This window comes from Podarcis vaucheri (genome assembly GCF_965113315.1).
Source record: "Podarcis vaucheri genome assembly, chromosome: 11".
NCBI lineage: Eukaryota > Metazoa > Chordata > Lepidosauria > Squamata > Lacertidae > Podarcis > Podarcis vaucheri.
Window position 1 is genome coordinate 7,358,404 of NC_138749.1, and position 144,179 is coordinate 7,502,582.

The 144,179-nt window shown below is 44.8% G+C and overlaps 1 protein-coding gene across 2 annotated transcripts; it reads left to right on the forward strand.

Moving 5' to 3' along the window:
- The first annotated feature begins 6,436 nt into the window (after positions 1 to 6,436).
- PIK3C3 (phosphatidylinositol 3-kinase catalytic subunit type 3) lies at positions 6,437 to 120,379 on the forward strand. Of its 2 annotated transcripts, XM_082241860.1 has the most exons (26): positions 6,437 to 6,574; positions 9,706 to 9,894; positions 11,991 to 12,134; positions 14,336 to 14,465; positions 18,979 to 19,005; positions 26,086 to 26,172; positions 27,897 to 27,992; positions 31,633 to 31,704; positions 33,453 to 33,557; positions 35,542 to 35,634; positions 37,252 to 37,437; positions 39,297 to 39,451; positions 39,786 to 39,876; positions 41,056 to 41,123; positions 43,994 to 44,099; positions 46,627 to 46,743; positions 48,748 to 48,879; positions 52,337 to 52,465; positions 54,075 to 54,144; positions 54,470 to 54,534; positions 56,729 to 56,813; positions 60,249 to 60,323; positions 80,507 to 80,675; positions 85,587 to 85,677; positions 112,927 to 113,052; positions 119,726 to 120,379. In XM_082241860.1, the coding sequence occupies exons 1-26, from the start codon at positions 6,507 to 6,509 to the stop codon at positions 119,738 to 119,740; spliced, it is 2,691 nt and encodes an 896-aa protein (XP_082097986.1). In that variant the 5' UTR covers positions 6,437 to 6,506; the 3' UTR covers positions 119,741 to 120,379. The 2 variants fall into 2 exon arrangements, with proteins under 2 accessions (XP_082097986.1, XP_082097987.1); XM_082241861.1 differs by lacking the exon at positions 18,979 to 19,005.
- The last annotated feature ends 23,800 nt before the right edge of the window (positions 120,380 to 144,179 follow it).

The window sequence follows — 144,179 nt, forward strand, 5'->3', positions numbered from 1 at the left end:
ATTCTGTAAGGTTTATGTTAACTAGTTCTTAATGTTTGCATATGTTTTTACACCCTCCTCTGTAAAACACTTTGAGGTTTTCTCTTAAGTGGTTACATAGGAATAAATAAATAAATGAAATGAAATAAACATTGAATTTGGGACTTTGTCCTTCTAAGGCTTGTGTCTGGTCACAGAGCTTTGGAGCCACCCATTGAATGCAATCTACTTTTAACTCCTCGGGCAGCAAAACGGTCCACCTCTGATTTTGGTAGCAGAGGACCTATCCTCATATTCGCCATCCAAAAAATGGATTATTCTGCCACAAGGAGCTGCACTAATGTGTCTGCATTTCAAAGTGAGAGATCGGTAGTGTGGGGTGGGGGGGCTTTATCCCCAAGAGATGAGATTAAAACCAGAAACAGTTGATAAAGAATCTATTGTAGCCCCACGTATTAGAAGGGAGAGTTATTGTATCTTCCGGATCCATCAAGGTGATAAAGTAACAGATCACGCCGAAGGAGAGGCTGGAAACGGAGCCCAGTTTTCCCATATGAGTAAACAGAGTCTTGTGGCTCTCAGACGGCACTATAAATCCAAGCTAAGCATTTCAGGTCTATATCAGGGTGACAGAAAGCTTCGCGCCTTGTGATTCATCCTGAACGGATGCATCATCTTTTTGTTCCAATCTAATCAGGAACATTTTTGAAATGCCCATTTTTCTTTCGCAGTCAAAAAAAGGCAGGGAAGAGATTTAGTTAGGGTTGTTTTTCTTCCTTCCTGCCTTCTTCTTCTTCCCCCATTTGATGTGAAGTTTGAAAAACGTCTATCTATCTATCTATGAATGACTTGCCTTCTTAGCAGAGGACCCTTCTGGTGGAGGAAGGTCCCAACTCTTATGTTTTACCCCCATCTAGTGGTATCTGTGTAATTTTGCATTCTAGGCTGGTGATATTATATGATGGTGCTTTTAAAAAATAATGGGTTCACCATTTCACTGTTACTACTTGTGGACTGATCGGGGAATCCTTGGTCAATTTCAAACTTTTTTTAATTAGCAGCCATAGCTAAGAGTTAGAACACAACAGGATAGTTCATTTGATTAGAGGGTGGTGCCGAGAAGGAGAAGGTTGCAGGTTCGAACCCCACATAGGACAGCTGCATATTCCTGCATTGCAGGGGGTTGGACTAAAATCAGCCTTTGTCAACCTGTGGGTCACCAGATGTTGTTGAACTACAACTCCCAGCACCCCTAGCTAGCAAGGCCAGAGCTCAGGGATGATGGGAGCTGTAGTCCAACAACATCTGGGGACCCACAGGTTGAGAACCTCTGGAAGGGTCCCTTCCAACTCTACAATTCTAACATTTTATATGAGCAAGTGGGGAGATTTTGTAGACTTTTGGACACCACATTTGTATTGCATTGCTGCTGTTTTGTTGTTTGGAGGCGTCCACAAAGACATCTGTCCCCAAGCCTAGTGCCCTAGAGATGTTTCAAACTACAACTCCCATCAGTCTAAAAGATCTCAGGAATGTCCTCCCCTCTTTTAGTGAGTAGGCTGAACTCTCAAACTGGCCATCTGTCTTGCTTCTCCATCTGTATTTCTGTGAGGAAAACAACAACAATATATTGTTTGTGTGTCCCGCTCCCCTCCCAATATTCTGATAAGGATGTTGTTGTTTAGTCGTGTCCGACTCTTTGTGACCCATACATACTGGGAAAATCTCTGGATGATTGTTGTTGTTGTTTAGTCGTTTAGTCGTGTCCGACTCTTCGTGACCCCTTGGACCAGAGCACGTCAGGCACTCCTGTCTTCCACTGCCTCCCACAGTTTGGTCAAACTAATGCTGGTAGCTTCGAGAACACTGTCCAACCATCTCATCCTCTGTCATCCCCTTCTCCTTGTGCCCTCCATCTTTCCCAACATCAGGGTCTTTTCCAGGGAGTCTTCTCTTCTCATGAGGTGGCCAAAGTATTGGAGCCTCAGCTTCAGGATCTGTCCTTCCAGTGAGCACTCAGGGCTGATTTGCTTAAGAATGGATCGGTTTGAACTTCTTGCAATCCATGGGACTTTCAAGAGTCTCCTCCAGCAGCATAATTCAAAACCTGGAGCAGGAACCGGCAAGCCACTCCAGTCTCCCTGCTAAGAAAACTTCATGGACAAAGCCACTCTTTGCCACTGTGTAAAGAGTCTCCTCCAGCACCATAATTCAAAAGCATCAATTCTTTGGTGATCAGCCTTCTTTATGGTCCAGCTCTCACTTCCGTACATACTGGGAAAACCATAGCTTTAACTATATGGACCTTTGTTGGCAAGGTGATGTCTCTTCTTTTTAAGATGCTGTTTAGGTTTGTCGTTGCTCTGATAAGGATAGAGAGTGTTTTTTTCTGGGGGAATGCAGGGGTACAGATACCCCTAAACATTTTGTGAATCTTTGTACTTTTGTCTGTTTACTGTATTTATTTTTCCCGATCCGAACTATAAATAGTGATTTTCTTGAGTCAAAATGAGAGTACCCCTAAACAATTTTTTTAGAAAAAAGCACTGAGGATAGATATTTTCACTCCATTATATATAAAAAGGGGGGAGGGGGAGAAGCAGCACGTGAACAAGAGCGGGCAAGCCTTGCCACAAATGCCAAGACGTTAAACACACAATTATATTTTTTTTATTTGAGATCTAACTTTTCTATGCCACAGTGGAGCTTTGGAGCTTGCACAGCACAAGAGTGTATTGTGAATATTTAACTTGCTAAATATTCAGTTTCCCCGTGCACATAAAAACTAGTATGTGTGTGTGTGTGTGTGTGTGTGTGTGTGTGTATCTATCTATCTATACACATATACATATATATATATATATATATGCTTTCGTAGATTTTCACGGGTACAGGAATGCAGGTTTTGGTGTCTTCGGGTGTCTTCCCGTGTAAGAGTCGGGGTGTCTGTGCGACGTTTCGACGAGGTCTCACTCGTCATCTTCAGGCTGGTGATTTCGGCTTCTTGTTACTGGAACAGAGCAGAGTCTGGTGTTTGAGTTCCTATAAATACTGTTGAGGGGTGTGGTGTATAGCCTCCAACGTTCTGGGCAGAGAGGAAGTTCCTAGATTAGTGTGCCTTTTCTTCTTTTGTTCCTTAATTACTTGAGGGATATCTTGGGTGATTTCATGAGTGATATTCAGAATATCACTGGGTGGGTCATTAAGTGTAGATTAGTTGCTAAAGCTTTCGTGTCTTGACCTCTTGAGCTTGTGAAGAGTTTTTCTGAGAAGATGGCTGTGCTGCATTTAGTTGTGCTCTGGCTTGGCTTCGTGTATAGGGGCGAGCTATGGTTTTGTGCCTTGTGCCAGCCAGATCTGTGTAGGGATTGCAGGGGGGTGCAGCATCCGGAGGTGCCACTATAGTTTGGCTACTGGATGGAGTCTGTAATATGTCTGTGGAGAGGGTCTGGGTTTGGGTCTGGTGTGGTTGATTGGTGACGGCGTTCTGTGTGCCTCTGGTTCTGGTGTCGGTTTTTGTGGGGAGGGCTAATTTCCAGATGTCTGGCAGGCGGGACGTGTCGTCACGCTTGTTCATGTTGTGAGGGTGTTTTTCTATCTCGATGGCTTCCATGATTATTCTCTTGTGGTGATGTTCCATGTTAAAGAGCAATTTGGAATCTGCAAAATTAATTTCATGTCCTGTTTCTTTCATGTGTTGGAAAAGAGAGGAAGTTTTTTCTTCTTTTTTGACGGCATTCTTGTGTTCTGCGATACGTGCCTTTATTCGTCTGTTTGTTTGTCCAATGTACGTGGCTGGGCAGACTTTGCAGGGTATTTCATAGACCCCTTGGTTTTCCAGCTGGATTTTGTCTTTTGGGTTTCTGAGGATATTGGCTATTTTTTGGTTGGTGCAGAAGGCTGTTTTGATATTGTGTTTATGGAGGATTTTGCTGATTTTGTCTGTAGTGCCCTTGATATAAGGAAGGAGGGCCATGCCATTGTTTTCTTCTGTGTCTTGGTTTTTGGGGGGTGTTTCTTTTTGGATTAGCTTCGTAACCCTGTTTTTCTGGTATCCATTGGCGATTAACACATTTGAGAGATTCTGTAACTCAGTTGTCAAGTGGTCTTTGTCAGCCAGGCGTTTGGTTCTGGAGATGAGAGTCTTGGCTACGGAGTTTATTTGTGCAGGGTGGTGGTGTGATTGTGCATGTAAGTAGCGGTTGGTGTGTGTTTTTTTCCGGTAGATAGTGTGTCCTAGGGAGCCATCAGGTTTTTTGTAGATTAGGACGTCAAGAAAGGGGAGTTGGTTGTTGTCTTCTATTTCCATAGTGAATTGTATTTTGGGGTGTAGGCTGTCACACATCTCAACAGCCTACACCCCAAAATACAATTCACTATGGAAATAGAAGACAACAACCAACTCCCCTTTCTTGACGTCCTAATCTACAAAAAACCTGATGGCTCCCTAGGAAACACCATCTACCGGAAAAAAACACACACCAACCGCTACTTACATGCACAATCACACCACCACCCTGCACAAATAAACTCCGTAGCCAAGACTCTCATCTCCAGAACCAAACGCCTGGCTGACAAAGACCACTTGACAACTGAGTTACAGAATCTCTCAAATGTGTTAATCGCCAATGGATACCAGAAAAACAGGGTTACGAAGCTAATCCAAAAAGAAACACCCCCAAAAAACCAAGACACAGAAGAAAACAATGGCATGGCCCTCCTTCCTTATATCAAGGGCACTACAGACAAAATCAGCAAAATCCTCCATAAACACAATATCAAAACAGCCTTCTGCACCAACCAAAAAATAGCCAATATCCTCAGAAACCCAAAAGACAAAATCCAGCTGGAAAACCAAGGGGTCTATGAAATACCCTGCAAAGTCTGCCCAGCCACGTACATTGGACAAACAAACAGACGAATAAAGGCACGTATCGCAGAACACAAGAATGCCGTCAAAAAAGAAGAAAAAACTTCCTCTCTTTTCCAACACATGAAAGAAACAGGACATGAAATTAATTTTGCAGATTCCAAATTGCTCTTTAACATGGAACATCACCACAAGAGAATAATCATGGAAGCCATCGAGATAGAAAAACACCCTCACAACATGAACAAGCGTGACGACACGTCCCGCCTGCCAGACATCTGGAAATTAGCCCTCCCCACAAAAACCGACACCAGAACCAGAGGCACACAGAACGCCGTCACCAATCAACCACACCAGACCCAAACCCAGACCCTCTCCACAGACATATTACAGACTCCATCCAGTAGCCAAACTATAGCGGCACCTCCGGATGCTGCACCCCCCTGCAATCCCTACACAGATCTGGCTGGCACAAGGCACAAAACCATAGCTCGCCCCTATACACGAAGCCAAGCCAGAGCACAACTAAATGCAGCACAGCCATCTTCTCAGAAAAACTCTTCACAAGCTCAAGAGGTCAAGACACGAAAGCTTTAGCAACTAATCTACACTTAATGACCCACCCAGTGATATTCTGAATATCACTCATGAAATCACCCAAGATATCCCTCAAGTAATTAAGGAACAAAAGAAGAAAAGGCACACTAATCTAGGAACTTCCTCTCTGCCCAGAACGTTGGAGGCTATACACCACACCCCTCAACAGTATTTATAGGAACTCAAACACCAGACTCTGCTCTGTTCCAGTAACAAGAAGCCGAAAGCACCAGCCTGAAGATGACGAGTGAGACCTCGTCGAAACGTCGCACAGACACCCCGACTCTTACACGGGAAGACACCCGAAGACACCAAAACCTGCATATATATAGTAGTAGTAGTATTAAAATAAATAATGTAAGTAAAATGTTTAAACATATATATATATATATATATATATATATATATATATATATATATATATATGTTTAAACATTTTACTTACATTATTTATTTTAATACTACTACTACTACTACTACTAATTTTATCATTTATACCAGGCCACTCTGGGCGGCTTCCAACACATATAAACACATTTACTGGGGTGGAATGGGTGTGCGGCATAATTTAACACAATATAGTAAAAAGAACAGCAACGATAATATCCAGCTTTCAAGCCTATTCGACTTCATGGGCTCCGATGAAAGCTAAGCCCCTCCCACCAAAGTCCCTTACCTTCAACCTTCCCCCTTTTTGAGCAGCACGGAAAAGCTTCCCCCATATGGCGCCGCCATCTTTGCCCCTCCCCATTCCTTCGTTGGGCGCGGCCATCATTATCATTGTCCTCGTCGTTTTCCGTACGCGGCGCCGCCATCTTTATTCCGGGCAGTAAAGCCGGCCGCGAAGGGAGCAGGAAACTTCCTGGCAGGCTTCGCTGTGCCCTTTGGAACGCCAGCGGAGGAGGCTCCTGCTCCAATCAGACGGCCGCTCCGAGGCCGGGCGGCTGCTGATTGGAGGAGCGCGGGGGGCGGGCTATGGGCGGAGCTCCCGTGGAGCCACCAGCTGCTTGGAAAGGAGCAGAAGGGCGAGCGAGGAGGGAGGGATCCCGGAGCAGCCGCCATGGGGGAGGCAGAGAAGTTCTATTATGTTTACAGCTGCGACCTGGACATCAATGTGCAGCTCAAGATGTGAGTGGGAGGGAGGAATGCATGCATGCATCAATCAATCAATCAATGCACATTTATCTGCATGCCTAGAGGCATGCTTTTGGGGGGTTGGCAAGATATATGGGTGTTGGTGGGGGGTGCAGCCCTATAGGGCAGGCATAGGCAACCTCAGCCCTCCAGACGTTTTGGGACTACAGTTCCCATCATCCCTGACCACTGGTCCTGTTAGCTAGGGATCATGGGAGTTGTAGTCCCAAAACAGCTGGAGGGCCGACGTTGCCTCTGCCTGCCATAGGGGCAAGGGGTCACCATCTCAGTGTCAGAGCCCCTGCTATGGGAAGCTTTTAATATCTGGTGGATTATTGCGTTTTAATATTTTGTTGGAAGCCACTCTGTGTGGCTGGGGAAACCCAGCCAGATGGGCGGGGTATAAATAATAAATTATCATTGTTATTATTATAATGCTGAAAGCATCAGGTTCCATCCCCAGTGGCGCCTACAGGAAGTGCTGGGAATGTCACCTGCCTGGAACACAGGAGAGGTGCTACTGCCAGCCCGTGTGGGCAATGTTGAACTGGACAGACCAATAATCCGACTCAGCTCCTTTCTGATGTAGGGAATGGGACGTTTTTGAAGTGAAGATTGCTAATGTTCTGCAATGCATCTTTTTTTCTTTTTTTTTTTTGCTAGTCTGTTTTTATTATTGTCATTACGTTCAATTAATCATTGCAGTTAATTTGGTATTTGCTCCAAATGTAAAGATAAAGGAAAGGGTACCCCTGACCACTAGGTCCAGTCGTGACTGACTCTGGGGTTGTGGTGCTCATCTCGCTTTATTGGCTGAGGGAGCCGGCGTACAGCTTCCAGGTCATGTGGCCAGCGTGACTAAGCTGCTTCTGGCAAACCAGAGCTGCACATGGAAACGCCGTTTACCTTCCCGCCGGAGCGGTACCTATTTATCTACTTGCACTGGTGTGCTTTCGAACTGCTAGGTTGGCAGGAGCTGGGACCGAACAACAGGAGCTCACCTCGTCGCAGGGATTTGAACCGCCGACCTTCTGATCGGCAAGCCCAAGGCTCAGTGGTTTAACCCACAGCGCCGAGAGGCTTGAACTGTAGCAAGAGGCATCAGTAGGGCAGTACCTGCCTTGCAAGCAGGAGGTCTTGGGTTCAATTCCCAATCGCACCTCCAGCGAGCGTTAGGAACGTCGCCTGCCTGAAACCTAGGAGACGTGCTGCTGCCAGTCCATGTGGGCAATGCAGTTCTGGATGGGCTCAGTATAACACAGCTTGCTGATATAGTGAACGGGACATTTTTGAGGCGAAGGTTCTGCAAGGCATCTTTTTCCCCCTTGTTTGTTTTGTTGTTATTATTATTAAAATAAATAATTTGTCGGTGCGATTGATTCGACATTTGCTCAAGGGCCCCAAATGTACTTTAAAACAAGGCTTGAATTGCAGCAAGAGGTATTAGCAGGGCAGCAAGCAACCTTGCAAACTGAGGGTCCCAGTTGCACCTCTAAGTAGAGTTGGGAACGTCCCCTGCCTGACACCCTGGAGAACTTGCTGCTGTCCGTGTGAGCTATGCAGAGTGACTTCTCCCTCTCCTTTTGAGTCTGAATGCTTTCCCATTTAAAAAAATAATGCCTTGCCCATAGAAATTAGCATATCAAGAAGGTCAAGCTAGCCATAGCCCTTCCCCTTTATTCCTACTTTTCTACATGCAGGAAGTTCTCTCGCACACCCTCTTCAGACACTGGAGCCATAACCTACGGTTTGAAGTGGAATGGTCTTAGAAATAGGCTTAGTACCTTGCCTCCTGCATAAGCCTGCTTTAGGCAAGGAACAATTCTCCAGTAGATGGACTTACAGTGAGGGGGGGGAAGTATTTGATCCCCTGCTAAATTTGTCCGTTCGCCCTCTGACGAAGAAATGACCAGTCCATAATTTTAATGGTAGGTTTCTTTTAGCTGTGAGAGACAGAAAAACAATGGGGAAAAACCCCCAGAAACCCAGAAGACGAAAGTCAGAGATTGATGTGCATTATAATGAGTGAAATAAGTATTTCATCCCTTTGCAAAAGATGACTTAGTTGTTGTTGTTAATCGTTTAATCGTGTCCGACTCTTCGTGACCCCCTGGACCAGAGCACGCCAGCCACTCCTGTCTTCCACTGCCTCCCGCAGTTTGGTCAAACTCATGCTGGTAGCTTCAAGAACACTGTCCCACCATCTCGTCCTCTGTCGTCCCCTTCTCCTTACGCCCTCCATCTTTCCCAGCATCAGGGTCTTTTCCAGGGAGTCTTCTCTTCTCATGAGGTGGCCTCAGCTTCAGGATCTGTCCTTCCAGTGAGCACTCAGGGCTGATTTCCTTAAGAATGCATATGTTTGATCTTCTTGCAGTCCATGAGACTCTCAAGAGTCTCCTCCAGTACCAGAATTCAAAAGCATCAATTCTTCAGCGATCAGCCTTCTTTATGGTCCAGCTCTCGCTTCCATACATCACTACTGGGAAAACCATAGCTTTAACTATACGGACCTTTGTCGGCAAGATGACTTAGTACTTGGTGGCAAAACCCTTGTTGGCAATTACAGAGGTCAGACGTTTCTTGTAGGTGGCCACCAGGTTTGCACACATCTCAGGAGGTATTTTGCCCCACTCCTCTTTGCAGGTCCTCTCCAAGTCAGTGAGATTTCGAGGCTGATGTGTAGCTACTCAAACCTTCAGCTCCCTCCAGATTTTCAATGCGGTTAAGGTCTGGAGACTGGCTAGGCCACTCCAGAACCTTAACGTGCTGCTTCTTGAGCCACTCCTTTGTTGCCTTGGCCATGTGTTTTGGGTCATTGTCATGCTGGAATACCCATCCTCGACCCATTTTCAGTGCCCTGGCTGAGGGAAGGAGGTGCTCACCCAAGATTTGACGATACATGGTCCCGTCCATCGTCCCTTCCATACGATACAGTATGTTGTTATTATGTCTCTCACAGCTACAATAAACCTACCATTAAAATTATGGACTGGTCATTTCTTTGTCAGAGGGCAAACGAGCAAATTTAGCAGGGGATCAAATACTCCCCCCCCTCACTGCATTTACCTCTGGCTGTATGAAAATCTTGCTGCTATGATCTTTTTCTTTTTTCATTATTTCCTTAGAGGAAGCTTGGAGGGGAAAAGAGAGCAGAAGAGCTACAAAGCGGTTTTGGAAAATCCCATGCTGAGGTTCTCGGGCTTGTACCAGGAGACCTGTTCCGACTTGTACGTCACCTGCCAGGTCTTTGCCGAGGGCAAACCTCTTGCCCTTCCGGTTCGGACGTCCTACAAAGCTTTCAGCACCAGGTGGAAGTAAGTGCCTTTCGCCTTTCATTTTGGATAGCTGGCTGCCGTACCTCTTTGTGAGACTTAACTGACCCTGGGGTAAGCAATGACTATTAGCCATGATCTCCACTGTCATAGTGAACATAAGGAACATAATTCCTTCCAGTAGCACCTTAAAGACCAACTAAGTTAGTTCTTGGTATGAGCTTTCGTGTGCATGCACACTTCTTCAGATACGTATTCTTCAGATTCTTCAGATAGTATCTGAAGAAGTGTGCATGCACATGAAAGCTCATACCAAGAACTAACTTAGTTGGTCTTTAAGGTGCTACTGGAAGGAATTTGTATCTGAAGAAGTGTGCATGCACACGAAAGCTCATACCAAGAACTAACTTAGTTGGTCTTTAAGGTGCTACTGGAAGGAATTTTCTTATAAGGAACATAAGGAAGCCTGCTGGCTCAGTGGCCCATTTAGTCCAACTTCCTGTTCTCACAGTAGCCGACCAGATGCCTGTAAGAAACCCGCAAGCAAGATTTGAGCAAAGGAGCCCTCTCCCCTGCTGTGACCATTCAGAAGCCTTATTGGCTCTGACCATGGAGACAGCATAGCCATTGTTGCTAGTAGCCAGTGATGATAGCCCTCTCCTTTGAATTAGCCTGATCCTCTTTCAAAGTCATCCAAGTTGGTGACCCTCTGACAGTAAGAGCTGTTTGACAGTGGTACAGACCCTGCCCCTCGATCATTCAGCCTTTATTGGCATAAATTGGCATAGATGAGAAAGAGAAAAGTCTTCCATGGAACATTAGTAATTCAAACAAAATAAAATAACATAACATAAAAATTAAAAATAAAAAAAAATCCTTCCAGTAGCACCTTAGAGACCAACTAAGTATGCACACAAAAGCTCATACCAATAACTAACTTAGTTGGTCTCTAAGGTGCTACTGGAAGGATTTATTTTATTTTATTTATTTTATTTTATTTTGTTTCGACTACAGCAGACCAACACGGCTACCTACTACCTACTACCTCCAGACATATTAAACACATAAAACATACAAAAGACTTAGTAGCCGCCGTTAAGTAAATCGAAGTAGCTTTAGATTTGACTTTAAAAATCTCGGCTAAATATCCTGAAACAATCTCCGTAATTTCAGGAATATCATCCCTCAGCAGATACTGGATTACAGATTCTTTGCAAGTAGATACTTTGAGCTTCAAGGGAGTCGCCAGTAGATCTCTCTCTGAAGAATGTCAAAGGCAGGGCATTCCCAAAAAATAATAAATTTTTTTTTTAAATGATATATTTTATCTGGTGTATTCATGACACAAAAGCAAAGTCTGCTCTCGAAGGGGATTTTGGGGAGCCTAAAAAAATCTATGACCTGAAAAAGTGCTTTTGAATCAATCTAGGGGGCTGTTATGGGAGAAAGAACACTATGGGGTTATAGCACTGATTGCTTTTATTGGTTTAAAAAAACAACAACAACTACAGACCACCTTGAACAGGGCTGGATTTAGGTTTGATGAGGCCCTAAGCTACTGAAGGAAATGGGGCCCTTTATACGTCCTTTGTCAACAACAAATTGTCACTGTTGCTATATTCTATATGGTAATTTGTGGACTTAGTAGGTATCTAAATCCATATGCATATGTTGCCGTGCAACCAGTCCATGCAGAATGTAGGCACCCTATATATAGAAATGAGCAAACCAGTGATATTTTAGGGAGCAGGCTAGCAGGCGAGGCCCATGACTTACATCACAGGAGCCTACACAACACAAAACACTGTTGCTGTATGTAGGTTTTATTTTATTTGTTTTCTATCTTATATTTTGGAAATGTACATCCAGGGTTTTTTCTCCTTTATATTTTTTTTGGGGGGGGGGCAAGAGAGTAGAGCCCTAAGCTATAGCTTATTTAGCTTATACATAAATCCGGCACTGGTGAAAGGTGGTCGGCTTTCCCACATTGGAGGTCTCTAAACCGAGTTTGAATCGCTTTAATCTGCCATGGTTGCTTTAGCTGTGATTCCTTCATTGCAGGGAGTTGGATTAGATGAACCAGCTCCACAATAGTATAGTTTTGTAAGTCCAAACTAATACCCACAATCTCTCCTCAGCTGGAACGAGTGGTTAAAACTGCCGGTCAAGTATCCAGACTTGCCGCGCAATGCCCAAGTGGCCTTGACAATTTGGGATGTCTACGGACCGGGCAAAGCCATCCCTGTCGGGGGAACAACTGTCTCGCTCTTCGGAAAGTATGGGTATGTGGCTCGGCTTTCATGTGTTCTGTGCCTTGCAGATTTAAACACTGAAACACATCAAACATTAAAAACTTCTCTAAACAGGGCTGCCTTCAGGTGTCTTCTAAAAGTTAGATACAGTCGTACCTTGGATCTCAAATGCCTTGACTCCTGAACAAATTGACTCCCAAACGATCGAAACCCAGAAGTGAGTGTTCCAGTATTCAAACAATTTTCAGAAGCCGAATGTCCGACTTGGCTTCTGATTAGCTGCAGGAGCTTCCTGCAGCCAATCAGAAGCTGTGCTTTGGTTTTCGAACGTTTTGGAAGTCGAACGGAAGTTCAACTTCCAAGGTACGACTGTAGTTGTTTATTTCCTTCACATCTGATGGGAGGGTGTTCCACAGGGTGGGCGCTTTCTACCTGGTTCCCTGTAACCTCACTTCTTTCAGTGAGGGAACCGCCAGAACGCCCTCGGCACTAAACCTCATTGTCTGGGCTGAACGATGGGGTTGGAGACGCTCCTTCAGGTATACAGGACCGAGGCTGTTTAGGGCTTTAAAGGTCAGCACCAACACTTTGAATTGTGGGAGCCAATGTAGGTCTTTCAGGACTGGTGTTATATGGTCTCGGTGGCCACTCCCAGTCACCAGTCTAGCTGCCGCATTCTCTATGAAGCTCACTGAGTGACCTTGGGCCAGTCAAATACAAATACAAATACGATACGATATTGTCATTGTCCCATACAGAACAACAAAATTGAAAAATCTACATAAGACATTCAAAAACCAACAAGCCTGCTATCCCAACCTGGTTAGCCCCCTAAAAACTCTGATACCCCATTTTAAATACAATATACTTTTTCAATCTTAAACTCTTATGTCATCACATTATTCACAATTAGTTTTGCCTTTTGTTCTGAATAAATTGCACCTATACCATTTTCAAAATCCTACCCCCATCCCCTGTAAATTCTTCTTCATAAAACTCCAAGAAATATTGTCAAAGGCTTTCTCTGCATCCACAAATATCAAAACTGCTTTAGTATTGATATTCACTTGTAATTTTTCTAGAATATTAATTATATTCCTCGTATTGTTAGACAGATGTCTGCCCGGGAGAAAGCCCGCTTGGTCTGTATGAATTTCTTCTGCTAACACCTTTTTATATCTTTTAGCCAAGATATCTGCGAAAATTTTATAATCCACATTAAGCAGCGATATAGGGCGGTAGTTCTTGAGCTGTGTCTTTTCAGTCTCTGTTTTCGGTATAAGTGTAATGTAAGCTTCCTTGTAAAATAGCCGATAAATCAAGACCATAAGAGGAGGGAAACATAAGGGTCAGACTGAGTCCAAACCAAAGGCCAGGCAGAACAGCTCTGTCTTGCAGGCCCTGCAGAAAGATGTCAAGTCCCGCAGGGCCCTAGTCTCTTGTGACAGAGCATTCCACCAAGTCGGGGCCAGTACTGAAAAGGCCCTGGCCCTAGTTGAGACCAATCTAACCACCTTTTGACCTGGGACCTCCAAAATGTTGTCATTTGTGGACCTTAAGGTCCTCTGCGGGGCATAGGTATTTTAGGTAATTGGCACAATCTGGAAGAAGTAGTTGGGCCAGTCACTGCCTCTCACTGCTTTGCACGGTCGTTGTGGGCTTTGAATTAGGAGTGCGGACAACCATGCTTCAGCTCCTTGTATGAAAGGTTGAATGTAAATATGATGAATAGTGAGGAAATAACGCATGTGATGAGCTACTGCTGCCTTACCAATCCTTTGGTGATCTTTCTGCATGTGGGTGTTCTGTCTGTGCTCGTGTGGTAAGGTAAAGGGACCCCTGACCTTTAGGTCCAGTCGTGACCGACTCTGGGGTTGCGGCGCTCATCTCGCTCTATAGGCCGAGGGAGCCGGCGTACAGCTTCCGGGTCATGTGGCCAGCATGACTAAGCCGCTTCTGGCAAACCAGAGCAGCGCACGGAAATGCCATTTACCTTCCCGCTGGAGTGGTACCTATTTATCTGCTTGCACTGTGATGTGCTTTCAAACTGCTAGGCTAGCAGGAGCTGGGACAGAGGTACGGGAGCTCACCCCGTCGTGGGGATTCGATCCACCGACCTTCTGATCAGCAAGTCCTAGGCTCTGTGGTTTAGACCACAGTGCCACCCGCATCCCTGTGCTCACTGTCTGTGCTCGTGTGGGCGTTGTCCTAAATCTGCACTTTTCTCACAGGATGTTCCGCCAGGGAATGCACGATCTGAAGGTCTGGCCCAACGTGGAGGCAGACGGTTCGGAGCCCACAAAGACCCCTGGGAGGACCAGCAGCACTCTTTCGGAGGATCAAATGAGTCGACTTGCCAAGGTGAGGGGAAGTTCTTGGCTTTTGCTTTTGTGGCGCTAGTCCTCAGTGTCCTGCTATTCTGAAGTGCCCCCCCACCGTGTCTGAAAGTATTTTAGTGTGATGCACTCTGTACGCCCGATTGGGGGAAGGACAGCACAGGCAAAAATGACCTTTGTTTCTAATAGGATATCTAAGAAAAACAAATTCATGCCCTTAATAAGCAAGATGATAGGATTCTTTTGTCCTTGATTGGTGTCTTAATACTTTCATCTTTCAATTACCAGTAATTGTCTCAAACTTTCCTGGAGAGTCTCTTTGTCATTCTGGTTAAATATGTACAGTGATTATCATTAAGTCCCATTATAATGTGATACAGCGCGACATCTTTCCTATCATGTTTCAGTTGCTGTGTTTCTTTTACGCTCCTCTTCTTTCCTTTAAAAATAGTTTCTTTTTCAATTTTAATAGAAGCAGGTGAGGTTGGGGGAGCCTAGCTTCCATGAGAAGTGTTTAATGCCTCCCTCCATCATTTAATGTTACACGAGAGAGATCTGGGGTTAGCAACCACCCAGACCATATGTTGTATTGTAGCTCTGCCTGGAAAGTGTGTGTGTTTGTTGGTCAGGAAGCTCTGAGCTGTAGTAACACCAGTCATTCCCTTTCCACCCTAGATAAGAAGCTTTGAACTGAAGTAACTCTCATTTTTCACCTTCCACCCCGAATCAGAAGTTATGAGCTCCCTTGTCTCTTACATTCTAACCTGGGCAGGAAACTCTGAGCTGTAGAAATTCTCTAGCCACTCACTTTCCACCCTAGATAAGAAAGTTTGAGCTGTAGGAACTCTCCTTATTCTCCTTCCAGTCTGGAAAGGAAGCTCTGAGCTGTAGCAATTCCCTTACCTCTTACGTTCTACCCTGGGCAGGAAGCTCTGAGTTGTAGTGTTGTTGTTTAGTCGTTTAGTTGTGTCCGACTCTTCGTGACCCCATGGACCAGAACACGCCAGGCACTCCTGTCTTCCACTGCCTCCCACAGTTTGGTCAAACTCATGCTGGTAGCTTCGAGAACACTGTCCAACCATCTCATTCTCTGCCGTCCCCTTCTCCTTGTGCCCTCCATCTTTCCCAACATCAGGGTCTTTTCCAGGGAGTCTTCTCTTCTCATGAGGTGGCCAAAGTCTTGGAGCCTCAGCTTCAGGATCTGTCCTTCCAGTGAGCACTCAGGGCTGATTTCCTTCAGAATGGAGAGGTTTGATCTTCTTGCAGTCCATGGGACTCTCAAGAGTCTCCTCCAGCACCAGAATTCAAAAGCATCAATTCTTCGGCGATCAGCTGTAGTAACTCTCCTTATTCACCTTCCAGTCTGGAAAGGAAGTTCTAAGCTGTAGCAATTCCCTTGACTCTTACGTTCTACCCTGGGCAGGAAGCTCTGAGCTGTAGTAACTCTCTAGCCACTCACTTTACACCCTATATTAGAAAGTTTGAACTATAGGAAGTCTCCTTATTCCCCTTCCAGTCTGGAAAGGAAGTTCTGAGCTGTAGTAACACCTTCCACCCTGCACGTTGGGTCTGAGGTCCTAGATCTGGTGCCGTGTTTTCCCCTTGCACTCTGGGAGGTGTCGATTCCTGCTTTTGTGACAGTTTCATATCGTTCACTTTTGGCACCAAGTTCAATAGACCTTGTTAAATCTTTTCCCCCCCTTCCTTTTTCCTTTTTACAAAATATGGATGTCAGATTTCATGGTTTCAAGGCAACTCTCCATGGCTTTGTGCAAATTGAAGTGAATATCTGGAACGGGGCTATAAATATGTCAGTTTGATCTTTTGGAGATTTACCATGGCAATAAACTAACTTGCATTAAAGTTGCACATACCTCTTATAAAGCTAGTTTACCTTGGGATTCTAATACAAAAAAAGAGCATTATAATCCACACATTTCTAGCCGGTAGGTCACTGCGACATTGCCGAGGTTGAACTCAAAAGGAAATGTGTGCGGCATCGGCCAGCCAATCCCTGTTACCACTCTGTGCTGGCAGATAGTATTGGAGGAACTGTATGACAAATATAACAATTAGTCTTGGAGGAACTGTAAAATCTAGTAAAAGTATTTTAAGCTGGTTAGGGTGTCTAGCAAAAGTCGATTTTAAAAAAGTAAGTGGCTAGTCCCTTTGTCTTCTTGCAGAGGTGGACTTCAAAGCATTTGGGCAATCTCTTCTACGGGAGTAGAGCGAATCAGGACTCTTACAAATTGACTTGACTTGTGGAGATCCTTCGCTCTCCTTTCCATGCCAGCATAAATCACGCAACACAAATGCAAAGCTATGTGATTCTTAGTCCAGATTTTGGCAAACTGTGACTCCCATTATCCTGGCCATCGGTCCTCTGGAGGGCCTCAGATTCCCCATTCCTGTTAGGTGATGGGTGCCTTTGGAGCACCAAACTGAGTACCACTACACTTTATGTCTGCCTTGGGTGACATTCTTAGCAGGGTATAAGATTTATAGTTTCACCAGCTGGAGCATTCCTGCGAAGGAAGGTCCCTTCCCTAAAGCAGAGTAGAAGTTTTTGCTTTGAAAGCGAACCATTTTGCACTGAAAGGGCATCTGGACATCTGGAGAGAACGATGTTGTCAAAAGGAGACATATGTGACCTTCGGTTGACATTCAGACTTTTTAAAAGAATAAGCAATTGGACCAGAACTGGTTTGGTGCCTGGAGACGTTTTCTCTGTCCCGCCCAGTAGATGACTCCTAGCCACAGAAGCACGTGTGATTTTGGGATTCTCCTTAAGATGTCGCCACAGTCCCTTTTTAAGAGGACGTGAAGTCTATGTGCAGCTGTGTCAGTTGGCTTATGAACAGGAGAGGGAGACAGCAGTCTAGTTACTCTCACATGCTACCAAATTCAGACAGGGTTTGTTTCTGAACTGAGCTAGATGAGCAGGTGGTTTGACATAGGCCACAACAACGCCCTCCATTTATCATCATCATCTAATTTCTTTTCTTTTGTATACAACTTCTTAATTATATTTTCTGTTTTATAATTTAAAGTACTCATTTTTACATCCTTAAAATATCAGTGACTTCCCTTCTTCTCCTTCCATGGTTCATTTTACGTATCATAAATCCCTTCATATTTTACAGAAACTATACCATTCAGCATTCCACTATTGCATCCATCATAACTTATTTACACTGTTGAATTTATCTTAATGCTGCCAGCGTTTTCAGCTGTTCACAGTTTCCCCCCATACATTCAACAAACGTTTTCCAATCTTCTCTAACCATATGTTCTTCCCGTTCTGTATGCTAAGTCTGCAAGTTGCACATATTCTGTCAACTTAAGTTGGGACCTCTTGGGACCTCATCATCATCATCATCTATTTTCTATGAATCTATGATTCTATTCAGTGTTAGAAACTCAGATATATAAGCTAGGCACCAAATGGCTCCTTAGACCAAGGTTGCAGTCAGCAAAACAGAATGTTTAGTTGCCACTTAGGGGCAAGACGGACAGCTCTAAAGGCTTATTCTTCAAATGATGGACAGACTGTGGTTGATTCTCAGTTAAACATCTGGCTAGTTAAGAAGACAACCTTGAGCAAGGTTAAGAATTCTGAGACCTTCAAAAGTCACTCCACATATATATTGGCCAGTCCCTACCTCTTTTTCTTAATGGTGACATGGACCATTCATAACAGAGGGATATTCTTCACAGCTGTGAGCAGGGGAATAGCTTGGGGGTAAGTGAAGACGAGCAAAAACTGTTGACTAGGACATCGTTCACTGTTCCTGCTCATGCTGCACAGGAAAAGCATTTTTGGTTCTGCAGTATTAAAACACTATGATACCATATTGAACATATGTGGCTTTCTCCAAAGAATTCTGGGAGCTGTAGTTTGGGTGGTGAGACATGTTTGGACACCCATCTCTGTTCCCCGCACAGATATACAGTTTCCAGAGCGATTTAGCCATCAGAGTTCCTGGAGAAGAAAGATTGATTGTTAAACCACTCTGGGAATTTCAGCTGTGGGACAGGAATGGGGGTTTTCTAATAACTCTCAACACCCTTAACAAACTACACTTCCCATAATTCTTTGGGGGAACTATATACTATATACGACTATAAATGACCACATTTGTCCATGTATAAGACGCTCCCGTGTATAAGACACCCCCTATTTTGGGGGTCTCCGAATTAAGAAAATAGGGGGAGGATATAACCGTGTATAAGACAACCCCCCAATTTTAAACATTATTTTTTAATTAAAAAAACCTAGTCTTATACACGAGAAAATACAGTAATTCTTTAAATGGATGGTTGTGAATGTACAGCGACATCCTATTTTCTCACGCTTTCGACTCCCTTCATATCTCTGTTAATACTGCAATAGAGTTACGCTGAGATGGAATTCCCTTTTGCCAATTAGGCTGTGATGCAAAATTTCTGAGAAAGCAGAATATTAGATTCCGGTTAATGGTCTAGAGATGGCTGCCCCTTCACAGCTGACAACTAATGAATGGGTCTCTTTAATGTAGGCCTCTGGCAAGGAACATTTGGAGGAAGTAAGTAGCAACACCAAGAAGCCACGGTTTGCTGGCGTCTTTGGAAAAAATAAATAAATGCATGTTGCAACTTCCGGGTGACTAACGTCTTAATCACTGGAAAGCTTTCTCCGTGCTGCATATATTATGCTGCAAAACACTGCTCTGAAGCTGCCTTAGTGCGTATTAACCTGCCTATGCTTCTAAATGAACTTTATGAATTGCTGGTACGGGTCAGACAGGCCTGGATTTAACCACAGGGCGTTTCGTTTTCTTTCCGAAATGTATTTATTTGCCAATTTATATACGGTTGAGTCATAAGGAGCCTAATGTAAGTGATAAGAACAGTGTGAATTGCTGTGGAAAGTGTTTAGGCTGTTTTTCATAAAAGCATACAGCTGTGTGCAGGGGAGAGCTTGCATCCTTCAAAAGCACCTGAAATGTATGAGATAATAATAATAATAATAATAATAATAATAGTAGTAGTAGTAATAATAGTAATAATTTATTATTTATACCCCACACATCTGGCTGAGTTTCCCCAGCTACTCTGGGCGGCTCCCAATCAAGTGTTAAAAATAATGCAGCATTAAACATTAAAAACATCCCTAAACAGGGCTGCCTTCAGATGTCTTTTAAAAATAAGATAGCTCCTTATTTCCTTGCCATCTGATGAGAGGGCTTTCCACAGGGCAGGCACCACTACCGAGAAGTCCCTTTGTTCCCTGTAACTGCATTTCTTGCAATGAGGGAACCGCCAGAAGGCCCTCGGCACTGGCTCTCAGGCTGAACGATGGGGGTGGAGATGCTCCTTCAGGTATACTGGTCCAAGGCCGTTTAGGGCTTTAAAGGTCAGCACCAACACTTTGAATTGTGCTCAGAAACATGCTGGGAGCCAATGCAGATCTCTCAGGACCTGTGTTATGTGGTCCTGACGTCCGCTCCCAGTCACCAGTCTTGCTGCCGCATTCTGGATTACCGGTAATTGCAGTTTCCGAGTCACCTTCAAAGGTAGCCCCACGTAGAGCACATTGCAGTAGTCCAAGCGAGAGATAACTAGAACATGCACCACTCTGACAAGACAGTCCACAGGCAGGTAGGTCTCAGCCTGCGTACCAGGTGGAGCTGGTAGGCAGCCGCCCCAGACACAGAATTGACCTGGGCCTCCATGGACAACTGTGAGTCCAAAATGATTTCCAGGCCGTGCACCTGGTCCTTCAGGGGCACACTTACCCCATTCAGGACCAGGGAATCCCCCACACCCGCCCGCCCCCTGTCCCCCCAAAACAGTACTTCTGTCTTGTCAGGATTCAACCTCAATCTGTTAGCCGCCATCCATCCTCCAACCACCTCCAGACACTCTCACAGCACATTCACCGCCTTCACTGGTTCTTATCCACAGGCAAGGAGTTCCATAGCTTCCATATGAAAATGCCATGCTCTTCGTTGTCACAGAACTGACATGATGTGGCGTTGTCTAAAGCAGTGGTTTTCAACCAGTGTGCTGCAGCACCCTGGAGTGCCTTGAAGGATGGTCAGGGTTGCCGCGGACAACACTGGCCTCTGTCCCTCTTTCCTTCCCTCCCTCCTCTGATACCCTCTTGTGTCTCTGTCTCCAAAAGGCTCACACAGCTGTTTGTTGCAGCAGTCCTGGCTATAAGGTCCCCAGGCGAATTGTGCCTCTGGGGCTGGCCAGAGGGTGCTTCCCAGGCTCCTGTGGGGCAGTGAGGGGGCACCTCTTTGGGGCAGGGGGGGCAGCTCAGAGACCAGGGGCGGCGGCAGTAGATGCCCAAAGCACTCCCAAGGACAGAGGGTGAAGGCACACTCCACAAGGGAGGGTGTTGGGAAAAGGGTGAGAGACTGCCAGCTTTGCAGGCAAGGGGGGTCATAACTGGACTCCTGAGCCCCACAGGGGTGGCAAAAAAAGAATATAGTTGGTCAAGGGAGCCATGGACCCAGAAAGGTTGAAAACCTCTGGTCTGAAAGCATAGTACCGTATTTTTCGCCCCATAGGACGCACTTTTTCCCCTCCAAAAATGAAGGGGAAATGTGTGTGCGTCCTATGGGGCGAATGCAGGCTTTCGCTGAAGCCTGGAGAGCGTGAGGCATCAGTGCGCACCGACCCCTCTCGCTCTCCAGGCTTCAGGAAGCTATCCACAAGCCTTGCAAACCCGGTGGGAGTTCCCGCGGGCTCACAAGGCTTGCGGGCAGCAGCCAGCAGCCCCAGCGAGTGTCCGCAAGCCTTGCGCGCCCGGCAGGAGGTCCCACCCAGCGCGTGAGGCTTGGGGCGGCAGCCTGCAGCCCGAAGCACGGGGAGCCCTCCGGAGGGTGCCCTGTGCTTCAGGCAGGTGTGCGCAAGGCTTGGTGCGGCAGCCGCGGAGGGGGGGGGATAATTTTTTTTAATTCATTCCCCCCCCCAAAAAAAAAACGAGGTGCGTCCTATGGGCCGGTGCGCCCTATAGGAAGAAAAATATGGTATGTTGGACAATGATTCCAATTTTCTATGTACAGTGGTACCTCGGGATGCGAACGGGATCCATTCCGGAGTCCTGTTTGCATCCTGAATAGAACGCAAGACGCGTCTGCATGTGCGCGGGTTGCGTTTCACCACTTCTGCGCATGCGCGTGATGTCATTTTTGACCATCTGTGCATGCGCAAAACCCGAAAGTAGCATGCAACCTGAAAATACTTATCCTGAAGCATATTTATCCTGAGGTATGACTGTATATGTGAAAAGAAAAAGATATATTGTATGGATGATTGTGGTCAGAAAGGTTTAACGCTACAGAGGGATGCCGTTGATCTGCAGTTGCCCTAATTTCTGTAGGGTCTCTCAGACCCCATTACTTATGCATCTTCTCCTCTAACTCAGATGACTAGGGGATGTTAAGTAAAATGCAGCAAAGCACCAGGATGATAAATACAGCAGTCCCAACATCCTAACTACGGTATCGACACGAAATAATGATTGCTGTGTTAAAGGACAATATTCCCCACATTGGGGTCATTCAGACCCCGTCCGCCTTTGATGTCCAATACTCCACCTTCCCGAATTCAGTTTAGCTGAGGTCTGATTGGCCCGAATCTAATTTTCATGACATGGGAAATGGGAGCGGTGCCTGAAACCATGGAGAACGGTCAACCCAATGCCTCAACTCAATGTGTGGCAGGAGTGCAGTTTTGGTTTACGTTTTGGTGGGTCAGCTGTGACCCCCCAACCCCGCAAAAAAAACATAGGAGAGTTAAACGAAGTGGTACCTCCCTTGTCGTTGTTCCCCTGCCATTGGGTTTGTTCCCTTTTATAATAACACGGACTAAATACTCACACCAGGAGTGGCATGCATGGTTTCTTGTCCTGTATGGATTGGTGTTTGCTTCGAGCCTCCTATCCCCGAGTGCGCCTTGTTTCGAGCGATATTATGCTAATGTGTTTCGGCTGTGTGTCCGGGACTGCAAAATCCAGCGGTTGTGAAGCATAATACATGGCCGCTGGGGCCGAGTTCACCAGGGGTGGGGAGTGGAGCATGTGTGTTTCTGTCTCGCACGTTTTGTTGAAATCCTCTGTAGACCGCCTTTGGGTCCGACGCTACCAAGAGAGGGTCCCCTTCTGAGACGCAGGCACAGTGTTCGTTGAGGCTGTTTTGCCCAATTCTCTGGGGCCTTTGGAAGTGTGTATTACTCTTGATTGAGCAAGTTCGCTCTCTGGCCTAGCTGATTCTTGCAGATGAGCTGCATTGTGCAAATTGAACTATCTCATTATATGCCGTTTCCCCCTAATTTGGTAAATTTTGAGTATTGTTCTACCTTAACAAAGCTCTTGAAAACGTAAATGATAAATATTAAAGGTTCAGCCATTGTTCTTAGCAATGAGGACGGTTGAGGTGAAGGTTATATTGCAGCACAGAATTTACTTCCACAAATTATAGATCTGCAAATCTTCATACAGGGTCGATCTCACGCTTTTGTTTTAGACTTGGGGTCTGGGTGTTTTTTGTTTTGTTTTTGTTTTGCAGAAGGAAAACCTTTACTCTTCAATATTTTTTATTACATTTTCTTGTTTTACAATTTCAAATAAACATTTAGCAAAATTTAAAATACCCAATGACTTCCGTTCTTCTCTTTCCATGGGTCATTTTACATCTTTTACATCCCTGCATAACCGTTCAAATCAATTTCCCACTTTTGCATCCATCAAAAATTATTTACTCAGTTGAATTTATCTTAATGCTGCCAGCGTTTTCAGCTGCATACAGTTTCCCCCCATGTATTCAATAAATGTTTTCCAATCTTCTGCAAAAGGAAAATCTTTAGGTAGGTTGCAAGCCAAACCTTTTTTGTGGACTGAGCAGACGTATAAGCTAAACAAGCTATAGCTGAAGGCCCCACTCTCTTGGGGGGCCCCCCAAAATTTAAAGGAATAAAAACACCTGGATGTACATTTCCAAAATATAAGATAAAAAAACAAAAAAAATAAAACCTACGTTTTGTGTTGTGTAGGTTCATATGACGTAAGTAATGGGCCCTGCCTGCTAGCCTGCTCCCTAAAATGTCACTATTTAGATACCTATTAGGTTCATAAAATACCATATAGCATATATTCAACACACACAAAACAGCGACAATTTTTTGTTGACAAAAGACAGCTACCTTCAGTAGCTTAGGGCCTAATCAAACTTAAATTCGGTCCTTCACGCATCTTCCACCCACCAGGTATTGCGCCGACGCAACACTTGATTCACCTATGAAGCTAACTTAGCTGCCTTTAAAACGTCAATAAGGGCAAGAACTGTGTCAAAGCCCACTCTTTGCGAGAGTTAAAGGAAGCCTCAGATTCAGAGATTGTAGACACAGCGTGGGTTTACCTTTCTGAATCTCATAGAATCCTAGAGTTGGAAGAGACCACAAGGGCCATCCAGTCCAACCCCCTGCCAAGCAGGAAACACCATCAGAGCACTCCTGACATATGATTGTCAAGCCTCTGCTTAAAGACCTCCAAAGGAGGAGACTCCACCACACTCCTTGGCAGCAAATTCCACTGTCAAACAGCTCTTACTGTCAGGAAGTTCTTCCTAATGTTTAGGTGGAATCTTCTTTCTTGTAGTTTGGATCCATTGCTCCGTGTCCGCTTCTCTGGAGCAGCAGAAAACAACCTTTCTCCCTCCTCTATGTGACATCCTTTTATATATTTGAACATGGCTATCATATCACCCCTTAACCTCCTCTTCTCCAGGCTAAACATGCCCAGCTCCCTTAGCCGTTCCTCATAAGGCATCGTTTCCAGGCCTTTGACCATTTTGGTTGCCCTCCTCTGGACACGTTCCAGTTTGTCAGTGTCCTTCTTGAATTGTGGTGCCCAGAACTGGACACAGGTGCAAAAGGATATTGTGTCCAGCTGCTGGAGAAGACCCATGAATGTGGCTCAGCTGAGATGGTTGAGGCTCACTTTCCTTGCCATTTTAATTTATGTCCAGAGACCAGTCACTGCAAGTAATATTGGGCTTTATCCAACATAGTGCTCATGTGAATGTGTTGTGCATGGATAAATTAGCACAAAGATTTATCCATGCACAACACAATGTTTTCCACCATCCGCCCCCCATGCGCCCCCTAAATCTGTGCTGGGAGTTCCTGCAGATCTGGAGAAGGCATGGAGCATGCACAGGGGCAGGAGGGAGAAAAATCCTCTTGCACTTGGGCTAATCTATAATAATAATAATATTTTTTTATTTCTACCCCGCCCTTCCTGGTTCAGAAAACCGGGCTCAGGGCGGCTCATAACAAATTTAAAACACTTAATTGATGCAACAAAAACAGCATAAAATACAGTATAAAACGGAAATAACGATAAATTCAGAATTCAAAAATCAATTTAGGGGGGAAATCCATTCAATAAACATTAGATGGTCACCAAGGCTAGCTGGCTAAATTAGTCCTGTTTGGGCCAGTGAGGAGACCAGGGGAGAATTAGCTGTGGGATCCCAGAGCGGGTAATCTTCATAAAAAGGGGAAGGGAAGGAAGGGGAATAAAAGATCAGGCTAAGTTCAAATTGAAAGCCAGGCAGAATAGCTCTGTCTTACAGGCCCTGCGGAAGGAAGTTAAATCCTGCAGGGCCCTGGTCTCATGGGACAGAGCATTCCACCAGGTTGGAGCCATCAGTGAGAAGGCCCTGGCCTTGGTGGAGGATAATCTGACTTCCTTAGGGCCCGGGACCTCTAAGCTATGATTATTCATGGACTATGCAATGATTTAATCTATGCAATGTTTTAATTGAATACTATCCCTATGACTCCTGACATCACCAATGTTGGCTGCGTCCACACAACAGTTTCTTTCATTCCCCCCAGCTGTTGGTTTCAGCATTCTATTTGAGGTTTCACAGCGCAGGGAAGCTACTCCTGGGAATATGTTCCACAAGTTTAGCACTCATTTCTGTTTGCAAGTTTGCAAGCAGGTTGTTTCCTGGAAGTGCTCAACTTCTTTTGCATTCTGCCATATTTGCAGAAGTTGGCTGGTGCGTTGTGTGAAAGCTCAACTGAGATGCGGAAAGCAACAGAGAAATGTCAGAGTAATGGAACGAACTGCCATCTCAATGCAGCCTTGGTGCTCTGTAACGAACAATTTGGGAATGCTTCCCCCACCTCCAGTCTCATGGATTCCAGAAAGAGATCGAGCATGCAAAGTTGCAATGCTAAGCACACTTTCTGTGCGGTAATTAATTCTTGGGGAAACATGCTCGGAATTCCACTGAGCACCTCTCCCATCAAAGCCCTTGGGACTGAACACTGTTTTTTAAGGTGGATTGTGACCTTTCTGAATAGGTGAACTAAATCTCCTCCCCCCCCCCAGCTCCTTTGATTAACATGCTCTGAATTTTGGGAACATGCTGGCTGTTATAAAGGCAACTGAACTGTTTTGCTGAGGCTTGAAATACATGCCATGTATATTTAGTTTAAAGCAATTTTCGGTTGTCTTCAAAACAACCAATTTCTGCGTTGCAGGGAGTTGGACTGAATGACCTTTGGAAATCCCTTCCAACTCTACGATTCTGTGATCAGAATTCAGAATGACACCTCTCTCTTTCTCTTTCCACCCATGGCAGCTCACCAAATCTCACCGACAAGGCCACATGGTCAAAGTCGACTGGCTGGACAGACTGACCTTTCGGGAGATCGAGATGATCAATGAGGTGGGTCATAGGGGGCACTGAGTTTCTAATGAGCTTTCGAGCCTTGCTGATGCAAAAACCTCGGCGCACCAAGATGTCTGTAATTCAGAGGGTGCACCCAGTCTCCACCCGCACTCCATGCAAATGTTTAGGGTGTTTCTCTTCCTTAATTTATAGCTTGTATCTAATAAAGTTTGACACAACCTTTTTTTGGGCAGTGCCTGGCAAGGTGCTTAGCCCAGCCCAGCCCTGCTTCTTGCAACCTCGCAATATGGGGGAGTTAGAGCAATAAGATAACGAGATAAAGCAATTTTAAAACAACAGGATGCAGCACTAGAGGAAGCACTAAAAAAATGTTTAAAAGTAAAACGGAAGAGAGGGGAAAAACAAGGGCTGGGGGTTGATTATAGAGCCAAAAACTGCAACTCTGATGATTAGGGTGTTAAATTAAAGACTCAGCCCTCTGGACTCTGAGGTTTTTCACTTCAAAGGCTGGAAATGGATCGGTTTCTGTGCACAAATATAGGCTGGGGGACACCTGGCTTACTAGCAGTACATGTGAAAAGAATTTAGGGGTCTTGGTGGACCACAAGCTTAACATGAGTCGACAATGTGATGCAGCAGCAAAGAAAGCTAATGCGATTGTAGGCTGCATCAACAGGAGTCTAGTGTCCAGATCAAAGGAAGTGATAGTACCACTCTATTCTGCCCAAGGCAGACCATACTTGGAATACTGTGTACAGTTCTGAGTGCCACAGTTTAAGAAGGATATTGAAAAGCTGGAACGTGTGCAGAGCAGAGCAACCAAGATGATCAAGGGTCTGGAAACCGAGCCTGATGAGGAACGGTTGAAGGAGCTGAGTATGTTTAGCCTGGAAAAGAGGAGACTGAGAGCCTAGTCTCTTGTGACAGAGCGTTCCACTAGATCGGAGCCACAGTCGAAAAAGCCCTGACTCTGCTTGAGGCCAGCCTAACCTCCCTGTGGCCCGGGACCTCCAGGATGTTTTTGTTTGAAGACCGCAAGGTCTTCCGTGGGACATACCAGGAGAGGCAGTGCCGTAGGTACGAGGGTCCTAGGCCATATAGGGCTTTAAAGGTTAAAACCAGCACCTTAGTGCAGTAGTCTCCAGTCTTTTCTGACCAGGGGCCCATCTTTAATCCACACATGAATTTGGAGACCCACCTCTTCCTCGTTCTTACCATATATTTGCATTGTAGTGCTTCTCCTGCAACCCAACTTAGATCCAGCTGTGACCTGATGGTGGGTCCCCAATACCCAACGGATTAGTGCAGTGTTTCTCAGACTTGTTGTCCACCAGCTGCTGGAGACCCAACTCCCATCACCTGTAGCTAGCAGGACCAGTGGTCAGGGTCGATGGGCGTTGCAGTCCAGCAATAACCAGAGAACAAAGTTTGCAAAACATGGGATTAGTGGGTCTACAGAGAAGCAGAGACTCCAAACCTCCATGCTTTAGAACATCTACAGCCTGCCATCTTTGTGCTTCTCCCCCCGCCAAAAAAAACCCCTTCCTTGTAGCAACTTTGGAAGTTTCAGTCAGTTTAGCCGTCCCAGTTTTGGGTTACCACAAACCAAGGTTCTGTAGCAACAGCATTGAGATCTGATGTATAAGTTTCCTGCGCAGGAGATAATTCATTCTTTCCCCATTCCACAAACAACGGGTGTTTCTCAGTGTAGTTTATCCTGGCATTAAATCTCTTCCTCCCCCCTCTCTCTTTGCTTTCAGAGTGAGAAGCGGAGTTCCAACTTTATGTATCTGATGATTGAATTCCGCTGCGCAAAATGCGATGACAAAGAATACGGGATAGTTTATTACGAGAAGGTACGCATCTCTCACGAGCTTTTAGGTTTTTGTTTGTTTTTGCATCTCAAGCGCCAGGCAAACAAATTTGCATGTTTCCCCTCGTGTCGGGGCTGGCGGTAGAATACTTATTCCCCCGCCCTTCCAGGACAGTCTAGCAGACACAGCTGCCAGGTGGTAGACACTTATGTGAGCATGCAAATCAAACACAGAAGCTGTCTTGTGATTGCGTGTTCCAGTCATTCATGTAATGCACTTCAAGTTTATAGAATTTTGTTAAGTGCAAGTAATTTTAACAATCTTCAGATTCACCTGCCCAGCTTCCCTCCTTTGTTTCCTGCCCTCAATCCACTCCCCCCCAAACCCCCTTCTAATAAACACCCCCACCATCACAACTTTAAAACTTGTGTAGATACCGTATTTTTCGCCCTATAGGACACACTTTTCCCCCTCCAAAAATGAAGGGGAAATGTGTGTGCGTCCTATGGGGCGAATGCAGGCTTTCGCTGAAGCCTGGAGAGCGAGAGGGGTCGGTGCGCACCGACCCCTCTCGCTCTCCAAGCTTCAGGAGAGCCCCACCGCCAGCTCCACAAGCTCGGGGGACAGCGGGGAGGCGGAACGCCGTCATCCCGCTGTCCCCCGACTTGGTTAGAAGGCTGGCGGGGGGGGGGGAGAAGCCTGCTCCTCCCCGTCGCCAGCCCCGCAAACTCGGGGGACAATGGGGAGGCGCAGCGCGCCTTTCCCGCTGTCCCCCGACTTGGTTAGAAGGCTGGCGGAGGGCTTCCCCCTCCCCCAGCCCCACAAGCATCTTCCTGTTCTGGGAGCTGGGGTCGGGGGAAGCTCGGGCCTGGGGGGGGGAATATATTTTTTTTCCTTTATCCCCCCCCCCAAAGCTAGGTGCATCCTATGGGCCGGTGCGTCCTATAGGGCGAAAAATACGGTAAGTCTTGCAGGACTCTTTTATTTCAAATGATTACAGGGTTGGAGAGGATGCACTTTACAAAAATGCATGGGCTATGTTCAAAGGGCATGTTACATGGTTTTGCTCTTATACATTTTTTAAAGTAATTGTTTCATTAATCAATTGATGTACGTTAATTTGGGTTTCTATTAAAGGTTAGACTTTGCTCATTTGCAAACCTAGAGTGGCAGGGCATGGGGCATAACTATAACCACAGACGCAAAATTGTAAGGCATGTTCATTACCTTCATAATCATAATCTGAAATTTAAAGAGTGGGAAAAGCAACTTAAAGCATTGTAATATAATGATACAGCGCCTTTGAAAATGACATAACTTAGAAATGGCATTTGTTTCTGTGTGTGGTTGCACTGATAGTTTTTTTCTGGTAGATATATCAACAAGCACTTAAATCAAGTGCTTGCTGTTTCCCACCCTAACTGAAGATCTGGCCTCTTCCTAACTTCCTCCAGCCCTTAACAAAATCTAGTATCCTAGTATTTTGGTAGGAATGTTGATTGTTGCCCAGTCAGTAACTGCTTTCCAGAATCCTGTTGTTTTCAGCTGGGTAGGAGTGTGTGAAGAAGAGTTAGATAAGAAATAAATAAGCAGTAAGCAAGCAGACAAGAAGAAAAAATGATTGTATAAACCTTATATTGATGGGGAACTGGACTAAAGGGATGCAGTTTTCATTTATGCTATTTTCACTACTCGTATAGGCAAAGCTGCATAAGATGCAGACAGTGGATGCCCCTAAACTATCTGGGGGTGCAGGATGTATCTGAGACCCTGCTGTTCTTAATATTTCTTCATTCTGGTCGCTTTTACACCGTCCAGAATTTGTATTCCAAAAAAGACCAGTAATGTTATCATTCTCACATTGGCTAAAGAACCATTGCTGTTTTCTTCTTTGAGTAATTTATAGCATCTTATTATGCCAATTACATGATGTTTCCTTTAATCTCATCATCCAAAGGTCTCAGGTATGGTTGGCATTCGTCTCTCTCAGGAGACAACAGAAGTACGCGCTGTGCTCTAAACCAGTGTTTCCTAAACGTTTTTGGGCAACGACACACCTGTTTACCGGAAAAAAATCTCGCGGCACACCACCATTAAAGCCCCGCCCCGTGACGTCAGTGCGCAGCGTCACGCCGGGAGGGACGCACAAAAGTGAACGTTTTTTCCCTTCCCCTTGCCGGGGTGGGAGGAGGCAGCAGAGCGAGGGACTGAGGGACGGCGGCAGCTGAGGCGGCGGCGGCTGTTGTGGTGGTGGCGGCGATAGCGGGCGGAGGAGGAGCCGTCGCCGGGAGTTGCTGCTGCTGCTGTTGCTGCTGCTGCCCGGACATGCCGGCCTCCTCCTCCTCCGCTGTCTCGCGCTCCTCCCTTTTGCGCGCGCTGCCCCGCCGCTCGGCACCACCACCGCGGAGCCGCCCCCGGCTCGACACGGATCCTCACCGCCGCCGCCTCTCGCCGCCCGACTCGCCCGCCTCCCTCCCACGGCACACCAGCCGGTGTCTCACGGCACACTAGTGTGCCGCGGAACACCGGTTGGGAAACACTGCTCTAAACCACTGAGCCTCTTGGGCTTGCCGATCAGAAGGTCGGCGGTTCAAATCCCCATGACGGAGTGAGCTCCTGTTGCTCTGCCTCAGCTCCTGTCGACCTAGCAGTTCGAAAGCATGCCAGTGCAAGTAGATAAATAGGTACCACTGTGGCGGGAAGGTAAATGGTGTTTCAGTGCGCTCTGGTTTCCATCATGGTGTTTCTGTTGTGCCAGAAGTGGTTTAGTGCTGCTGGCCACATGACCTGGAAAGTTGTCTGTGGACAAACGCTGGCTCCCTCGGCCTGAAAGGCAAGATCAGCACTGCACCCATAGTCGCCTTTGACTGGACTAACCGTCCAGGGGTCGGACCGCCGACCTTCTGATTGGCAAGCCCTAGGCTCTGTGGTTCAACCCACAGCGCCACCCGCGTCCCTCTGTTTTTGGTTTATTGTGACTCCTGAACTGCTGCTGAAACTGATGGTTTTGTGGTCCTAGCAGGGCCAAAATGAACACTTGAGTTTGAATCTCCTGTCAAGCAGCGAAGCAAATCGGGCGGGCCTTGGATGACCCAGTCTCTCTCGCTCTCTCAAACTAGCCTATCTTACAGGGCTGGTGTAACTGGGAATGGACTGGGATCACCTTCTGTATGGCGCTCCCCTATGGACCTCCTTCGGAGGAAGGCCAGAATACAGACTGCATGCTCTGCTATAGCCCTGCTCTCTGTGTCATGAAAATGGAGAGGGAACGTGTGGTTTTTGCTCTGATGGCATTCTCATGAATGTGCAACAAGATGTGCATGAGCTGGGGATTTGCTGTTCAAAACAGAAGGGAAGGGAAATCTCTTAAAATAGCCTTCACCCTGGGTTTATACTGATGAACCCTGGGTTTATACTGGCTAGATTATTCGAAAACAAATCCTAGCCATTGCGTATTTCAAAATGTGTTTCCGTTCCATTGCTTTGTTGTGTTGTCTCTTTCCCCACAAGGTCAGATTTCCATGTTCCCCCTCACTTCCATCCATGTGGCTTTCTTCAAGGTACTGCGGCTTAAGAGCTGAGTTTCCAAATCTTGTCTCTGGGACACATTAAGTCCCTTTGACAAGCCACGTTGATCTTTATCAGCTGAGAGATTTAATGTTCCTTTCTCTTTGTGACTTAGGACGGTGATGAGTCATCGCCCATTTTAACGAGCTCTGAGATCGTCAAGGTTCCAGATCCACAGATGTCTATGGTGAGTCCTTTTCTGCACAACCTAGTCCGTGGAACGGCAAGGGTATGCTGAAATGGGGAGTGTGTATTCATGCACCTTAATGTACAAATGAGGATGCCTCAGTTTCCCATAAGTAATCATAATCTTCTTACAGTGGTATCCCGCAAGACGAACGCCTCGCAAGACGGAAAACCCGCTAGACGAAAGGGTTTTCCGTTTCGGAGGCGCTTCGCAAAACGAACTTCCCTATGGGCTTGCTTCGCAAGACGGCAGCCCATAGGGAAATCTCAGGGACAGCGGGGAAGCGCAGCGCGTCTTCCCCACTGTCCTCGGACCTCCTCCCGCTGCCGGCTTCGGAACGAAGCTCCGATGCCGGGCGGGGGAGGGGGAACGCCTCCTCCCGCCGCGCGGCATCGGAACGAAGCTCCGATGCCGGGGGGGGTACACCTTCTCCCGCCGCCCGGCATCGGATGGCTTTCCTGAAGACTTGGGGTGGGAGGAGGGTTTTCCTTCCCACCGCCAACATTCAGAATGCTGTTCTGAATGTTGGCGGTGGGGAGGAAAAACCCTCCTCCCACGCAAGCCCCGGGAACAGAGGGAAAGCGCTGCGCGCCTTCCCCTCTGTTCCCGTACCTGTCCTGAAGGCTTGCGGTGCGGAGAAAAGCCCTTCTCCGCACCGCCAGCCTGGCAAGCGGTTTCCCTAGGAACACATTAATTGATTTTCAATGCATTCCTATGGGAAACCGTGCTTCGCAAGACGAAAAACCCGCAAGAAGAAAAAACTTGCGGAACGAATTAATTTCGTCTTGCGAGGCACCACTGTATTTATATGGCACCCATCTGACTGGATTGCTCCAGCCACTCTGGATAGCTCCCAACAAAATATTAAAAACACAGTAGAACATAAATCATCAAAAAACTTTCCAGTACAGGGTTGTCTTCAGATAGCTTCTAAAGGTGGCTTTTAAGTCATGCAAACACTCAGATATAATGCAGAAGTTAACACTAGGGGGAACATTGAGGAAGCGGAATAAACTGTTGTGTGAATGCAAGGTTATTTTCCTTTTCTCTTTTTAATCTTTTTTTTTATTCAAAATTATAGCAAAACATATTATCCAAAAACATATCCTTATTTCTCCCCCCCCATTTTTCCTCCCCCCCCCCACAGAACCCATCCCCCCACCCCCACCCCGACTTCCCTCAGTTCCAGTCTTTGGTTTCTCCAATAATGCTATTTTCTGCATGTTACAAAATTGTATAGATCCTCAAACTGTTTAGCTGATTATTATCAGTAAAAAAATTGTGAATGTTTATTCAAAACCTGCCAAGGAGTCCGGTTCGCTTTGTTGCGTCTTCAGATACTTTGTGAAAGGTTCCCATTCATCCTTAAAGTCACAGTTATCCTTGTCCCGTAGCTTATATGTCAATTTTGCCAGTTCTGCATAGTCCATCAATTTTTCTTGCCATGATTCTTTAGTTGGGGTTTCTTCAGTCTTCCATCCTTGTGCTACCAGAACTCTCGCGGCCATTGTCGCATACATGAAAATGTTTTTCAACTTTTTTGGCAAGTCTTTCCCTACGATCTCCAACAAAAATGCCTCGGGTTTTTAAACAAATGTTAAATGGAACATTTTCTTCAATTCATTGTATATCATTTCCCAATTTTTTTTAATTACCTTACAATCCCACCACATATGATAAAATGTTCCCTCCTTTTCCTTAAACTTCCACTTATTCCTTCTCTCTCAACTAACTTTTGTTTACTGAAGGAAAACCTAGTGGAGAGGAAACACCACAAGCTTGCTCGGAGTTTAAGAAGTGGACCTTCTGACCACGATCTCAAGCCCAACGCTGCTACCCGAGATCAGCTCAACGTATGTTGCTGTTCTCCCACACCTTTGAACGGATGTTGGGTATTGTTGACCTACAGCTCCTGAAATGCGAACTCAAGACATTGTGTGTGCTACCTGTACCCTGATTTTCAGCTTCACCCTCTCAAACTGACCAGATTAAGGCACCACACACTGATTCATGGCTAGTGCTGACCACAGTTTGCAAACCTAAACCTTGGTTAAGACTTCCAAACAGTGCAGGCAAGCTGTAGTTTAGAGCACCTTAGCTGTTTGCATTTCCTAGCCTCTCAGCACTCCTTCAGGTTAGCCTCCAGAGGGCATGGCGATGGTTTGTTCGTTCTGACTTCAACGTTAGCCCAAACTATGGTTTGCAATCATTGCATCAAACCACGTTGTTCTTCAGCCACATTTTGCCAGCTGATTGCAGATCCAGCACCAGCTTTTCTCTGGTGTCTCGGTAGCCTGGATATCAGAGATGTTGGAGCTGTGACTTCAGTTTACAGTGGTGCCTCGCAAGACGAAAAGAATCCGTTCTGTGATTCTCTTCGTCTAGCGGTTTTTTTCGTCTTGCAAAGCAAGCCCATTGAAGGATTAGCGGATTAGCGCTATTAGCGGCTTTTAGAGGCTTTTAGCGGCTTATCTGCTGATCGGATCAGCTGATAAGCGGCTTAGCACTATTAGCGGCTTTTAGCGGCTTATCTGCTGATCGGATCAGCTGATAAGCGGCTTAGCGGCTTAGAAAAAGGGGGGAGGGAAAAAAAAACCAGGAACTCGCAAGACATTGTCATCTTGCGAAGCAAGCCCATAGGAGATTCGTTTTGCGAAGCACCTCCAAAATGGAAAACTCTTTCGTCTAGCGAGTTTTCCGTCTTGTGAGGCATTCGTCTTGCGGGGCACCACTGTATTTGGATTTAGAATACAATTGAACTGAAGTATCAGCTTCAAGGGACCACCTCAGATAAGCCCCTGGTGATAGGACTAAGGAGCAGCCTGAAAGCAGTTGGGGTTGGGACAGGATGCCCAAGACAGTCTCCTGCTCCATGTCCAGATCAAGTGTTCGTAAGAAGTGGGGCTAATTGGTGCAGAGAGAACCAGTAGCAGAAGGAAGTAGCTGCCAATGCAGGTTTTGTTTGGCTGAAGAACAGAAGGTTCCCAGTTCTTTAACAGTGGTACCTTGGTTCTCAAACTTAATCCGTTCCGGAAGTCTGTTCCAAAACCAAAGCATTCCAAAACCAAGGCGCCCTTTCCCATAGAAAATAATGCAAAATGGATTAATCCATTCCGGACTTTTAAAAACAACCCCTAAAACAGCAATTTAGCATGAATTTTACTATCTAACAAGACCATGGATCCATAGAATGAAAGCAATAAACAATGTCCTGCAGTCACAGAATCAAATAATTCGTAGCTCAACTGGGTTCTACACAGTCACACACAAAAAAAACACAAAAAGAGCCACAAAAATGCAAAATAAATAGCAAAAACAGACAGACCTCAGCATAACACTCAAAACGGAAGTGTGGCACTCAAATCAGAAGCTTGACACTCAAAACAGAGCACGTTTGGCTTCCGAAAAGCGTTCGCAAACTGGAACACTTCCTTCCGGGTTTGCAGTGTTTGGGTTCCAAGTTGTTTGAGTACCAAGGCGTTTGAGAACCAAGTTACCACTGTAAACTGAAAATGCAGTTCTCAACTTTTCTTTTTTTGTCCGGCTTATATGGGCAAGCTAAGAATACACCTTTCCACCATAGTAAAAACTGGCTTCTGATTTTAACTTTTCATTTTTCTTTATTATATGGGTTTGTGTACTGCGTTGATATTTTATTTAGGAATTAGCAGTATATAAATAAATACGAATGAGGCAGAAGATGAGGAGGCACCTCTGACCTCCTCCATGTTATTAATAGGTATTGTTTTAGAGGTTTGGTGTTTGTGTGCTTAAGATGCACAACACCCCACCCCTTTGGTCCAAATAAAAGAAACCCATAAGTACCTTTTTATTTAGATCATCGTGAGCTATCCTCCGACGAAGCAGCTGACTTATGAAGAGCAGGACCTTGTGTGGAAATTCCGATATTATCTCACTCATCAGGAAAAGGCGAGTGCCCGAATTAAATTTATATTCTTATAATTACAGTCATAACTCGTGTTGCGTTGGGTTCATGTTGCGTCTTTTTGGCTTGCAAACGCATGTGCAGAAGCTCTGTATGGCGCCGCATGTGAACGCAAAAGCGGTACTCTAGTTATGGACTTTTCAGGGTGTAAACGGCACCCCAGAATGGATTGAGTCTGTAACTAGAGGTACCACTGTGTGTTTTAATGCTGCAGGCATCAAAACATGGAAACATGTGGGTGGGTGTTTTTAAAAATCCTTCCTTCCTCCCTCTGTGGATAGATAGATAGATAGATTCTTTATTGTCATTACACAAGTGCAACATTGCACAAAGTGCAACGAAATTGGATGCCATCCCTTAAAACAACAAAAGCAAGACAACAACAACAACCAAACAAACCACATTCCAGCCACACCCACACCACACCCATCAAACTCCCAGGTCACACTAACGAGTTACAGCATTCAAAAGGGCCACAGCTCTTGGATAGAAACTGTTTTTCAGTCTATTTGTCTTTGACTTGATGTTTCTATATCTTCTGCCAGAAGGCAGTAGTGCAAACAGACAGTGTCCCGGGTGAGATGAATCCTGCAGGATGTTATTTGCTTTCCTAAGACAACGGGAACCGTACAGTTCTTCCAAAGATGGGAGAGGATGACCAATAATCCTTTGGGCTGTGGTTATGTGTGTAGTTTGAAATATTTCAAAATATTCTGTTGTTCTGCACGTTTTGCTATCCTGCAACCAAGTAAAAGGCTGAATATCCTACCACGGCCCCTGCAGTCTGTAGGCTTTCCACCTCGGGATTGAAGGTTGAAGCATGTCAGCATCGCCCTTGAGCCAGTGTCACCAACTGGACTCATCCACTTCAGCCCTGACTGGGCCAGGCGAGCTGGGGTAGCACTTCCAGAGACTACCTTCTGCACAGGAACAGGTCAAAGTGCTGTGGACTCACAACTCAGAGCTGTGAGCACCGGATTTACTTCCACAAGAAGGCAGTCGTCGCACAGCAGAGAATAGCAGAGTACAGCAGAGTATAAACGACTCGGAGAGCTGCTCTGTAGAATATCTTCTTTATTCTATCTACAACTATAATACACAACTATATACAGAGCTAAATGAGGTCTAAACTGAAAATGCTGAACTGCACTGTCTGCAGCTGCTCTTAGCAGCAACCTTATCTATACACACGATCTCTCTCTAACACTCAGTCTCTCTCTCTCTCCCCAATACCTTGATGTGAGGCTGGAGCGGAATAAGTAGAGAGCAGAAACCGCCCCTCCTCTCTGAAGAATCAGCAGAGAACATCAGCAGATTCTTGGATATGGGAGGGGTGAAATCTCAAAGCACAGTGAGGAAAAAGAAGGGCAGCTAGACAAGAAAAGAAACAAAACGACAACGACTCTTGGGCAGTTGCATGGGATTGCAGCTAAGCCAATAAAAAAGCCTTTGATCCTGCTGTGGTTCGGATCCTGTTCATGGGCCTTTATGGTTGCCATTGCTGTGTTGCCGCTGTTGTTTTAAAGGCAGGGATGAAGTTAGAAATGCCTAGTTCAGTAGGAGGAAGGAGACCCTGTGTGATTGCAGCTTTTGTCTTCCAGGCGCTGACAAAGTTCTTGAAGTGCGTCAACTGGTACCTCCCGCAGGAAGCGAAGCAGGCCCTGGAGCTTCTGGGGAAGTGGAAGCCGATGGACGTGGAGGACTCCCTGGAGCTCTTGTCCTCGCACTTCACCAACACCACAGTCAGGCGTTACGCCGTCGCTAGGTTGCAGCAGGCAGACGACGAGGTGTGGGAATGCCCCGCTGTCGCTTGTCCTGCGTTCCGGTTAGATTCAACCAGACACATGTGACTGACTTTTTCCATAGGTTGGCATGTAGAATCAAAGTTGAAATTGTAAATGAAATTGAAATTGAAATACTTTTTGAAATTGAAATACTTTTTGAAATTGAAATAGTTTTTGAAATTGAAATACTTTTTGAAATTGAAATACTTTTTGAAATTGAAATACTTTATTGTCACTTGTACAACTTGTATACAGTGAGATTACACGAGCACGCCCCACTCAGCTCTCTTAGTCTTAATTCCCTGCGTTTTCTGATGCCCTGAAAGTCAGTTGCCCTGTAGTTATCTTTTCATTCAGAGGCCTAACAGCCCACGGATAGAAGCTGTTCTTTACCCTGTTGGTGTGACTAATCATGCTTCTATATCTTCTGCCTGAGGGCAGGAGATCAAGAAAGTGCCGGCCAGGGTGTGAATCATCCCTGAGAATTTCCCACACATTCTGGATTCACAGGACAGCCCATATTATCTTGTGCTGTATTCACCACCCTCTGTAGGCACTTCCTATCAGTTGATGTCAAACCAGCATACCACACCTGAATCATAAAATCGTGGAGTTGGAAAGGACCACAAGGATCATTTTGTTTGTTTGTTTGTACCTTGCCCATCTGACTCCGGGCAGCTTACCAACAGTTAGAAAAAAATAATAAAACACCAGACATTAAAAACTTCCCTATACAGCGCTGCCTTCAGATGTCTGCTGAAAGTTGTGCAGTTATTTATCTCCTTGGCATCTGATGGGCGGGTGTGCAACCCCCTACAATGCAGGTACCTTTCACCCAACGTGGGGCTCAAACCCACAACCCTGACAGTCAGAGTCTCATGCTCTACTGACTGAGCTATCCCAGTACAGTCGCACCTTGGTTTTCAAACAGCTTGATTCTCAAACGTTTTGGCTCCCGAACGCCACAAACCCAGAAGTGAGTGTTCTGGTTTGTGGGCTATTTTTGGAAGTCAAACCCCAACTGGGCTTCCACTGCTTCCGATTGGCTGCAGGAGCTTCCTGCAGCCAATCAGAAGCCGTGCTTTGGTTTTTGAACATTTTCGAAGTCGAACGGACTTCCAGAATGGATTCCGTTTGACTTCCAAGGTACGACTGTATGTGTTTTCTCCCTTCCCCCTCTCTTTCTCTCCTCCCCGCCCTCTTGCTGCTCTCTTTCATCTCCAGCATTGTATCCATCCCCTTTCATCCATCCCTTTCTTAATTTTCAATATTTATGGAATTTAGTTCCAGGGAAGTCAGGTGAGCTACATTGCTGACCTGTGTGGAACGAGCTCTAAAGACATATTTTTCTTCAGAGTGGCGTTCAGACATTAAAATGTGAGCTGTTGGGTTAGGACAGTTGGGTCATATGTCCAACGATTGGGCCATGTGCCCAATGCTGGTTTTAAAATGTCCTAGCCCTATGTCTGAGTGCAATGGGGTTTGATCGTTTTGATGTTGCACTCCATTGAATGTAGTTGGTGTAGTTGCCTAATGGAAGGATGGCTTAAAAGGTTCCCTCCAAATGATGCAAACTGTAATTCAGACCAGCTCACATCAGCATGGACAGTGGTCAGGGATGATGGGAGTTATAGTCCAACAGCATTTAGAGTCCTGCTGGATCACACCAATGTCCCATCTCGTCCAGCATGCTGTTCTCACAGTGGCCAACCGAAGGCGCCATTGGGAAACCCAACTGCACAAGCACTTTTTACCTAAACACACGGAGAAAGAAGCAAGTAAATAAGCAAGATAGGTTAGCTTCCAAAAATCCTGGGATCCCGGCAGCTTAACAGACCGCTGTTGTCCTCTTCCTTATTCAGGATCTCCTGATGTATCTGCTCCAGCTGGTCCAGGCCTTGAAGTATGAAAACTTCGACGACATCAAGAATGGATTGGAACCTACAAAGAAAGACAGTCAGGGATCCATGACGGAAAGCATGGCGACGTCTGGGGCGAATCCTGCAGAAATAGACAGGTAGGCGAGAGACTTAACCTGACTGGAGGTCCGTAGGGGAGTGGGGAGTCTTGCCTACTCAACTTTCTAGACTGCATAGTTTTGCATCCTGTCTTCCTGGGGAGAGCAGATGTGACTGAGGAGGAGCATGTTCAGCCTGAGAAGATTCCCAGGAGCCTGATAGAGGGGGCTGGGGATCCTCATGTGGCCCCTTGGGACCTGAGGTTGTCCCCCTAAAAATAATAAGAAGAATAAAATATACTAGACTGCATGGACTCAAGGGTCTGCCTTGGGTTAAGGCAGCCTCCCATGAGAAAGAGGCCTTAAAATCCATGTATTTCCATTCTCCTGTCAGCTCTCAGATCATCACGAGCCCATTGCCTCTCATCTCCTCCCCACCTTCTGCAGCAAAATCAAAGGAGCCTGCTGACAGCGAAAACCTTGAGGTGAGTAAAATACTGACAGGAACCCTTAAGTTTTAACAGAATGGGCTCTGTTGGAGCTGGGGAGGTTCCGGTTTTCAATTCTGAGTTCAACCATGATCTCTCAGAGCAGTTTCTTGTGAGCTACATTGGCCTCGACCCCACCTGAATTATACTGTGGCCTATTTTGCAGAGGTCTTGGGCTTCAGAGGGCAATCTCCAACAAAGTAGTTGCAAGGATTCCCATTTCTGTGACTGAAGTTTCCTGCCTTCTCCTCTCCCCAAGTGGGTGCCCAGCTCCCCAAATCTGCCCCCAAAGGTTGGGGAAAGCCCTAGAACAGATTTAGAGGGCAGGTGTGGAGAGGGAGGGGAAATTCTGTTGACCTATGCAATTAAAAACCAGAATCTTAAATAACAAGGGAAACCCACTGTGAATATTAGACATCGCAACCTGTCCGAACCAGACAGCAGATATTTAATCCTATCCTTATTGTTGAGCTACCAGTGCTAACTTTCTCTCTAAATATTTTTCCTAGGTGTTTCATCCAGTTTGCAGTATAGCGTACAGTGGTGCCCCGCAAGATGAATGCCTCGCAAGACGGAAAACTCGCTAGACGAAAGAGTTTTCCGTTTTGGAGGTGCTTCGCAAAACAAATTTCCTATGGGCTTGCTTCGCAAGATGACAATGTCTTGCGAGTTCCTGCTGAAGTTTTTTCCTCCCCCCCCTTTTCTAAGCCGCTAAGCTGCTTATCAGCTGATCCGATCAGCAGATAAGCCACTAAAAGCCACTAAAAGCCGCTAAAAGCCGCTAATAGCGCTAATCCGTCAATGGGCTTGCTTCGCAAGACGAAAAAACCGCTAGACGAAGAGAATCACAGAACGGATTCTTTTCGTCTTGCGAGGCACCACTGTATAAGGCATTAGGTATCCCTTATCCATGGAGTTCCTGAGCACAACATTGCTCTCTTTAGTGCCAAACTGTGACTTGTGTTATGTTTGAACCTGACCTGTGTGTGTGTGTGTGTGTGTGTGTGTGTGTGTGTGTGTGTGTGACTTTCCCCCTCCAGCTTTCTCTACCTAGGAGAAAGCAGAGTGGCACATATCCATCACATAAATATCCCAAAGAGCTGTTTGTGCGTTTCAAACACGTAAAGGTCCTTCTCCGTTTCACAACCTTTAAGCGACGTTTCCCTGTACTTTCAGCAAGACCTTTGCACCTTCTTGATCTCGCGAGCCTGCAAGAATTCCACGCTGGCAAACTACTTGTATTGGTAAGTCCAGAAAAGGGGGTTGATGCCTCATGCGCCAGAAACAGTTGCTGCTCTAGCTTCCTGGCAAGGGGGGCGCAGTGCGTTACCAGCAAGGCGATGGAGAGCAAAAGCTTGTCCGTTTTCACCCCTGCTTAGTATTCCTCGCCCTTATCCCCCCACCCAGCCCAGACATTGACCCAAACCTAGACCCCTCAACCTCAAGAAAGCTGAGTGTTTGCATCATGTTTCTTATACTATAGTTCTGCCACTTCTGAATTCCCTAAACACAGACCTTTAGGGGAGGTCAGAAAGGTGCTATAGACCTGCTCCTTCTCCCTCAGACTTGGTCTGGGTGCTCAATCTGCCCCCAGGAAAGATTTCTGACCACTTTTCTTAAAAAAAAATGTGTTTTATTGATTTTCAGTTACAAATGAATTAGAGTAGGGCGGGGGGATAAGACCAGTAATGTTGATGATTTTAAAAATTACTTGTACCCCACCCATATGACTGGGTTGCACCAGTAAATATAAAAAATAATAATAATAAAACACCAACAAGTCAGAGTACAGGGCTGTCACCACAAAGGGTAAATATAACAGAAACAATCCCAGTTGTGGTCCATTGAATGCACAGTAGTCAAATGAAGGTGTCATTCCACAATGTACCTAATGCTGTATTTTTATTTTTTTTTAAGTGTTAGTTTTTGTGTGGAGATATCAGTCAGGGGCTTTCCACCCCACATATTCATGGCTCCCTACCCCAAACACTTTCTGCTTCCTTTATCAGTGACAGAATTGGCCAGTTTATTATTATACTTCCCCCACCCCACAAATACACACTTTCCTCTATCCAGACTCCTCCATTTCTCAGTGCCAAAATCTGAATGTCAACAGCTACAGTTCTGGCAGACTTAGCTATAAATCCTCGCGTCTGCTGATCAATGGTGTGTTTTGCCCGACCAGCCTCAGCAGGAGTTGGAAATAATCAAAGGGGTGTTTGGATGTACTAACCCTTGATGAAAACCTGGAGTTTGATTTGTAATCTGTGGCTGGGATACAGGGAAGGGCGAAAGGAGCTAGAGATACAAAAAGCCTTATTTTGAAAGGCTCTGGAGAGAGAGGAGCTCAGTCTGGAGAGTACACGGAGGCCCCATCTAAAACAGTATCTTCTTTGGCGATCACTCGTAGCCGAGTAAGATTGTCTTCCATAAACGCGGTTTTAAAAGTGAGTCCGTAAGTGACTGTCGAGGCCAATTCTGGATCCACACATCCTTCCACAGTGAAGACATAGGTTAGGTTTCTGAGTGGGAGTTGATCATGGTGAGGGTTTGCCAAGTGTGCCTTCCTCTTAGCTCATTTCTCCCTTTCATCCTGTGAGTGTCTTCAAAGCCCATGACACCTTTTGTGAAGGCTGGAGCGCTCGCAGGCCAGTGTTCCCCAGTTGTCAGTGTTTATACTACATTTTTTTAGATTTGCCTTGAGACAGTCTTTGTACCTCCATCTCTCTCTCTCTCTCTCTCTCTCTCTCTCTCATCTCTCTCTCTCTCTCTCCATCTCTCTCTCCAACACACACTCTCTCTCTCCCCATCTCTCTCTCTCTCCATCTCTCTCTCTTTTTTATTGAATTTTACATTTTTATCTTCATCACAGTAATATATCTGTAATGGGTATGAGTTACTCGTGCGTAAACTGGTGCCTTTCTTGGTTAATTTGCCTTGTAAAAACTTTCTGACTGCACAGCCTCTCCTCATGGTGGCTGCCTCAGTCACTGGCAGAATCCGTCAGTGGGCGTTTCTTGAACCTCTTCCAACATAAAAGTTGTTTGACACCCAGTCTCCTCCTCTCACTGTGCAGGGAAGGCGTGGGTAGCTGAGGACCTGGGCTCTCCTCACTGATGTCCAGTGAAGAGTCCTGGAGCCCTCTCTCCACTTCCCCCGTCTGCCCCCCTTCATCCCTGGTGTTGCGCTGAATGGCTTCCCCCTCTACTGAGCTGTTTCTCCCCCTGCTGCTGGGTCCTTCGCCAGCATCATCTGGGAGCCTCCCCTTCGCCTCTCGCTCCGATGTCAGTTCCCTGACAATATCAAATACAAAGAAAAAAAAAACAAATTCCCCCCACCCCGCCACTTCCCTCAACTTTACATATTGACTTCTCCTGCCTGTTTTGTTATGCCTTAACACTGTATTCTCTAAATTAAAAATTATTATGTTCTTATCATTCTAACACCATGTTTGTAGTTTCTATTTTTGTTTTGTAAATTGTGTTTACTCAAACCCTGCTAGGGAGTCCATTTCTTAACAATGTTTCTGTAGATAAAACATAAATGGTTCCCAGCCTTTTTAAAAGTCTCTATTGTCTCTTCAGTTAGCTTCGCCATTTCAGCATATCCCATCAGTTTTTCTTGCCATTCTTCTTTTGTTGGTATCTCATCATTTTTCCATTTTGGGGCTAGCAATATTCTAGCCGCTGTTGTGGCATTCATGAAAAGTTTCTTCTTCTCTTTTGGCAAGTCTTGACCTGTAATGCCTAGTAAAATAAGAAAGCTTCTGGTCTTTTAACAAAGGTTATCTTAAACATTCTTTTCATTTCATTATAAATCATTTCCCAATATTTTTTAATTATTTTACAGTTCCACCACATATGAAAAAAAAAATGCCCTCCTTTTTCTTTGCACTTCCAAAACTTATTGGAGCCTGTTCTGGGAACGGGGGCTTCTAAACGACTCTCTGCACCCTTTGCAACAGTGCCCAGCATTCTTCGTGACAAGCCACAACTGCTTCAGATATACCGTGTAGATGGGCCCATAGATATCTACATCTCGGGCATTAAAAGCCCAGGGCAAAAAGGTGTTCCTTTTAGTCTAAGCTCTGACTCATTCTCGTCTTCCATGCAAGGTACGTGATTGTGGAGTGTGAAGACCAGGACACCCAGCAGAGAGACCCCAGAACTCACGAGATGTACCTGAACGTCATGAGGAGGTTCAGCCAAGCTCTACTAAAGGTGAAATTGACTGTTTTGTGCCGTGCGGAGGCTAGTGGGTATTGGAGCATGATTATAAAGGATGCATGCAAACCTCACAATAAAACAGGCAACCCCAAAGATCAGGGGAGTGGATTAACGCCCATATGGGTCAACATTACAACATTTGGGCCTTTTTTTCATGCAGAGAAAGGGTGGGTAAGTGAGGGCACGATCAGTGCTGGATTTACGTATGAGCTAAACAAGTTATAGCTTAGGGCCCCACTCTCTTAGGGGCCCCCAAAAAAATTAAAGGAAGAAAATACTGGATGTACATTTCCATAAGATAAAAACAAATAAAATAAAACCTACACACAGCAACAGTGTTTTGTGTTGTGTAGGCTCCTATGATGTAAGTAATGGGCTCCGCCTGCTAGTCTGCTCCCTAAAATATCACTATTAGGTCCATAAATTACCATATAGCATATATTCAACACAAAAAAAAACAAGAGACAATTTGTTGTTGACAAAGGACAGGTGGACATATAAAACCTTAAACTGGCCCTGGACACAATAGAAGTATATAAAATTATTCCCAGAGAATGTGAATAGAAAGAACTTCTCCTCTCTCTCTTTTACTCATTAGACCAAACATTTGACACTCTCTATTATGTTAACTGCAAAGAAGGAAAAGGAAAAGCTTCTAAGCTAACAGTTGGAAGCACTGTTAGTAAAGTATAGAAATAAATATTTTGGTTTACTTATGCCCATCTGTTTCTGTAAAATACCTGCCACAACCCTGGGTTAAATTCTCTCTTCCCCTCCCCTTTTTCATTTTCTGATTCTTAATACTTCAGCAAACAAAGTGCATTGTGATAAACATCACACTTGCTTTCAACCACAGGGGTCATCTAAGGCAAATTCCCCATTTTGGACAATAAGTCGTTTTGTTCCATGCTTTCCTTGGAAACATTAAATGCTTCTCTATATTATTTATTCAGCTGCACAATATTTTAAGAATAGCAGGCTGTTGCACAGGTTAAGAAAAGCACTGCTCTTCGCCTGGGGCAAAAATCCGTAGTGGTGATGCTGTGCGAGCAATTTGTGTTTTATGTTCTTGGAGCCTAAACCATGGAACAAGACTGATAATAGCTTTCTGAGGAAAAACAACAACATGATGCTGTAAGACTTTGCATTGGGACACTCAGAAATAACAGACACCCTAGGCTGGATTGGTGCTTTAAATGTCCTAGAGAAGATAATTATTATTTATTATATTTATGCCCCACCCTTCCAGCTGGGTTTTCCCAGCCACTCTGGGCGGCTTCCAGAAAAATATTAAAATACAGTAATGCATCAAATATTAAAAGCTTCCCTAAACAGGGCTGCCTTCAGACGTCTTCTAAAAGTCCGATAGTTGTTGTTTTTTCTTTGACATCGGAAGAGATTGCGTTCCACAGGGCGGGTGCCACTACCAAGAAGGCCCTCTGCTGGGTTCCCTGGAACTTCGCTTCTCGCAGTGAGGGAACTGCCAGAAGGCCCTCAGTGTCCGGGCTGAACAATGGGGGTGGAGACGCTCCTTCAAGTATACTGGGCTGAGGCCGTTTAGGGCTTTGAATTCTGTCCAGAAACGTGCTGGGAGCCAATGTAGGTCTTTCAAGACCGGTGTTATGTGGTCTACGTGGCCGCTCCCAGTCACCAGTCCAGCTGCCACATTCTGGATTAATTGTAGTTTCCGGGCCACCTTCAAAGGTAGCCCCACGTAGAGCGCATTGCAGTAGTCCAAGCGGGAGATAACTAGAGCATGCACCACTCTGGCAAGGCAGTCTGCGGGCAGGGAGGGTCTCACCCTGCGTACCAGATGGAGCTGGTAAACAGCTGCCCTGGACACAGAATTAACCTGTGCCTCCATGGACAGCTGTGAGTCCAAAATGACTCCCAGGCTGCACACCTGGTCCTTCAGGGGCACAGTTACCCCATTCAGGACCAGGGAGTCCTCCTGGGAAGCTATTCGTGCAATTAGAAATTCCGTGAATGGCACTCTTTAAAAGTAAACTGAAAGTACAGTTCTCATTTTGTATTTTTTGTGTTCTGAACCACCCTATGGTTGAAAGGTGGTACCATCATCATCACCATCGTTGTCATCATCCCTGAAAAGAGCCTTGTGCTTGTTTGGAGTTGTCCTTCATCGAGGCTCTGGTGGTCTCTCCTCCTTCCCTGCTGTATAAATTGACTCGTGTCACATAAGTCCTCACCTCCAGAATGATTGTTGTTGGCGCAGTTGTACAAAAAACAAAACAAAAACAAAAAAGCCCTGAAAGGTCAGGGAACCAACTACCTGCTACAGAGAACTTTGATTGCATTTTATGGAGGGCTAGGGAGGGGGGGGGTTGCCTGGGAGAAACTTTCTTTTTTTTTTTTTTTTTTGAGCGAACGTCGGTGTTTATTATCCGCTCACTCCGAGAGCCGTGATTGCCGAGACCTCCACTCAAGGCAAAATAATTACAGCAGAGAGAACTAATTCTTTTCTCCTTCTCCTTTTTTTCTTCCGCCTTCTAATTTAACGCAGGGTGATAAGTCTGTCAGGGTGATGCGGTCTTTGCTGGCAGCCCAGCAGACGTTTGTAGATCGGCTTGTTCATCTCATGAAAGCAGTGCAGCGTGAAAGTGGCAATCGTAAAAAAAAGGTAAAATGGCAGAATTGTATAGGGATACATTCAGATATACATGCGGATAGATAGGTAGATAGATGATAGATAGAGATAGATGATAGATAGATAGATAGATAGATAGATAGATAGATAGATAGATAGATAGATATTGCTATGTCATATTGCTTCGTCCCAGCTCCTGCCAACCTAGCAGTTCAAAAGCATGCCAAAAATGTTCAAGTAGATAAATAGGTACCGCTCCAGCAGGAAGGTAAACAACATTTCTGTGCGCTGCTCTGGATTCGCCAGAAGCGGCTTAGTCATGCTGGTCACATGACCCGAAAAACTGTCTGCGGGCAAACATCAGCTCCCTCGGCCTGTAAAGTGAGACGAATGCCGCAACCCCAGAGTTGTCTGCACCTGGACTTAACTGTCAGGGGTGCTTTATCTTTTTTTTACTTATATGCATATATCTATATTCCTTCCCCCCTCCCCAAAAAAGCCATTTTGTCCATACTTGTGTTTCTCATTGCTAATGTATTCCTCTTTTAATGAGAGTTTCTTGTGACAGAATGTGCAGTTTGGAACTCAGTGCCATAGACTACATTCATATGGCTGTTTATTCCGTTTCCGTTGCTGTTAATTTCTGCATTTGTGCAGGACACATGACTGCACCAAATACCCAGGGTGTTGAACTTTGCACCTTCCCCAGCCTTGGAGGAACCGATCTGAATTCTGATTTTTAGCATAGCCTGCCTTCTCTGCCAGTAAACAGTAAGAACGGCAGAAATGCTAACAAAAAATCTTTATGGGAAATAATAGTCATTGCCCACATGTATTTGCAGCGATAAGGACTAGAAACCTGCTTAATCTTTCTTCTCCAAGAAGCTACGATTTTGCAACCAGTGCTGAATTTTTGGGTGCGTGTGTTTGTGTGCATGTACGTGTCGATTTCCAGCTGCTTTGCGGAGAACATTTAATGAAAGGTCACGTCAGTCAATCAATCAATTGACAGCTGCACGAATTATGACAGCTAGGAAGTGGAAGGGGCAAGCAGAATATAAAATAATAGATCAGTGGTATAGAGAAGTGTGGTATATAGCTATTAATGGTAAATTAACATGTGCCATTAAGGTAAGACAGGGAATATGCAGGAGAAATGGTTCTGTGGAGATATTTTGGGTGTTTGTAGAATTTGTACTGTTAAAACGGAAAGGGGTCAAACCATAACAAGAGTTGTTCAAATTTGGATAGTTACAATGGAATGGTCTCGGTAATGGGGTGCACATTTTTATTCTTATTTATGATGATTACTTTGTCAAATAAACAACAACAACAACATGTGATGGACAAACCATCAGTAGGCACATTTGAAACTACTTTTGTTGATTTCTCTCTCTTTCTGTCTTTGTGAGCTTGCCCATTGATGAACAAGCTACATTGCAGTTGGCTCCCTTCCTCTATTCATGAGTTAGCCTACATGCTGCCGCTCCTGTCAGGAGCTCATCCTACACTCAAGTAGGACCCTGGCAGAGACACATGCCCGACTGGCATGTTCCCTCCCTCCTGGTCAATCATTCAGGAGCTTCAGAAGCTTTCTTCAGCCCGAACATCACAGCCACCGATGCCAACAGACACCGGAACACTTAGGGATCCACAGAGTCTTCGCAGCTTGCGTAACAGACCTCAGCAACTCAGCATTTTGGCTAATCTACTTTATTTACATATAAAAACACACGGAGCACTACAACATGGCTCCCTCTCTCTCTAGCTTCAGACAGAAAAGAGAAAAAGAACAAAGGACAATAGTCCCACTTTACAGAACACACTAACACAAACATCCTGTCTCTGTCACTTCCCACTTTGTGGAGTCAAAACATACACCATCATGTGATAGACAACAATCCCATGACTGCAATCATGGGGCAGGAATTCTAACAGCTCCTAGTGAATGTCTTCGGTTTTGGAGTGGTTGGCATTAGCACATGGTTCAGTAAGTCATGTTGTCTCTTCCTTGCCCCTGCCCCGCTTTGCTTTTAGAACGAGAGGTTGCAGGCACTCCTGGCAGACAACGAGAAGATGACCCTATCAGATTTTGAGCCTATTCCCCTGCCCCTGGAACCTCAGGTGAAAATCCGAGGGATAATCCCGGAGAAAGCGACGCTGTTCAAGGTAAATCACCTACCGTCTTGTCTGTTGTCCATGTTCCGTGAGCGGGATGCAAGCATGTCAACCAGGATTTGGTTGTTGGTGTTGTTTTAGCATGCTCTGGTAAAGCTTGCTAGCTTATGCTTGCACACTAGAACAAACTCCCTTGGAAGATGGTGCATTCTCCTTCATAGGAGGTTTTTTAAACAGAGGTGGGATAGCCATCTGCCAGGAATCCTTTAGCTGTTCTTCCTGCGTTGTAAGGGGTTCAGCTGAATGAACCTCTCAGATCTACAGCTCTTTCAAGTACTGTTCAGATGATAGGGGGTATATAGGATGCACACAGAAGCTGATGGACTTCTGAGTTCGTTCGTTTTCTCCTGTGCAAATATTAATTATTTTCCTCGCGTTTGTATCCCACCTTTCCTGGAACCAAAGATGGAACCCATAAATACATGCATACATATATACAATTTTTTATTTATTTGTATGTTGCCTTTCCACAGTGCCCAAGGCATCTTACAACATGAAAAAAACGCTTAACTGCAACATAACGAAAGTACAGTGGTACCTCGGGTTACATACGCTTCAGGTTACATATGCTTCAGATTACAGACTCCGCTAACCTAGAAATAGTGCTTCAGGTTAAGAACTTTACTTCAGGATGAGAACAGAAATCGTGCTCTGGCGGTGCAGCAGCAGCAGAAGGCCCCATTAGCTAAAGTGGTGCTTCAGGTTAAGAACAGTTTCAGGTTAAGTACGGACCTCTGGAACGAATTAGGTACTTAACCTGAGGTATCACTGTAGTTCTATATGGTACATTAAAACATTAAGAAATGCAAAACCAGACTGAACAATTTCCATGTAAATCACAATGTCTAAAATAAAGATAAGAAAAAAACCAACAGCAACAGACACTGACCAGATCTAGATCTGCTTAGCTTCATCAAACAGGTGGCCTTGTATGCCTTCAGGCCAAAGCATGCTCAGTCATCGTCTTAACAGGAGTGGATCCTTTGCTTTATGGCAGAGATAGGGAACCTGGTGCCCTTCTAATATTGCTGAACTATAACTCCCAGCACCTTGGACTATTGACCATGCTGCCTAGGAGTGATGGGAGATGTAGTTCAGGAGTACCCTAAGGGCATCTGAAGTGGATGTCTGGATTGGGGCTGAGTCAGCACAGCCTTCCACCGCTTAATGGATTTAGAATGTTTCTCACTAGACTGAGGAGTGGTTACAGCTAGTATGGATTGTGACCTGCACTCCTGATCATGCAATACAGAAGTCCTCCATCCTCTCCATCCTTTTTTTTATCATTTGCTTATCTGTATCTTCTCCCTCTCTCTCTTTAAGATTTAATTAATATAACAGAGAACACAGCACAAAGCAATACAGTGGTGCCCCGCAAGACGAATGCCTCGCAAGACCGAAAACTTGCTAGACGAAAGAGTTTTCCGTTTTGGAGGTGCTTCGCAAAACAAATTTCCTATGGGCTTGCTTCGCAAGACGACAATGTCTTGCGAGTTCCTGCTGGTTTTTTTTCCTTCCCCCCCTTTTTCTAAGCCGCTAAGCTGCTTATCAGCTGATCCGATCAGCAGATAAGCCGCTAAAAGCCGCTAATAGTGCTAATAGTGCTAATCCGCTAATCCGTCAATGGGCTTGCTTCGCAAGACGAAAAAAACGCTAGACGAAGAGAATCACAGAACGGATTATTTTCGTCTTGCGAGGCACCACTGTACATGGTGTAACAACAGCAGTTTCAAAGCAGCTCAGAAAAAAAGCCAGCCACAATGTGTTGATTAAAACCTGAGAAAATAAAATAGGGTTTTTTTAAATAAAAAAAGTTGAAAGTTCAAAAAGTACATAATTATATGCACTAAACATAGGCATGAGGCATAAATAGAAAGAGAAAATGAAAAGGAGAAACAGAACCCGTGTATTTGTGCTTGGTTCTCCAGTTGTACAGCTAGGGAGAGGAAGGTGCTCCAGAAGGTCATAACCACAGCCCAAAGGATTATTGGTCATCCTCTCCCATCTTTGGAAGAACTGTACGGTTCCCGTTGTCTTAGGAAAGCAAATAACATCTTGCAGGATTCATCTCACCCGGGACACTGTCTGTTTGCACTACTGCCTTCTGGCAGAAGATATAGAAACATCAAGTCAAAGACAAATAGACTGAAAAACAGTTTCTATCCAAGAGCTGTGGCCCTTTTGAATGCTGTAACTCGTTAGTGTGACCTGGGAGTTTGATGGGTGTGGTGTGGGTGTGGCTGGAATGTGGTTTGTTTGGTTGTTGTTGTTGTCTTGCTTTTGTTGTTTTAAGGGATGGCATCCAATTTCGTTGCACTTTGTGCAATGTTGCACTTGTGTAATGACAATAAAGAATCTATCTATCTATCTATCTATATGTAGAAGGGGAAATGAAGAGAGAGGGGAACCCAAAACTGTATTTTTTACAAGGTTGTTATTGTACTTCACCAGATCTTAAGCTATTACAGTATTTGTAGGAATGGATTCCAAATATCATTGAATTTGTCCATGGCAAGTCTGTGTTTATATGCAAGTTGTTCATATGTTGCGAGTTTATATAAGTCTTCAATCCAATCGTAGAAGGGAACCTAATTTTTATTTTTCCAATTCAACAGTATCAGTCTTTTTGCTGTGGTAAGGGCGCACGGAGAATCCACTTCTATTGTCCTTTTGTAAGGTTCCATGTGCTGGACATATAATTCAAGAGGATGTTTTGCTCTGTAAATGTAAGGGTGTTCCAAAGAGAAAACAAAACAATTTTTTAACGACCTGCGTATATTGTATGAAGTAGGTGCCAAGCAAATGCCATTTTACATGGTCTTAAAACATTGGCAGTCCATATACTGTACTAAAATTAAAATGGTACCTTATTGATCTATTCTTCACGTTTTAACCATATATTTATATTTTTCTATTGAATATGTTATAAACCAGAGAGGGAAGTTGGGGGAAGTCGCCGGGGGGGGGGGTTCAATTGAAAATGTTAAAATGGAACATTTGATTATGCTAGAACTTGTTGTAAAATCTTAATAAAAAATAATAATTAGGGGGGGGGGAATTGGCAGTCCATATAGGTTCTCCACGGTCAGATTTGTGAGGCTGGTGGGAGAGAAGAATGTATAGCGTTCCCTTAATACATTTCATGCAAATGACATTTCCATGATCTGCCTTAGGAACAGAGGAACCTGTTTTATACAGAATCCATTTAGTTCAGTATTTTCTGCATTGACTGCAAGATACTTTCCAGGGTTTCGGACAGGGAATATCCCCAGCGCTACCTGGAGATACCAGGGATTGTACCTAAGACCTTCTGCATGCAGAGCAAAAGCTCTCCCTCTGAGCTAGAGAGGCTGAAGAAACCTCAGCTCCGTATCTCTTTCCCTCTCCAACCCTGCCGTCCTTTTACAGTCACGGTTTAATTTGCCGCGTTTTCCGTTTCTCTAACCAGAGCGCCCTAATGCCAGCCCAGTTGTTTTTCAAGACTGAAGACGGGGACAAGTATCCTGTTATATTTAAACACGGGGATGATTTGCGTCAGGATCAACTGATACTTCAGATCATTTCGCTCATGGACAAGGTGACAATGGCTAAGCAGGGTGGGATGGAGATTGTGAATAGGTCTTTGTAAACATGGCATCCAGAATTTCATTCTTTAAACAACTTTTTACAAATGATCTGAGTGCTTTTACTTTTCTGTTTTTCTCTTTTCTCCTTCCTTCCTTCCTTCCTTCCTTCCTTCCTTCCTTCCTTCCTTTCTTCCTTCCTTCCTTTCTGCCCCCTTCCCCCCACTTTTGTGCTTTTATTGTATCTGGATAAAAGTCTTGGTTTGTTTTTTTAAAAAAGGGAAAGTTTAGTATTTTTCTCTATAAACCGTAATAAAATTTATTTTTAAAAGTGATCTAAGCGTCTTACGGAGATATTTGGAGGGATGTAAAGGGAAACACTGGATAGCTGAGTTGGTAAAAGCATGGGACTCTTAATCTCAGGGCTGTGCGTTCAAGCCCCATGTTGCGCAGAAAAGATTCCAGCAATTCAGGAACTCTGTGGTTTTATATGATTCACACGCATGGATAAAGGTTAGAAACGTGATGGTTGAAGGGAGCCCATCCATACAGGAAGGTCAGAGCAGGTGAGCCTTTAAATCAGGAATGGTGAAGCTGTGACGTTGGAGGTGTTTTTATACCTAGAAGCCTTGCTGGCACAGACCAAAGGCCTAGCTAGTCCCCGACCCTGTTTTCAGAACAGCCAGAGAGATGGGAAGACCACAAGCGGGATAGGACCACAATATCGTTTTCCCCACTTGCCATTCTCAGCACCTGATATACAGAGGCAAACTTCCATCATGGCTTGTAACTTTTGAAAGCCTTATGGTCCTCCATAGATTTGTCCAAACCCCTTTTCAAGACATCAACAGTGGCAGGAGATTTCTGTGAACCAAAGCCAGTTTCTTTCCTTACGTGTCACCTGAGCTATTCTGCAAGCCATTTGATTTGATTTTTCAACTATAAATACATTTTCATATACAGAGATTTCTCTGAATCTTGAGACCTCCGCCCCATCCCCTCCATGGGTCCTAATGTCAGTGTTTTCAACTGCATCCTATATCAAATCTATATTTTATATCTATCCATATTATCCATAGAGTTTGATACATTACAAGTGAGGTTAAAATCCTCCTAATGTTTTCATCTGCTCACAGTGGTCTCCTAAATAAATTATAATTTATTTATATCAATAAATTATATAAATTATAATTATATAATTTATTCTTATTGAAGTATTTGTCCTCTTGGTTCCTGAGCTTTCTGGTCAGTTTTGCCATTTTGGCGTAGTCCAACAGCTTTGTTTGACATTCTTCTCTGGTAGGGACTTTGTCTTCTTTCCATCTCTGGGCCAGTAAGATCCGTTTGGCTGTTGTTGCATACATAAAAAGTCTTTTCTGCTCCTTTGGGATGTTGGTACCTACAATTCCTAATAAAAAGGCTTCTGGTTTGTTTTTTTACAAAAGTTATTTTAAACATTTTTTTTCAGTTCATTATCTATCATCTCCCAGAAAGCTTTTATTACCTTACACTGCCACCACATATGATAGAAGATACCTGTATGCTGTCTTCCAATGCAGCAATAATTTCTTAGCGCTCTCTCTCTCCCCTGCCTTATGCTTGTCTCTTCTGTTTTACTTGTAGCTCTTACGCAAGGAGAATCTGGATTTGAAGCTGACCCCTTACAAGGTCTTGGCCACTAGTACAAAACATGGTAAGCCTACCTCCCAAAACACACTCATCATACCAGGAGCGGTAAGTATTTAGAGAACTCTCAGTGCTAAATGTTTATTTTGTGTGTTTTTTAATGAACCTTTCAACCGCTTTGGTGCCCTTAAAAGTGGGGTACAGCAAAGATACAAATTTGATAAAATGCAAACTCTAAAGAACAGTTCTCCGGCCTGATTAAGACTTAGTTAATTCCACCCCACTACTTTTAAAAGCCCACAGGAATTTGAGGTTGGCTTCTTAGCACCTACGCCTGAGATTTTCTGACCCTGAGTCTCATTCTCTCTATCACCCTCCCTGCTATTTTCCAGGTTTCATGCAGTTCATTCAGTCAGTCCCTGTGGCTGAGGTTCTTGCAACCGAAGAAAGTATACAGGTTTGTGTTTTGACTTGGGTTGCCTGTACTGGATTCAGCATCTGCTCGTTCTTTCCTTTTTCCCACTTGAAGTTGGCAGTGGCCTTCTTCCCTTGAGATTGCATCACATGCAGTGGTATCACAATGGGGGGGGGGGTTTCGCCCTGGGTGCCATGTCAGGGGATGTGTGTGACAGGAAGGCACCCTGCGGGGGCGCGAGCAGCCATCGTGCCACCACATCTGGAGGATACTCTGTTCGCGGCTGCAACCACGAGCAGAGGATCCCAGTGCTGGCGACAAACCGCTATGTACAGTGCATGTGCGGTGTCGCATGCATTCACTGTGCGTAATGACGCCGCACATGTGCTGTACATAGCGGTTTGCTGCCGGCGGCGCTCAAGCACCCTATGGACGGCAGTGGGATCCCTCCGTTGCCGCTACAGCCGCATGTAGAGGATCCTCCATTTGCGGTTGTAGCAGCAACGGAGGGATCCCAACACTGCCCGTACAGTGCTGGAGCGGCCCCATGGGCAAACCACTATGTACAGTGCATATGCAGCATCGCTACGTACGGCGAATGCATCATGCGTAGTGATGCCACACATGCACACTACGTAGCGACGCCCCCCCCCCCGGGTGTCAGAATGCCTTCGTTCGCCCCTGATCACTTGTGGGAGATTCAAGGATAAAGCAGTGTGTAAAAGGAATTCTGCATCATATAAGGCTGTTAGGATGCCGGAATTCCAAGGAAGGAAATTGAGTAGAGTGTGTGTGTGTGTGTGTGTGTGTGTGTGTGTGTGTGTGTCCCTTCTTGATTAATATTTCTTCTGCCTCCCACCACACACAACTGACCACAAATGGAATGACCCAAACAAATGCTTTTGCTTGGTTCTAATGTTTCTCCATGTGTACTCCTTAAGGCTGGTTTCCACTCTCTTCCTCTGTCGTCCCCTTCTCCTTGTGCCCTCCATCTTTCCCAACATCAGGGTCTTTTCCAGGGAGTCTGCTCTTCTCATGAGGTGGCCAAAGTCTTGGAGCCTCAGCTTCATGAGCTGTCCTTCCAGTGAGCACTCAGAGCTGATTTTCTTCAGAATGGATAGGTTTGATCTTCTTGCAGTCCGTGGGACTCTCAAGAGTCTCCTCCAGCACCATAATACAATAGCATCAATTATTCGGCGATCAGCCTTCTTTGTGGTCCAGCTCTCACTTCCATACATCACTACTGGGAAAACCATAGCTTTAACTATATGGACCTTTGTCGGCAAGGTGATGTCTCTGCTTTTTAAGATGCTGTCTAGATTTTTCATCGCTTTAAGTATAATGGCTAATAGCCATTGATAACCACATCCACCTGGAACAGGAATGCTAAGCTTACTCAGGAGCTTTCAGTGTGGGACTTCGTCAAAACCTTTCTGAAAGTTGCATGTTCTAAAAATCTGTTTGTTGTGGTGGCTAATATGCTGAAGACCAGCAACATGTTAGTGTTGGGGCAAAGGGGATTTTGCTCCTCTGACCTCCTACTTTTTAAAGCTGAATTTTCTGCTCCAGGGGGCCTTGTTCATATTTCTAGGCCAATTCGCTCTTGGGATTCTAGTTGTAGCCCCCTCCCTAAACAAAGTACATTAATGCCCACTTTGCAATTCGTTTCCTCTATCTTCATTCACAATTGCTTTGAATTGCTAATGCTATTTAAATTTTGCTACCCAGGCACAAAAGGAATATATCTACTTTTGAAGCATTTAGCACTCTCCGTAATTATGCAATAACTCTGCATTTGAAATTCAACAGGATGGGATTATTTTAAAGAACGAGAGGCCCTTGAGTTTGTGTGTGTGTGTGTGTGTGTGTGTAATGCAAAGTGATTTTAAATCTTTCCGTTGCGGAGGTTAAGAAAATTCCATCAGATATCAACTGAGCGCTGCGATGTTAGCACTAAGGGGGGAGGGAATTTAATTTGCTTGATTGTTCTTTGCTTAATGTTATCTGCCGTTTTAAAAAGAAATATAGGCTATTTCTGCACTGAGCCTTGGACGCCTTTTAAATATCAAGATTGATACTTTGGGGTGAGGAGAGGGGGGATGTGTTCACCAGTAACACGCAGTAATGGATTTTATCCAAGGCCACCAACTACTTACGAGCTCAGCCAGCCCCCAGAGACCCTTTCAGAGCTTTACGTGGGAGAAGAAATAAACATTAGAGCAATGTTCTTTTTCAGAACTTCTTCCGAAAACACGCACCAAGCGAAACGGGACCCCACGGAATAAGCGCAGAGGTTATGGACACTTACGTCAAAAGCTGTGGTAAGTGATGGCAGGAGATTAGGAGGGCACAGATTGTATTAAAGCAGGGCAATGGCTGCGGGTCAGTGGCAGAGTGTCTGCCTTGCAAGCAGTCCCTGGGCTGGGAGAGACTCCTGCCTGTAACTCTGAAACTCTGGAGAGCTGCTGTCAGTCAGTGTAGGCAACACTGAGTTTGACAGAGCACATTCAAACTTGGTGCAAGGTAAAATCTGTTATGGTCAAATGGGCTCAGGATTTCAGTTGTAACATCCCAATGTAGGACCGGGAAAATTTATGGATAGTCAGCATGAAGTTCACCGCAGGTTACACTCTGAGGGAAAATGTTACGAAGATGCAATACCGTTGGTATTTGACACCACTAAAATTATCTAAAATGTCTAAGAACATTCCAGGTAAGTGTTGGAGATGTGCAGAAGGGGAAGGCTCAATGTTATACATGTGGTGGACATGCAAGAAAATTAAGGTATTTTGGGATGTAATCTACAATGAACTTAAAAGAATGTTAGAATGTTGTGGGTGGGTGGAGATATATATATATAATCTACGAAAGCATATATATATATATATATATGCCAGAGGCTTTCCTCTTGGGCATTCTAGGCCATGACACACCAAAAAATCATAGCTGTCAACTTTTCCCTTTTATTGCAAGGAATCCTGTTTGGAATAAGGGAATTTCCCTTAAAAAATGGAAAATGTTGACAGCTATGCAAAAAATGCAAGGGAAATATTCTTGTATGCTACGGTGGCTGCAAGAATATTGATAGCTTTGAACTGGAAGGGTGAGAAATTACCAACAAAGCTGGATTGGCAGAATAAATTGTTGGAATATACTGAGTTGGCAAAATTAACAGAATATCTGAGAGATTGCGCTGAACAAACTTTTATTAGGAATTGGGGCATGTTTAAAAAGTATCTCAAGGATTATTGTAATAGCATGAAGTCTGTGGCAGCTCTTGAATAACTTCTGTGATATATTGGATGAGTTTTAGAAAACATAATATTTAGGAAATCTAACAAAAGAAAACTGAAATAAATAGTGTAATAGGCAGAACAATGTTTAGAAGCATGAGGGATTGACGGGAAGTCATTGGAATCCTAAGAAGAACATGATACAATGTAACAAACACTTTTTTCCTATGGATAATTTTGTTATATGTTACTTTTTTCTAATTTCAATAAAGCATTTTAAAAAGCAAAAACAAACAAACAAACTGGGTGCAAGGCAGTTTCCTGTATTCCTAGCAAAGTCAGAGAACTAACTAAAGATCAGTGGTGTTATTTATTAGCAAGGGCAAAGAACAATGCCTCTCTCCATATGAACCTACCCAAACCCTGAGATCAACATCTGAAGACCTTCTTCATGTGCCTCCTCCTCAAGAGGTCCAGAGGGTAGCAACGCGAGACCAGGGCCTTTTCTGCAGTGGCTCCCCGTCTGTGGAATGCTCTCCCCAGGGAGGCTCGCCTAGCGCCTTCACTATGCACCTTTAAGGGCCGGACGAAAACGTTCCTCTTCAAACAGGCCTTTGGCAGATGAACATCCAATGCTCTTTTAAATGTGTGGGGTTGAGGAGGTTATTGGTTTGTTTCTGTTCTTGCTTTTAAAGCATATTTTAGCTTGTATTTTTATGCTGTGAAGCTCCCTGAGCTCTATGGGCAAAAGGTGGTATACAGATTTCATTGAACGAAACAAATTGATTATATTGCACATTTTTTGTGTAATATTGCGTGGTCTGCGTTCTCGTTTTGCAGGTTTTTTATGTTGTCCCCTGTGATCTTCGGAACACAAATATTATAAATAGATAAACAAATAAATGAATTAAGTCCCTCAGTGGCCAAACAGATACCTATGGGAAGGCCAGAAGCAGGAACTGGATGTGACAGCCCTCTCCACATTTTTCTCCCCAGCAAATGTTATCCAGAGGCATATTGCTTATGATGCTAGAGACAGTCAGTATCCATCATGGCTAGAAACCTTTGATATTCTTATCCTCCGCAGAAGTTTGTTTTAAAAACCCTTTGTCAAGGAACTGACATCGGAGGGAGAGGCGAAGGGGAGGCTCCCAGATGATGCTGGCGAAGGACCCAGCAGCAGGGGGAGAAACAGCTCAGGAGAGGGGGAAGCCAATCAGCGCAACACCAGGGATGAAGGGAGGCAGACGGGGGAAGTGGAGAGAGGGCTCCAGGACTCTTCACTGGACATCAGTGAGGAGAGCCCAGGTCCTCCGCTACCCACGCCTTCCCTGCGCAGAAGACTCCCGCGCAGTGAGAGGAGGAGGAGGAGACTGGGTGTCAAACAACTTTTATGTTGGAAGAGGTTCAAGAAACGCCCACTGACGGATTCTGCCAGTGCGGAGGCAGCCACGATGAGAAGGGGCTGTGCAGTCAGAAAGGTTTAACAAGGCAAATTAACCGAGAAAGGCACCAGTTTACGCACGAGTAACTCATACCTATTACACCCTTTGAAAACCACCCAGTGTGGTAACCATCACTGCATCTTCTGGAAGCAAATTCTGTGACTTAACTGCAGAGAAGACCCTTCCTTTGGTCTATCCCTAAACCTACATGGCCATATGTGCCTAATTTGTGGGGTAACCTCATGTGTACACAGCTATTCCTGAAGCCTCTCGTCCTTCCTGTGACAGAAATTTTGGTCAGCTTTCAGAGTCTCGCTCCATAATATTCCCAGTGATCCTGTCTCATTCTTTGGGATTTCTTAGAGAGAGAGAGAGAAATTGTGCCAGTTGACAATTATTTGCTTTTTATATAATAATATTTATTAAGGTTTAATCAACAAATTTTAAACAAGTTTTAAACATAAAATACATACAGCAGTAAAGAGGGGGGGGGGAATGCAGATCAAAACATATTCAGTAAAAAGGCAAAAAAGAAAAAAAGTCATAGCAAACACCAATAAGCACACCCAGAAAAAGAAAGAAAAAAAGAAAAACTGTATCTCCATATATTATATTTTGTTCACTAGTTTCTTGACCTCCTCACACCTCCCTTTTTGTATTCCAATTCAAATATTTAGTTCAGCAAATCCTTACCCTCTGTCATTTACCCTTACTCAACATCTTAAACTATAGTCAAAATATAATTTCCATCATTATCAATCCAAATTTACATATTCTTATTGATCTTATTACTAACACCACTTATTTTCAGTCCAACATCCCTTTGACATTCATTAATTTTACAGTATTTCTGTAAATAGTCTTTAAATTTTTTCCAATCTTCTTCCACCGACTCTTCTCCCTGGTCTCGGATTCTGCCAGTCATTTCTGCCAATTCCATGTAGTCAATCACCTTCGTCTGCCATTCTTCCAGAGTGGGTAACTCTTGCGTCTTCCAATACTTTGTGATGAGTATTCTTGCTGCTGTTGTTGCGTACATAAAAAAAGTTCTATCCAATTATTTGCTTTTTATTTCCAGCTGGATATTGTGTAATTACATACATCCTTGGTGTTGGAGACAGGCATTTGGACAATCTGTTGCTAACAAAAACAGGTAACCACTTCTACTACTACTACTTATTATTATTGTTATTGTCATTTGTTGTTGTCATTTGTTGTTGTTTTTTGTTATTGCTGTTTTTACTGTTATTATTATTATTGCCTTTGTGAGGCTTGCATCTTGCTGCAAAATCATTTTCTGCTTTCCACTTAAAGGAAGGGGGTGCGAGACTCGGTAAGTTCCTTCCCCGGCATAATTGTAACAATTTTCAGTGTCATTACATCTGCCATGAGAAGAACAGCTAAGAGTGGTGTACAGATCAAATTAACCGGGCCTGCAGGCTTAACAATCTAATCGTCTATAAAACTGAATTATATTTTACCTGTTGCATATTTGGCTCAGGGAAATAGGAAATTTGTGAACTATTTCCATAGTGCTTTTCCGTAACTAGAATGCTTTTGAAACATTCTTGACTCGTGAAATGTTGAAGGAGTCAGATCTACTTTTTTGTCCCGTCCCCCCCCCCAAAAAATATTAATTTTATAACACAACTAAACAATACAAACAAGTTCTTGTCTTATCCTTATTTTATCTAAACATTGTTAGGTGAGCTTCCCCAAGTCCCCCCATCTGATTTTCATTTACCTCAGTTTACATATATAATAATTTGTAACCATTTTTTTATCACACTTACTTTTACCATAAAAATCTTCACATTTTATCACTTACAAATAATACTATTTTAAAATACACTATCTTCTAACCCTACAGCCTATATCCACTTCCAAAGCTATTCTAAGATTTAAATATAAACATTTTTTTTTCCAAATATTCTTTAAAATTCTTCCAATCTTCTTCCACCATCTCTTCTCTCTGGTCTCGGAGTCTCCCAGTCAGTTTGGCAAGTTCCATATAGTCCATCATCTTCATCTGCCATTCTTCAATAGTTGGTAAATCTTGTTTCTTCCAATTCTTCGCTAGTAATATTGTCGCAGCTGTTGTGGCATACAGAAAAAAGTAACATCCTTTTTGGGGATTTCATCCCCCCAGATCTACTTTTTTAAAAAAGGTAAGTGGGGTGCACAACATTGCACATTCACACTATGAAGAACTCATAAGCCACCTGCTATCAGCAGCGAGGAGTGTCATAAGTAGACACTGGAAAGACCTGTCAGGAATAAACACGGACCACTGGTACCAAACTGTATGAGAAGCAGCCCTACTAAAAAAACCTAACCAACAAATTTGAAACTAACACGGAGACAAACAAAGGAGGGTATCTTTACTCCCGGCATGGCTCCCCTCTCCAACCTCTCGCACCGCCAGCGGAAACGAACAGCTCAGTAAAGAACCTATCCGCACAACGCTGACACAAAAACTCTGCATGTACACTAAGCAAAAGAATGGAGAAATCACAACCCTACCTTCTTTCTCTTCCACCCTCCCTCCCAACCGCACAGTGTCTCACACTGAATGTCACTGACCTGTAGAAAGGACTCTGTGAATTGAAAACAGAGGTGTATATGTGCCTTTGTGAACTATGAAAATCCTTTAATAAAAATGAGAGAGCGAGAGAGGCAGAGAGGCAGAGGCAGAAGCAGAGAGAGGCAGGGTGGGGGGAAGTACAGTGGTACCTCAGGTTACATACGTTTCAGGTTACATATGCTTCAGGTTACATACGCTTCAGGTTACATACACTTCAGGTTACAGACTCCGCTAACCCAGAAATAGTGCTTCAGGTTAAGAACTTTGCTTCAGGATGAGAACAGAAATTATGCTGCGGCGGCAGCGGGAGGCCCCATTCGCTAAAGTGGTGCTTCACGTTAAGAACAGTTTCAGGTTAAGAACAGACCTCCAGAACGAATTAAGTACTTAACCCGAGGTACCACTGTAACCAGAGAAAGGAAATGCAGAATTTACCTTGCTGATCCCCTCACACCTTGCCATATGCTGGAGCTGAGTTTTAAGGGTTGAAGCATACCATGAAAGCAGAAACAAGCAGTCTTCTGTTCCTCATGCTCTTGTCACCTCTGTTGCCCACCACCAACACACACCCTAAAATTATGCACCGTGTAGAGAAAGGTTTTGTATCCCATTCTCTTAACTCCAGGGACATAGGTGGCGCTGTGGGTTAAACCACAGAGCCTAGGACTTGCTGATCAGGTCAGCAGTTCGGATCCCCGCAACGGGGTGATCTCCCGTTGCTCAGTCCCTGTTCCTGCCAACCTAGCAGTTTGAAAGCATGTCAAAGTGCAAGTAGATAAATAGGTACCACTCCAGTGGGAAGGTAAACGCTTGTGCTGCTCTGGTTCGCCAGAGGTGGTTTAGTCTTGCTGGCCACATGACCCGGAAGCTGTATGCCGGCTCCCTCGGCCTGAAAGTGAGATGAGCGCCGCAACCCCAGAGTCAGCCACGACTGGACCTAATGGTCAGGGGTCCCTTTACCTTTACCTCTTAACTTCGGAACACATGAATGTCCAGTGAAGCTGAATGTTGGGAGATTCAGAGCAGGTGGCAGAAGGTACTTCTTCACACAGTGTATAGTTTAAACTATGGAACTCACTTCCTCAGAAGGCAGTGATGGCTTTAAAAAAGGATTGGACCTGATTCATGGAGGAGGATGGCTATGGGTGGCTACCCACAATCGCAACAATGCTTCTGAATGCCAGTTCCTGGAAACCACAAGTTCCCTTGTGCTCAGCTCCTGCTTGCAGGTTTCCTTGTTGGCCATGGTAAAACCAGGATAGTGGACCAAATGGGCCTGATCCAGCGGACTCTTCATATATTCTTAAGTTCACTGTATAAAACCTCTCAGGTTCAGAACTGGCCAGGCAAAGAAATACTGTCGACATATTGGAATATTTAGAATTTAAAAGCGACAAACAGGTAGCATTAATGTTAACTGATGCAGAAAAAGCATTCGACAACATCTCCTGGTGCTTCATGAAAAAGCAAAGCCCTTTGACACTGTTACAGCACAGAAGGAGGAAGATTTCAGAAAAGGGGGGAAGTATCGTTCCCTTCCCACTCTTGAGATCTCGTCTGTAAGACTCCTGTTCCCTTAAAAACAGAACTCTTAAGAGCCGAAGATATGCTACAATATGGCCCCACCTGCACCTCATATCAAGAGCAGTATCAAACCACTTTACACAAATATGGTTTCCCTCAAAGAATCCTGGGAACCGTAGTTTAAGGGTGCTGAGAGTTGCTAGGAAGCCCCTGTTGCCCTCCCGCAACCCCTGGGAAGAGGGGTTGATTGTTAAACCTCAGGACTTTTAAAGTGGTAAAATACTGCATTAAATGTACTGTATAGTACAGGTATCTGTACTATACTATGCTGTGTAGACAGCATCTTTAAAAGTAGAGACATCACCTTGCCAACAAAGGTCCATATAGTAAAAGCTATGGTTTTCCAAGTAGTGATGTATGGATGTGAGTGCTGGACCTTAAAGAAGGCTGATCGCCAAAGAATTGATGCTTTTGAATTATGGTGCTGGAGGAGACTCTTGAGAGGCCCATGGACTGCTAGAAGATCAAACCTCTCCATTCTGAAGGAAATCAGCCCTGAGGGCTCACTGGAAGGACAGATCCTGAAGCTGAGGCTCCAATACTTTGGCCACCTCATGAGAAGAGAAGACTCCCTGGAAAAGACCCTGATGTTGGGAAAGATGGAGGGCACAAGGAGAAGGGGACGACAGAGGACAAGATGATTGGACAGTGTTCTTGAAGCTACCAGCATGAGTTTGACCAAACTGCGGGAGGCAGTGGAAGACAGGAGTGCCTAGCGTGCTCTGGTCCATGGGGTCACGAAGAGTCGGACACAACTAAACGACTAAACCACAACAACAACATAGTACAGGTGGGATCTTGCTGTGCGTGTAATATCAATTGACGTACATAGAAAGTGGAAAAGCTGGTCATAACCATTGTCAAATGCTTACAAGGACAACACTGACAAGCCCACTTAAACTGCTAAGATGAATAAGAAGAAGTAAGTAAACCAAACCGCACAAAATAAACAAAGTAAAGCTGGTATCATTTCCAAAACTCCTAATTTGTTCCTTATAAAATAATGTAGCTAATTGGTATTTGGCGGACCCTTTTATATATACAAGCTATCACAAAAGCAATTTCAAGATCTGTTAATTATATGCCTTTGTGGTGGGTTTTTTTTATTATTTTGTAAAGGCCTTTGACAGATTTAGTAGCTATTATACACTCAACTGCATTCCAAATACAGTGTGTATTTAAAAACATTTATTAGTACTAGTTAATTAGATTGATATTGGCCATAATCACATTCGTACTCAGCAAAGAGATTCTTTCCTTTCCGCCGGATCTTCAATTATGGTATTAATCAGACCTTAATGCAGCTGAATTCTCTGTCCTAGAAATGGAGCGCTTCCTTCAGAATCCTAACATTTAAAAGTCTGCTGCTAGAGTTGTGGCCCAAACTGATAGATAAGAAGAACCTTCTGGGTCAAACCAATGGCGCATCTAGTCAGTCAGTCAGTTTTATTGCACATAGCCAAAGGCTGCCTCAATGTACACAGAATCACTCAACAACTAAAAGAAAATATACTGGATTGATACAAAAAACTTAAAACATTTATATTATCAAGACATTACCTACTCTAAACAGAGCTATAAAAGTACCTTAATATACAAGTTAAGACATTAAACAATACAATTTATAAGCTAAAATTATCACATGGCCACTAATATATTAAAAAATAATGTTAATTAATACAATGTGCAATTATATTTGGAGTTTGGTGGTAAAGATAGAATATAGCTTGATGTAGATAGGGTCAGATAAATTCATCTCCTTTACATTTAGTGGCTACTTTGGCTATATAATTTGCTCTAATTTTCCTAGCGGCAGTTGCAAAGAGTGCTACACGCCAGGTCACATACTTATCTGTGTCTGCGAGGAGATATAAAATCATGTGCAGAGGGGTTCTGGCCAGGGGACCTTATCATTATAGGTGCTAAAAATCTTTCTCTTGCTTCATTATATAAGGGGCAGCGCAAGATATAATGCATAAGGCCCTCTACTTCAGGACATTCCCTAACGCAAACTCGTTCGCTTGTTGGTCTGCCTCTGTGTCTCCCATCTCTATAGGCAGAGTTTATTGTATTTAATCGTAACTCTGTAAAAGCTTTCTGATGTTGTACAAAAGTCAGTTCATTAAAAAAAGTTGTGTGTTCGTAAGCCTCTCTAAGTTTAAAATATAATGGGGCCCATGTACACAGAGTTTAGATCATTTTTAGTTGCCACTGCCCTTACGGTTCATTTAAAGATATTTTTCTGGGGATATAAGGGAAGTTCTTTGATCTCGGTCGCTGAGAGGTCATATTTGCCCATCAGTTGGGCAGCTTGATGTACCCAGTTTTTAAGGAAAACCATCAAGCGTAGGACCTTCGCACAAGAGCAGTCCTCTCTCCGGTGGTCTCCAGCAGCTAGCCTTTGGAAGCATTTCTGCCTCCAAGCATTGAGGCAGAGCGAAGCCATTTTGGCCAGTACGCTCTTTGTGTGCGAAAGTAGATCCCATCCCAAGGGTGCACAGATAAGCATTCTCAATGGCAGCAACTTTCTCCCAAAAAAGTTCTGAAGCCTGAGGTTGTGCTGCTCTTCTGCTTTTAAATTTAAAGACAGTGGCTGGGGGGGGGGGGTGACTGAATTTACATCCCTGTGGGACAGGAGAACATTGGGCATTTCACCTGACTTTCAAATTAGTGATGGGCAGCTCCCCTCCCAACCTGCAGGAGAAATAGTAGTAGTAGTAGTAGTAGTAGTAGTAGTAATAATAATAACCGGGCTCAAAGCGGCTAACAACAAATTTAAAACACAGTGGTGCCCCACAAGACGAATGCCTCGCAAGACGGAAAACCCGCTAGACGAAAGGGTTTTCCGTTTTGGAGGTGCTTCGCAAAACGAATCTCCTATGGGCTTGCTTCGCAAAACGGCAATGTCTTGCGACTTCCTGCTGGGTTTTTTTCCTCCCTCCCCTTTTTCTAAGCCACTAAGCCGCTTATCAGCTGATCCGATCAGCAGATAAGCCGCTAAAAGCCGCTAATAGTGCTAATAGCACTAATCCGCTAATCCGTCAATGGGCTTGCTTCGCAAGACGAAAAAACCGCTAGACGAAGAGAATCACAGAACGGATACTTTTCGTCTTGCGAGGCACCACTGCACTTAATTGATGCAACAAAAAACAGCCCAAAATACAGTATAGAACGTGAATAACAATAAATTCAGAATTCAAAAATCAATTTGGGGGGAAATCCATCCAATAAACATTAGTTGATCACCAGGGCTAGCTGGCTAAGTTAGTCCTATTTGGGCCAGCGAGGAGGCCAGGGGAGAATTAGCTGTGGGATCCCAAAGCAGGTAATCTTCATAAAAAGGGGAGGGGGAGGGAAGGAAGGGGATTAAAGATCAGGCTAAGTTCAAATTGAAAGCCTGTCTTACAGGCCCTGCGGAAGGAAGTTAAATCCTGCAGGGCCCTGGTCTCGTAGGACAGAGCATTCCACCAGGTCAGAGCCATCACTGAGAAGGCCCTGGCCCTAGTAGAGGATAATCTGACTTCCTTAGGGCCCGGGACCTCTAAACTATGATTGTTCATGGAACTTAAGCACAGAAATAACTTGTGTGGGACTCTGCCTTAGCTCAGGGGCAGAAGACATGCACAGTTGATTTCTGGTTCAACCTCTGGCGTGTGGAGAAGGGTCATAGCTCAGTGGTAGAGAATCTGTTCTGCATGCAAGGCAGACCCAGGTTCAACTCCCAGCTTCTCTAAGTAGGGCTTAAGAGACCTCTGGCTGGTAAGTGTTGACCAGAGATTGGGAAGCTCAGTCCCAGAGGCCAGATGCAGCTCTCCAGCTCTCTATCTGGCTCTCTCCCCAGGTCTCTTTCTCCCCATGTCTATCCCTATTTCACACACACCCTTTTTTCTTGGCTGAAGTATACCAGACTCTTGTTTGTCTGGATAAAGGATGGAAAGCGGTGTTTCAGAGAAGCTGGCCTGTTGTTGTTGGCATCTGTCTCGAGAGGTAATAGAATGGACCTACCGGGGTGAAGTCACACCTCACTGCAGTGACCGCCCCGGGACACAAGCCTGGGCAGCGTGTATGGAGATCCTGGGCTGCCCAGACGACAAAACCCCCATCCTGGCCTCGCTGATATGGCCCAAAGGAAAGCTGAGCTGGTTTGTCACCAGCTTGGCTGCAGGAGTTCCTGGAAGGAGACATACAAGGAGCCAACCAACCGTCTTAGGGACTGTGATGCGGGTGGCGCTGTGGTCTAAACCACTGAGCCTCTTGGGCTTGCCAGTCAGAAGGTTGGTGGTTCGAATCCCCACGACGAGCTCCCGTTGCTGTGTCCCAGCTCCTGGCAACCTAGCAGTTCAAAAGCATACCAGCACAAGTAGATAAATAGGTACCGTTGTGGTGGGAAAGTCAACAGCATTTCCATGCGCTCTGGCTTCCGTCATGGTGTTCCATTGTGCCAGAAGTGGTTTAGTCATGCTGGCCACATGACTCGGAAAGCTGTCTGTGGACAAACACCTGCTCCCTCAACCTGAAAGTGAGATGAACGCCACAACCCCATAGTCGCCTTTGACTGGACTTAACCATCCAGGGGTCCTTTACCTTTACCTTTTTTACTTAAGGACTCCACTCTAGATTTGTGTAGGGTTTACTCCTTAGTGTTTTCTTCTCCTGAAGATATCCTACAAGGCAGAGGAAGTTTAGGAACAGAGTTTTCCTTCTCCTAGATGGGCTGCCTTCCCAGGTGGACAAACCCCATCTGTTCCTCACTTCCCTCTACAGCACGTGCAGAAACCACCTTCTTGACCATTGGACCCACTATTGGTCTGCTCAATCTGCCAGAGTCTGTGTCTTTGCATGCAGGGGAAGTCCGCAAGTCACGAAGTATTCAAGTCCCATTGGCTACCCTCACCTGGTTTAACTGGCCAGTCGAAGGATGGCGACAGCTTCTAGGAACCACAGGTGAAAGCTGCGAGCTACTCCCTGCCACAGTACACGGTACTAGATCAGTTTTTCTCAGACTGGGGTCTCCAGCTGTTGTTGGACTACAACTCCCATCATCCCTAGCTAGCAGGAGCATGGGTCAGGGATGATGGGAGTTGTAGTCCAAAAACAGCTGGAGACCCAACTTTGAGAAACACTGTACCGGACTGATACAAAGCAGTTCCCCATGTTCCTATGATGATCACTGCATATTTTGCATAGCAAATTACTACACACACATCCATATACATCCCATCCTGTTTCGTGTTTTGATTTTTGCACTGGGAAGCCCCAAAGAGTACAGTAGGGGGCAGTGCATGAACATGATAAATCTGAAGAAAATTCTCTTTTTTTACTGATTACTGAGGAGCAGTTGTGTTGGCCTGTAGCAGTAAACAGAAAGTCAGGGAGCGCGGTGGCTCTGTAAAGCCTCTGGTTTTTTTTACAGCACTGGCATATAGATTCTGTCAGGCAAATCTTGAAAGCTCCTGCTTGCAGAAAGCTTACATCTCTTTTTTGTGTGGCATAGAACGAAACATTGTGCTGCGGCCATACCCTTCATGATATCAGGCTGTGATCCAGTGCAATCCCACTGAACACTGTGGGACTTACTTCTGAGTAAATGTGTGTACTGGATCCGTGATGTTGGTTACCGTATTTTTCGCTCCATAAGACATACCTGACCATAAGACACACCTAGTTTTTAGAGGGGGGATGCAAGAAAAAATATATACTTTGAAGGGAGCACTGAGCAGAGCCTTGCAGGCTTTCCCCTGACAGGCTGCCCTTCTCCCTCCTCGGGGGAAGAGCCCCCAAGAGCGCTCTTGCGGGCTTTTCTACGAGGTGGGGGAAGAGACTGAGGGGCTGTCCTCTGTCCCTTCCCCCACCTCCCACAAAAGCCAGCAAGAGCCCTTTAAAGAGCGTGTGTAGCGTGTGTGCGGCTCTTGGGGACTTTTCCCGCCTGCTTCCCGCCTGCATTCGCTCCACATGATGCACACACATTTCCCCTTACTTTTTAGGAGGGAAAAAGTGTGTCTTATGGAGCAAAAAATATGGTAACTAAAAGTCAACTCACAGTCCTATAACTGCTCCCCAAGCCGCTGTAGAGCCGCTCAGATATTATTCCAAGCCTTGACTTCTCAACAACAACAAACAATCATTGGTAATTTTTATTTTTATTTTAGATATTTCCCGTCTTGTATCTTCCTGTTCATTCAAGGAATTCAGGGTAGTTTGTATCACAACGACTCTGAGGAGTGGATTAGCCTGAGAGCTCATAGCTGCCCCAAGGTCACCCAGTGAGATTCAGAGTTGAGTGGTTAATTGAACTCTAGGGTCTGCCCAGTTCAAGTCGAGCATTCTTTTCACTGCAACAATCTAGAGATGCATTTTCTTCTCTCCCTGGTGCTGCGATTTCTCTAAAAGTTTGAGCTGGGGAGTCCATAGCTTCCATGGAAGTCCCAGAGATCTAGCCTCAGACCCCACAGCCAACTTGGTTGTATTAGGTGCGTGTATTAGGAGTCATAGTGCAAAACACTTGGAAGTCACCAAGTTGACCAAGGCTGGCTTAGAACTTGATTCATCCATGCATTCACTAGGTAAGCCAGTGTTTTGTCTGTGGGCCTCAGTCCTTCTGTCTGCAACAAGGGGAGAACGTTCACCTACTTTGCAGGGTTGTTGAAAGGGGTGCTGGGACGATGCACGTGAAATGCTTTGCACATCTTAAAAGGGAGATGATGGGTATTATGTAGAAATAGGATACCTGATACTACTTTCACAACTGAACTGATGTAGACATGAACCTCTGTGTGTGTTACATGTCTGTTCTCCTGAAAATGCTACAAAGCAGGGACCTCTTATATGTTAGATCTCTGCATTTATTTATTTATCTATCTATAAGTCAGGATTGTTTGTTTAATTACACCCTCAAGGTGTAATTACACCCTCAAGGTGGGGATCAGTGCCACCAAAGCATGTATATATGCGGTTCAGAGAGTTAGCATGGCATAGGCGTTTACGGCAAAAGAGTTGATAGAGAATATACTGTGCATGCACAATGCCCAAATTTCAATCCCCAGCACCTGCAATGGAAATAGGATTTCCTGTAGTGGATAAGAGAGTATTAGAAGAAGAAGAAGAAGAAGAAGAAGAAGAAGAAGAAGAAGAAGAAGAAGAATAATTTATTATTTATACCCCGCCCATCTGGCTGGGCCTCCCCAGCTACTCTGGGCGGCTTCCATAAAAACCAAAAATACAATAAAATATCACACGTTAAAAACTTCCCTGAACAGGGCTGCCTTAAGATGTCTCCTGAATGTCAGGTAGTTGTTTATCGCTTTGACATCTGCTGGAAGGGCGTTCCACAGGGCGGGCGCCACTACTGAGAAGGCCCTCTGCCTGGTTCCCTGTAGCTTTGCTTCTCGCAATGAGGGAACCGCCAGAAGGTCCTTGGAGCTGGACCTCAGTGTCCAGGCAGAACGATGGGGGTGGAGACGCTCCTTCGGGTATACTGGGCTGAGGCCGTTAAGGGCTTTAAAGGTCAGCACCACTACTTTGAATTGTGCTCGGAAACGTACTGGGAGCCAATGCAGGTTTTTCAAGACTGGTGTTATGTGGTCTTGGTGCCGCTCCCAGTCACCAGTCTAGCTGCTGCATTCTGGATTAATTGTAGTTTCCGGGTCACCTTCAAAGTAGCCCCACGTAGAGCATGTTGCAGTAATCCAAGCGGGAGATAACCAGAGCCTGCACCACTCTGGCAAGACAGTCCCCGGGCAGGGAGGGTCTCAGCCTGCGTACCAGAGAAATTCATAGATGTGATGACTGTGCTCTGACTCCACAGACAGAGGCAGAAATGTTTCTGAATGCCAGAAGCTACAGGATGGGAGAGTGCTTCTGTGTTTTTATATATAAATATATATATATATAAGATATTTATTAAAGTTTCCAATTTTTTACAAACAAAAAGAAAAAAACAAACATAAAAATATTAAAAACAGTTAAATTTCACAACTTATTTTCTTGTGACTTATTTCCCCGACCTCCTCGTACCTCCCCTTCTTGTATACCCAGTTTAAATTGTTTATACAGCAAATCCTTATCTCAACATCTTAAATTATAGTAGCTTTAAATTCTTGCTTACAAAAAGAAAGTCATTTTATCATAGCTACAGCTTGAAACCACCTAATTTCAATCCAGCATCATTCAACATTCCGTAATTTTACAATATTTTTGTAGATAGCCCTTAAATTTTTTCCAGTCTTCTTCTGCCGACTCTTTTCTGCCAGTCCCATACAGTCAATCAGCTTCATCTGCCATTCTTCCAAAGTGGGTAGGTCTTGTGTCTTCCAATACTTTGCAATAAGTATTCTTGCTGCTGTTGTAGCGTACATAAAAAAGGTTCTATCCTTCTTTGGCACCAATTGGCCGACCATGCCCAGGAGAAAGGCCTCTGGTTTCTTCAGGAAGGTATATTTAAATACCTTTTTCAGGATGGGAGAGGGCTTCTGTGCTCGGATATTGCTTGCACGTTTCCCTCAGGCACCTGGTTGACCACCAGGTGAACAAGATGCTAGACTTGGAGGACCATTGGCTTGATCCAGCAGGTTCGTCTTAGAGTCTTACAATGGTATTTGTTAAGAAATTTGCCAGCTGTAGCTCAATGGCAGAGCATCAGCCTTGGTTGCAGAAGGTCCTGGGTTCAACTCCTAGCACCTCCAGGTCGGACTGCAGAGTCTCAACCGGTCAGTGTAGATGTTCCTGAGCTTTTCTGTATGAGCTAAAAATGCTGCCATAAGTCTTTGGATTAAATTCACTCAACCAAGATTATTACAGTGGTACCTCGGGTTACAGACGCTTCAGCTTACAGACTCTGCTAACCCAGAAATAGTACCTCGGGTTAAGAACTTTGCTTCAGGATGAGAACAGAAATTGTGCTCCGGCGGCGTGGCGGCAGCAGGAGGCGCCACTGTATCGCAATTTCTGCTCACAAGACTCCAACTGTATTGTTGTTGCTTTACTTCTAAACCAAATTTTCCATTGCAAAAAAAGAAGATGAAGCCTTGAGGTCCCATTGCTTGCCATTAAATTCACTCAGCCAAGATTATTACAGTACAGTGGTACCTCTGGTTAAGAACTTAATTCGTTCTGGAGGTCCGTTCTAAACCCGAAACTGTTCTTAACCTGAGGTATCACTTTAGCTAATGGGACATCCCTCCGCTGCCGCGCGATTTCTGTTCTCATCCTGAAGCAAAGTTCTTAACCCGAGGTACTATTTCTGGGTTAGCGGAGTCTGTAACCTGAAGCATCTGTAACCTGAAGTGTCTGTAACCTGAGGTACCACTGTATTGTTGTTGCTTCTAGACCAAATTTTTCATTGCAAAAAAAAAAAGACAAAGCCTTGAGTTCCCATTGCTTGCCCCCTCTCCCTCTTTATTTTAAGCTGTTTTTCAGGCGTTGTCATGACTGTTGACTCTGACAAATTTGAAATAAGAAATGCTCGTTCTTTGGGAGGAAACAGTTGATTAAACTGACAGAGACAAATAGCTTGGCGGCATTTCTGGTGGCCTTCTTAACCCCTTTCCCTGCAAATATTCATCCGGGGAGACGGCTGAGAGTGAGAGGGGTCGGCAAGGCTCTCATCTTGGGGTATATGAATGGCGGCGGGAGCCCCGCGATATGAAATGCTGATTATTTGCAGTCCTTAACTCAGTACGGATGTGTCGTGCTGTTGTGCTGCTCATGAATATTTCGAAACAGAAGACCAATTCTCCTGGACTGCGTGTGTGGACAGACATGCAGGATGACTTGCGGCGATTAGACTCATGTTTATACCATTTGCTAGTTCTTGGAAGTAGTTTACATAAAATGCAAATACACGCACATGCAACAGACACAACTGCGACAAAGCAATGAAATGCAAATGTCTGGATCTACAGTACGGTCGTACCTTGGAAATCGAATGGAATCCGTTCCGGAAGTCCTTTCGACTTCCAAAACATTTGAAAACCAAAGCACGGCTTCGGATTGGCTGCAAGAAGCTCCTGCAGCCAATCGGAAGCCACAGAAGCCCTGTTGGACATTCAGCTTCCAAAAATAGTTCGCAAAGCGGAACTGTCACTTCCAGGTTTGCGTTGTTTGGGAGCTAAAACATTCGGGAACTAAGCTGTTTGACTTCCAAGAAAAAGTTGGAGTACAAGGGGAAAAAGCCATTCCGGGGCCTGCAGATTAGGGGGCACAATTCCAGTCTACAACTTAGCTTCTTCCCTCTTTCCTTATGGCAGATAGGAGCCTATTGTAGGGTGGCACCTTCTTTTCTGCAGCTCCTTAAAATATATTAGTTTAGGAATGCCCGCGGGTGGCGCTGTGGGTTAAACCACAGAGCCTAGGACTTGCCAATCAGGTCGGCGGTTCGAATCCCCGCGACGGGATGTGCTCCCGTTGCTCGGTCCCTGCTCCTGCCAACCTAGCAGTTCGAAAGCACATCAAAGCGCAAGTAGATAAATAGGTACCGCTCCAGCGGGAAGGTAAACGGCGTTTCCGTGCGCTGCTCTGGTTCGCCAGAAGCGGCTTAGTCCTGCTGGCCACATGACCCGGAAGCTGTACACCGGCTCCCTTGGCCAATAAAGCGAGATGAGCGCCGCAACCCCAGAGTCAGTCACGACTGGACCTAATGGTCAGGGGTCCCTTTACCTTTTTATCCTGCCATGGTTGCTTTAGTTGAGATTTCTGCATTGCAGGGGGTTGGACTAGATGACCCTCGGGGTCCCTTCCAACTCTACGATTCTATGATTCTATCAAGACACCCAGAAGTTACACTTGTTTCATTTATTTTTAGCCAACGTTAGTTCTAATCACCATTTGAATAGTTTCGAATATCTGTTTATTGTCGGTGATTTTAAACATTTCTTCCTATATACATAAAAGGGGAAGGCTGTTGTAATGCTGCAGTTGGGGAACAGCAGGCAGTTAAGCAAACTGTGTGGGTGGCAGGCAGCCCAGACAAGCTGGTTTAACTGGGGGAGGGGGGAGCACTGTGAAACATCTCCTCCCCTCTGTTAAACATTCCTGCAGTGAGGTTTAACAGTGGAGGGGGTGCTTCACAGAGTGGTTTGGAAACTGTTGTGTGATACTCTCCCCCTTCTTTTAAAATGGCTTTATGATTGAGCAGGGAGAAGAAAGGCTTGGGGCAAGCAGGTTTTTATTTTTATTTTTTTTGGGGGGGGCGTTACGCTGCTTTGAAATTTTCTTGCAGTCAAGTGGTATATAAGTTCTGTTAAATAAATAAAAACAAGACAAAAGCATTTGTGCAACAAAAGGAACAGTGCAGATATTGTAACCTAAGGTGCAGGATTGGGCATGGTACAAATCTTTATTTTTATTTATGGAACAGAAGGTATAATGTGTTCTATTCTGTTTGATGATGGCCTAACAAGCATTTAATGCAATTGCAAGGTACACAAATGGTGTGTGAGAGAGAAAGACAGACAGAGAGAGAAATCTTAATATTTCTTTTTCCAGTTCCTTAATTTTTGCACTCCTCCACCAATCCTTCTTGTTGATCTGACGGCTTTTGAAGTGTGCTACACAGATCTACTGAACTAGCTACATATGCAAATGAAGCTAAGATTAATTAACACCTCTTATTCCCTGTGTACAGAACTGGATGAGAAATGTAATTGCAGCCACAAGACTTATTCTGCTGTCTTTTTTTTTTAATACATGTATCTCTAGACTCATCATTATGACAGTCTTGAAATAAATGAGTAGAGAGAAGAATCCCTCTAAATGTTCTTAATTAAATAACTAGTGTAACTCTGCAACATAGATCAAAGCCTGCTGATTTTCAAATATTTTTTTTCAGATGTATGTGTTATTTTAAGTGGGTAATATGTTTTACTGCTCTTGAGTAGTAAATTTGAGATTAGTGTGGCTTAAACATATCTGTCTGTGTGTGGGATTGTGCCTTTTTAAAAATCACACCCATCCTTAAATGGGTCCTATAAAGTAGGTAATAGGGATCCACGCCATTTGCCAGCAGTGTGGAATGTAGCAATGCAAGTTGTTGTTGTTTAGTTCTTCTCATGAGGTGGCCAAAGGATTGGAGCCTCAGCTTCACAATCTGTCCTTCCAGTGAGCACTCAGGGCTGATTTCCTTAAGAATGGATAGGTTTGATCTTCTTGCAGTCCATGGGACTTTCAAGAGCAATGCAAGTAATCAGCAATGCAAGTAATCAGCACCTATTGAACCATGCCTGTTACATCATTGATGTTTGAGCAGCATGGACTCTAGCCCTCCTAGCTGAGGTTTCCCCCACTGCCGAGATCTTTCAACAGAAAATACTCCGCTCGGATTATGGAACCTTATCAGATTTTGATAATTTTCTTTTGTCAACTTCTCCTTTCAATCCATTCATTTTATTGGTATCTTCTTCTCAATGTTTAATTTTATTTAAGCTGCTTAGGTGGCATTATTAAGCAGTATATAAACCTTGCTCTTAAAAGTGCTTGTGCATTGCATAGTTAAACTACGGAACTTGGTGGTTTCCAAGTTGGATGACTTTAGAAGAGGACCAGACAACTTGATGATGGATAAGACTAGCTACTAGCCAGGATGACTGCTCTGCCTCCACAGTTGAAAGCAATAAGGGTTCTGAATACCAGTTGCCAGAAACTGCTGGAGGGGAGAGTGCTCTTGTGTAATAGCTTAACAGTATGCAAACACCATGGCTACAGCAGCCAAGCTAGAGGGGCATCACTTTGGTCAAGGATAGAAACTTGACCTCTCACCAGGAATGATGAGTTCTCCTTCATCTGTAAATTCATCACCATCCATCCAAGGCTTTTATTTCCAATCAGGGCATCATACCAAGTCTCCTTCATCTGAAGAGACTTTCTGGATCCACTCAAGGTCTGTCTGGTCCAGGATGCTGCTTCCAGCTGTGGTTGTCTAGGTGGTACGGTGGCAACAGCCCTCTCCTGCTGTTTCTCCCCAACCATGAACTTGGATATCGCAGTTCGTTATCAAGGCCAATGCCACTGTCCTCAACCTCAGACTGGTTGCTTGCGGCAAGCAACAGTTGCCTCCCAGCCAAGCAGGCGTGGACCTTCCAGTTGAGAATTCAGACACAACAGTTTTTCTTTCACACCCCCACCCCCACCCTGTGTGTGTTTTCCCTTCAGACACAGTGCTGAAGGGAAAAAGCTAGGAAGGAAAATCACAGAGCAGCCCGGAAGAGCAGAGGGAAAAGAAAACCTCTGGCATGTACAGTACGGCCGCTGGGAGAGCAATCCATACATAGAATTAATATTTGCAAGATTTTTCCGTCCGCTGCATACTGTCTTCTTTCTCAACCCTACCCTTTACGTAGGAGCCTGATGTAAGCATCTTTACTTAGAACTAAGGCTCAGTGAGTCCCCTATAATTTATTTCCTAGTAAATATGCTCATTAAGAGGAATGTTATAATAATTAATTTATTATTTATACTCCGCCCATCTGGCTGGGCTTCCCCAGCCACTCTGGGCGGCTTCCAACACAAAATTAAAATACAGTAATACATCAAACATTAAAACCTTCCCTAAACAGGGCTGCCTTCAGATGTCTTTTAAAAGTCTGGTAGTTGTTGTTCTCTTTGACATCTGGTGGGAGGGCATTCCACAGGGCGGGTGCCACTACCGAGAAGGCCCTCTGCCTGGTTCCCTGTAACTTGGCTTCTCGCAGTGAGGGAACCACCAGAAGGCCCTCGGAGCTGGACCTCAGTGTCCGGGCAGAACGATGGGGGTGGAGACGCTCCTTCAGATATACTGGACCAAGGCATGTTGATGGCTGCCAGCCATGATGGCTATGATCTGCCTCCATGGTTGAAAGCAGCAGTGCTTCTGCTTGTTTCCTGCTTGGCAGGGGGTTGGACTCGATGGCCCTTGTGGTCTCTTCCAACTCTATGATTCTATGATTCTATGATTCTGAACACTGGTTGTTGCAAACCACAGGAAGGGATGGCGCTCTTGTGTTCATGTTCTTGTCTTCTGTTTGTGGGCCACTGTGAGAACTGGATGCTGGACTAGATGGACAATCAACCTGTTCCAGAAGGCTATTCTTGTCATAGCCCACAATCTAAACCAGGCACCCCCAACCTGCGGCCCCCCCAGATGTTTTGGCCTACAACCCCCCGATCCCTAGCTAACAGGACCAGTGGTCAGGGATGATGGGAATTGTAGCCCAAAACATCTGGAAGGCTGAAGGTCGGGGATGCCTGATCTAAAGACTCAGATGGAGCATCAGGCCCAAGCTACTTCCTCGGTTTGGGGGAGAACCTTCAGTACCTCATTTCAGTCCTTTGTGGCCAACCACAAGGTCACATGCCTGCTGCTGTCCTTGGACGCAGTAGATCATAGAATCATAGAATCATAGAGTTGGAAGAGACCACAAGTGCCATCGAGTCCAACCCCCTGCCAAGCAGGAAACACCATCAGAGCACTCCTGACATATGGTTGCCAAGCCTCTGCTTAAAGACCTCCAAAGCAGGAGACTCCACCACACTCCTTGGCAGCAAATTCCACTGTCGAACAGCTCTTACTGTCAGGAAGTTCTTCCTAATGTTTAGGTGGAATCTTCTTTCTTGTAGTTTGGATCCATTGCTCCGTGTCCGCTTCTCTGGAGCAGCAGAAAACAACCTTTCTCCCTCCTCTATGTGACACCCTTTTATATATTTGAACATGGCTATCATATCACCCCTTAACCTCCTCTTCTCCAGGCTAAACATGCCCAGCTCCCTTAGCCGTTCCTCATAAGGCATCGTTTCCAGGCCTTTGACCATTTTGGTTGCCCCCCTCTGGACACATTCCAGTTTGTCAGTGTCCTTCTTGAATTGTGGTGCCCAGAGGAGTTCCCTGCAGTCTCCACAGCCTTTGCTGAAACCTGTAAGCACAAAATAAGTCAACAGCCCTTCAGCCAGCTCCTCCAGGGAGGTGGACCCCACCACAGCCTACTTAAGGTTACAGTTCGCTCTAGCTCCCTACAGAGACAGCATCTCCGTAGTAGTTGCCTTAGCAAGTTCCTTTAGAGCTATCCAAGGTCCTGAATATGTTCCTCCTTTGCTTCACCAGTCTAAGAGCTTTCTCCCCTCAAGCAACAAATCGTATGCTTTCTGGAACCTGCAAGCAGGGCATGGAGAAGGTGGACTTGCCTACATTAGTTCTCTCAAAGCACTTTGTAGTCTAGGGCAGGCACGTCCAACAGGTAGATCGTGATCTACCAGTAGATCATTGGACGCCTGTAGTAGATCACTGGCAGATCATTGGCTCCCCCTCAAAGAAGCTCAACAACTTTGACCTGAACCCCTAAAAAACAGGCCTTCCTCCTCCCTAAAGAAAGCTCAAGGGGGGGTAGATCACTGCCAGTTTTTAACTGTAGATCACAGTCTCTTGGGAGTTGGCCACCCAACCAGGAATATCCTGCCCGTTGCGTAACTTGGTTCATCTTGGCAATCTTGCCCCAGTAGCTGTTGGCAGAACTTTATTCCATCTGTTTTGCCTAATCCAGTGGTTACCAAATAATAATAATTAAAAAAAACCTTGGGCTGCCACCCCTTTGGTTCCATAAACTCGTCCCCAGTGCCCACCATAGGTGCCATCTCGCGTGAAAGATTGTGGGTGCCCACGACCAAGGGCTTCAACTTAGCTGAGGGGCTCAGCCCCCACAAATATATTATTGTGGGTGCCAAAGCATCCATGGCTCCCTGGAGTTGGCGCCAGTGGTGCCCAATGTGTGTGTGTGTGTGTGTGTGTGTGTGCACGCGCGCGCACGTTTGTTCTTCATGCTGCTGGAAATGTTTACCGCTCCTCCGTTTTCATTTGTTTTGGGGTGTTGCATTTAACTGGCGTGGCCTTTCCTCTTTTGAAAGTCAGCTAGTTTATTATCATTTGAAAAGCAGTATGCCTCATAAGGGGGAGTGGGGAGATTGAAGGGCATAGTGTGCTCTCCACCCCCCATGAAAAATGCAAAATAATCACAACTTCAGGTAGAATAATGAGCTCTCATTGCTTTGAGCCAAGGTGGAATGCTCTCATAAATGATTCATAGTCAACCAACTGACAATATAAATGAAGAAATCCTCAGTTTTCATTCTGTAGCCCCCACCCCAGCAGCATCATCTTATTTCATTATTTTTTTGTTGCTTTTGTCTGTGTTTTGTGTGCTCTGTCTGTTGTAGGGCTGGCCACTCTATCTATCTATCTATCTATCTATCTATCTATCAATGCACAAATAAATACATACATAAATATACTTACACATACATATACACATGTGCACACACTTACGCAAAACACAGAGAAACACACACATATCGTAGAATCATAGAATTGTAAGGGAGTGACAGGGTCATCTAGTCTTTCCCCCTGTAATCAGGAATATTTTGTCCAAAACCACCAGAATGCCTATATTACCGAAATCCAATTGACAAAACACGTAAACGGAATAGGCCGTATAGTAACAATCGCAAAATTATTTACTAGAGGCTACTTCTCAAAAATTAGATATAGCTTCTCATAATGTCAAAATCAACATCGTGACATAATATATTAAAATGTAGCTTTTCAGTTGACCACTATGTCCAGTACAGTGGTACCTCAGGTTACAGAGGCTTCAGGTTACAGACAGCGCTAACCCAGAAATAGTACCTTGGGTTAAGAAATTTGCTTCAGGATGAGAACAGAAATCGCACAGCGGAGGCAGCGGGAGGCCCCATTAGCTAAAGTGGTACCTCAGGTTAAGAACAGTTTCAGGTTAAGAACGGACCTCCGCAATGAATTAAGTTCTTAACCCGAGGTACCACTGTATGTACTAAATATAAATCCCATTTTGTCAGTACTGTAGAATATTCTTTTCTGATTTCTTCATCTTCTCTTTTATTTTTACCTTCCCACCGGAGTGGTACCTATTTATCTACTTGCACTTTGACATGCTTTCAAACTGCTAGGTTGGCAGGAGCAGGGACCGAGCAACAGGAGCTCACCCCGTCGCAAGGATTCAAACCGCCGACCTTCTGATTGGCAAGTCCTAGGCTCTGGTGGTTTAACCCACAGCGCCACCCGCGTCCCTCCTGCTGACTGAAAAAAGGAACCCCCAAATGATTGGCGCAGGGCTCTGATAATAAATAAATATGCCATAATAATTTATGATGATCCGCCTTCTCTCCAAATGCAGGCAAACTTTTCCACATCGATTTTGGCTACATCCTGGGCCGCGACCCAAAACCTCTTCCCCCACCCATGAAACTGAACAAAGAGATGGTGGAAGGCATGGGGGGGACACAAAGTGAGCAGTACCAGGAGTTCCGCAAGCAGTGCTACACAGCTTTCCTTCACCTGCGCAGGTAAGCTTTTCAGCTTTTCTGCTGCTGGGCTGGCCAGCCGGCTCTTCCTTCACTTTCGAGCAGAGAGGCTGTCTGGCTGGCACAATCACAAACACAATCTTTTCATTTTCACCATGACACTTTTCTTCTGCCCCTGCTCTTACTTTATTTCTTTATCGTTTTTATTTAAAAAAACAAAAACAAATAAAAAACGTTCCTCTATTCCAGGCACATCCAACTCTCTAGAGACTACGGTATACTAGTATAATAAAACTGGCAGTGATCTACCCATTGTTATTGCCAAAAGTTGCTGAGCTTTTTTGGGGGAACATTTATGGCAACGGCAGCATAAATGGAACACAGCGCCAAGGACGCAGAGTGATTAATCAGGAACACACAGGTGATCACTTTTCTTAATCCAGTGATCGACCTGAAGCACCCTAGGGATCGACCTGTAGATTGCGGTCGACTGGTTGGACATGTCTGCTCTATTCCATAAAAAAAACAAAGCGGCAGACCACAAATATACAGCAGAAAAATGTGAAAAGCAAAAATCCTGGTTATAATTCTAACATCCTAATTTCGAATTTTCCTTTTACACTTCATTACCTGTTGTGTTATGCAAATGTGGCCTTTGGATTGATATTGGGTCATGCTAAATTTTAAATTGCAGGGGGATATGGAGACGGACCCAAATTTCATCCCACGAAATTACTACGGTGCAAAACTCCCATGATTTTTATTTTTATTTTTAAATTAACAGGGTTGCAGGTGGGTTTTGTTTTCTTTTATTTTTGGAAACAATGATCCGTGGAAATCACTGCAAGCAGTCCTCTAAGCTTTACACTAAACTTCCACGAGTGGCTTTTCTGTTATATTAAAGGTCACGTAAAACTAGGAATTAAGCAGGTAAGGCAGTGTTGGGAAGATAGACGAAAGTGATACCTGAACGCAGCCTTTTAGCGGCGATCCTTGGGAGACGGACGTGAGGGAATAATGTGAAAGGATGTCTGGGGAAGTAGTGCTCCGTCTTCTTGAAAAGTAGAGATGGGACGGAGAAAGAAAGGGAAGCTTTTAATGTTTAACAGATGAGTGGGGTAGAAATAATAAATTGTTGTTGTTGAGTCATTTAGTCATGTCCGACTCTTCGTGACCCCATGGACCAGAGCACGCCAGGCACTCCTGTCTTCCACTGCCTCCCGCAGTTTGGTCAAACTCATGCTGGGAGCTTCGAGAACACTGTCCAACCATCTCATCCTCTGTCGTCCCCTTCTCCTTGTGGCCTCCATCTTTCCCAACATCAGAGTCTTTTCCAGGAAGTCGTGTCTTCTCATGAGGTGGCCAAAGTATTGGAGCCTCAGCTTCAGGATCTGTCCTTCCAGTGAGCACTCAGGGCTGATTTCCTTCAGAATGGATAGGTTTGATCTTCTTGCAGTCTATGGAACTCTCAAGAGTCTCCTCTAGCACCATAATTCAAAAGTATCAATTCTTCGGCGATCGGCCTTCTATTATGATGATGATGGTTATTATTATTACTGCTACTTCTACTAAGAAATGCAATTTGACATTCATTGTAAGGCGTTGCATTGGATAACCCTCAGGCTGCCTTCCAACTCTTACGGTTCTATGAATCTTAACTGTATAAAGGAGCTTTGTGGGTGTGTTCCTATATACCCAGAAGTGTCAGGAAGGGAGCCAGATGGGGTCCACTGGGAGGTGAACTCATAGGGAAGAGCAACAGGTCTAAGGAACGACGTGAGCGAAGAGGGAGCTTTAAAGGTGAAGACGACAAACTGGAAATAGATGCCGACAGTGACTGAGAGCTACCGTTCAGTCTTCAGGGAAGAGGCGATGATGGCGATAGTGTCCGGAGAGAAAGATGACTTGAGCAGAATTGTTGTGCGCCGACTAAAGAGGAGTGATGTGCCACAAGGTTGGGCCCACGGAGAGGACATTATAGATACGGGATGATCAGAGCAAGGTTAAAGGGGCATTACTTAGGAATTGGCCCCAGGTGCTGAGGAATTGCCTTCTCTCTTAATTTATGGATAGCTGGATGTCCGGAGTTGTGCAAAGAAGCACTAATAGACAATAAGATTAAAAGGTGAAGAGCGTTGAGGATCTAGTGGTTACAACTTGATTGCCTTTCTAAACGCTCCTAATAATGTGCAATAATAAAACCTTGCTGGCGCAGCCTTTTGTCTCCAGAAAGCCTGAACGGGAATGAATTTAAATGGCTCGACACCTTGATTGGATCTTTTTTTATGATGTATGTGGAACAAAATGCACAAAAGTGAGGAATATTAAAGATAATAGTTGGAGAGAAAGACACTTGGAATTTGTGCCCAAGGAATTTGTCTCAGGGTGGGGTGAGATACGAAGAAGCTTGCTCAAGAAGGTAGCGGGAGACTGGGGGGAATAAACCCACAATCTTTTTCCGTTAAATATATATAAAGCGTCTAGGAAGAATCAGGGAGATATCTGTTCTGAAAACCAGACTGCAGTCTGGGGAGTCTCTCAAGTAACTCTGAATGTCTGTATAAATGTATTAAAAAGATGCTGAAAGCTGGTGTGGGGAGAGAGAACACAATTCAAATGAAAACACCCTGAAATAGAAAAGAAAGGGAATAATTTGTTAAAAGAATTATTTTCCTGCCTTTTTTTCTGTCTTCATCTTCTGTCTTCAAGGGAGATTCCCACCACCCCCTTGCTCCTGTCACAGGGAAATGTCATTGTTCAACGGTGATGCTTTCTGTTCTTCGCTAGCTAATTAATTGCGTTTCAGTTCAGCATTGGTAGTGTTTAGCAAAGGCTGGCGAAAAGTCTCAATTTTTTAAGGCTTTGTGTCTTCTGTGGCGCAGGAAGAAGGAAGATAAATGCAGCTTAACTGCAGTTGATCTATTGAGGACTTCATTGCCTTACCTTAATGACCCGTTGGGCAAGGAGACACTTAAAAAGCACAAGAACATGACAGCAACCTTGGAAGATCAGACCCTGAGTTCATCTAAACGAGCTTCCTCTTCCTCGTGCCCTTCAAGTAGTTTTGGACTACAATTCCCATCATCCCTCGCCATCAATCCCATACAGCTTATCAACCTCAGCTACGGACAATGATGATGGAAGCTGTAGTTCTGCACAGGTGAGCCTGTGCTCAGATTGAAAGACCTACATTGGCTCCCAGTATGTTTCCGAGCACAATTCAAAGTGTTGTTGCTGACCTTTAAAGCCCTAAACAGCCTCGGTCCAGTATACCTGAAGGAGCGTCTCCACCCCCATCATTCTACCCGGACACTGATGTCCAGTGCCGAGGGCCTTCTGGTGGTTCCCTCACTGCGAGAAGCCAAATTACAGGGAACCAGGCAGAGGGCCTTCTCGGTACTGGCGCCCACCCTGTGGAACGCCCTCCCACCAGATGTCACAGAGAACAACAACTACCAGACTTTTAGATGACATCTGAAGGCAGCCCTGTTTAGGGAAGCTTTTAATGTTTGGCAGATTATTGTATTTTAATTTTGTGTTGGAAGCCGCCCAGAGTGGCTGGGGAAACCCAGCCAGATGGGCGGGGTATAAAATATTATTATTATTATTATTATTATTATTATTATTATTATTATTATTATTATTAAAAACAGCAAAACAAAACATTTTCCCTTATTTGGATTTCTCCTCTCCTGTTAAATAGGTCAGTTCAAATAATCACTCACAGTGGAAGCTCTTTCAAATCTTGGTACTAACTATTATTAATTTAATTTTTAAATTAAATTTAATATATAAAAAAAGCCCACACACTGTATTTTACTTTTAGGAAAGTAAAATGTTAAGTGCATTCCCTTGAAACGCCAGCAGCTGTTTCAAGCATACAGACTTCAGTTGTAAAGCTCAAGGCAGCTGTCAGGCTCTTCCTTTTTAATGGTTACAAATGGCTTTTGGATCTCCAAAGTTATAGGTGTAAAACGGTTGGTTCACATAATTCACAGAACTTTGGTCGGGTGCTAACTCTGGACAGGAGACACGCTCTGAGGTCCGCACAGTGCAAGTGCCAGAAATATTTCGGTCCAGCCCCTGAAACGCCCTTTTAAAGAAAAGTTCTTTAAACCATCCCCAAAAACCATCCCCAAAGGCATAGTCAGAAATATAAAGGTAAAGGACCCCTGGATGGTTACGTCCAGTCAAAGGTGACTATGGGGTTGTGGCACTCATCTCGCTTTCAGACCGAGGGAGCCAGCGTTTGTCCACAGACAGCTTTCCGGGTCATGTGGGCAGCAGAACTAAACCACTTCTGGTGCAACAGAACACCTTGATGGAAACCAGAGCACACGGAAACCCCGTTTACCTTCCCACCACAGTGGTACCTATTTATCTACTTGCACTAGCTGGGACAGAGCAATAGGAGCTCACCCCGTCGCGCAGATCCAAACTGCCAACCTTCTGATCGGCAAGCCCAAGAGGCTCAGTGGTTTAGACCACAGCGCCACCCACGTCCGAGTCTGCTCCTTGGACAAGGCAGCGTGGATTTCGCACTGCCAACCAGTGGTGCAATGCAAGTGTTGGGAACTGCATCTGACAAGACGAAGAAAAAAGAAGTTTCCCATCCATCTTGCGAAGGTAACATAGTCTCTCATCCTCCCTAGGAAATTTACTTTAATTAGCCAATGCTTCAGCTAATGCCAACAAAAAGCTAAGGTTGCTCATTTTCTACTTGCTGTAGGTTCTTTTTTGAGTGCGATTAATTTGACCTTCGGATGTCTCATTTTGTCCACATTGCGCATCCAACTGTATCTAAAATTTTGGCTGGCAGGCTGCCAATTAAGAATCCACTTCATGCATCGAGTCCCTATAAGCCTGTTCCACAATACTCTCTGGTTGTGGCTAAATTGGCTTCCCCTCTGGGTTATTATTTTCTTACCATGTCTGCCTTCTTCTTCTCCACAGGTATTCCAACCTCATTTTGAACCTGTTCTCCCTCATGGTCGATGCCAACATCCCGGACATAGCTCTTGAGCCAGACAAGACTGTAAAGAAGGTAAGAATTGAATATAAAGTGTGTGTGCTACGAGATGTGCTCTGCCCACAGAGAGAGGCTTGGCTCCCAAACTCATTTCATTTATTCTTCCCTCCATTTCTCAGCCCCCTGCCATTGTGTGTCAAAGCACACATGCACTGTTCCCATGAAATGGTGGTTGTTGTATTTGTTGATTGAATTTATATTCCGCCCTATAGCCGCAGGTCTCAGGGCGGTTCTCGAGATAAAATCAGAATGTTGTTGTTTAGTCATTTAGTCGTATCCGACTCTTTGTGACCCCATGGACCAGAGCACACCAGGCACTCCTGTCTTCCACTGCTTCCCACAGTTTGGTCAAACTCATGCTGGTAGCTTCAAGAACACTGTCCAACCATCTCATCCTCTGTCGTCCCCTTCTCCTTGTGCCCTCCATCTTTCCCAACATCAGGGTCTTTTCCAGGGAGTCTTCTCTTCTCATGAGATGGCCAAAGTACTGGAGCCTCAGCTTCAGGATCTGTCCTTCCAGTGAGCACTCAGGGCTGATTTCCTTCAGAATGGAGAGGTTTGATCTTCTTGCAGTCCATGGGACTCTTGAGAGTCTCCTCCAGCACCATAATTCAAAAGCATCAATTCTTCAGTGATCAGCCTTCTTTATAGTCCAGCTCTCACTTCCATACATCTCTCACTTCCATACATCATTCCATAAAATCAGAATATAAAACCACAAAACGCATAATCAAAATAAAGACAACAGCAACACAACAACACATTTTAAAAGGGCTTAGGGTGCCAATCAAGTTTTCTTTGCTTCTGCTGGTTCAGAAGTGGAGAACACTCTGGTCTTTAAGGCCAGGCTTCTCTGTCTGAGCTTTGAAACTCTTCCCAAGCTGAGGCCCTCGCCAACCCTGCTCCACATGCCTCCTCATGTTGGAATATCACCTCAAGCCATGGAGTTGCCTCTTGCTTGCCTGCTTGGAGAGATGTGAAGGGGTTCTGCTGAAACCTCTGGCTTTTATGTGACTGCAGTATCGCCTGCACTACAAAGGTAAGAGACACGTCCATTGTCCCACCTTTTTTGCCTCTGGCTCTGCCAATCATTGCTGTTCCACCCCAGGAAAATCACCCAGAAGGAAATGCAGCTCTCAGGTTGAATGACGCTATTCCTGACAACCTTGGATTAGTTGGTTGTGAGAGTATCTGGCTGTGTTCAAATGTTTTGTGATGCTCATAGTGTTTTTGAAAGTGTTTAGATTAGGGTTGCCATATTTCAAACTGTAAACCCTAGTTTAGATGTTCTTTTAATTTGTTTTTATGTCTTTTAAAGATGTTTCAGATTATTTTAATTGCATTGTGTTGTTGTTGTTTTAATTGTATTGTTGTTTGCTGCCCTGGGCTGCTTTGAGAGGAAGAGCTGGGTAGAAATTTCATTGTTGTTGATGATGATTGTGATAATCCCTTGTGCGGCCGTGTGCTTGAACTCAGGCACACAGAACACTCTAGCAGTATGAACTGGCCCAGGGACCCTTGCGAAGTGAGAAATGTAATGTTGGAAGTGATCCTAGACATTATCCGAAGGAAGTCTATAAAAGAAGCAGGAGGGCAGCTTGCCAAACAAGAGCAATCTCATCTCTGTCTTCTGATGATTCAGAAACCCATCTTATTCCAGCCTGGTCTCTTTTTAATTTGACGGAGGAGGGGGAATAGCCACTTCTGAAACCGTTCTGATTTCTCTGGTGGGGGGTTTTACGTTTCCTAACCCTCGTCACTGCACCGAGATGCAGTCGTCAAGGATATATAATTGGTAGAAACCTGGCCATCAAAGAACGAAACTGGCAGTTGTTCTGGATTTCAGGGGTCTTGCTTATTTTCTTTTCTTTTGTTTTTTCCTCATCTGCAGACTTCAAGTTCTGACTTACCACTTAGTTTAATCCCATTCATCTCTGTCAGGAGTTCAGTGTTGCTTGACGTGATGGTGTTTGTGTTTGGCCTGGACTCTGTCTTGCGAGCAATCTGACACTCTTCCCGTATCAAATGGAGAGTCTCTTCCTTTGTGTTTTCGTGCCAATTAAGGCAGAACATAACCGGCTTGTTATTAATATGTGGGCAACAGCTTTCATGTTTGATTTGGGCAACGGCGTACACGTTTTCGTGTTGGCTGGAGAGAGCCATCCATCCCAATTTCTCTTTCTCCATTCAGACTACATTTCAATGTGCCACTTGCTGAGAAGCGTTTCTGAGGTCTTTCGAATGCTGCATCTTCTTCTGAGTTTTGCCGATCTTGTAAAAGACTCATCTTATTATATTATATCTATGCTTCTGCATTTGGAATCTTATTTATTTTGTCAGTCCTTCACATCACAGCCTTTTTTGTTCCCTTTGTTTTAATGGAGGTGTCTCCTTTCCATTTTTCAAAGTCTACTTTAATGGAAAGTCTAATAGAATAAATCCCAAAGCACTTTCTTCTGGGGTGGGGGTGGGGAGAGTGGAATCAGTTTGTGTGATACCTTGTGATGCCTTTGAAGTTTAGTAATCAATTTCTCTCTGGAACAGTGAGTCGCTCTTGATCTTGTGTGACAATATGTTGTCTTAATGTCATAAGACTGAAGATCTGGAAAGGTTACGGATGTTATGATGTTCTTATTTAATTTCCATAGCTCTCCAGGCTGCACTGTCTTTTACAAAGTTTGATCATATGTGCTTTAATTATTTTATTTTATATTATTATTTATACTCCATCCATCTGGCTGGGCTTCCCCAGCCACCCTGGGTGATTTATAGCACATTAAAATAGTAAAACTTCAGACATTAAAAATTTCCGGATATATGGCTGCCTTCAGATGTCTTCTAAAAGTCAGATACAGTGGTACCTCAGGTTATAGATCCTTCAGCTTACAGACGCTTCAGGTTACAGACTCCGCTAACCCAGAAATAGTACCTCGGGTTAAGAACTTTGCTTCAGGATGAGAACAGAAATCATGCGACAGCGGGGGGAGGCCCCATTAGCTAAAGTGGTACGTCAGGTTAAGAACAGTTTCAGGTTAAGAACGGACCTCCAGAACGAATTAAGTTCTTAACCTGAGCTACCACTGTAAAGGTAAAGGGACCCCTGACAGTTAAGTCCAGTTGCAGACGACTCTGGGGTTGTGGCACTCATCTCGCTTTACAGCCCGAGGGAGGCAATGTACAGCTCCGGGTCATGTGGCCAGCATGACTAAGCCGCTTCTGGCAAAACCAGAGCAGTGCACGGAAATGCAATTTACCTTCCCGCTGAAGTGGTACCTATTTGTCTACTTGCACTTTTTGGCATGCTTTTGAACTGGTAGGTTGGCAGGAGCTGGGACTGAGCAATGGGAGCTCACCCCATCGCGGAGATTCGAACCGGTGACCTTCTGATCAGCAAGCCCAAGAGGCTCAGTGGTTTAGACCCAAACATGGCCAGTGAAAGTGTTGCACTTGCCCACCAATAGCAAAAAGCCTTGTGCTGAAATCATCAGTGAAATAGCTGGAGTCCCCAAGTGTTGCTGAATCTCCTTAAACTTCCAAGTCTTGAAGGTGACGGCTGGTATCTCAGTACACGGTGATCGCAAGAAGGACTTCCACTTCTCCCCAGTTCAATAGCTTTTACTTGGAATGGGCTGCTCAGTCTGAAGTGAGAATGATGCCTTGTAAAATCATCAGGTATTCTGGGAGAAATTTGAAACCGAATTTATATTATTTTTCCGCTCCCTGTGGCAAAGCTTTTCTTTCTGCAACCCTATCAGGAAAAATCTATATTTATCTAATGCTACAGTTGCATTGATTTTCAGCAATATCATCTCTCTCTCTTTTTCTTTTTCTTTTGTTCTTTGTTTCAGAAGAGAATTTTCCATTCTTGGCACATCATTCCTATGAATCAATGTGTTTGGGCTAGATCTAAATTGGGATCTCTTTACTAATAAAGAGCAAGATTTTTCCAGTATCTGTTTGATAGTATTTTATCACCCTTGTCATATAACTGATTCGGGAACTTTTTTTTCTAGTCTGAGGGCCACATTCCCTTCAGGGAGTATTCCGGGGGCCGGATTCCAGTTGTGGGTGGGGCCGGTGGCAAAAGTGGGTGGAGCAAATAAATGTGAATTTTGCCTTTGTTTCTTCACACACCCATCTTTGTCCCCCATCCAGGCAAACTCATTGTTTGTTGTTGTTGTTTAGTCGTTTAGTCATGTCCGACTCTTCGTGACCCCATGGACCAGAGCATGCCAGGCACTCCTGTCTTCCACCGCCTCCCACAGTTTGGTCAAACTCATGTTGGTAGCTTCGAGAACACTGTCCAACCATCTCATCTTCTGTCATCCCCTTCTCCTTGTGCCCTCCATCTTTCCCAACATCAGGGTCTTTTCCAGGGAGTCTTCTCTTCTCATGAGGTGGCCAAAGTATTGGTGCCTCAGCTTCATGATCTGTCCTTCCAGTGAGCACTCAGGGCTGATTTCCTGCAGAATGGATAGGTTTGATCTTCTTGCAGTCCATGGGACTCTCAAGAGTCTCCTCCAGCACCAGAATTCAAAAGCATCAATTCCTCATTGTTATAAGAGACTATTCTGGTGCGTTGTAAACAAGGCCACGTTTCAGCTCTCGTGAGTGGAGTCGAGAGCGGAGACAATTGCCTTAAACTTCTCCTGGCTGAAGTGGGCAGCTTTGCTCAAACTCATTTAAACAAGATAACGCCACATACATTGTGTTGAGGAGAATTTAAACAGATGTTTTCGGTGTCTTGATTGATTTTCTTCCTGTCCCCCTGTCCCCCCGTCCCCCTCCTCAAAGCTTTAAACAAGAAATCCATATATATTTCGAGAAACTCAAACAAGATAAGGATCCATTTTGCTTTGACCTGTAAAATTAAATTACCTGTCGGTGCCTGAATGAAGTCAATAGCCCATTTTCAGCCATAATATCATTTTCATGGAAGGCTTGGGGGCGAAGACTTGTAAAGTACGCAGTGTTTGCCTGGCTACAAGACAAACACTGCTATTTGCTTTATGCAGATGGGTGTTCTAAGCCAATTTTCTCATCTCCTGGTGCAAGTGCTCCCTAAAGCACCAGGATGACAGAAAAGGGAAAGAAAGAGTGGCTGAAATTCATTATTTTAAACAATAAGATAAAGTAAAATCCTGCGACTCCAGGTGCTTGGAGGACTCTTCAGAAACTTAGAATCATAGAGTTGGAAGAGACCACAAGGGCCATCGAGTCCATCCTGCCAAGCAGGAAACACCATCAGAGCACTCCTGACATATGGTTGTCAAGCCTCTGCTTAAAGACCTCCAAAGAAGGAGACTCCACCACACTCCTTGGCAGCAAATTCCACTGTCGAACAGCTCTTACTGTCAGGAAGTTCTTCCTAATGTTTAGGTGGAATCTTCTTTCTTGTAGTTTGGATCCATTGCTCCGTGTCTGCTTCTCCGGAGCAGCAGAAAACAACCTTTCTCCCTCCTCTATGTGACATCCTTTTATATATTTGAACATGGCTATCATATCACCCCTTAACCTCCTCTTCTCCAGGCTAAACATGCCCAGCTCCCTTAGCCGTTCCTCATAAGGCATCGTTTCCAGGCCTTTGACCATTTTGGTTGCCCTCCTCTTGACACGTTCCAGTTTGTCAGTGTCCTTCTTGAACTGTGGTGCCCAGAACTGGACACAGTACTCCAGGTGAGGTCTGACCAGAGCAGAATACAGTGGGACTATTACTTCCCTTGATCTAGATGCTATACTCCTATTGATGCAGCCCAGAATTGCATTGGCTTTTTTAGCTGCCGCGTCACACTGTTGGCTCATGTCAAGTTTGTGGTCAACCAAGACTCCTAGATCCTTTTCACATGTACTGCTCTCAAGCCAGGTGTCACCCATCTTCAGCTGCAGGTTTGACCAGGGCCCGTATTTCAGGTGATATATTTCTGATGTCGCACAACTTTCACTGATGTAGATTCATAATGCTTTTATACAAATATATGGTGTGGCTGCATTTGAAATACTGCGTATAGTTCTCACCTCAAGCATATATATATATGAATGATATCTGTTTTCCCCCAATTATATTTTATTAAGCTTCAGCATGTTTAACATCTACAGTCATAATTTCATCTTTTCTCTTATTTTTGTCAACTTTCCTCCCCATTTTCCACAGAGTTGTTGTTTCTCCCCTCCTGCTTCTGTTCTATCAAATCATAGCCACAAATATCATAATCTAATTTCTTTCATTGCTCATGACTCAAAACCTGCTCACAAGTTCATCATCCTATAATGTTTCTTTAAATAGTCCGAAAAGGTGTTTGCATAATTTCTAGACCACCCTTCATTCAAGAATCACAAGGCGGTTTACAATATAAAAACTCAAACATACATAACATTCTTCTTCTTCTTTGGCGATCACTCGTAGCCGAGTAAGATTGTCTTCCATAAACAGGGTTTTAACAGTGAGTCCGTAAGTGACTGTGGAGGCCAATTCTGGATCCACATGTCCTTCCACAGTGGGGACATAGGTTTCCGGGCAGGAGTTGATCACGGTGAGGGTTTGCCAAGTGTGTCTTTCTCTTAGCAAGTTTCTCCCCTGTGTCCTGAGTTTGAGTGTCTTCACTCAAACTCCTTTGGTAAAGGCTGTTCTCCATTGGAGCGCTCGCAGGCAAGTGTTTCCCAATTATTGGTGTTCATACTACATTTATTTTAGATTTGCCTTGAGAGAGTCTTTAAACCTCTTTCGTTGACCACCAGCATTACGCTTTCCATTTTTAAGTTCGGAATAGAGTAGTTGCTTTGGAAGATGATAATCAGGCATTCGCAGAACATGGCCAGTCCAACAAAGTTGATGTTGAAGAATCGTCGCTTTGACACTCGTGATCTTTGCTTCTTCCAGTACACGGGCATTAGTTTGCCTATCTTTCCAAGTGATGTGTAGAAATTTTCGGAGACACCGTTGATAGAATCTTTCGAGGAGTTGGAGATGGTGTTTATAAGTGGTCCATGTTTCACATGCATACTATGTATACATAACATAGTAACAGGCAAAAGCAGTAACTCCACCCCCACCCACTCCAAATATTGTAGAATTAGAGAAGGTTCAGAAAAGGGAAGGCAAAATGATTAAGGGATTGTAGCGACCCACCTCTGAGGAAAGATTGCATTGTTCGGGACTTTTCCGTTTAGAGAAAAGACGAGTAAGGCATGGTTTATAATTTTATAGTTTATAAAATATGCATGGCCCTGTTTCGAACTACAGTGGTACCTCAGGTTACATACGCTTCAGGTTACAGACGCTTCAGGTTACAGACTCCGCTAACCCAGAAATAGTACCTTGTGTTAAGAACTTTGCTTCAGGATGAGAACAAAAATCACGCAGCGGCGGCGCGGCAGCAGGAGGCCCCATTAGCTAAAGTGGTGCTTCAGGTTAAGAACAGTTTCAGGTTAAGAACAGACCTCCAGAACGAATTAAGTTCGTAACCCAAGGTACCACTGTATTTAAAGAAATATTATAGTACAGTGAATTTGTGAGCAGGATTTGAACTATGAGCAACATAAGGAATTGGAGATTATTGTCTTATTGTTATGATATAAGAGAGAGAAGATAGGATGCAGCAAGAGGGAATAATAAATAAATAAAAACACCACGAAAAATGGGGTGGGAATTCGACAAAGCAAAGCAAAAATATATTGTTATGTATTGGAATGTATATGTGATTGTTGTTTTTTTTGAAAATTTAATAAAATATAACTGAAATAAAATTATTCATGTCATGGAGAAAGTGGATTGAGAGAAAAGTTTTTTCTCCCTCTCTACAATTTGTGGACATACAGTGAAGCTGGAAGTTGGAGGGCAGATAAGAGAAAGTGCTTAGTCATGCAATACATTGTTAAACTACGGAACTCCTTGCCACAGGAGACTGTGATGTCCACCAACTTGGATAGCTTTAAAAGCGGATTGGACTAATTCATGTTGGAGAGGGCTATCAGTGGCTACTGACCGGGATGTCAGAGGCAATATGTCTCTGAATACCAGCTGCTGGGGTTCGCAGGTGGGCAGACTGCTGCCCCATAAACAGCAGCCCCTTTCATCGTTTTGACTCCAGCCCCTGTCATTCAGAGGTGCAAAGCCTCCAGACGTGGAGGTCCCCTCTTGCTATCGCACTGCCAGAGCTGAGCAGATCCCTTTAAAATATAAGGACAGAGTCATAAACATCAACATTAAAAAAAAGAAAACAGTAGATTTCTATTGCAATTATTTGGAAAGGGATAATATCAAGATGATTAGAAGATGGCAATTTGGGGAGGGGGGGACCTGAGTATGTTGTGTGTAAGAACAGCTTACTGTATGTGCTTTGATTATTTTTAATGAAGATACAGTTGCTATAGTGATCCAACGCAGAGAAATATTTTGGTAGACAAAACCCTACATCACTCTTAAGTATCAGTGGGTATAAATTAGCCTATTTATGGAGACAAAGGCAGGAGAATGACAGAAGTGTGTCGGAGAGGACTGCTTTTGTACCGAAGCCGTTCGAAATCATCTTACCCTTAAGCTTTAAACACCAACAGAGTAAAGATTGTGAATAAATTAGAGCTCTCTGTTTCCTGCGATTGCTACAGCACAGGGGAAGCCTTTATCAATGGAGAGGTGTGTAAAAAGGGCAAGGCCTCCATTTGATTATTACTATAAAGTAGTTGTGTTTAAATTGCACCATGATTTTAAAAGATTTTGTCATGTTGCCCTTAACAACAACCTTGTGAAGCTTGCAGGGCACGTTTGCTCGCATTTTACTGGTGTGTGCTTAGAAACCCATGGGCCGGATCGGGAAAATACCTGCCCTCGGATCCATTTCCACGTACTGTGAAATTGCTTTGAGATCTTATATGGGCAGCCAAAGAAATGATGCTCGGAGAGGATCCATGCCATGTGTGGCATGGCTTATGAGCAGAATAGGATCAGCGAAGCTGGGCTTTCCTCAGCAGATGCTAAGCTGCAGAGATGCTTTTCCATTTAGTAAAGGTAAAGGGACCCCTAACCATTAGGTCCAGTCGTGGCCGACTCTGGCGTTGCGGCGCTCATCTCGCTCTATAGGCCGAGGGAGCCAGCGTACATCTTCTGGGTCATGTGGCCAGCATGACTAAGCCGCTTCTGGTGAACCAGAGCAGTACACGGAAACGCCGTTCGCTGGAGCGGTACCTATTTATCTACTTGCACTTTGACATGCTTTCAAATTGCTAGGTTGGCAGGAGCAGGGACCAAGCAACGGGAGCTCACCCCATCGCGGGGATTCGAACCGCCGACCTTCTGATTGGCAAGTCCTAGGCTCTGTGGTTTAACTCACAGTGCCACCCGCGACCACCAGCTAGTTCCTCAAAATTGGTACGTGCAAAAAACAGATGTGCAGCGGATGGTTTTTAACGTTCCCCATTTAACATTGCATGCAGGAGTTCCTGGATTCAGCCCCCAGCATCTTCAGGTACCCCAGCATCTTCCCCTACCTGAAACCTTGGGGAGGCAGTCAGTCCAGACAATCTAAGCTTAGATGGACTACTGGTTAGACTCAGGAGAAGGCAGCTTTTTCCCTAAACATCTCCTGGAAAAGAATGTGTTGTTTCTACTTTTTTTGCAAAAGAAGTTTTCCAGCACTTCTCCTTTTTCACCAGAAAAGTAAAAGAAATTCAGCCAATGCTGCCTTGGGTGAGGAAGTCGATGCAGCGATTTGCAAATACCCTCTTTGTTTCTGCTTTAAGTATCTCCCTCCCCAGCTTCCAAGATGGATAATGGTTTGGACGATAATAACTACAGAATATTTTTGTTCGTTGGAGACCAAAGTGCTTGGGGGCACTTGGCAGTATTGTTCTCTAGGTAACACTTGGATGCAAGCTTCCTATTGTTCAATCTAAACGAGACAAAACAAAACTTGTCTCCTCACCCCCTCCCCAAGCCTTTGAGCCAAGCGACCTCAGAGTTCAGCGTGTGTCTTTCTTAGCAAACATGACCTTTAAATGAGAGAGCATCTGGGACCAATGATTTCTTCGCCAGACAAAAGAAACGCAGGCGGGTTTCAGAAACACAATGCTTCTGACTGCCTGGGCTCTCTCCGGTGAAATATCCCTGGACTTACAGCAGGGGCCGCTCCTGCATTGTGTGTGAGTTTTTTTAAAAAAATAAAAATAAAAATCAAGAGTTCAGGAGCGGGGATGGATGATAAAGGCCATCTATTTTCTTCTAGCCCAGCAATGCCTGTAAAAAAAAAAAAAAGAATAGAAAAAGTAGCCCTGTTTTAACTGTTGATAGCATCCGTTTCCTTGACGGAAAGTGACAGCAGGAAGGTTCAAGCTATCCCAAAGGAGCCGCAAGTTTCTGCTCGTAGGATATGACGGTCTCAGTGTTCGCTAAACATTTTGCACAGACAAATCCCCCGTGCAAAAATAAAATTAAAAAATGACTCATATCTCTCAACTGCTTTCCTTTTCGTTTTTTAGGAAGACCTGAGCAGGAGAGGTGGTGGGAAATTACCAGAATAAGGCAAAGAGGTAGTTGAGGTTTCTCTGCCTGACATTTACTTCCATCTCTGTGGAGACACAGGAAGAAGGACCCTTTACCCTACAGGTTCCTCTGCACTTCATCCCAGTGTTGCACTTGTAGAACAAAGCAAGGAGGAGGATGGGGACAAAACTAGAACTAATTTGGCTCTACCTTCCATTGGCTCCTGATAAGGAGAGGTTGTGTCTCTCTGCGTTTCAGCCTATATCCAGGGCCAGCCCACACATAAGGCAAGGTGACTTGGCTGCCTCAGGTGGCAGGATCCATAGGGGCATCAGATCCAGCCTCCAAGGAGTGCACCATCTGCTGCAGTTGCCATGGCATTGACAGCTGTTGCAAGCTCATTGGGGGCCGGATCTGCCAACTACAGTGGCCTCTTGGCAAAGGGTGTGGGAATGCTGCAGATACTAGGAGAGGATATATTGATTTAATAGTATCCTTCCTAACTCAACACTTGTGAGTCAGCAGCAGAGTGCATTCTCCAATATATAGCATGAAGCTAGTTGGTAGATTCATTTGAATCTCTTTACTTAAGCAATCCAATCTGGCTTTGTTCAGATTGGGTTTGGTTCCTGGGAAGTCCCCTTTTATCCCTCCTAAAAAGAATAAAGACACAAAAAAGGTAAAGGTAAAGGGACCCCTGACCATTAGGTCCAGTCGTGACCGACTCTGGGGTTGCGGGCTCATCTCGCTCTATAGGCCGAGCGAGCCGGTGTTTGTTCACAGACATCTTCCAGGTCATGTGGCCAGCATGACTAAGCTGCTTCTGGCAAACCAGAGCAGCACACGGAAACACCGTTTACCTTCCCGCCAGAGTCGTACCTATTTATCTACTTGCACTTTGACGTGCTTTTGAACTGCTAGGTTGGCAAGAGCAGGGACCGAGCAACGGGAGCTCACCCTGTCATGGGGATTCGAACCGCCGTCCTTCTGATCGGCAAGTCCTGGGCTCTGTGGTTTAACCCACAGCGCCACCCGCATCCCAGAAAGACACAATAGTCTTCCTTTAAAAGTATAATAAGAAGTTTACTCACATTCAGTTCACAGTTGGATCCCTGAAGGCAGGCTTTTGCTTAGATTTACAGAAGAAGGTTTCAGTTCATCTCATATGGGAACTTATTCCACATGCAGTCCAAGAGACGTAAATGGAAGAAGAATGATGGCTGTGTGACCAGCCCCTTTTATAGGGAGTCCCAGAGTCACACCCACCTACCTGGTTACACGGAGGGGATGGAAGCTCAAGACCACGTTTGACAGGAAGTCTCCTCCTGGCTAGAGTGCGTGTCCACTCTGGGCAAACAGGAAGTGTTGTATTTGACTGCTTATGTTACATCCCACAAAGAAGAAGAAGAAGAGTTTGGATTTGATATCCCGCTTTATCACTACCCGAAGGAGTCTCAAAGCGGCTCACAATCTCCTTTCCCTTCCTCCCCCACAACAAACACTCTGTGAGGTGAGTGGGTCTGAGAGACTTCAGAGAACTGTGACTAGCCCAAGGTCACCCTGCATGTGGAGGAGCAGGGAAGTGAACCCGATTCACCAGATTACGAGTCTACCGCTCTTAGCCACTACACCACACTGGCTCTCTCTCTTTTTTTTTTAAGAATAATTTTTTATTAACCGGCCAATCACATCAAATCAAACAAAATTTCATAAATTCCAAATTACACAGCCGAATTTTAAATTTTTGTTGGGGGTACCCATATTTCAAGTTCCGAAGGGGATCCAATCAACTTCTTGCTTCTTACTGCTGTTTTAATGTCCACAAATCTAACCTTATGATGTTCACAGTACTATCCAGTCCTTTCTTATTGTTTTTCCACATCTCTTGTTGTTATTTTCATATATTTTTCCTTTCTCTTTGTGACCTCTGATAGTCTCCACAAGCTGGTTAGAACATTTTGTAATCCTGCGTGGATATTCTTTTTTTTATCCAGTAGCCATATCCAGACGTTTTCCATATAACATCACTTCCATACATCAAAACAGTCTTAGTGTCATTAATCTTCACCAATCTGCCTCCTTTCTCAAAACCTCTGAGGAGATTTACCAGGAATGCAGTCTGAAAACAAGTCCGTTCTTCCTCCCGGCTATAAATCCTTTGGCAAGATGGCGATTCCGAATTAATTGCTGCGCCATTCCAAAAGCTCTTATTGCTTCTCCATCTCCATAAAACATACTTTTGGTTAAAGTTTATCTCCACACAGACCTTAATCAGGGTCAGTTCAACCGACGATTCTAATGAGGAGGGGTTCTTGTAAATCACATAGAAGGAAAGTAAAGAAGGTCCCCCCCCCCATTCAGTCCCGTTGTCAACATACCCAGCCTTTGGTGTATATTCCTGTTTCTCCAACCCGTCATCTTCTTTTGCAGAGGTCACTTAAATTAGCAGACTTCACTCCCCTTCTTCACTTGAAATATGTGCATTTGCTTCTTTTGTAATTAATTATTCCAAATTGCTGCAGCTAGTGCGCGATCAGAGACAACGTCCAGGAGAGCCGAGGTCCACATGGGGGCATTCTGCCTAGGGCCCTCACCCCCCTTCTTTCGAATTAGGGGGTGATTTATGGGCACAGCAGGCAAGGGCAGTGTTCCCCATTTCCTTGGGGCAACAAGGGAGGCTGCCTACTCCCATAACAGCATCTTAATTACCCCGTGTGGGTCGGAGAGATGGTATTGTCGGCCATCTTCCAATGCGCCTCCTAGTGGCCCCCCCTACACCACACTGTCTCTCAGAGGAGAGAGGAGGTGTTGCTTGTCTCCTCCCACCCTTGCTCCCAATGTAGATCCTCACTCATCCCATTTTTCCTCTGGCCTCACTCACCACTGAATTGTGCATCCCCCCCAGCTCAGAATGAAACATGACCCCTGAGCCATCAAAGGCTGCCACCCCTCGCTCCAAAAGAAAGACACTGTGTGATAGTAACATAGGAATCTGCCTTTTACCAAGGCACAACATTGATCTATCCAGCACAGTGTTTTCTACACTGACTGCCAGCAGCTCTCCAGGTTTTCAGGCCAGGACAGCTTCCCAGCCCTACCTTGAGCTGCCAGCGGTTGAACTGGAGATGTTCTGCATGCAAGCCAGATGTTCTTCCACTGAGCTAAGGCCCTTCCCCAGCGACTTTGAGCCCTGGTGCAAACAACCCTGGACTTCCTTCCGACATGATGGAGTGTTGGGGCCTGCTGCCTTTGCAATGAGCAAAGTGATGAGATGTCTATTAAGCTGTTCATTCATCATAGCGTGAATCAGCAGTGCCTGGTAGTATTGCTGGAGGCAGAGCGCTGTAGCAAACAGATAACTTTCAGAATGGTTGACTTGTAATTAGTCTTGTGAATGAAATATCAAGGGGTGTGGGAAAACAGAAGCTTGCCAGACAAGCTTTGGGACTTGGTGTGGACTCTCTTTCTTTCTTTCTTTCTTTCTTTCATTCATTCTTCCTAACTCTTGAGTTCGCAACATGTAGTCATTAAACATTGATACCAAATTGCCCAGAGTAGCTGACTCAGGCATTGTTAGCCTCTGCCTCAGAAAAGCAGGGTCTGGGCTTACACAGTCTAGCTTGTTAATCCTTCATTCCTTTGGGGCAGGTTATTGCCTTATGGGCAGCCTAATGTCTGAAGCCAGAAAAGGGGAGATCCTTGCCCTGGCTTGGTTGAATGACCCTTGGAAATTCATGTTTTGCTTTTGCTTCTTGGGAGCAAATACTGCCATGTCTAATCTCTTGCATCTGTTATTATTGTTTCTCCTACTGTTGTTAGATGGTTAAAGGCAGAGGGTTATATCTCAGTAGTAGAACATGTGTTTTGCAAGCAAAGAGGTCCCAGCGACAGAGCTCAGGATCTCCAGCTGAAAAGAACGAGGTAGGGAGTGGTGGCAAAGGCCCCTGTCTGGAACCTGGAGAGCAAAATAGACCAGGGGTGGGAAACCTGGGGGCCTGATTGGGCTACGAGGCCATTTGGGCCAAGCCTGGGGTCCTTACAGAGGTAGGGCAAATAAGGATGCGACTGGGCCAAAGGTTTGCCACAGTCAGCTGATCACCCAAACAGGCAAAAACAAGTCTCCTGGTGTCATTTTTTTAAAATAATTAGTGGATTTTTAAAGGATTTTCTTGTGCTATAAACAGGGGGGAGTAAATCTTTCATCTCCACTTTCAATTTATTGAGTCTTTTTTCACAGTTCATTTACATGTAGTGAGAGATGCTTTCACCATGGTCATCTTGTGATGTGGGGGAAAGAGAAGGGAGGGAGAGATGGAGGTTGTTCTTTCGTTCTGTCGCATAATGTTAGTGTAGGGGTTTGTGCCAGCATCACTGCGAGAGGTTAGGGCAGTGGTGGCCAAACTCGGCCCTCCAGATGTTTTTGGGACTACAATTCCCACCATCCCTGACCATTGGTTCTGTTAGCTAGGGATGATGGCAGTTGTAGTCTCAAAACATCTGGAGGGCCGAGTTTGGCCACCACTGGGTTAGGGGGTCCAGTGCTTGGCTGGTTGATTTCAGTTGGTTGCAGTGTGGCTTACTTGTACGCAACTAGACACCGGAAGGACCCGTCAGGAGTGAACATAGACCACTGGTACCCAAATGTCCCCCGATTTCATTATGGTGCCAGGTGATTGACAGGCAAGTGGCCCACCCACAAGTCAGCTTCAGCTCCTGGGTGAGATTGCGATCAGCCCACCAGCCAGATCCACCTCCCCATTCCTGGAGTAGACAATTCTCAGAGCAGGCATTCCAGGTGGACCAATGACTAGGCTCTGTGCAAGAGCTTATATCCATAGGTGAAGCCAGCTTTCTCACATCGGAGCCAGATATCATGCAAAAGGGGAGAGGTTTGCATCAAGATACGTATCTAGCCTTGAGATGACTGGCTGGAGCTCCATTGCCCAAAAGCATATGGGGCTTGAGCAACAGAAGATCACGGAATCACAGAATTGTAGAGTCTGTCCAACCGCCTTCAGTGCAGGAATCACATTTAACGAATCCCCAACAGATGGCCATCTAACCTCTGCTTAAAAAAGCTCCTACGAAGGATAGCCCACTGCCTGCCAAGGTGGTTTGTTCTACTGCCGAACAGCTCTTACCATCAGAAAGTTCTTCCTAACATTTAAGAAGATGACATCTACAATAATACAGTGGTACCTCGGTTGTCTAAAGTAATCCATTCCAGAAGACCGTTTGACTTCTGAAACATTTGACAACCAAGGCGCAAAGGGTGGTCTGCAAAGTCAATGGAGAAAATTGGGGGGGGGGGACACAGAGAAAGCCGTTCGACTTCCGAGACACATTTGAAAATGGAAGGATTTACTTCTGGGTTTTCATCATTCGAAAACAGAAACGTTCATAGAATCATAGAATCCTAGAGTTGGAAGAGACCAGAAGGGCCATCGAGTCCAACCCCCTGCCAAGCAGGAAACGCCATCAGAGCACTCCTGACATATGGTTGTCAAGCCTCTGCTTAAAGACCTCCAAAGAAGGAGACTCCACCACACTCCTTGGCAGCAAATTCCACTGTCAAACAGCTCTTACTGTCAGGAAGTTCTTCCTAATGTTTAGGTGGAATCTTCTTTCTTGTAGTTTGGATCCATTGCTCCGTGTCCGCTTCTCTGGAGCAGCAGAAAACAACCTTTCTCCCTCCTCTATGTGACATCCTTTTATATATTTGAACATGGCTATCATATCACCCCTTAACCTCCTCTTCAGGTTCCAAAATGCTTGAAAACCGAGGTACCACTGTACTATGGTTCTTATATTTATAACATGCCTTGGGCGGCGGCGGCTGTGCAGCGCTGAAGAAGATCAAACCTTGCGCACAGGCTTGGAGTCTAAAGAATCGTTATTGCTCATGAATGAACACTTTAAATATCCAGGAAACAGGTGGAGTAGTTAAAGTGCCCCTTGCCTTCTCACTGTGGAGCAAACCTCAGGCCACTTTTCCTCGCCTAAACCCATTCTGTTTACATTTCCGGAATTTCAACGGTAGGCAGAAGGAGTTTTGATCTCAGTAATTCCATTGTAATTCTTCCAAGAGGTGGGGAAGAAGAAGAAGAAGAAGAAGAAGAAGAAGAAGAAGAAGAAGAAGAAGAAGAAGAAGAAAGCAAAGTTTTTGGTCAAAAGGTTTGTTTTGTGCTAGGAGTAGCGGAAAAGAAGAAGCTGCTTTATCTGTGATCTCCCGAGTTACTGAAGAGAATCTGCAGTTTATTCTGACACTGATGGAAAGCATCCTGGGGAGCTTTGATGCGTATCAGTTAAAGAACTACCTTCATGGTTGCTGTACTTTCTAAGTCCACATAAAGCCCTGGGGGGCGGGGGGATAACGCTTTAGAAAACACAGTACATCTCCTCCTGTCAATGTGTTACAAGTACCAAGTATGGCTTTTGTAGTTTTAAGATGGAGGCGAATGAGGCCGGGGACCCTGCAGCCCTTCAGATGTCCTGGGGCTACCACTCTGACCACTGGACATGCTGGCTGCAGGGGCTGATGGGAGCTGGAGTCCATCTGCAAGGCCAGATTCCCCAATGCTGGTCCAGTCCACATGCCAAACAATATCATAATGCTGTAAGCCAAAAATGGCTTATCTTCTGAGTTTACTCCAATAAAACTCAGAGACAGAGGAGTTAGGAGTCCATTGTTGTTTATTGCAAAGCAGTAGGTTACAGTCGAATCTTTTCGCAAAACTGCAACCCCACCCAAGGGTCTGGGCAGGGTGATTTATAACTTTTCAAACAAAGGATTTCAATTTTCACCAATCATGTACATCATTGCCTCATTTCATGTTTAATACACATGTGCAATAAGCACTGCTAACTAAACTTTGATTCTCGCCGTGATCTCTTACATTGGTTTAGTATGCATGTTGGGAACCTGTGTTACGTGTGGCCATTTGCACCATGTATCTACTTATGTTCTAGCTTATGAGCTGTATCTTCGTGATTTACATATTAGCTCTTCCTTCTGTCCCAGTGGGTGACGGCGGCTTGCCAAATCATCAGTTTCATAATGCAACAGGTTACCATAACTTCTCTATTAGAAGCATATTCAATGATTTATAAAAGGGACGCGGGTGGCGCTGTGGGTTAAACCACAGAGCCTAGGACTTGCTGATCAGAAGCTCAGCAGTTCAAATCCCCACGACGGGGTGAGCGCCCGTTGCTCGGTCCCTGCTCTGCCAACCTAGCAGTTCAAAAGCACGTCAAAGGGCAAGTAGATAAATAGGTACTGCTCTAGCGGGAAGGTAAACGGCGTTTCTGTGCGCTGCTCTGGTTCGCCAGAAGCGGCTTAGTCATGCTGGCCATATGACCCGGAAGCTGTACGCTGGCTCCCTCGGCCATTAAAGCAAGATGAGCGCTGCAACCCCAGAGTCGACCACGACTGGACCTAATGGTCAGGGGTCCCTTTACCTTTTTACCATAACTTGTCTATTAGAAGCATATTCAAGGATTTATAGGGGTTTACACTATCAGATTCATTATGGCCCTTTGGGCCACCACCACAATAGGGCATACACCTCTCCGTCCGCATATTGCACCAATAATAACATGTGAAACGGAGCAATTTCCCAGGAGATATGTTCAGTGGTGGGTAGGGATGCCGGACTATTTTGGCAAAAGGTGAAATTGCCAGTGTTAACTTATTCCTCCCATGTCCAGAATGGAACTATATCCAGCGAACTCTGGGATTCTATTGGATTTCCCGGGAGCTGCAAGGAGGCTGCCTCCCTTTCGTTTTGAGAGCTAATCGTATTTGGGATTAAGCATGAAGTGTGCCTCTGCTTTGAAGGCAGAGGAAATTGGTGTCCGAAAATAAAACATCTGGGCAAAGTTTGTATTAGGTGCAGGAAGGCTTGTGAATTAACACCAGACTGCGCCAGCTGAAGGATAGCATAATGAAAATGCTTCTATGTATTTTCTACAATGGTATTTGGCCCAATGGAAGATGTGTTAACATTTATTCTTGGACCAATATTGGAACAATAACTTACGTTCTTGTGCTGGCTGGTTTGTTTGTTTGTTTTTATCCTTCCCGCCTCCCCACTTTAGTCTCAGGACTTACAAATGGTCTAAAATCCATATTTAATTAGATGCTGGAGGAAAGATAATTGCAAGGGCCTCTGTAGAAGCAATGTGAAAATTATATCTCAATTTCTTACCCATCTTCTGCATCTAAGATACAGTTTGCTTGCGAGGCATTAATAATTTTAACGGCTGCACAAACAAAGGCTGGTTTTAATAGGAATTCAAAAAGTTGCAGGCAACTTCCCACGTGCAAAGCATAGAGCTGGGGTAGGGGGATTGACCACTTGCAACATAACCGGGAGGTGTGTGTTGTTTTTTAATTATTCGGCTAAACTGATTTTGCAAACGCTCAAAGATTCGAAACAAAATTAGTTTCGCTTCCTGTACCACCGAGCAGAGTTTTTCTGAGATCTTGCCTGTCTTGTGGATCACTTCACAAATGGGACTCATGTGTTCATTAATCTTGGTCGTACAATGACCCCGAGAAATAATTTGTTGCCTTGGCAAGACTTCTTCCTCTCTGGGCTTCCCAGACTTCCTCCTCCCTTCCTCTTTTTAATTCCACATTCGCCAAAAGGAAGAGAGAATGCAGACATGTTAGCAGCACAAGTGGGAAGAATAGTCTTATTTTAAAAAATAATAATAAAATAACTTTTCTACCATGTTTCTTGAAAGTGAGCAAGGCACTAGAGAGAGATAAAAAGTTCTGATGGGGCAAGGGCAGTTTTAAAGCAAAGCAGTGAATCAAAGGTGTTCAAAGCATCTGCAGCAAAAGTGGTCCTCTGACTGTGGAATGCTCTCCCCAGAGAAACACACCTGGCCCCAGCCCTGTCAACTTCCCTTCACCAGGATAATGCATTCCTCTTGGCCCTAAATTGTACTCTGGTGTGATATATGACCTGCTTTTGCTGTCATTTAGTGGGTAGAGGTGAGATATTCTCCCCCCCTTTTTGTTCTTCTTGTATTGAACACCTATCTATAGCTATACAGTGGTACCTCAGGTTAAGTACTTAATTTGTTCCAGAGGTCCGTACTTAACCTGAAACTGTTCTTAACCTGAAGCACCACTTTAGCTAATGGGGCCTCCTCCTGCTGCTGCTGCGCCGCCAGAGCACGATTTCTATTCTCATCCTGAAGCAAAGTTCTTAACCCGAGGTAATATTTCTGGGTTAGCGGAGTCTGTAACCTGAAGCGTATGTAACCCGAGGTACCACTGTATTATTATTATTATCTTTTAAAAATTTTAAAGGAAAACCAACTGGGTGTACATTTCCAAAATATAAGATAAAAAACAAATAAAATAAAATCAATGTGATAAAAGACATATTTTGTTTATGTGCAAATGGCTTTAGATACCTATTAGGTCCAGAAAGTATCGCTGCATAAGACACACTTTTTTCCTCCTAAAAAGTAAGGAGAAATGTGTGTGTGTCTTATGGAGTGAATGTAGGCTACAGAACTATCACTGAAGCCAGCAGAGCAAGAGCATAATGGCATCAGGTGATTAACACCTGTCAACATTCAATGGAGGTTGCTGCAACTGCTGATTAGCGGTTAACAGTAACCTCCTCTGAAGGTACTGTTTCAACACCAGTCAGCCTTCAAAGAGGCTCCCTATGGTAGCTAAACTATGGTTTGTGTTAACTGCATGCAAAGCGCTTTGAACTACTGTATTTTTTGTCCCATAAGATGCACTTTTTTCCTCCTCCTCTTCCTAATAATAATAATAATAATATTTTTTTTATTTATACCCCACCCATCTGGCTGAACTTCCCCAACCACTCTGGGCAGCTTCCAAAAAAAATATTAAAATACTGTAATACGTCAAACATTAAAAGGTTCCCTAAACAGGGTTGCCTTCAGATGTCTTTTAAAGATAAGATAGCTGCTTATTTCCTTCACTTCTGAAGGGAGGGTGTTCCACAGGGAGGGCGCCACTACTGAGAAGGCCCTCTGCCTGGTTCCCTGTAACTTGGCTTCTCGCAGTGAGGGAACCGCCAGAAGGCCCTCGGAGCTGCATCTCGGTGTCCGGGCTGAACAATGGGGGTGGAGCTGCTCCTTCCGTTATACGGGGCCAAGGCCATTTAAGGCTTTAAAAGTCAGCACCAACACACTTAATTTTGTTGTTTGCACAGTGGAATATTCTCTCCTGGTGCACCCCCTGAATGTGCTCTAGGGCTTACCACAACCTGCTCAGACTTCAGAAGGATGCTGAGCTTCTTTATACTTCTTCTAACCTTGGTCTTCATCCAGCTGGGCATATTGATGCTTAATTCTTGATCAGTGGCCCTCTTTGGGTTACAGTCCTTGTTGGCACTCGCTCAACTCTGTTCGCTATTAGCCGGAGTAAAATAAAGCACTCTGGAGAGAAGTCTTATATTTGGACAGGGGAACAGACAAGACCTTTATAAATCGAGACCATTTTCTGCTCAACTAAGGCTCTCCGGGGAACAGCTGGCAATTTTATAATTTACGTTCAGAATCTTAAATTAAAGCAAGTGGTGAGGATACCTTCTCTTTGTCCCGCGGTGGTGAAACTTGGCTAGTAAAATACGGTCTGAGAGCGTTGAATTGAAACGGCCACTGATGTCACGTACGATAAGTGGAGCAATAAGTCAACATTTACACATGTGTGGCGTGGCTTATGCACAGAACAGGATGAGCGACGTTAGGTTTTCCTCAGCAGATGCTAAGCTGCAGAGATGCTCTTCCATTTACCTCTGTACAAATGGAGGATTACGCAAATGTGTGCTTGGGGTTCTTGCCTTAAGGGGCGCAACGAGGGAAACTCTTATACGGCGGGTGTGCAACATTGATATTGGTCAGACATCTCCTTCAGAACTGGATAATCAATAAGAGTGCCATTTTTATACAGAGTGGAAGCCTTATGATTTCCCTGTGGCTTTCAGAGGGAATCCCAGAATCCTTGGTTATTATTTATTTGTTTCTTGTGTATCTGATTTTAAATGGCTGACAAGTGCTTGGAATTTTTATCACATCCTGTAAGTCACTCGGGCGTATTTTGTGAAAAGCCATAATAATAATAATTTGTTGCATCCTATGTGAATGTTCCATCAGCTCAAGGATTCCTGCCTGATGCACCCCCATATCTGCTTTAGGGGTTCCCACTGTTAGAATTCCTGATCTATGATTGCAGTCATGGGATTTTTGTCTATCACATGATGGTGTATATTTTGACTCCACAGAGTGGGAAGTGACGGAGACAGGATGTTTGTGTTACTGTGTTCTTTGAAGTGGGACTCTTGTCTTTTGTTCTTTTCTCTTTGCTGTCTGATGCTAGAGAGAGAGGGAACCATGTTGCAGTGCTCCGTGTGTGTTTATATGTAAATAAAGTAGATTAGCCAAAATGCAGAGTTGCTGAGGTCTGTCACGCAAGGTGCGCAAACTCTGCTGATCCCTAAGTATGCCGGTGTCAGTTGGCATTGGTCGCTGTGATGTTGAGGCAGAAGAAAGCTTATGAAGCTCCCGAACGATCGACCAGGAGGGAGAAAACATGCCAGTCAGGCATGTGTCTCTGCCAGGGACCTACTCAAGTGTAGTCTGAACTCCTGACACCCACAACTCTATGGAGCAGATCTGGGGAGGGTATGGGAGGGTGTGGAGGGAGGAGAAGGGGCTCTCATTGCACACGTTCAGCTGTATAGTAGGGGTGCGATCTTTCATGCAAACACTTGTGCACTCGCACCAATGTTCACATGTATCGTTGAGCACCCGGACAGTCTGTTTAGAGCGTACCCCCAGTATTTTAGCTGTGGAAATCAACAACTGTGCACTCGTCCACACAAGCACTTGTACATTGTCAAGACAGCTTCTTCACTGTGTTTGGCACAGTGTGTGAATAAGCCTACTCAAAATGCAGGCATATAGAGAGAGCCTGGTGCAGAGCTTCCATTGCCCTTTCCTGAAGCCATATGGCTGAGCTTTGCCCTGTCTCCTTCCTTCAACAGACTCCTGACCTGGATTGTGTAGGTCAAACCCGTTGGGGGCAGGAGGTTGCCTTAGATGCCCTTTCGCACTTCCCTACCAGCTCTGAGATTCCTTGAAAAAATGGAATCCTGCTGCAGACCCTTCCATGTTCTTTATGAGATTCTGGGTGGCCGGCTGGTGGTGATAATAATAATAATAATTTATTATTTATACCCCGCCCATCTGGCTGGGTTTCCTCAGCCACTCTGGGCAGCTTCCAACTGAATATTTAAAACAATACAGCACCAGACATTAAAAACCTCCCTAAACAGGGACTCCTTCAGTTGTCTTTTAAAAGTAAAACAGTTTTTTATTGCCTTGACATCTGCTGGGAGGGCGTTCCACAGGGCGGGTGCCACTACCGAGAAGGCCCTGTGTCTGGTTCCCTGTAACCTCATTTCTCGCAATGAAGGAACCACCAGAAGGCCCTCAGAGCTGGACCTCAGTGTCCGGCCAGAACGATGGGGGTGGAGACGCTCCTCCAGGTATACAGGACCGAGGCCGTTTAGGGCTTTAAAGGTCAGCACCAGCACTTTGAATTGTGCTCAGAAACATACTGGGAGCCAATGAAGATCTTTCAGGACCGGTGTTACTTTACTGATCACTTTTCTGGCCCTCGGATGCAAAAACCTTGAAAAGCGCTTGATGGATATATTTTTTCCTCCACCACCTCCATACAGGGAGTGGTCACGGCATTGCCTGCAAGGGCGAATCAGGAACACTTGGAAGTTCCTGCATCTCCCCCCCTTTTTTTTTTAGTTTTAGGACTCCAGGCGTTTGGCTTGCGCACCATGTAAGCCCAGCATTGACACTTTCCAGAGCAGTATTTTTAAGCCTTCCAGCTGTCAGCGGAAAGAAACTGAATGAGTGTAGTAACTAATTCACAGATGAAAAATGTAATCCCCGCTAATCTAATTCTTGCCCACCATACAGAGATAGCTTTGGTGGAACTGCTGTTGTCATCTCTTATGTGCTGCTTCCATGCTGCTTCCCTGAACAGCCGTAGGGTTTTTCTAAAAGGCACTTTCTTATTTTAAAAAAAGCTCCAATGTATGCATTTTCACCCTGCCCAACCTCAACAAACATCCTCTGCTTCCCCATCCCAGCTGAAAATGGCATTTGCTTACCTTGGGAACCTAGGTTCCTTGGTCCATCTCACTCAGTATTGTCAACACTGACTGGCAGCAGCTCTCCCAAGATATCAGACCTGGGGTCTTTCCCAGCCCTGCCTGGAGATGCCCAGATGTGGAACCTTCTGCATGAAAGCAGATGTTCGACCACTGGACCCCAGGCCCTGTAGAGTAAGTCCTGTCCCTTGTCCCCACGTTACATGAGGGGAGGATATCTAGGGGCAAGGAGTAAAGCCTCCACCACAACCTGCCCAGCAAGACCCAAAACTGTACAGCTATTAAGTGTAGATGCAAAACCAGGCATAGGCAAACTCGGCCCTCCAGATGTTTTGAGACTACAATTCCCATCATCCCTGACCACTGGGCCTGTTAGCTAGGGATCATGGGAGTTGTAGTCCCAAAACATCTGGAGGGCCGAGTTTGCCTATGCCTGTGCAAAACCACGTGCCCATACACCTGGCCTGTTGTCTGTCAAGATTGTATTTCTGCCACTAATTCCATTTTTTGAATTGCTTTCAGTAAAATACCTTGTTGTGCTTTGACAATAAAAGCATCCGCAATAAAAACACTTGCACAATTTCGTATTTAAAAACAATTAAAACCATTTAAAAAAACCAACCACTTTCAAATGTAAAATCAGTTTCAACTCTAATGCAGATGAAGATCTCCACACAAAAGGCTTGTTGAAGGAAGGTCTTCAGTTGGTGCTGAAAAGACAGTAGACATGGCAGATAAGGTTGTCGGGAGGAAGTTGCAAAAGTTAAGTAACGCTAAGTTTCAGTAGCATTGTGTGGAACGGACCTTCTGATGAGATGGAATATTCAGCAGACCGCAGCAATTGGTTGGGTATGTAAGGAATGAAACCATAGTGTAGATATCTTGGTCTCAAGCCATTTAGGGTGGCGCTGTGGGTTAAACCACAGAGCCTAGGGCTTGCTGATCAGAAGGTCAGCAGCTCAAATCCCCACTACGGGGTGAGTTCCCACTGCTCGGTCCCTGCTCCTGCCAACCTAGCTGTTCGAAAGCACAAAGTACAAGTAGATAAATAGGTACCACTCTGGCGGGAAGGTAAACAGCGTTTCCGTGTGCTGCTCTGATTTGCCAGAAGCGGCTTAGTCATGCTGGCCACATGACCCGGAAGCTGTACACCAGCTACCTCGGCCAATAAAGCGAGATGAGCGCCGCAACCCCAGAGTCAGCCACGACTGGACCTAATTGTCAGGGCTCCCTTTACACTAATACCAGGACCCTGGATTTAGCTAGGTAGCTAACTGGCAGCCAGTCCTTTCATGGATTCAAATTATGAGAAAGTTGATTCCAGCTAAATGTTAGGAAGAACGTCCTGGCAGTAAGAGCCATTAGATGATGGAATGGACTACCTTGGAAGGTGGTGAACATTCCTCCCTTGAAGGTTTTCAAACAGGGTGAATGGCCTTCTCTCAGGGATTCTTTAACTGTGATTTTTGTATTGCAGGAGGGTTGAACTAAATGATCCTTAGAGTCCCTTCCAACTCTAAGGTTCTATGCTTCTGTGATTCTTTCAGCTGTGATATAACAAGGCAATAGTCTGCTCCAGCAAACAGTTGAGCCGCTGTATTTGCATTGCTTGCAGCTTCCGGGGCAACTTTGGGGGGGGGGTGCATCCCTGTGCATATTTCACATCCTATTTATTTTTAAAGATTTCTTGGTTTACAGAGCTATGTGCAGTGTCTCTTTTTTCAAGTTACATTTTCTACAGATCAGTTTCATTTGTTGAGACTAATAATAATAATAATAATAATAATAATAATAATAATAATAATAATTTATTTATACCCCGCCCTTCCTGGTTCAGAAACCGGGCTCAGGGCGGCTAACAACAAATTGGAAACAACATAAAATACAGTATAAAATGTGAATAACAATAAATTCAGAATTCAAAAATCAATTTGGGGACGGGGGTGGGGAATCCATCCAATAAACTTTAGTTGATCACCAGGACTAGCTGGCTAAATTAGTCCTATTTGGGCCAGCGAGGAGACCAGGGGAGAATTAGCTGTGGGATCCCAGAGCGGGTAATCTTCATAAAAAGGGGAGGGAAGGAAGGGGAATAAAGATCAGTCTAAGTTCAAATTGAAAGCCAGGCAGAATAGCTCTGTCTTACAGGCCCTGCAGAAGGAACTTAAATCCACATTAGTGTTACATTAGGAAGAAAAGGGGGAAAGAGTGGGGGTGGGGTCGGGTAGCGATGCTTCTGTTCTACTTAGTGTATGTATGGGGTTTTGTGTCAGCGTCGCTTGTGTGGGTTCTCTTTACTATTTGCTTCTGTTCCTTTGGTTGTGAGAGTGGTTGGGGTTGGCCTAGGGTGTGGTTGTTTGTTTGTGATTGGCTGTGGTGAACTTTGTTTTGACGTGTGAGTGGGTGTTTTTGAATTGGGTTAGCCAGATTGGTTCGTATGCTTTTGGCGGATTCTTGTTGTCTTGTTGGGCTGTGTATGTGATAAAGGGGAGCCATACCGGGGTGAAGGCGTCTTCTTCTATTTGTCCTCATGTCAGTTTCAGCCTATTGGTTAGCTTTTCTTGTAAGGCTGTTTCCAATACCATTTGATACTGTTGGTCCATGCTTACTCCTGACAGGTCTCTCCAATATCTGGCTATGATGTTTCTGGCTGCTGAGAGTAGCTCTTTATGATGTGAGTGGGCACTATTATCTTGGAAGTTGTTTAGTGGGGCCAGTTCTGGGCTGACTTCAAATACTTGCTTAGTTATTTTGCATATTTCTTGTATGATTGTTGTCCAAAATAGTTGGATTTGGGGGCATTCCCACCATATGTGGAAGCATGTGCCTGTGGAGGTGCATCCTCCCCAGCATTTTGGTGAGGTTCCTGGGTGTGTTAGCGCTCATTTCCTTGGTGTTGGGTACCATCTGTAAATGAGTTTCAGAGCAAGTTCTTCCCTTTTTGCTGATATGGATTTAAAGGGAGGTTTTGTCACAGGGCTGCCAGGGAACGCCTTTGAGGAGCTGGAACAATCAGAGGGAGTGACGGATGGGTAAGAGGGAGAGAGCCAGGAGGTGGGAAGGCTCTCCGATGCTGAAGGCAGAGCCCCGGCACCGCACAGGAAGTTCAGGAACAGACGGAGAGCCTGTCCCCATGCCGTCTGCTCAGGAAAGGAGAGCGTTAAAACGAAAGGATCAGAGACGTCTCATGAAACTTCCCTGCCTTTTCTGTTGGAGGAAAAGCAGGAGAAGACCACTCCCCGAATCTGAACCGGATAATTCGGATGCATGATTGTACTGTGCTGCTTGTACATATGTAAAATAAAAAACTGTAAATATCTCTCTGAGTGAGCAGAGGGTGCTTATTGCGAAGAGCATACACAGGCCACCACAGATTTAGACCACATTCTGGTCCACTGAGTGGGGTTTATCTCATAGCCTATGTTGTCCTCCCGTTGTTTTTTTGATTACGTCTAGGGGGGTTGTGGGATTTTGGAGTAGGATTTTGTACTTTGAAAACCTCCTCCTAACAACAAAGGGACACGACAAAGGGATGGTAATTGCAATGTACAAAATCACATTCCTTTTTTAAAAAATTCTCCTGCTCTCTTCTTTCCTTCCCAGGTGCAAGATAAGTTCCGCCTGGATCTCTCTGACGAGGAGGCTGTTCACTACATGCAGAGCCTTATAGACGAAAGTGTCCATGCTCTCTTTGCTGCGATGGTGGAGCAGATCCATAAGTTTGCTCAGGTAAGAACATTAGAAGAGCCCAAAAGTCTTTCTTTTTGTAGGTAGTAGCTGCCAGTAGGTCGCTCCTCGCTGAATTTATTTTATTCCTTTTTTTAAAAAAAAGCTGTCCGGATACCGTACCTATTCACCCATTCTAACAGTGAATTCCATAAATCAATCATACAGTGTATAAACTTGAAAATGCAGTTCCCTGTCTGCCCTGAATAATCTTAGTTCTTTATCACCTGAGACACTCAAGCTGATTTGGTTGAGACACACACTCACAAACATGCACACTCTCACTCATCTAAACACAACCATCTAAAAAGCAAAACAGTAGCTTGGGAAGCAGATCACTTCAGAGGATAGCTCAGTTGGTTAGAGCATGGTGCTGTTAACGCCAACGTTGCAGGTTCAGTCCCCGTATGGAGCAGTTGCATATTCCTAAATTGCAGGGGATTGGACTACCGTATTTTTCGCTCTATAAGACGCACTTTTCCCCTCCTAAAAAGTAAGGGGAAATATGTGTGCATCTTATGGAGCGAATGCAGGCGGGAGGCTCTGCTCAGTGCTCCCTTTAAAGAGCCCTGTGTAGCGTGTATGCGGCTCTTGGGGGCTTTTCCCCGAGGAGGGAGAAAGCCCCCAAGAGTCACACACACGCTCCGCGCACTCTTTAAAGGGAGTGGGCTCTTGGGGGAACCTTCATCCCGCTGCCTGGGAGAGGCTTCAGTGGCTATCCCAGAAGCCAGAACAGCAAGAGGCTATCCCTAAAGCCAGATCCCTCTTGCTGTTCTGGCTTCTGGGATTCAGAATATTCTTTTTCTTGTTTTCCTCCTCCAAAAACTAGGTGCGTCTTACGGTCTGGTGCGTCTTATAGAGCGAAAAATACGGTGCATGGTTCCCTTCCAACTCTATGATTCTATATTTCAGAGGCCTTGTGGTCTCCACAGCCCCCTTGCCAAGCTACAGAATTCCAGTCTGCCAGCATTCACAGTGGCAACAGAACTCTTTGTGAAGGTCTCCTGGCTTAGCAAGACCTTGGGACAATTGATTCTTTGGCACCCGAGTCAGATTTTGCATTGTAAGTCACTGCACATCCCAGCAGGTCTGTGGCAGAGGATCCAGGCGTGCTGTTTTCATTGCGTCTGATTTCTTCCTGTCCAGGAGAAGCATGTGGCGTAGCCAGAATAGAACACTCTGTCTCTGTCAACTAGGCTATACAGATGAGAATGTCAAATCACAAGAAAGCAGAGCCACCCAGGGGAGGCAGAGGGCAAAGCAAAGAAGATGAGGAGGAATCAGCAGGGCTGGAAGGAATCTCTGCTCTGGAGCACAACTGCAGGGGAGGGCATGTGGTGCCCAGCTTTCAGGACCCTGGACAGGTCACTAGGAGCTGATTGCATGTTCTGGAGGCACCTTGCCCCCAAATGCATTTTTTCTACGTTTTGATCCTGCCTACCATTCCCCAGGTTCCATATGACATGTGTCCCTCAGCTGCGTAATGGGGAGCTTTAAAGAGGCACCCCCATGTGATGAGCAAGGAACTGGAAACCCTGAAGTCCGTGGTTCCTCTGGGGATTCTAGCGCAGAAGTGCTGCATCTAGGATTCCTAGCCCAGGGCTGTCATGTTCAGGCTCACTTTCTGAGCTGGAATTTGGTGCCTCCAGAGCTCGTGCTGGGTCACCCAACCTGGCTCGCCTTACAAATGCTTCCTGCTCCTCAGGTTCCAGATGGAGACCCCCCAAAGAGGAGAAAAAAACCTGCCTTTCCTTCAGGGTCCCATAAGATGCTCTCTAGTGGCACACTACAGCATAATTAGCTTTCATCTGAATGTGCAGTCATGGTCACTTAGCCTTCTATATCTCAGCCCATGGCAGGAATCTTGGACCAGAGCAACAACACCTAAAGATCCCTGCTGCATCAGACCAAAAGCTTCTTTATACCAGCATCTCATTTCCAGCAATGCCCAACCAGAGACTTCCAGGCAGACCTTAAGTACAGCATGAGAGCTTTTTCCTGTTGTTTGTCCTCAAACAACTTGTATCCCGGACACTGTGATGTGCAGTAACTGGATATGCACGTTGTTGATATGAAGTGCTGCCCTGTTTTCCCCCTTTTAAAAATGATATTGGCACACCAAAGACCATGGATTAGATCCTAATGGTCAAAAGAAAAAGGCTACCCACAGTCCTCTCCATTTGCCCTCCCCAAGGGTTGGTGGGTGGAAGGTAGCAGATTCTTTTGTGATGGGTTCTCATTTCTCTAGCGTTCTTGTGCCAGCAGCGCATTAATGTTCTTTCCAGGTTGGGCTAATAAATCAAGAGTTTTACAGATTTGATCTTGGTCATCCATTTTTGCTTCTTCGTGTTTTATTTTTCCAGTCGGTCTCATTCATTCATAACATTTCACTCCCTCCTTTTGCCAGGAGTTTTACAACCGCAAAACCATTCTGTTATGGTGCAATTGAAAGTTTTCTCAGGCTGTGCTTTGCTAGTACATGAGATCTTCAACTTCCTTCTGTTGTTGTGGTTGCTGCTGCTGTTTTGTTGTTGGTGCTTTTAAAGCATCAGATCTTCAGCATCACTTGCATCTAAGCTTCTGGAATCATCACTTGTCAGTGGAGGCTCAGATGGCCTCAGTGGCTAGAAGAGCTTTCTTCCACCCCTGGGTAGTTCACCACTTAGAGACCCTTTGGGGCAGAAATGACTTGTCCACTGTACTCCATGCTCTGGTAACTTCCAGATTGGTTTATTGTAATGTGCTGTAGGTGAGGCTCAGCTTGAAGATGACTTGATGTTGGGAGAGTTTGTAGTCCAAGACATACAAAGGGCAGCAGGATGATGAAGGCAATGACAACTAGTCAACTGTGTTCACCTTTTGAGGAAAGAGGATGTAGCAGAAGTTTGCTGTACCAGTTCCCAGGCTTCAGTTGTTTATTCTTGGGACTGGATATGCTTCCCATGGCTTTCTCCAGGACTTATATTAATTAGGGGCAAAAATAATTGCTGCTTTAAATCCTGTGCAAATTGGCGTGTGATGCTGTCGAAATACAATGGGCTTCTGTAGCCGCTGACATTATTAAAGCCTCTTATCTCAACCGGCGAAACCAGCAGCCCCAGCTATTATTCCAGATCACCACATTTTACGAGGCTCTTTATTTTTTATTTTTTATTTTATTTTCCAGAAGTAAATATATATTATTACTGATGGGTATCGAGTTTAATTAACTGGAAAGCATCAAGTTCCACGTGGCCTCAGTGCCACAGTATGACCAACCATTGACGGTTTCTCATTGGAAGCCCGTCTGCGAGATAATGCAGCCTTTTTAAAAAGCAGAGAGATGCACTCCAGCTACAACAAAGTTTGAAAGTTTGTGATTGGCACTCTGGCCTGCATGTTGTGCTGGGGATAATAATAAAACCCACAACATAACAGGCTATGTTTAACCATATGAATTCTTTATACATCATATAAACATACCTCTTTTCACATTATCAAATTAAGTAGAGGCAATTAAAGACCAACATTTTGAACAGGAAATACAAATAGCTCAGTTCTTATATACGTAATGTCCAAATAGAAGCTTTTTCATGTTCCACGTAGGTCTTTACGGACACAAGTGTCAGACACAACAACTTTGAGAAGCAGTGCTTGCAGGAAATGAACTTTTTCTTTGTAATGTTCCACATATGCCTTTGCAAAGTATAGCTGTTGTATGCATGTATCAGACGAAAGATACGAAAGATCTTAACATATGCCTTTGCAAAATATAGTTGTTGTATGCAGGTATCAGACGAAAGTTGTGCTGGGGAGGCAAGTGCTTCGAATGGTTAAAACTGAGAGTGGAGAGTTGGGGGAACTGCCATGTGCCCAACTTAGAATGTGAAATCCCTTTATTACAGATTTGTAGAAAAGAGGGCCAAACAGACAGGGGTGTAAATCAGCATCTACACAACTCCTGATTGATGAGGAGTAGCTCAATCAGTACAGCAGGAAACTCTTAATCTCGAGGTTGTGGGTTCAAGCCCCACTTTGGGCAAAGTATTCCTGCACTGCAGGGAGTTGGTCTCGAATTCAGCATTTCTCAACCTGTGGGTCCCCAGATGTTGTTGGACTACAACTCCCATCATCCCTGAGCTCTGGCCTTGCTAGCTAGGGGTGGTGGGAGTTGTAGTTCAACAACATCTGGGGACCCACAGGTTGTGAAAGGCTGGACTAGGGGGGTTGTGGGATTTTGGAGTACGATTTTGTACTTTGAAAACCTCCTCCTAACAACAAAGGGACACGGCAAAGGGATGGTATCTACAGTGTACAACTGCATCTCGGCCAGTAAAGCGAGATGAGCGCTGCAACCCCAGAGTCGTTCATGACTGGACTTAACTGTCAGGGGTCCTTTACCTTTACCTTTATGGATGTCTTAATGCGGTTGCTTTATTGTATATTTTAATTGTAGGTAGCTGTATTTTATAACTGGTTTGTTTCGGTTATTTTGCTTGGTGTTTCTTCTTGAAATGAAAGGCAGCATAGAAATCATTTCAACAATAGCAACACCATCAGGGAGAGCCAAAAGTTTTCAACAAATGCAATGGAGGAAACTATTGAAGGATCAGAGGTTTCTTTTTCGTGCTTGGAACACGTGTGCCGAAGAGGCAAGCCACTTCCCAGCTTTCAATGTAAAACTGAATTGCTTTTGTGAGTGATCCATTGAGAGTGGGGGGAAATATTCAGCTCAGCCCTAGTTTTTCTTTTCTTTTTTCATAGCAAACTTCAACCTGGCTCACAGCACGAGTGCGTGCCTCTGAATACCATTTGGGAATCTTTGCATAAAGAGGTGCTGTGTGCTAGTGTTATTGGGCAAGTCCTGTGCTGTCACTCCCAATAAAAAAAGTGGGAAACCTGTTGTTAATAATGTTAAATTCTAGTCTCCGTCTACCACTCTCTTCATTTTAGTATCGCTGCTGGTTCTTTTCACAGAGAAGAGGTGTCTAAATCTGATTTTGCCATTCCCAAATGAACGGGAGCCCAAAACTGATTTGCCGTCTTTGATAGATATTGATAAATTACATGCTCGGATTCGGTTACTTCCCAGAATTATTGGGTTAAGCAGCATTGCAAATGAGGGATGTGTCTGAATGGTTCATTCGACCCAGTTTTACGCATTAGGATTGTAAGACGACCCAAATTAAAAGCCCTGCCAAGTGATTTGTGTGCTTTGCTGGGAGTTCACCAGTTGGCCTGAGTCGCTGTCCCTCAGCCTCATCTCCTCATAATAAAAGCCCTGATGGATCAGGCCAAAGGCTATTCCAGCATCCTGTTATCACAGTGGCCAAGCAGATGCTCCAGTGGCAAACCATCAAGCCACAAGGACACTCTCCATTCTCCAGTTCCCAGCAACTGTTCCTCAGAGACATTCTTGTTGGTGCAGGGAGGCAGATGGCGCTGTGGTCTAAACCACTGAGCCTCTTGGGTTTGCCGATCAGAAGGTCAGCGGTTCAAATCCCTGTGACAGAGTGAGCTCCCGTTGCTCTGTCCCAGCTCCTGCCAACCTAGCAGTTCAAAAGCACACAAGTGCAAGTAGATAAAAAGGTACCACTGTGGTGGGAAGGTAAATGGCATTTCCATGTGCTTTGGCTTCCGTCACAGTGTCCGTTGCACCAGAAGCAGTTTAGTCCTGCTGGCCACATGACCCGGAAAGGTGTCTGTGGACAAACGCCGGCTCCCTCGGCCTGAAAGCGAGATGAGCGCCACAACCCCATAGTCACCTTTGACTGAACTTAACCATCTAGGGGTCCTTTACCTCTCTTTTTTTGCCTTACTGGTTGGTGATGTGGAGTTAATAACACAGCTCTACTTCCATAGGTTTATTGCAACAACCACTTTGAGATAAATCATACGAAGCATTTTGGACTCTTCAATCTGCTACATCAGTGCTAAGTGACATGATTTGGTGTACTATGACTTGAACCCCAAGACCAGAATATGAAAGATCTACAAAATAACTGAGGACTCAAAAGGACAGGTTAACCAAGCAGGAAGGGCTAAGTCCTCCAAACCATGATGACACAAAAACTAGCCTATTATTGAAAGTGTTGGGCATTTGCCTTCTCATTTGCCATACAATGTTTATTTTTCACTTCCAGTGAATCTTTTGGTGCAGCAGCACCTCTGGAACTCCCTGCTCATTGACACTAGGCAGGAGTCTTTGCTGTATTACTTTCACCAGCTGCTAAAACCATTTTGCTTGTTTGTTTGACATTTAATTTCATTGTGCATTACTTGATTAAAGCTGTAGGTTTTAACTGTATTTTGGTACTTAGATTATGTCTGCTTGCTTTTAAAGTCTGTTGATATTGTTGGTATTTTCTTATCAATATTTTATATTATTTAAAATAAATTGCTTTTAGGTGTGTGGGTGTTAGTACTAACCAATATATAAACCTTGTTAAATTATTTTTTTAAGCCCATTAGATTTTTAATGATGACTTCCCTTGGAAATTAGACACCTGTGCGTGAACACCCACTCGAGGGTTGCCATCCACCTTTCTGAAGTCTTTCAGAACCAGCCCAATAAACGTTTCCCCCCAGTGCAGTTAGTCTTGGGGAAGGCAACAAGTAAAGCGACCTACAACATCCAAGCCAAATTGATGCCTTACTTTATGTTTGATTTCTTTCTCTCTTTCCCTCTCTTATTTAGTACTGGAGAAAATGAGCCCCATCAGCTTCTGGAGGAAACCACATGGCTGTGTGTTAAGCTGTTCAAGATGGCACCCAGCAGAGTGTACTGAACATTTTAGCAGCTCAGATAGTTTGCCTCGTCTGGGTTTCCATTAAGACAAGTTCAAGAATGTGTTTTGGTGCCTAGACATTTCCACCATGAAGTTTGGAAAAGAGAGCAGCGTCCCTCCAAACGCAAAAACTATGAAAAGAAGAATGCCTTCTAAGTGTTTCTCTGCACCTGATGTTGGAGTCAGAAACTGAAGCTTACCACTGCGCTTAACTTGGCTGGTGTCTATAGGAGCACGTGTTACAAAATGTCCATTTTAATTAATGGAAAGAAAAGTATTGTCAAAGCTGATTGTGGACTTGGGAACTGAAGTTTGGGGTTCACAGATAGGACTTGTCCAAATTGTCATTGGGAATAAGCAGCTGTGTGGTTCTTTCTTTTGGCGACAGCTGTCTTCCAAAGTGTCAGCAACAGCCCACCCACAATGTAAAAAAAAAGCTAAATATCACTGATGGTCTTAAAAAGCCCTTAAAGATAGAGAGATTCAATGCTTTCATTCTCTCAATAAAAAATAATGTACATTGACTAAATATTCCAAGACTAATAAATTTCTTTTGATGCAAAGTTCTCATATTTTAAGACTCCTCCTTTGTCTTTCTCAGCTCTTGGGTAGAAATTCTTAAATTTTCTGATGATCTCTATTCCAGATGGAAAAATATTTACACCACCATATCTTACAGCTGAACATGGCCACGTTGTAAAAAATCCCTGTAACTTTTCCATGCTCATTTGTCAGTATGCATGTGCCCTCAGTTGCAAAACACAGTAAATGTTGATTTATTTCATATTTCCAGCAGAGCATATTAAGCGGTCAATAGGTTGTATCCAATGAAGTTTTGTCCAGACTAGGCCCACTGCAATTACGTTATTGTCCATTTATTTCAATGGGCCTACTCTGAATACAGCTGAGCCAGTCATACTGTAAGCCAGTCTTGCAGTGTACATTTTACTTCTCTACTATGTTAGAGATGAGCTATATCTCAGTGGCAGGCCATTTGATTTACATGAAGAAACTGCCAGGTTCAATCCTTGGCATCGCCAGTTAGGACTGGGAGAGAGAACTCTGCCTGAAATTCTGGAGAGACGCTACCAGTCAGTGCTGACAGTACTAAACTAGATGGACCCACAGACAGACTTGATACAATGCAGCCTCCTACGTTAGCTGAGGCATAGAAACCCAGCATCATAATCTTACCTAAACCATGGGATTAAATGAATATGGGCAATATGGGGTAGGAAACCTACTGTGAGGCTTCAATTTGCAGGGTACCGTATATACAGTGGTGCCTCGCAAGACGAAAAACTCGCTAGACAAAAGGGTTTTCCGTTTTTTGAGTCGCTTCGCAAGACGAAATTCCCTATGAGCTTGCTTCGCAAGACGAAACGTCTTGCGAGTTCTTGCCAGTTTGTTTCCTTTTTCTTAAAGCCGCTAAGCCGTTAATAGCGGCTAAGCCGCTAATAGCCGTGCTTCGCAAGACGAAAAAACCGTAAGACGAAGAGACTCGCGGAACGGATTAATTTCGTCTTGCGAGGCACCACTGTATATATATTTTTTAAACTTTCCATACCGAGCCAAAATATTTTGGGGTGGGTTTTAGGTTTTTTTTAATGTAATAGCTCTATTATCAACTCCCCCCGCCCCTCTTATCCAAGTGTCACCTTTGTGCTGTCTTTATTTTCTCCAGTGCTGGAAACATGTTGCCTTTGGGTGGAAGTGGAAACTGTAAAATTAGATTGTTCTCCTGGGCTATATATAGCAATATTGCTGCTTCCAGCAGCTGCCGCCACTGCAGAGGCTTTTGACTCTGAAGAGGTTTTAATTGCAAGAGAGGCTTTCTCCCCCAACTATAAAAACCCAGACAGAAATACTGAAGGGTTTTCTGAGAACAAGGCAACCTTTCTAACCAAAATAGCCAGCTTATCACACTTAGAGACACCAATGGCTATTTGTTTCAGTTGGTTCAAGAGGTTTGAGGAATGCCAGGGAGGAATCCAATTGAATTTCAGCACCTCTGATAGCAGCATGGCTAGAAACCAAAGTCCTGTTTCAGGACATTGGACAGCAGCCATTTCTTCAACACCTATGGACAAAAGACATGAGAAGAAGAAGAGGAGTTTGGATTTGATATCCCGCTTTATCACTCCCCTTCAGGAGTCTCAAAGCGGCTAACAATCTCCTTTCCCTTCCTCCCCCACACAAACACTCTGTGAGGTGAGTGGGGCTGAGAGACTTCAGAGAAGTGTGACTAGCCCAAGGTCACCAGCAGGAGCGGAAACGCGAACCCGGTTCCCCAGATTACAAGTCTATTGCTCTTAACCACTATACCACACTGGCTCTCCTGAGATACAATCGTTGGGATAAATTATTGGCCACTGTTTTATTCCAGATTTATCAGAAACATTTCAATGAGTTAAACCACCTACTCCTACTTAACTCCTACTTTGCTGCCAAGACAACTAGGAAGCCTGACCTGCGTGGATCTGTGCATTGTATTTATAGCATGTTCTTGCTTGCCCACAAACCTTTAAGGCAGCCTTCCTCAACCTGGTCTCTTCCAGATATTTTTGACTACAACTCCCATCAGTGTCAGCCAGCACTGCTGTAGGAAATTGCACCTTCCTATGCTAAGCTTCTTGGTTTGTTATGATTGACCTGTTCTCCAGTGCAGTGGTCCCTTATGTGTGGGCTGGAACACATGGTAGCTTCTACTGCTGGGCTGTTCACTGCTGCTCATTATTCATAAGTATTATTGCCTCCAACCATGGAAGCAGAGCGTTACCATCATGGCTAGGAGCCATTGATAGTCTTTGTTCTCCATGAATTTATCCAAAACCACCCAGGTTGTTCGCCGTCACTGCCTCCTGTGGGAGCAAGCGCCACAGTTTAACTGTGCACTTCATGAAGAAATACTTTCTTTTATCTCTCCGGAATAGTCCAGCATTCAGCTCCATGGATTCTTGTTGTGATGGCCTGGGAATCTGATTCAGAGGCTGAACCTGAGGAATCCCAGCCTGCACAGGAGTCCCCGCCTCCAGGGCCGGCTGAGCCGGGGCAGGGGCTTGAACCTGAAGGGCCCTCACCTGTGCCGGATCCTCAGGAGCAGGCACCAGGTGAATCCGCTCTGGCTCCGGAGGTGATTGAGGACCCGTTGCCTGCAGGTGCTCCTCTCCCAGCCCTGTCAGGGGAAGGTGAGGTAGCCTCTGGATTCAGGAACACTCCAGCCTCTCCTGAGCTGCACAGGCTCAGGGCAGAGAGGCGGAGGGAACTAAGTTCTCACAGGAGGAGTGCTCGCCTCCAGGCCAGGAGAGGCGAGTCACCTGTGGACTGCGGCCGCCCTATGCCTCAGAGGAGATAAAGGTCAGCCCGCCCAGTTCCAGGTTGTGGGAGCAACATCGTTGGTAACCTGTTCCTGCCGGCACCCTGTCCTGCTCTTCCAGAGTTCCTGATCACGCCTGGCTCCTTGCCTTGGACCCCGCTTCACCCTTGACAGACAGCCTCCATACCCTCGACCTAGGACCAGACTCAGTAACCCCTGCACGGTGACCCCCACCCACGAGACCAGCACACTTGTGTTAGGAGAGAAGGAGAAAAGCTCTTCTCTCTCCACTTTCTCTGTTCCGTGCATAAATAGATACATTTCTTTTTTCATGTCACCTCGTGCAAGAGAAAGGTTGTAGCTCGGGGGAGTGAAACAGTCGAGGCATCCCCAGATTTTCAGTGGAGTTTGGACCCTGAAACATTATGTGTCAGACCCCACCATTTTTGATACCTTCCTTCATTAATATATAGTATCTCTCTCCCCACAATAAAATGGTGATGCTGCTAAAGAAACCTAGCTATGCTCGTCAGCTCTCCATCTCTTTGAAGCCTCGCTATCTGAGGAGCATGTCTGGGAGTCATTTCAAGGCAGTACCCAGGTGTACAAAGCAAGCTGATGGAGGCAACAGAGCAAAAGGTCAGGTCAGTGCAGAAGGAATTTTGTTTTTCAAGGTGGGGGGGTAACCAGGTGTTCAATATGACCAAATCATAGCTGTCAACTTACAGATTTGAAAATAAGGGACCAGCAGCCTTGAAAATAAGGGATCAGCAGCCAAAATAAGGGATTTTCCCAGCACAGGTATGCTCGACTTCTGAACCCCTCCAAGCCAAAGGCAGAAAGCCCAGCCAGCAGCCAAACGAAGCCTCAAGCGGTGGTTCCCATAGCGCAGCAACCTGGCAAAGGGGATGCAGCAAGGAAAACCACCATCACCTCTCCGCTGGGAAGTGCTGAACAAATGTGAGTCCCCAGGCAACGCGGCCGATTTGATTGGCACAAGGCATGCAAGCTCCACCCCCGCAGTCGTTCTTAGACTCCTTATTGGGTGAGCAACACAGCCAAGCAACACAGTTGGAGACTCCCTCCTCCCTGGCCGGCAGGGAGGGAGGGAGAGGAGCTGCTTCCTTTGAAACCTGGGAAATTTAAGGGACATCATCAATAAGGGACAGCAGCGGGACATGATGCTGGGATAAGGGACTGTCCCACCAAATAAGGGACGCTTGACAGCTATGGACCAAATTAGCTAGAGGAACTAATGCAATATGATGCTTTCGTGAGGAAGGTGGAAGGGCAGGTAGATAATTGAACAATCAAATTTTGTTTTGTTTTGTTTTGTTTTGTTTTGTTTTGTTTTGTTTTGTTTTGTTTTGTTTTTTAAGACCGGACAGTGGTGCGAGTGATTTCTTGCTTTTAGTGCTGAAACACCACCAGCAGTTACAGTTATTCTGTGTCTTTCAGAGATCCATTGGTGTTGCAGTGGCTCCTCGTTGCTCTTGTGAGTGACTCAGCTTGCCCAAGAATCATGCTTCTGGCTGAGGTTATTGGCTCAACTGCTGTGATGTCAAAGAGAGCTTTGCAAATTCTAGCTGTTGTAAGGCAAGGGGGGAACCTACATCATTAAATAAGGTGCTCACTGTAATATTGGACCACATTTTTGGCAGCAAAGTTCTTTCTTTTATCTTCTTTTATCTTGCAAGTATACACCGCCTACCATTTGAGTCACAGATTTCTCCCTATAGGCAGGAGAAGAGCAACACATTTTCACAGTCTCCCCTGCGTGGGGCATCTTGCCTGGAAATGGTGCTTAAGGACATCTTGATAGTCTTTCTACACAACCCATTGGAGGAGTCTAAAAGTTATTCTCTGCTTGAAAGCCAAATGCTCAGTATAACTGACTGTGCACTTTCTCAAATTCTGCCAAGCCCACACTGGAGGGAAAAAAGTATTTATTTCTAGCCATTGTCTTATTTATAGTATTAATTATTTCAGGGAGTTGAAGGAAAGCACAGTAAATAATATATGTAATTTGTAACTGTCAGAAATAGCAGGGGGAAAGGCAGAAGGCTTTATTTAAAAACGAAACAAAGAAAGAATAGCTTTCGTTTACAGAAAATAGTTGGGTCTCCTCTTTGAAGCTGGAATCAAATACTTTATCGGAGCTGTCACCATTATAGATGGGGTCTGTATATAAAGATTTGCATAGCTTTTATCAAAGTGATGCACTTAGCTGATCTAATTTTTCATTTAAAAATGGGGTGAGTAATAATTCAGAAGTATATGAAAAATGTGTCGCCTTTAGACAATCTCAAGGAGGGCCTCAGTCTTGTGATTTGCATTGGATGTTATTGAGATTTCATTGGAAGTTTTCGACCAGATTTTCTAAAGGGGGATATAATTTGCCTCTGCTTACCAGACATAGAGTTGCCAACTGATCAGGAATGAATCAACGCCCAACTTGCTCTTCTGCCTTTACCAGCAGCTTGTTCTTCAGGGATCAGCACAAGAAAATGGCTATTCCTGGCATGGTGATGAATATAGAAGAGTTTGGATTTGATATCCCGCCTTTCACTCCCCTTCAGGAGTCTCAAAGCGGCTAACATTCTCCTTTCCCTTCCTCCCCCACAACAAACACTCTGTGAGGTGAGTGGGGCTGAGAGACTTCAGAGAAGTGTGACTGGGCCAAGGTCACCCAGCAGCTGCATGTGGAGGAGCGGAGACGCGAATCCAGTTCCCCAGATTACAAGACTACTGCTCTTAACCACTACACCACACTGGCTCTCTGATTACAGATGTTCAAGCAACTGGCTGCTATGGAAAGAAACAACCGCAGAAGCTGAATTAAAAGTTAGGAACCGTAACTCGTCTCAGTTTTTCTCATGTGAGACTCCTACTAAGGACTAGTATAGATCACTCAGCTCAAGCCTGGAAATGAATGTCGGGGGGGGCTGTTATTCACTCCCTCCACTTTTAATTTTGTTTTTAAAATGAATCTTTTGCAGAGATTTAGACTTAAATATAGATTTAGACTTAAACATAACTCTATTGATCTCCAGTGCGTTAAGACATTGAAGTATGAATAAATACAAGCATTATTAATAATAATGCATTAATTAATAATAAATACAGAGTTTCTGATAAATTCATGTGTGCTTAGACAAAGCAATTAGGTATCTTATAAATTGCATCTGTACTGTGCTAACCTTCCTGCTACCTCGGTCCTCCCCTTCTCCCAGGAAACAACTGGGACCCATCTTCCAGAAAACCAGCGTGGCAGCTCCACCCCACCCAATGAAGTACTTCTGGAAGCAAACCTCCCTTCTGATGGATCCTCGTGGATCTCTCCCCTTGCCCCACTTCAGTGTAACCTGTGCTCCACACTTCCAAAAATAGCAAGAAGTTCCCAGAGCAATAGTGTTTGAGTTTATTTGCTTCTTTCTTCTGCCATCCTTTCCACAAGCCACAGGGCAGACAGAAGCAGATTTAGGGCAACATGACCAGTTCCTCCTCACAGGGCACCAAGCCGAGGGGGGAAGGAGACATGAGGATTCTAACAGGGTTCTAGAGTCCTCCTTCTCAAAGCCTAGTTACTGTTTTCCTAGCTTTGGGGAGGAGATGGGAGAGCTCTAGGACCCTGCCAGAGCCTTTCACCTCCTTCCCAAAGCCCAGCACCTTGCAAGGCCCTGGGGGTGTGTGTGTCACATTTTGGTCTTGCACAGGGCGCCCTATTACCAAAGTCTACCCCAGGGCAGTTTCCTAACTCTCTCTCTCTCTCTCTGTGTGTATATATATATATATACCATAAAATAACACAATCCCTAAAAATAAAAGCACAGTAACTATCAAATCATTGGATCACTCATAGCAGCAGCAATTAACATTTGTGTCTTATCAGGTCTCTCATTCAAACACACATTGAAAAAAATGTCTTAGCCATGCACTTGAAACTATAAAGTGATGTTGCCAGACACACTGCAGTAGGGAGAGAGTTCCATCTGCAAGGAGCCACCTCTGGAGAGGCCCTTCTTCAGACACAGACACACCACATACTGTACTTCATCCTTCATAGGGACCATTGTGAGGGCTCCATCTTAGACCATAGGTCAGTATGGGAGAAGTGATGGCTTCAAGGAGAGAGAGGCTTGGGTTCAGATTTTGTGCTCAGGTGACAGTTGTGGATGCAATTGGTCTAACAAGGACTCTTTCAGAATAACCTGGGAGAGGGAATGAAGATTCCCAGTTCTTGGAAGTCAATTCCTGTGGAAGTTTGGCAGGCCCCAATCCAGGGACAGTGATGGGGCAGGATGATCCTCCAGACAGTGGCGACTTGGAGAGTTGTGGGGCAGGGTGGCAGCAAGATCAGGGCCACGAAGGTGCACCTACAAGAACATTGGCAGCCACCAAGGGGACATCATCTGCTGATCTTCCTCTGGAAGAGAGAATTTTGGGATGTTTGCAATGATGTATTTATTAGCAGAGCATAAGTGGAGGCAAACAAGGGAGCAGTTCTAACACCCCACACCAGATCTCCACAGGGATACTCCTTTGGGCTGATTGTCTTCAGTCAATGCTTTGTCCCCATCTGAAATCCCAGACCTGTCTATTGGTTCACCTTCATTTGAAAGGAAAGCAGCTGGTATCTGGGTGTTTTAGGGGTCAAAGGTGTATGTTCTGCGCGCAAAGGAAGGGTTAAGCATCCTTCGTTCTCCATCTCAAAATGTCTATCCTGCCCATTGTTCTCTCCTGGCCTCAATTTGCACAGGAGAAGCAGCGGATGGCCAGTTGTTTAAGGAGGCTGATGTGGAGCAGGTTCTTCTGCCCAATATTTGTCAGTTCAATTAGAAAGTTCCTGGCCTGATCCAGGAAGAAAGTAAGTTTTGTAATTGAAAATTAATTCATACTGGAAAGTGCAGTCAATAGACAATTACCAAGATACAGTACCATGTTTATTGCTTGGCAGAATTCGGCTGACGATTTATAAGGGCTGAAGGCAATTATCTTCACGTTCAAAGAATGGACAGGAGAGATGGAACTTAATTACTGCACAACCCTTTCTCTACAACTTCTTTACTGTGTGTAAATAAGCATCAAATGAGCACCCATAAAAATAAAAAACCCACTTTGCATTGCCCAAAATTGGCATTAGCATCAAAATTATTAAGAGGAGACAAACTGATAGGGCGTGATTCTCGACCCACCTGGATTAATCTCAGCACTAATGCTTACAGACCTAGAAGCAATTGGACAGTTTGTATGTATGACTTCGACAAACCGTTGCTTCATTTGCAATGTTGCAATGGTCTCACAAATTGCCTGATGCAATTGACAGGGCGGGTTGCTCATTGGGAGGCCCCAGACTACAAGGAGATCTCTCCCAGCTATAGCAGCAGGTAAACGGCAATTCCGTGCACTGCTCTGGTTCACCAGAAGCAGCTTAGTCATGCTGGCCACATGACTGTACCCCGGCTCCCTCGGCCAGTAAAGCGAGATGAGCGCCGCAACCCCAGAGTCGTCCGCGACTGGACCTAACGGTTGAGGGTCCCTTTACCTTTTTGCTAAGACCATTTATAGCACAGGTAGGGAAAATGTTAGGCTCTGTGGTCCAAAATTGACAGGTGGGTGGGACAAGATGCAATTATGACATCACATAATTGACACGTGGGTTCTCTCACCCACCTTTCAATATTGCTTGTGTGCACTTCAAGCACTTTCCTCCTCAAGTCTTTCCCAGTAAAATATTTACATTTCTGCATTTTTGTAAACAAATTTTGGTTGAGAGAACCAAATCGCATAATTCTCAGACATGCAAACCTCCAGTGGGAGTTGTGTGTCAGTTCACACATCGTTTCAGAAGCAACAAATAAGCTAGGTGCCCATTTAAATGCAAGCTTAACCAACCCCACCTCCCATTCCTACATTTCTGCCCAAAGTTGCCTGCCATCTGACCTCCTGTAGCTATTCAGATGTGGGCCAAAGAAAAAACAGGGAAGTGCCTTATATCTGAACAGACTATATGTAAAATTAAACCAGTATTGCCTACTTAGATTAGATTGGCCTTGACCAGAGCCAGGGCCTTTTCAACTCTGGCTCCAGCCTGGTGGAACGCTCTGTCTCATGAGACCAGGGCCCTGTGGGATCTGATCTCTTTCCGCAGGGCCTGTAAGACAGAGTTGTTCCGCCTGGCCTTTGGCTCAGAATCAGTTTGATTTCCTTCCCCTCTTTCTTTTTCCTTCCTCCTCCTATGAAGAGATTGCTTCCTAATTGTTTTAATGATGTATCTTAATCTTTTAAATTGTATTTTAATCAACTTGTTTTTATTATTGGTTGTTAGCCTCCCCTGTCTTGGCTGGGGAGGGCAGGGTATAAATAAAAATTTATTATTATTATTACTTGAGCTGGCAACAGATCTCCAGAATCTTAGCAGATGATCTGATACCCAGGTACCTGATTTCTTTAACTCAGAGGTGGCAACTTTTTGTTTTAATTTGTGTCTAAATTTTAATTTGAGTCTAAATGGGCCTTGGTCCATTTTGGAGCATTGCCTTTCAGTGGTGGAAGGGGGTGGAAGCAAAAGTAGAGTAAAGACTGTAAAGTTTACATTTGGACTGCAAACACTCCCATGGACCTCTCCATCCAGATAATCAAGAGGCGTAATTAGAATTCAAGGATACAGTCCAGCCAAAAACATGCGAGGGGTGTGTGAAAAAGGCCAGTAAGGGTGTGGCTTGGGGAGCAGGCATGTGGTTAAGGTAGAGTGTGTGACCTGGGAAGAGTTCCAAGATCCAGACAGAAAGATGCAGAGGGCCATATTTGAACTGGAGGTCCCAGAGATGGAACCTGGTCATTCTGTATGTCAAGCACATGCTCTGCTATTGAGCTACAGCTCCTCCCCTTCTTGTTTGTTTGTTTGTTTCCCATTGCCTTCGGATCTCACATTGTTATGTCAACTTATCCTCCAGTTTACCTTGCTCCCTATTGCCTTCTTGAGGCATGAAAAGCCCTACAAAAGCTAAGCCCACACTAATCCACTTAGTCGTGTAATGCACCGCACCCCAGTTTTGACTTCACACTCTCCTTCTTAAGCTCTTGGAAATGATAGCTAAGCCCTTACTTGAAATATAAAATAAAACGAAAACTTGATTTCCATTTCCCAAATGACTTCTATAAAGGTGGGGGGTGAGCGCTGGCTCAGGCAGCCCCAAATTTCCCAGAACTCTCTTTCTTTTACATTGATCGCTTTCACAAATAACTCGTTCCACACTGTATAAAAGTTTCGTGCACTTATGGGGGAATTAGCAGCAGATTCACTGGTAGAGAAGCTCAGAATACTTCCTGTCTCGTTATAGGTTGCCTCTTGCTATAGTGAAAGGATTTTGCAGTCCTCGCTTTTCTCCCGAGCAATTAAAGAGTGGGGGATCCTTATTCTCCTTTCCTGCACATACAAAAACTAAATGGAAAAAAGGAAGATATTTCTGGGGAAGAGAGGAGACTTGGCCTTGGGGTTTATTTACTTCTTTTAATAAAACCGGGTTCCCTTTAGTCTCTGCAAACTTCTAATCTCATTTCCCCCACCAGTGCAGCGAGAAGTAATTCCACTCAAGTTGCATCAGTAGAGAAAAGCATGAAGGAAGGAAAAATTGTAGCAGACGCCTCTCTCGGTTCCATTTTCTTTCAAGAACGCTGATTGAACAGATGCCTTTGGGGTGATTGCTCCAGAGGTTTTAAAGTTGTCATGGATTTAAAGAGCATCCCATTGTAAGGCCTCATTCAAGAAGGGTGGAAAATCCAGAGCAAGTGTAAATATGTCCCAAAGTTGTGTGGCTCCAGACATATTCATTGTGTGTTTTCCTTTTTGCCAAATCTCACAACTGTGGTTCTGTACGCTATTTCACATCGCATCCTGGAGACTCTGTTGGCGCACCTGCCCTTTTCTCTGGCTGAAATGAATTTGCTGCTCCAAATTTCCTCGCTCGATATCCCAGAACTGCTTTATTGCAAAGCATTTGGTATTTGCCTTTTATATTTGATTTCCATATATGACTGTGCATGAGAGCTGACGTACAGCGCGATTCCGTATTTCATGATATTTGATGGGTGGCAACGCAATGGTATTTAATATCTGACTGCGTTTGATGGATGATGTGCAATGGTATTTGGAAAATCTGACAACTTACGAAATTTCATATTTGGTGCCTGTCAAAATCAAAAACAGTCAAGAGATGCCAGCAAGCCTGAGCATTTAAATTAATGTGAAACTTCATAGAAGAACTGGCTGTGTAATGGATTTTGCTGTTTTAGAGCCTCTTCCAAGTTTGCCATAGTGGTATGGAAACTATTGTAGTGTTAAATTGTCTTTTGGCATTTCCATCACTAAGTTATATGGGAAGGAGAGATGTCATTGCTCCAGTGGAACATGTGCCAATCGAGACACTTTTCCTCGACCCTTGTATCCTCTCTAGGAAGTCCACACAGCAGACATTATCAATTGTATTAACTTAGAGAGAATCAGCCTCGTATACCAAGTGACTAATACAGTGTAACATGATTGAAGGAGGCGTGCAATTATGGAAGTCATGCCAAAACTAGAGAGGCATACAATGTGGCGGTTATTAAATGGATTTGCATTTGGAAGAGGGAGAGAGAGAGAGAGAGAGAGAGAGAGAGAGAGAGAGAGAGAGAAGGAACAAGAAGCAATTATGGAGGATGTAGTTTAGTGAGGAAGAAAAGGCTTTGTATTCTCAAGGTCCTGAGTTCATGCCAGGTAAAGGTTCTCACATAATGAGCCAAGGGAGGGAGGAGGGAGAATGCAGGAACAAGCGAAGCTGCATTGTCCATAGTCAGATCATTCATCTAGCTCATTGTCATCCACACCTATTGGTAGTGACTGCACAGGATTTCAGGCAAGGTTCTCTCCCAGACCTACCTAGAGGTTCTGAATATTGAAACTGGAACCTGCTGCGTGCAAAGCAGATGCTCTGTCATAGAATCATAGAATTTAGTGCTGGAAGGTACCCTGTGCTGGTCCCGGGGGCTAACCGTGAGGCGAGGTCTGAGTCCAGTCCAAGGTCGAGGTCGAGGGAGCAGTATTGAGGCCATCCATCAAAGTTGAAGCTGGGTCCAAAGCAAGGAGTCGGGCGAGGTCAGGAGATCTGGAAGGAACTGGCTACCAACAATGTTGCTCCCGCAACTTGGGACTGGGGCTGGCTGGCTTTTATCTGCCCTGAGGCATAGGGCAGTCCACAGGTGACTCGCCTCTCCTGGCCTGGAGGTGAGCACTCCTCCTGCGGGAACTTAGTTCCCTCCGCCTCTCTGCCCTGAGCCTCTGCAGCTCAGGAGAGGCTGGAGGGTTACCGGACCCAGAGGCAACCTCAGCTTCACCTGATGCGACTGAGAGTGGAGCACCTGCAGGCAATGGGTCCTCCATCACCTCAGGAGCCAGAGCAGACTCAGCTGGTGCCTGCACCTGAGGATCTAGCACAGGTGAGGACCCTTCAGGCTCAAGCCCCAGCCCCGGCTCAGCTGGTTCTGGAGGCGGGGACTCCTGTGCAGGCTGGGATTCCTCAGGTTCAACCTCCGAGTCCAAATCCCAGGCCATCACAGTACCCCAAGCATCACCTATAGAATTGTAGAATTGGAAGGTCCAAACCCCTGCGATGCAGGACTCACAGCAATAGAATCCTTGAAAGATGGCCATCCATCCTCCATTTTATAATCAATGAAGAAGAGTCTCACGCCTTCCAAGATAGTCCATTCCACTGTTGAACATCTCTTACCATCAGAAAGTTCTACACAATATTTACTCCTTTCTTGTTATTTGAGTATCCTGTGGAGCCACGGAAAATAAACTTGCTCCATCTTCCATGCGACAGCCTTTCAGATATTTGAAGATGGCTACGACAGGTATCAGATACTTGTTGAAGCAGAGGACTCCTTCAAATGGAGGACTGTCCTCTTGCAGCCATTCCAATAGAAGAATGTCCTTTGCAAAGCAGCCACACAAGCAACCCTAATTTTCAGGAAATCTGTTACAACTGCATTTGTGCCGGCAAGCCCTCAATCATGTTGCACCAAGTTTACTGCTGCTAACTTTGTGCTTTCTCTTAGCTTAATGGGATTGGCCCCTAGCATTTGTGTTGGTTTACTAAAAGAGAAAGAGAGAACTTTCTGGGTTTTTATTGCTTTCACATTTTCAAAGATAATAGCCACAGTCCGAGGCATAATTATAATGAGCTTAAGGGCACTTAGCTCTGTGCTGGATCATGGCCACAAAGCGAGGAGTGCAAAACATTAAATGACTAATCAACCAATTTTGTTCTTTCGCCTTTTCCTGCGCTGCCTCCAAATTGGATAATATGGCGTAGCAGGAAAATTACATGCTGGTGCTCTTAAAAAGATGGAGTCTGCCAATCCAACCTTGCTGCATTCTTTTTACCTTATTAGCAAAATAATAATAATGAGCCACCTCCTAATGGAATCAGAGTAGAGGAACTGTGGCCACTGGTACAGCTCTTGCCAGACCTTATGGTCAAAGTCCAGGTCTCCACAGCCCATGACCCCCACAGGACAACCGAAAGCATGGGCAAGGTGGATGGCAGAAGCACATAGACTTCACATGGGCAAGTGTGAACATTGGTCTGCTCACTGAGGCCAACACTGATCATTATAGCACCTTCCCTTTTCTTTTTGTTTTGCTACATGTGTATGTATGTGTATCCAATGTTGCACTAAGCAACTTGTTCTGATCATGCAAGGATTTACCCTTGTGCAAGAGAAGTTCCCTCCATCCCCCCCTCCCATGCACCTCCAAAACCTGTTCTGGGTCCCCCCACCCAAAATACCAATCCTTCAGAACAGATTTTGGGAAGGTGCGAGACACACAGAAGTGAGAATATGGGGCATAACTCCCTGCACAAATGGAGTAAATGCACTGGAAACTGCTCGTAGTCAGCCGGTGGCTGTATAGGAATGTACGTGGGTACAGATGCTCGGTTTTTTATTTTTACTTAGAAAAGAGATGCTTTTCTAAGTGAAAATGGTGCTTATTCCCAAGTAAATGTGTCAGGGCAGCAGCAGCAAACCATTTCATTCCTGTGGGCATGGTGGCACTCTTATTCAAGTGGCACGCTTATTCAAGATGTGAAATTGTGCATGCTCAAGGGTTTCTGTTTCCAATTTTTCAATCAAAAAGGCAAACTGTCCCTTGGTTTTTGCTTATTTTATTTATTTTTTGCTCTAGCACATTACAGTGGTGCCCCGCAAGACGAATGCCTCGCAAGACGGAAAACCCGCTAGACGAAAGGGTTTTCCGTTTTGGAGGTGCTTCGCAAAACGAATTTCCTACGGGCTTGCTTTGCAGGACGAAAATGTCTTGCGAGTTCCTGCGTTTTTCCCCCCTTCCCCCCTTTTTCCCAAACCACTAAGCCGCTTATCAGCTGATCCTAAGCTGCTAAGACGCTTATCAGCTGATCTGCTAAGCCGCTTATCAGCTGACCCGCTAAGCCACTAAGCCGCTTATCAGCTGATCCGCTAAGCCCGCTAAGCCCGCTAAGCCGCTAATAGCGCTAAGCCGCTAAGCCGCTAATGGGCTTGCTTTGCAAGATGAAAAAACCGCAAGACGAAGAGATTCGCGGAACGGATTCTTTTCGTCTTGCGAGGCACCACTGTATGAAGGTTATGAAAGCATGGAATGGCCAGGGATGGGAAAAGAGGAACGTTCAATGTGTGTGTTTTGCAACTGAAGTAATACACATGGATGCTTAAATCCTCACCCCCGGTGCCCTGTAACACTATTATTTCAGGGTCTACAATCACCTGGCTGCACCATTGGCTGTGGTCTGTACAATTTGCAGAGCCCAGCCATGATGGCTAGCAACCACTGAAAGCCTCATCCTCCATGAATTTGTCAGATCTTCTGTTAAAGCATCTAGGTTGGTGTCTGACATATACTCGGAGTCAAGTGTGAATTTCATGCTCTTTATTCAGCTCATAGTAGCAATGAATGAAACTTTCCCTTAAACGTCTAGCTATATATACATTATTTACACAATGGGCCCTGCGTGACTGGCTAATTCCGGGCTGCTCCTGTAGGCCAATCAGGTTGCGGATTCACTTCATCCAGGAGCCTGATTGGCTGCTCCTTCCACCTGGAGCTGGATTGGGTGGTTCCTGCGGACCAATCAGACTGCTGCATTCTGGATCCTATTGTTCCAGGATTCAGCTCAGTACATAACAGTGTCCATCACTACCTCCTGTGGGACCAAGTTCCATAGTTTAACTATGTTAGTTGGCAAGGAAAAATAGGTATATCAAAGGAGAATTCCTGGATACCAAGATCCACATTTGCGGCACGTGAAAGAACCCCACCAGAGATTTAAAATCACAAAACATGCAGCAGAGTAAAGCGTGGAAATATAGGCTGTTAGACCTTTAAAATATGCCCTTGTGAGTTCCTTTCAAAGTTTCCCACTTACCCTAGCATAGATATTGATCACACATTTGGTAAGCTAAATATGGTTTACTTACAAATTCTTCAAAGGTTAGGTTCATGTGCTTATCCATACAGCATTCAGAAAATATAGGCAGAAAGACTGGATTTTGTTACCGTAGTGAAAGTTCCTAATTTATTGGTACAGGAACACCATAATGGCTTGAAAATGGCCATGCAGTCTGAGCTTGGAACAACCAGTCCAGACCTCTTTACACAAAGGAGTTCACTGGATAGCTCAGTTGGTTAGACCATGGTGCTGATAACACTCAAGGTTGCAGGTTCAATCCCTGTATGGACCAGCTGCATATTCCTACATTGCAGGGGGTTGGACTAGATGATCCTCAGGGTCCCTTCCAACTCTACAGTGCTATGATTCTGTGCTATGAACTGAAGGAACAATAGACTTCCTTCCTTGCAAGATGATGGGGATTGCCCTAGCTAAGCTTAGCAGAAGAGTTTACCCTTTATGCATTAATTAACCGCTTCATGCATTAATCAACCCCTCCGTGCATTAATTAAAATTAAGCATTGTGGTTATATGAGACTGGTTATCCCACAAACTATGATTTTCATGAAGTAAGCTCTCCAGTAAAAACCTCAAAAGTAAGATGAGATCTTGAGGGATGCTGCAGCAGGTACTGAGGTCTCTATGTTAATGCACCTGTTAATGCTTTTCCTACCCAGATATTCCTTTCAGCCATCCAGAGGACATGTGGGCAATTAATCTGGATTGAGTAGCACTAGGTGGGTCCATACATCACCAGCCAGCACGGCATTCCATGGCACGGCAGATCTTTTCTTTGGATAATAATAAAGCAACATGCATGTGTGTGGGGAAAGGACTCCTCCGCAGAGTTTCAAAATCACACTGTCTGCTCATTTAAAACCAAGCACTTTTCTCCTTGCGGGTGATTGACTGATAGTACTGATGGGTTAACCCAATGGATAGAAACTGTCTAGACACAGGAACAAAACTTATTACTTGCTGCTCTTGAAATACACCGAAACATCAGCCTGCTCCCTTATCTCTGAAAAGGTACACCAACCTACAATCTTTTATTCAGGCACATGCCATATTTTTTATCTCGGGTGAGTGACAGGTATATTGCATGCTTATTTATAGGGTCCTCAAGTCGCGGCTGGAGCTGCCTTGATACTGTAACCGTCACAGGTGTTTCAAACCCAGCAAGGTCTAGGGAATAAAACAGCACAGGGTGGGTGTCTTCTGTCTGCTGCTGTCAGTGGGACAGAGCAACGGAGCTTGCAGTTATGTCAGGGTGGGAGTGATATGAATTGCAAGTACAGTGGTACCTCGGGTTAAGAACTTAATTCGTTCTGGAGGTCCGTTCTTAACCTGAAACTGTTCTTAACCTGAAGCACCACTTTAGCTAATGGGGCCTCCCACTGCCGCCACACCGCCACTGTGCGATTTCTGTTCTCATCCTGAAGCAAAGGTCTTAACACGAGATACTATTTCTGGGTTAGCGGAATCTGTAACCTGAAGCGTCTCTAACCTGAAGCATCTGTAACCCAAGGTACCACTGTAAACAATGGGAACTCTGGGCTACAGAGGTGGAAAAGGTGACTGCTTATATCCAACCAGCAGAGATGCGTGTATTCTGGTTTGCACATGCATATTCAGCATTGAATGACTGCCGCATAAAACGGTGTCTGACATGCCTCCCCATAGATTCATTTGATAGTCCAGCTCTTCCTCTCCCCGCTCTGTTAAGTTATGTTCCAGCTGGGTGTAGCAGGACCAGTGGTGTTGTAGAACGGGGAACCCAAGGGAGCTGTGAGACTTTTTTTGCAGAGCAAAAACAATAATTTCATCTTCAGGAGAGTCAGGGGTGAGCACACTTGATAGTGGAGACCGGCAGAGCCAGGCAGGGCTCAGATCTGGATTAGTCTGTCAGATCATTTTTATTTTGATACTTGATATACCACTTAACATTTAAGGAGGCTGGGATCTCTAAGCAGTTTACTGGCATCATAGCATATTACGAACAGAAATAAGAAAATAAGAGCTGCATTAGGTCATAGCCATTGCAACACGAAGTGGTATATTGAAATACTTTACTGTCACTTGTACAACTTGTATACAGTGGTACCTCGGTTTTTTGAACATAATCTGTTCTTGAAGAGTGTTCAAGTTCCAAAATGTTCAAAAACTGAGGCGCAAAGGGCGGTCTTCAAATTTAATAGAGAAAATTGAGAAAAAATAACATATACACTCAGCAGAAGCCGTTCAACTTCCGAAGCATGTTTGAAAACGCAAACATTTACTTCTGGGTTTACAGTGTTCGAAAACCGAAATGTTTGTCAACTAAGTTGTTCGAAAACCGAGGTAACACTGTACTTGTTAAATGTTTTGTGCCACTGCAACGTTGTTGCGCAAGAAAGCATACAATCAGGATTCTAATTACTTTGTGAGTCAAGGACCTGCCACCCACTTGAGGTTAAGAAAGACACAAGGACACAGTATATTAGGTTAATGGGCTGAAAAAGGCCACAACTTTATTGATTGCAGCAAGTGAGTGACATTGGCTTAGGCACTGGATAAAACAACAGAGCATGACTCCACCCCCTCAGGAAGAGGTGAGTCTATCAAGGGTTAACCACCAGTAGGAGGAGCTTGTTGATGCAAATACAACTGTAAGCTTCCCCTGATGTCACCGGGGGTCATGCCATGGCCCTAGCCACCAGGAAGGGTGTCGGACAGGATCCACAACTGCCGGATTCCTTTACCGGAATACCCAAAAGTAGAGGGGTGGCCACACCCTGCCCTTCAATACACAAACATATTCCAATGCCTAACTGCCAATACCCGAAAAGTTGTGACGATTTGCTAAGAGGTAAGCAAAAAACCAAGTGGCTGGTGCCAATTTGCCAATTGGATAAAAATTCCTACCAGGCCCCTTGGGCAACCAAGGCGACCAACCACAGGTCCATAGCAAGGTCAAAAACAAAGAAATGAACTAAAGGGATGGTGGGTGATCCGACGAAACCCAGCAGTGCAATCAAAGGGCAGTGCTGCTGCGGCCACATTTGAGTGGCTAAACCCCGACCCCAAGCTTCCGCCTGATTGGCTGGCTGCCAAGGGGTGTGGCGCGGCAGCCGGGACAGCTGATGCAGGGACTGGAACGCCCCCTGCCGACACAGGAAATGGCTCCCACTCACAAGGAGGAGAGGCTTTGTTGCACATTGGATGGCACAATCTGTTATACAACACGTTTCTTGCTACTACAACTGTTACAACCATGGTCAAAGGCCTGGAAACGATGCCTTATGAGGAACGGCTAAGGGAGCTGGGCATGTTTAGCCTGGAGAAGAGGAGGTTAAGGGGTGATATGATAGCCATGTTCAAATATATAAAAGGATGTCACATGGAGGAGGGAGAAAGGTTGTTTTCTGCTGCTCCAGAGAAGCGGACACGGAGCAATGGATCCAAACTACAAGAAAGAAGATTCCACCTAAACATTAGGAAGAACTTCCTGACAGTAAGAGCTGTTTGACAGTGGAATTTGCTGCCCAGGAGTGTAGTGGAGTCTCCTGCTTTGGAGGTCTTTAAGCAGAGGCTTGACAACCATATGTCAGGAGTGCTCTGATGGTGTTTCCTGCTTGGCAGGGGGTTGGACTCGATGGCCCTTGGGGTCTCTTCCAACTCTATGATTCTATGATTCTAACCAGCAATGCTTCTGAATACCAGTTGTTGGGAACAACAGGAGGTGGGTGTTGCTCGGGTCCTACTTGCTAGCTTCCCATAATGAGCATCTGGTTGGCCACTGTGAGAACAGGATGCTGGACCTGATTCATCAGAGCTCCCCCCCCCCTTATAGACTGTTGTGGGCACCACAGAATACCCATTTCACAAAAGAAGAGCTGGTGGATCTCAGAAACACCCCTGTTTACCCAAGGGGACAAGAATTCCACACACAGCCAAAACAAAGACAAAATGCAAGCAACACCCCCAAAATGTAACCCACCAACCAAACAGCTTTCTGAAAGGCAAATGAAATAAATAAATAAATAGGAGTTGCAGGTGCCAAGGGGGCGTCCAGGTTGCTGACGAATCCGCCAGCTCGGCAGTGCGGACCCCAGAATTAGTATTTCAAGGAATAAAGTTTAAAATCAGAGTTTAGCTGCAAAGCTGTGGTTTTCCATCTTCGAGGGAGTGAGAAATGTAACTTAGCCAAATGGGTTGTACTTTACTGGAGTATGTTATTATTATGCTAATAATGAAATATGCTGCTTTGGCACCTTGACCTGCTGCCAACTCCTGATAAGCTATTTTGCCTCCTTTTTTTCCTTCTTCTTCCCCAGAAGGGAAGGTGGTGAGTGATACCACTACCACCACCCCACTCCCCACCCCCTTACAAATGGGTCTATTTGTGGAAAATTGCAGCCAGCAAGGTTTGCAACTTGACCGTTTTTATGAAGTTGAAGGGAGAGCAAGGTAAGGTTTTTATGGAAGGCGCTATCAGGTAGATACACATTTGACATGGAGAGCGCTGAGTTATCAACTCCCGCCAAGGGCAACCATATATCTTGCGCATCCAGAGCCAAATGATATTTGACACTTCATTTCAGGACCAAGACATCTTGATGCTAAGGCAGAGGATAAGGGCTAAAGCTTGGGATCGTTCAATTTGACAGAATGGATGTTTCTCGTCTGATCTCCCCTGTCCTAGTAATAGACAAGCTCTAATGGGCTCGCTTTTTCTTCCATCGTTATTTGTATTATTACATCTTCTGGGCAAAGACCACCCAGTTAGCTCTCTATGGTGCATTTATTTCGTAAATTAAGAACATCAGAATTGGCTTGCTGAATCAGGCCAATGGGCTCATCCAGAGCACCCATTTATTGATCGTTTATACTGATTTCCTTGCACAAAGCTTACATGGACGTTAGACTGTGCCTGGTTTTTATAGAGCATTTGTTCTGATTTCTTTGCAGGGAGCTTATACAACAGCAAGCATCCATCTGTCTTTGTTCCAACTTCAGGGTGTTTAAACATCTCACTGAATATAGTATGTTCATCCCATGCTTTTCAGTTCATTTCTCCATCACTGCAAACATTCTTATTTCTTTTTAGAAAGCTGATTTGTTTTGTTCTGCCAGCAGAGCATTTCAATCCACTTTAATTCCAGAAAACCCAAATTTAATTTCCAGAAAACCCAGAAAGTGTTTTAATCCCTCCAACAAAATGAGAACATAGGGTGAGCAGGCTGGATCAAGCCAGTGACCCATCTAGTCCCATCAGGAAATTCTTCCCAATGTTGAGTCAGAATCTTTCTCTCTCTGCAATTTTAATCCATTGGTTCACGTCCTGCGTTCTGGAGGAACAGAAAATGAACTTGCTCCATCCAGTCTGGGAGGAGGAAGAAGAGAACCATTGTGGGAAATTTCAAATTGTAAGCATAGCTGTCAACTTTTCCCTTTTCTTGCGAGGAATCCTATTCAGAATAAGGGAATTTCCCTTAAAAAAAGGAAAACATTGACAGCTATGATTGTAAGTTTGGTATGCGTAATGTTGCCCAGCAAAGCAAAACCTCCCATGAACTTAGGATCACATTCAGAAAACCAGAACAAGAACTTTGCAACAGAAGGACAATGTCTGAGGGAGAGAGACCTACGGCTGTTTATGGCAGTGTTTCCCAACCTTTTTTGGGCAAAGGCACACTTGTTTCATGAAAAAAATCTCGAGGCACACCACCCTGCCAGATGGGGAAAGGTCACTTTTTACTTATGTAAAAAAAAAAAAAAATAGTAACAGCATAGAAGGTAATGGTTAGGCTAGCATCCCTCTTCCAAATATGCTAGGTTTTTATTTGCAGGGACTGTTCTACATGGGAAAGCATTCAGCACTGTCATTCTCCCATCTGCCATCTGAATTGGTACTATTCTGGGTCAACTTACTCTGCTGCATGTGTAGATGAAAATGGCACCAAGTGTGGGGGAGGGGGCAGAACAGGTTTCAGATACAGGATATTAAGCATACACGTACTTCAGATTGAACTGGTTGCTTGCTTTGCAAGTTTTCATTTCCCAAATGACTGCCTTGGCAAGCGCAATACCTACCAGGCTCAACGCCGGTCTCGCGCTGCTGCTTCCCGCGCTCTCAAGGACCCGGGAGGAGGAAGGCGTGAAGGGAATCCCGAAGGCGCGAAAACCTCGCGCATGCGCAGGCCTTCCGCCTGCGACAGTCCAGTAGGCCGGCCGAAGCGAGTGGCGATGGGATGTGGGAGGGAGCTCGCTCGCCACCCCGCGTGTGCCTATGTGGGGCACGTTACAGCCCCGTGACATCGGCGCCACGCAGGCAGCCAGGCAGGCAGACGGCGAGAGCCCCGCGCTGGGCGGCCTCTCCTCGCCGCCGCTGCCCCGCCTCTTGCCACCCGACTCGCCCACCTCCCTCCCATGGCACACCAGGCAACGCCTCGCGGCACACTAGTGTGCCGCAGAACACCGGTTGGGAAACACTGGTTTATGGTCATTGCTGAATTAACACAGGAGAATCGTGCTTTCCCTACCATACAGATAAGCTAGGAGAGCTGTTAAATGAGCATCCGTTTTGCAGTAAAATTGTCAGATGGGTTTTGGTGCTTTCAATCAATCCCAGGATGCTTGTTTTATGGGTAAAAAAGAGAGCAACATATATTCCCTCTCTGACCTTATTAAAAGGCAAGGAGGTGGTCATGTAAGGGGTTTAATTAATTCTTTTCTGCGCCTTAAAAATGAGCCAAGGTCCTACCGAAAGAAGGCTCAATTTAGCAAACAGCACCCTCATAAATTTTCTGCTTTAATATGCCTCCCTTATCAATTGCCTCCCCATCCCCAAATACACTCCAACATTCGGAGCAATAATGAGGCTTTAACAATCAATAAGTCTCTAATGAGAGAATGCTGGGAGAAGGACCACAATAATAATCTTTTGGCAAATCAATAGCGAAAGCAATGTGAAAACCGTTTGATGAGTTTTGACTTCCTCTGTTCTTGTCGTCGGTGATATTCCCTTCCTCCTCCTCTCCAGAGACTAGGATATTTCCATCTCATAAGATAATCACATAATTAAGATGTATGAAATGTGCCTTGCACATGACACATGCAGCGCGAATAGAACGAAAGGAACTGATGCAGCATATAAGCATGCTCGTTCCCAGCTGGAATAATTGACTGAGGCCCAAAAGCAATACAGTGATAATAAGAACGAGTGAAGGAGATGTGCTTGCAACAGATCATAAAGAGATCATGACAGCCGTAAGAGACACACACCACGATCGACAGATCGGAAGACGCAGTTGAAAGTTGCTTGCTCTTGTGAGTTTCTAGGGACTAGACACCCTCAATTCTCGGGTCTTGTAGGTGTTAGAATTAATTAAGGCTTGGGGTGTCAAAAGCTAGCTAAGCTAGGCTAATCTCCTGTGTGAGGCGATAGCTAGACCCTGTATATTAGGCTGTTTGCTAAACACTTCCAAATCCTCTGGAATCAGCATGTGTTAAAAGCAAATTAAGCTAGGCTAGTCTCCTTTGTAAGGTGATAGCCTGGGCATGGGCCATTAAGAAGAACATCAACGGAAACCCTGTGTGAAATGGCAACGGGTGGGCCCCTTCCACTCTGTGGAAAAAGCCAGGGCTTAGAGAAGTTTGAAGCAATGTGGGCTGGAAGCTTAGACTAGGAGGTTAGGAGTGATGTAATGCAGAGAGAAAAGCCAGTGGCTGGAGAAGAAGTCAGAGGGCACGATGTCTGATGTCCGTCTGAATCCAAGGTTGCGCTTATGGAGAAAGCAAGACCCTCATGGAGTGTTAATGCTGTGAACCCCTCCATCAAAGGCTGATGTTGAATATATTCCTGCATTGCAGGGGATTGAACTAGATGACACTTGGGGTCCCTTCCAACTCTCCAATTCTATGATATGCATACATAAGCCATATATCATAAAGACACTGCAGTCTCCACTGTGCCTCATTTCTAATAGGAAGCACGGACCCTAGGCAAGCGTGCCTGGAACCCCTGGCACTTGAAGATAGGGGTGCTGCGCAACAATGCTTCTTGTAAGTTGCATGTTGCTCTCCCTGTTGTTGCATAGCCACTGCTTCACAGTGTGCACCCCTCAGCTGAACTGTGCAACTCACCGACACCCCAGCAGGTGCTTAGAATGGACAGCAGTAGACTGTAGGTGAATGCACAATGGGGGGTGGGCCATAGTTAAATGGAAGAACACATGCCTGGCATGCAGAAGGTTCCAGGTTCAATCTCTGGCATCCCTGGAAAAGAGATCCCTCTTGATAACGCTGGAGAAGTGCAGCCAGCAATTGCAGACAACACAGAACTGGTCTGGCTTGGCAGGTTTTCTTTCTTTTTTTTAAAAAAAAGATATTTATTAAAAGTTTTTAAGATATAACAAGAAAAAAGAAAAATAAACATACAAAATAAAAAACAGTTAAAAACACACATTAATTTTCAATAACATAACTTCCATACACTTATTTCCTCGGACCTCCTCATACCTCCCTTCTTTGTATTCCAGTTCGATTTGTTAGTTCAGCAAATCCTTACCATTA

What these genes read in the sequence shown, in the direction of transcription:
- PIK3C3 (XM_082241860.1), top strand. Translation starts at nt 6,507, where the DNA reads ATGGGGGAGGCAGAGAAGTTCTATTATGTTTACAGCTGCGACCTGGAC. An exon ending in ATCAATGTGCAGCTCAAGAT is followed by an intron (nt 6,575 to 9,705) that starts GTGAGTGGGAGG and finishes TTATTTCCTTAG; the next exon opens with AGGAAGCTTGGAGGGGAAAA. An exon ending in CTGGCAAACTACTTGTATTG is followed by an intron (nt 41,124 to 43,993) that starts GTAAGTCCAGAA and finishes CTTCCATGCAAG; the next exon opens with GTACGTGATTGTGGAGTGTG.